At 36.9% G+C, this 144,179-nt stretch overlaps 2 protein-coding genes across 2 annotated transcripts in view; both read left to right on the forward strand.

Moving 5' to 3' along the window:
• Positions 1 to 3,135, forward strand: part of SUCNR1 (succinate receptor 1) — an 8,425-nt gene extending 5,290 nt beyond the window's left edge. Inside the window, 2 exon segments of the mRNA XM_054576718.1 lie at positions 618 to 683; positions 1,254 to 3,135. Coding sequence (XP_054432693.1) covers positions 618 to 683; positions 1,254 to 2,207 — 1,020 coding nt within the window. The 3' untranslated portion in view covers positions 2,208 to 3,135.
• A 20,302-nt stretch (positions 3,136 to 23,437) lies between these two features.
• LOC129074013 (threonine--tRNA ligase 1, cytoplasmic-like) lies at positions 23,438 to 61,716 on the forward strand. The gene is given in 6 exon segments (XM_054577712.1): positions 23,438 to 23,522; positions 30,062 to 30,187; positions 30,729 to 30,836; positions 59,255 to 59,395; positions 59,398 to 61,315; positions 61,317 to 61,716. Coding segments are annotated over 6 exon segments (2,493 nt in total). The 3' UTR covers positions 61,432 to 61,716.
• Positions 61,717 to 144,179: the final 82,463 nt, after the last annotated feature.

The following is a 144,179-nucleotide window of genomic DNA, read 5'->3' on the forward strand; positions in this document are numbered from 1 at the left end:
GTTCTAGTTGACAAAGAGACTTTGGGGAAATTTTATTTTCAATCTTGCTTTTTTCCTCACTAGATATAAGTAGGATTCAATGTTTAACAATGGCAATGCAGTACATCTTTGAAAAAATTCAAGTTAAGTATGCCACCCAACCACAAACAGTGGCCTTATTACAAGAGCAAACAAGGCAGGTGAGCAAGATGTCTGAGGTTTAAATGAATCAGAGTGCTTATTTTCATGACCCCTGTTCAGAGGATGCTATGATGGACATCTTTCACTAAATGTATTACTTGAGGAAGACATCTGATTTTCCAAGCCTCAGTGACTTCATGTGTAAAATAAAAAGATTAACAGTCCCTACCTCATTCCTAAATGAGACAGTCCTTGGAAGATGGAGAACACAGTGTTTGGTACACTATGAGCTTTCAGTAAATAGTCACGGCTATTATTATTATTACTAAGATTTTTCAGCTTTATAATATAAATTGTAAAAAAATCATGTTTCCAAATTAGGGTTGCATTTCACATATTTAATAAAATAAGCATAATACTTTAACAACATAGAAACAAAGTAAAAGCTATAAAACTATCAAGACAGGAGTTGTAACAATCCTTGTTTCTTCTTCTAGATTATGGTTCAATCCAATTTAACTCAACAGAATTTGTCAAACAACTACACTATCCCGGGGACCATGGTAGGTCCTGAAGCCTTTCCTCTTCACTTACTTCCCCACACTTTCCATTGGATTTTTTTTGCAGTTTTCCAAATCCTCTATGTGTCTTTCCTCCTCAAGGTTTTAGCACATGCCTTTCCTCGTGTCTGAAATAATCTTCATCGTTATACAGGGTGGGACAAATGTAGGTTTACAGTTGTGAGTACCCAAAACACAGAGTTTATTCTTATATTATTAGTTATTAATTATTTTCCATACGAACAACTGTAAGCCTACTTTTGCCCCAACCTGTATGGCATTCACTTATTTTTTTTTAATTTCCTGATTCTTCTTAAGACATGATAAGTTGATTGAGATTAGAAAGTTTTGTTTAACTCAGTGCTGCTACCCGCACATAGTTCAAAGGTATCAATAAATATTTTTTGAAATATTAGTGTTACATATGTATACATATGTACTCCTTACTAATGTAAACAATTCTTCATATAACTGAACTTTCAAGTGTTATTTTAAAATCATTACTGTGTTAAGTACAGTTATATCTTTAGTCATGTTCTAGCATTTTGTCCTTATATTTTCTCTCTTTTTCAGGCACAGAACGCATCTTGTGAAAACTGGCTGGCAGCAGAGGCTGCCCTGAAAAAGTACTACCTGTCCATTTTTTATGGGATTGAGTTCATTGTGGGAGTCCTTGGGAACAGCACGGTTGTTTTTGGCTACCTCTTCTGTCTGAAGAACTGGAATAGCAGTAATATCTATCTCTTTAACCTCTCTATTTCTGACCTGGCTTTCTTGTGCACACTCCCCATGCTGATGAAAAGCTATGCCCACGGAACATGGACATATGGAGATGTGCTGTGCATCAGCAACCGATACATACTTCATGCCAACCTCTACACCAGCATTCTTTTCCTCACTTTCATCAGCATTGATCGCTACCTGCTCATGAAACACCCATTCCGAGAGCACCGCCTGCAGAAGAAAGAATTTGCCATTTTAATCTCTTTGGCCATTTGGGTTTTAGTGACCTTAGAGCTCATGCCCATGCTTCTTTTTATAAATACTGATCCATCTGACAATGGCACCCAATGCAGTGATTATGCAAGTTCTGGGATCCCCGAATACAGCTTGATTTACAGCATGTGTCTAACCTTCTTGGGATTCTTATTTCCACTTTTTGTGATGTGCTTCTTTTATTACAAGATTGTGGTCTTCCTCAAGCAGAGGATCAGGCAGCAGGTCACCACTCTGCCCTTGGAAAAGCCTCTCAACTTAGTCATATTGGCAGTGGTGATCTTCTCTGTGCTTTTCACACCCTACCACATCATGCGCAACGTGAGGATCGCCTCCCGCCTGTGGGGCTTGAGGCGGCACCAATGCTCGCAGGCCATCATCAGGTCCTTGTACATCCTCACTCGGCCTTTGGCCTTTCTGAACAGTGTCGTCAACCCTGTCTTCTACTTCCTGGTGGGAGATCACTTCAGGGAGATGTTGATGAGCAAACTGAGGCACCACTTCAAGTCCCTTCCATGTTTTAGGAAATGAGCTAATGGACTGACGTTTTCATTCAGAAGAGAACGAGGTGCCTGGGCAACAGAAAGTTGTACGCAAGCAGTTATAAGCCAGTTAGAGTTTGATGAACTCATAGTTGTAAATCAGAGAGGGTCACAGATCTGTCCCTGAGTTAAAGGCATGGTGTACCCAGAGTACATAAAAAGAAGAGGATGAGAAGAATTTATTTGTTTGTTCAGCTACAAATTGAAAGAAGTTGGACTAGCACGAATGTTTGGGCATGTAAATCCAAAACCCTAGGTGTTATAATACGTCAGTCAGTGTGAGAAGAACAGAGGGTGGAGAAAGCAGCCTGCTGTCTACATTTAAGCATTGGTCAGACTGTAAAAAAGAAATTGGGCAACATTCTCTATGTTCTTCTTATTTCATACTATCTTATAACTTCATGTGATAATTGAATAGCAGATTATGTATACATTATTAAATATTGTTGTTAGGAGTTGTGCTCTTAAGAAAATTTAAACAGTAACAATAATGGGCAGGAAAGCACTGTAACAAGTTCAAGAATGTCTATATATTCCTTTATAATGATTATGAATTGGGTCAACTTTATTTTATCAGTCCTCTTTTGTTGTATAATTTATAGTGTAAGTAATCATATTAAATAGAGATATTTTAACAGAGGGAGAGAAATGTTTGAACTTGACTATAAGGGAATTCAGATGTAAATGGAGCTACCAAGAAAAGTTGCAAAAACCTCAGAGTTATAAAACACAAAGTGCCTATTGCAAAACGCAAAGCAAGACAAAACAACACAGAAGTGAGTAGACTGTGTGATGATTATGCCATCTGGCATTTAATTATCACGCTTTGATCATCACTGCATGCAACTATATTAAAGTTTATTAGCCTTGCTGCTCTTGATTTAAGTAAACTTTGAAGTATATTAATATCATAAAACCAGCAAATAAAAGGAAATGAAATGTTAATACCAGAATTTGTTAGACTAATATTCTCTTTTGTAGAGAAAATTAGCTTACCTTCCCCACCCCCACCCCCCACCCCATTATTTTGTAAGCACTGGGATAATTTACCAGGACAACTTTATCTTAGAGAGAATCACTCACATCTGGAGGGAGCCTTGTTTTCATAGGACATTGTGTAAGACCATTGGAGGAAATGTGCTAAACAAAATACACTTCATGAAATTGTAGACTACAAGGAATATCTATGTACATAGCAATAGAGATTTTATTAGGAGGGTTAGACACGATTTCATGCCACAAAACAAATTTAGGGGGGAAATGTTACATTAGCTTTCTAAAGTTAACAAATATCACATAATAATTCACTTATTATATGCAACAAAATGTATCTATGGCCACAAGTCTATGTTCCTTTCCTTGATGTCAGTAGGTATAAGGGATGAGTAACACTAAGGATAAAAGAAACATCATGCATGCAGAGGCATAAAACTCCGTTGTCCTTTCTGTTCTAAGATCCTGGGTTACTATTAAATCCTGATGTTTCAAAAACCCAAAATATTCCCAGTTACTGTTTTGACACTGCAAGCAACTGAAAAATTATGAAAACAATGCTCACAAAAGATGTATTTTCTAACCTAGTATCAGACTTTTAAGATTTTTATACCTTGCCTTAGCTATTAATACTTTAAAATTTTCAACATAATTTAATAACTGTCTGATAATAAACTGAAAACAGAATCTTCTGAATTTCCTTATCAGAAAAGGTCACAAAAGAAGAGGATTCAGGAAAGTAGTATGTACTTATTTCTGCAAACTTAACATATAATTCAATTATAATTTGTAATTCATGCATGAGTGTTAATTTATAAAGATGAAATTAAATTTGCCCCACTCCTACCCCAACCAGTGGCAGGATTAGACTCTTTCTAATAGTACAGTGAAATATTTTGTAAAACCATAAACTCTTACATATATCTTGTAACATATATCTTACTGAACAAATTACAAAATGTTAAGTAACTTCATAGCAATTTCTTCATTTTTTTCTTGCTCAAATCTATTGTGTGGTAACTTAATCCTTAACAGACTAAACAGACCTGCACTAAAATAATAAGAACTATTCCCTTTGCTTTTTGTACTAGGTAGTTGTAAGAATTACAAACAATAAATAATGGAAATCCTTTCTGGGTTTGTGGTTTTCAGAGGAAACAAAGTTGGATATTTGTATCTTGTCCTTTAATTGGCTCCTTAGTGTCTTCAGAATCATGTCTAAACTATTTGGTCTAGCATTTTGTCATCTGGATTCTCTCACTCTTCATACATTATCTCTTGCCGTTGTTGTCACAAACTATATCCTCCAGCCAAAGATCATTACTTTATTTCATTATATTCAGAACTTTCCTTAGGGTGTGTACCTGGAAGCTCACCCCCATTCCATCATGCACACTTACAAAAAAATTAAGTGTATTTTAAGGTCTATCACATCTGTCTCTCCTTCTTCAACCATTCTTTTATATCTTCTCCTCCCCAAATCTGAAAGTAAATCTGTCTACCTCCAGGGCTTCAAACTTCTTTTAAGCACTGTTTTTGTAAAACACATTATTTTTACTTATATTATAGTTGTTTAAATTCAAGTCAACTCTAAAGTCTAAGTGTCTTAAATGATTGTTTACTATGAATGAATGTCCTACAGAACAAATTTGAAGTCAATATGCCTTGTGAGTGTGCATGATCAAACTATTTTCTGTCATCATCACTTTTTAAGTGATGCTATTTTATATAAAGTGTCTATATATAAATATCTGTGCCAGCTGCCTTTGCCCTATCCCTTATGTTTTCCTCTATACCTTTGAGCAGTTTCAATGGATGTTCATTCTCTGTGTCTGCTAGCTTCAAATCTAGGTCATTTCAAAGTTTGCCTTTATTGGTTGCCTTTTCTCTTGGGTATGGGTCAAAATTTTCTGTTTCTTCATGTCTAATAATGTGGATTGTATTCTGGAGATTATAAATAGTATGTTGTGGAGACTCTGTATTTTGTTATGTTCCATTGAAGAGTACAAATATTTTGTTTCATGGCTGAGCCCAAAGTCCAAATTCTGCTATCTCAGTTCAGTTATTTTGCCTTTAACTCTGCTGTGTAGAATCTATCCAGACATCCAAAGCTCAGATGTCAGTTAAAGACTTGAACAGAGTTTATATGCAAGAAATGGGGTTTTCCTTTCTGTAACTCTCTTTTCTCCAGCAGCTGAGTTTACCTGGAAGTTGTCCTTTGCTTTCTCATTCTAAATGGATAGCGTGTTTCTTTCTGAATTTTAGCAACCCTACTAAGATGGTAACTTTGAGCCCAACATAGCTAATTTTCACTACTTTCTACCACCACACTTCTGTCAAGTGTCCTTGGAATTCACTCAGTCACTTCAGAATGAGAGCTATTGACTGTAAGTATCGAACATGCAAAGATATAAAACAAGTACAGTTACATTAAAATAAACATATCTTTTTAGACCTATCTACCACCATGTGAGATTTTTCATTATGTCCCTATAATAATGTAAAAAAGACCCTCGGTTTCCCTGTTGTCATATCTCTGACTAGATTTATACATTCAAATTAGTAAGGATAATACAAGGTGGTGTTGAGTTCAAGCTCACTTTCTAATCCAGGCTTACCAGTACTGAGTCAACTGCTTTCATCTCACTTTGTTATGGATTCCTGTGGGAACACTCCGTATGTGAGCATTTTAGAGGGAAAGAAATAAGATTGGTCAGGGTTCAGGCACCAAATCTCATCCAAAATGGTCACCATAAATGATAGAAATAGAAAACACTTAAGTGGTTTTCTTAAAACTTAAACTGTGCCAGAAACAGTTACTCCAGCACACCATATTATTTAATTCATTCAACTCTCACCAAACCCTGTGATGGTTACAGATGAAGAAATCAAGGCATAGGAAGTTTAATGGCTTCTCCACGGTCATACACCTAGTTAATGGTATAAGTTACCTAATTCAAGAAGCATCGTTTCATTAGAATCTTTATAAAACACTGGGCACGAGAAGCCTAACTTTGTGAGCAACATTCTCTTTACACACACACACATTACCTGAAACCCCCATATATTACAAGATTAAAATAAGGAAGAAAATTTCTCTCACACTTCACCTTGGAACATTAAGCAATTTCAAGTGATATAATATCCATTGGCAGTGGTGGTGGTTCCCATTAGAACACATGATGCCAAATCTAAGTGGAAGTACCCATCAGAAACAAAGTGGTTAGTGGGATCTGTGTTCAGCAATCCCAGCAAGATGCCCTGAAAAGAATCCTGTGACAGGAGAAGGAAGCATGAGGATATTTATGGGCATAAATGAGACAAAACCCAGTGGCCTCACATAGATACACACCTGGGCTGGATTTTAGATATGCTAAATAGGTGGTGAATAAGAAAAAACAAAAACAAAAAAAAAACATTGCTATTCTGTGATTCCATTTGCAATATCAGATCGGTGGACCTGGAGAAAATCTTGACATACATATAAAAACTTGATATATAGAGAGATAAATATATACATATTTAATATATTTAACAAGAATAACTCACTATATCAATCATGCCAACATTTGGTTTTTATGTCACACTTTCCCATTAAACTTTGTCTATAAGATCTTAAGCACATGGACATTTGATGTTCACTCAAATAGATTTTAAAGGACTCCTTGCTGCTGTTACACATGTCATAACAGAAGGAACTCAGCTTCAGAAAAAGAGAAACTCAGACTAACATATTGGGAAGAGGAGTAGAAAAGGATGTCCAGTGGTTCGAAGTGAATTGAGGGGCTATTCAGTTCCAAATAAGAATGAACTTTCCTATGCCTTTCTGCTTATTCAGTGGGCTGCCGTGAGAAGTAATGTGCTCCCCTTCATTAGCTATACCATGTGTTCTTGGAAGTGCTGTGAAGAGTGTGCAGGTCTTAGGCAGGCCTGGATGAACACTGGGTTCTCTCCTCCTTGGAGATTCTATTACTGTAGGCACTGCTGCAAGCATAACAGAGTCCTGTAAGAAAAAAAAAATACCAGACTTCAAGCAGCTAAGGTTAATCATATGAAGACAAAAAATAGAAAAAAATAAAATGAAAAACACCTTCTCATCTGTGCTGAAAGCACCCTTTCTTATATTCAAATTGGCACTAAAAGAATATTCAGAGTTCCCTTACACCATTTAAAATTATACAGATGGAATATCAGCTAACATTTACAGTGCTTGCTATTTGCAAGATCTAATGGTTCCAGTAGCTGCATGTGAGTTATTATCAGAATCTCCTAACAAATTCACGTGGCAGGTCTCATTATCTTTGTATTACAGATGAGGACATCTGTGCACATCAAGGCTAAATAGCCTGCCAAGGGTTACAGAGTTAGTAAACAAAGAAGAAAGGATTTGAACCTACATAGTCTGACTCTCAAATCCACACTTCTGCTATGCAATGGAGATAATAGTAACGATAGAATTAATAGTAGTTACCAAGAGCCAAATGTGTTCTGTTGGTAAAGCTAAATCCTATACTGTGCTTATGAAACTATAGGAATCTTCTTTAATCTTATCCACAACCCAAGCAGATACAACTGAGAAGACTAACTCATTTCTTGTCTCCGCAAATGGAGAATGGATGAGGATTTGAGCTCAGGCATGCATACGTGTAAGATCCCTGTCCTTGAGGCTCTTTATGTAGTTTTGTACAGGTATGGTCTACCCACCTCATTATCTCATGTCATCATTTTTCTGTGTGTGCAAGTCCAGTTGTCTCCATTTTCCCCCAACTTCTCCCTGCTCCCTGCCTATCCCCACCTCCCCCCCTCGACCTTATCCTCCTTTGACATTTGGTGTGGTCTGACTCTATTTTGCCCTTGTTCTCTCTCTCTCTCTTTCTCTCTCTCTCTTTCTCTCTATCTCTATCTCTCTCTCTCTTCTAGGAAAACCTGTCTCAGACTTTCATTCCTGTTGGTGTAACCCACTGGCAGCTCCCCAAAGCAAATCAGCACTCGTGCGCCTGAGAAGTGACTGCCTCATGGGCTCAGTTGCCACACTGCTCTGCGTCTCCTGAGGAAACTTTGGACAAGTTACTGCGTGGCATCAGCTTTCAGGGCGAGTTATTAGCATTTATTCAAGTTCCAAACTAACCTGAAGGAAAAACAAAACTGGTGTGAGATTTTAGGTATAATCCTGTTATTTTTTTCAACACCACAGAATTTATAACAGGTTAGCATTTTGACAATTTATTATATATAAACTAGCTCTAATTGGAAAATTTCTTTTTGCTCTTACCTTAATAAGACTTGATGATATGTATGAAATTTCGTTAGTCATTTTTTTTCCTTTTCATCTTCCTTTAGCACGCTGTTTTTAATAACTAAACTCAGTCAAAATAATTTAAAGGTCTACTCTCCAGATGTTGTGATTCATGAACAATAATAAAAGAAAATACAGTTCGCATTTTCCTCTTAGTACTTCCAGACTCCAAAGCATTGACAACTTCTTACGGAACAAGCAGATCGCCACGGAGACTTCGGGGTCTGGGGTGACAATTGCCACTCCCTGGGCCATGCTGAATACTAAGGAACACTGTGGATAAGGCTCTCTGCTTTACCTTTTAACATGTGTTCTTTTAAAAAAAGAAATGATGTTGAATAATAATCCATTTTTGAAAAAAATCTTTCTTTCTAATTATCTTTGCTACATTAACTCTTCCAGGTCATGACTAATGACTTTCTCATGACCCTGAATTTCCTGGTTTTGTTTACTCAGAGCAATTAAACAGGGTAGTTCTATGCACATCTTAGAATCTTAGCAAGAAAAACTGTCGCAACTGACAGTGCCAACGACTATGAATAAAACCGATAAGGGATATAAAAAATGTGAATATATAAACAGTGCGCCGTCTGTGCCACTGGGCGAGGCGATGCCACAGGCAGTGCTGTGCAGGGGTGGAATACAGATGAAACCCAAATGGGGTGCTGTTTTATCAACAGATTTTCCTTCCTGGAAGAGCTCTCACTCCAATATTCAAATTCAGTTTCATCCTTTAAGACAGACTGGCACCAGTGTATTATACTAGACAAAGATAAGAAATTGCCTCAGATTTTCTACTTTATCTTAACTAACACATACACACACTCTTTTGTAAAAATTAAGAATTGCTGTATGTATTTTTCTTAGGTTAGATATCATATATCTCAATTTCCACATCATTGCACGAGTCCAAACGAAATCAGTTTTTACGTACACTAAAAACTCTAGCTTTAGACACCACGCCAAGAGAAGAGCTAACAGTGAATCACAGACATGAGGCTCAAATTCTAGGCAGGAGCTAAGTCATAATATTGAAGGAAAACTGAGGGTCAAGACATACAGAGAGATCAGATCAAATCCCTGGGAGAAGCAGGCAGGGCCGTAGGAGGAGGTGCTAGAAGCAATGGGAAACAATCTAGGAGGGGACTGGCTGAGAAGCTGACCGCCTCCGGAGTATATGGCATTATGGGCCAGAAGATTTAAAGTAAAAGGAGTACAGGGATGGGCCCTCTGGCTCTCTTCCTTGAGGATGCTTGGGTGATCATGTTGCAGCTGCCTGAGGATGGCATCTTGGATGGGAGAAGGAACTTCCAGGATCAGGCTGAACTGGCAGAGGGTGGCAGGGCTATTCTTCTTTGGGTGTTTTAGAGGGATTGGCTCAGTTTTCTAAACCCTACTCTTGCCACCCTTGCTTTTGCTCTTTCATTAGAACTTAGCACTAATAAACTGCCTGCATGCTAATAGGTTTGCTGATCTGTAATTCTTTACTGGGTCGGCAAGAAGTACCGAGTTTCCGGGAGGTTCTCCCATAACATAATGGTGCCGTGACTGGGATAGTAACTTGGATCTCGCCCTTTGTCTCCGGCCATTTGGAATGCAGTGAGTGCATTCTCTCACCTTTGAGGTAAAGGAGATGCTGCGCTGTGGAGGTGGCGCACTCAAACGTGCTAGGCTTGTGTTTGGAGATAGAAACAACGAAATTTAGAATGAGTGCTCTGGTCCTACTGCGCTCCAAAAACAAAAGAGGCACTTCCTCCCTCTGGCCTGAGTTCTCAAGCATCCCTACATGAGTGGGGGCCTCACGGGTGTATCTGGGGTCAATCCCTAAGATGTTCAGGGGCCTCCTTGGGACCTCCCATCACCCACCACATGGGCTCCTTAGCCTTTCCTGCCTCTAAACCTGGCCAGAAGAAAAGTCAGTTTAGATCGTTGGCCTGTCGTAAGGTTGCAACATCTCCCCCTCTCAAGTGGCTTCTTGCAGCATCTCTTTCCTCTAACACTTCAATTTGCATCCACATACCCCTTGCAGGATCTACAAGGAAAGACACTGTTACATTTGCCAGGTGAATGTCTTACCTTCTCCCTTGGGAGGAACTGCAGCGCCCCACAGGCACAGGTCAAGCAGATGAAAGTCACTAGGGCACTTGCTGCAACAAAGACACCCATGAGAGGAAACGCTGGGACATGGACCAGGACAGAACGCTGGGTTTTCCGCCAGCCTCAAACAGAAGTCCATGCAAAGCGAAGGGCACTGTAAAAGCACTCACACTCCCATTCTTGCTGGGCATTCTTCACTTAGGTTTACTTCTCCAGAGGGGAAGGCAAGATTTTAGCCTTTAGGGGATATGCTGGCTTTTTCAGGTTCTTTTCTCCTAATTATGCCTTTCCTTCACTTCCCTCATAGGCTCTCCTCTTTTCATTTCATAAATACTCCTTAGGTCAAATGTTTTGGAACCTAATCAGCCTTAGGTTTTAAAGGCTTATTATGCTTATTTTGGAACGTTAGGTATGTAAGTTGCAGAAGGATTATGTATGTTGCAGAAGATTCAAGTGAGTCGTAGATGGTCTGTGCAATTTGAAGGATTGTGTAGGGAGAAGGAAGGGAAAGGAAGGAACTAAGGAAGTGAAGGAAAGGAAGGAGAAAGAAGGAATTAGGAAGTGAAGGATTGTGAAAGAGAAGAGTAAGGAGTAAAGGAAAGAGATATATTCCACATTCATGCCTGGTATGGGAAGGAAAGACATTGTAGCGGTAACTCTAGAAGGGAAATGGAAGTAGAAAAGAAACAAGAAGGGAAAGTAAGCATATACGTCTTTGCAATATTATAAATTCTAGACCAAGGAGGAGTAGGTCCTGGGAATTATAGGGTAATACAAAAGAAGCAATCTAATCAGGCTTAAGTTTTAGGGAACTTATTATGCTTATTTTAGAATGTTGTGTCTCAAAAAAGGAAAATGGGCATATAAGTCTTTGAAACTCTGTGAATTACTCAAACTCATTACCGCTTGCAGGAAGAGCAGGGTGCCTGTTTTTCAAAAATGTGCCACTTTAAAACTCAAGCTGATTTTCAGCTGCTGCTTCAGGCCTGAGCCTGATATCTCAGCTTTTTCTTCCCCCCTCCAGATTCTTGAGCAAAGCAGAGGTGGGGAGGCTACCATAAGGGCAGTCTAGCCTCGCCTCAGCTCAAATGGGTAACACCTAGCTTGGATTACAGAGCGCTCTCTCCCGCTACTACCCTGTAGAACAAGAATTTAGTAACAGTACACATCAACCAGGGGAAATTACAATCCCAGATCAGCACTCTAACTAAATCTATTGAACTAGGACAAAGGAAGGACAAGAGCAGAAGACTAAAATCCTTTCTTTTTTTTCAGGGGCAATTAATTAAGGCTTTACAAAAGTACAAACATCAACCCTAAGTCTGTTAAGGGCTGAGCACTTCTAGAAATGCATTCTGTTTTAAAAAGGAGTGGCTTGGTTTTGATTCCATCAGTGAGCCCAACAGACAGTAAAACCCAGGAAGGAAAAATAAGTTTCTCAAATGTTCTGAATTCTCCTTTTGGAGGCCCAGGAGCTGCGGTCTCAGGAATAAGCTGTGCCACGCTTGATACCTCTCTTCTAGCCTCTGTAAAAGTTGTTAAGGTTACTGGATAATAAAACAGCTCACTTTTGAGCACACTAAAGGAATGCAGTAATCACCAAGAATAATTTTTTTTCCTCTTTCTCTAGCCTCAGAGGAGGAAAAGGCAGGGGCACCTTACTTTCCCAGGTCATTCCCCCTTCCGTTGACATTTTAGAGAGATGGGCTTGCCTCTCTTCCTTAGACATCTTCTGTGTTTTAATCCAATAGACTCCCAGGACCCAAGTGACCCAGGGCCACATAGGTGGCAAACATTTCGCCACAGTAGGGACCACTCTTATGGGGTTGAACAATATTATATTGGCCCCCAGTCCTTGCAGGAAATATACCAAATTGTAACGGGGTACAGCTAGGGTCCCCCAAAGGGGGATTTGTAATGGGGTCCAGAACTTAGGGTGTCCAAGAAAAACATAGGTTATTCTTCCACCCACTCCACGAAGTGGACCGCCAGGAGGGATGGGAGAAAAGAGCAGGGCCATAGAGTCATTTTGCATGTCAGTAACAGTTAGGTAGCTTCATTCCTCATACGCAAAAATGGTCATTTTGCATATCAGCAAGGCTAACCAGGAAGGTATAATTTTAACCCAGGATGGAACTGTCAGGCAGCTCCCCCGCCCCCTTGCAGTGACTGTGCTTGAGAGCTCAGAGACCGCAGCCTGGGGGAACAACGCGAAGACTGTGCGGGAAGGAATGGGGAGAACGGACTCTTGAGAGTGGGCCATGAGAAGGTGCCACATGGTTCTGGGTTAAGAACCAAAAATTGCCACAACACAGCTGATGGTGCTAGGAACCACTGAGAGGCCTGTCTAGCCGAGCTCCGGACTTGTTTTCTTCGGAAGGACGATTTGCTGATACGAAATTCTTTACATGTGTCAGTAAAAAGTACCAGATCTCTCCGGTCAACAAAATGGCTAGTGCTATCCCCTCTCTTCAACTCCTCATGGCCGTGGCTGAGGAGCCAAACTTCAAAAAGCCTTGAGATCTGCAGAAAGGGTACAGTTTAGTCGAAGCAAAGGGGATACGAGTAGTCCGTGGAGGGTTTATCTCTTAGTCTTTTGCTGGCCAGTACATCCACGCTCAGTGTCACCAGAGACATCTGATAGCCTTGGAGTGGAAGACGGGAGATGCCTTATAACCCACTCAAAGGCTCCTTGGGCAATCAAGAGGGATGCCTCTTAGGAGCCCAGGAGTTCGGTGGGAAGCGGGGGGACACGCTACAGCCCGCTAGGCAGCTCCTGGAGAGAAGACAGGGGACACCTCCTGGAGTCCTTTCTCCCCATTCCTTCCCACACGGTCTTCACATTGTTCCCCCAGGCTTCGGTCTCTGAGCTCTCAAGCACAGTCACTGCAAGGGGGCGGGGGAGCTGCCTGACAGTTCCATCCTGGGTTAAAATTATACCTTCCTGGTTAGCCTTGCTGATATGCAAAATGACCATTTTTGCATATGAGGAATGAAGCTACCCAGCTGTTCTACTTTTCGCTTTCTTTCCATAGAAAGTGCACACGGACCAGATGGGAAATAAACTCCCTCTATGCCCCTCAGGATCCCTGTTGGGATGCATTCTTAGAAACTGGGATAACTTTGGCCCTGAAACTCTCAAGAAAAAGAGACTAATTTTCTTGTGTAATACAGCCTGACCTCAGTATAAGTTAGGAAATAAGGAAATATGGCCCAAAAATGGGAGTATCAATTATAACACTATATTACAAATACATCTATTTTGTCAGAAGATGGGCAAGTGGTCAGAGCTTCCCTATATGCAAGCCTTTGTGTGTGTGTGTGTGTGTGTGTGCACGCGCGCGTGTGTGTATTATCTCATGCTCCATCTCTGTGTTCAGGGTCAAAGGAAACATCTACTTCAAGGTCTACTGACGGCATTCTAAATGACCTCCTTCTAAGTTAAGGACAAGGATTTTCCTTCATGCTTTAGATTTTTCTCCCTACCTGACTCCTCCAGAATTTGACATTCTGAAGGAGTGAGTGAAGATATAAAGTTTCTATGCATAAAGCCAGTAAGAACAGTTGCTAATGGTGGTTTTGTCAACCAAGACTTTGACTGGAATGTCATGCCTGAAGGGAGCATGCCAGGGCTCTAGTTGTCACCAAAAAGCCTAGAGGAACTGGGATTGATATTTAAAGTTAGTGTAAACCCATGGAGGAACAGTCTGGTACCTTGGTTGGTTGTGCAGTTCATGGCAGTCTTTCTAGGGAAGGAACAAGGGTTGTTTTCCTGAAAGGTGGCTAGGAGGACTTCAGAGAAGCAGGTGCTACAAGCGAGGCCGGATGGCAGATGTGTATGGCCCAGCTTCTGTGCCCTGAAGGGTAGGCTGAAGAGTCAATCTAAAGGTTCCGTGTGTCAGTGCCAGGAAAGCGGACTTAAAGGTCAGTTGCTGCTCTTGTGTTTCTGCAAGCAAACAGGCAAAATTAAAACTGGACTTAATGCAGTCCTTTTAATGGCAATGAGGATGATCTTAGGGAGAAAAATCACAAGGCTCAGTGGCAAAGATTAGACTAGCACAGCTAATTGTCTTCAAAGTTTGTTTTCATTTGGAAGTTGAAACTGGATTTGTAACATCATCAAAGATACTCAACTTATGGGCAAGAAGGATCTATCAAATTACCACTGTTAAATGTCATTCTAGCAAAAGCCTTGCAAAAAAACCTTCCCAAAACACAGTCTCGTAGACTCAGAGACTGGTTGGTGGGTTGTTGTGTGAATTAACCATTTTGCATAAGTCTTCTCATTGCAGGTTTGCCTGTCCACCTGACAAGCCCCTGCCCCCGTTCCATCCAGGGGACCAAGTCTTACTAAAGACCTGGAAGACTCAAGGCCTTGAACAGCAGCTGGCTAAACAATGGACTGGTCCCTATGATGTCCTGTTGACGATGCATTCTTCCTGCTGATGGAAATCAAGTCCTGGACCCACCACACTCCACAGTTATTAATTATACTAGTAATATTACGATTTAGACCCATGACAATCAACTTACTAAATTAATTTATCTCTTCTAGAATAGAGGATGTAAGTCTACAGATGATCGTCAGGAACAACTGCTGGCCTCTGGAACTGGAGGCTGCAGGCATCTATCATGGGCCGATAGGGCACTTCCCTCCGCCTCCTCTGACTGACATGCACTGCTCCTGACAGTCTTAGGGATTCTTCACCTACTCCTAGATAGAATAGGCAAGAGTTTTGTGGTTCTCAGTAGGCGAGATTTACTGTCCCATCCAAGCCTGGAGCAGCTACAGAAGACAGACCATCACCTCTCAGCGACCCATAAAAGAATTTTTGAGAACCATATCTCTCAGGAGGGAATTGTTGCAGAAGATAACATAGGAAGAATTCTGAGACTGCGCTGCCATTGCTGGCCAGCAGCTTGTGTCCTTGTTGCCAGGCAACACCTTTTAGTATGTAGGCAGCAGCTAGGAAGGAGCAGCCAGAAGGGAAATAAAGGCAGGGCCCTTACCATTGCAACCTAACAACGAACTTAATACAGGAGGCTAAATGCTAAGGAAGACATGTCTTACACGTTGACCCAGTAGTCCTGAGCCTGGTATGATAAGACTGCCAGGCCTTCCAAACAACACAGGCAAACTATGTTTGCAGCACTTGGGAAGCCATTAAAAGTCTGTGTGTATCGTCTGCACTAGCTGGGAAAAAGAAAGTATTGAGGCTCTGTATTCATCCCAAGGCCTAGAAGGGAAGGGGGACTACAGTGACCCAAGGAAACCCATAAACATCTTTGGTTGACTGCCTGCCACACACACACAAAATGAACAAATAGTCTCTAGAGCAAGATAAGGATTCAAGCTAACAGACCCCCAAACATGCCTACATTTGGGCAGTCATGTTTCCCCAGGAAAGCTGGTACCACCTTTACCTGTCAGCCAACATGTAATTTCTTCACCCCCCTCTTGCCACCTATGTAAGTCCTCAGAACAAAGGACTTGCTCTCTTGGCTCTCTTGGTCCTTTTGCTGCACAGGAGGCCACTTGCCAGTCAGCCTCTGGACACTGCTTTTTTTTGTCACCCGGCCTCTGGACAGCCTGCTTTTGTCACCCTTTGCTCTGGCCATCCTTGCTTTTGCTTTGCCATTATAACTTAGCACTAACCAACTTTGCTTGCCCGCTGGTAGGCTTGCTGATCTGTAATTCCTACTGCAACAAGGAGAACCAGGGTTTCTCCAGCAATGAAAGTCAAGTTAAAGGCAGAGCTAGAATTGCAACAGTTGCTCTCAAGGCACGCTACACCATCTTTCACATGGAGAACCATGAACTACGATCCATTTTTATAAAACCACAGATCCATGACATTTTAGAAATAAAAGTTTCAGTAGTCATCACTCAGTTCCAAACACAGTATCAATAACAAAGGTGTGGATTAAGAAAAGGGGGATTGTGGAAAGTAAGCTTAGAGGATGATCTGGTCAGAAATTCTTAACTGGATTGGCTATGGTGGGTAGTCACACTGGGGGCACAGAGCTTCGGAAGGTCCTGTTTGAGCCAGTCCTGTTCATTGTTCTTATGCATCTAATTAACACACCTTTGAAATATCAGAAATAATACTTAGAGAAAGGCATTTTAAGACTCAGAAGAGCACATAACCTTGTTAACTATCCTTTAGTCCAATTCTTGTCTTGCATTCTCCAGTTTTCTTTGTGTTCCCTCCATAATTGCCCACGCATATAAGTGATAACACTGCTATTCTTCAGAGCATTTGAGATCTTGCTCCCTGGCATATGTCACTAGCTTGGCTCAAATAAACTCTTACAAAAATTCTCTACAGATTTGGACTTTATGGCAACAAAGGTAACATGTTTAATTAAACTATAAATTATTCTTCTAACATAGAAAACATGAATAACTAAGATTTAAGATTTAAAAGAACTAAAAATCGTAAATATCTTCTAATGGCAAACTAATTATTGAAACGCTCTGCCATAGCCAGAGCTATGTCTTCACATTTGCTCTTCTTGATAAACGCTTATTTTTAATTCAGATATAAGGATTTCTGGATTTAAAGGGAAGTTTGAAAGCAGTTCATGGCTTTGCTGGTGACAATTTTCAGTCACTGACCTTGTCAGAGCAAGTATGCATCCTGGCAACTACCCACTGGACCGATCCGGAGCAAAGCGTCTGCAGCTCAGCAGCAGCCCTGACTTCTCTTAGGCAGGAACATAGCCTGCCAGTCTCAGACGCAGGCCCAGCCCGGGGCCGGGCCCAGATCCAGCCACAGCTCCTTTCTCATCTCTAGGCCCAGGGCTGGTCCACAACTAGATACAGTTCCCAGCCCAGGGCTAGACATAGGCGCCACAGGCTGGCTCCTGAGTCCTAGTCTTTTTTGTTTGCCATGTTGCCTTAGCATTCATATCAGTGCTAAAGCTAACACTGTCTTTTATATAAAGAAAAATAGAATGGTATAAAGTAGTGGTAGAGCTGAATTACTTACATTTAACTTTTTTTAATCTAACAAAAATAAGGCAAATTTTTAATTTTTGGTAAATTTTAGAAGAAAATAAACTGGTGTCTTTTTGTTCTCTGTATTTTTTTTTCCTCTACTTGAAAACTTTATAATTAAACTTTCCTCACAAATGTTATAAAGCTTTTATTTACTTTGCCACCTGACTGTCTGTATTAGCTGTGGTTGTTTTTGTGAGTCTGGCCACACAGAGTATGTAGTTTGCATCATTCCAGTGGTACTGATTCTAGCCTTCCTTCATTGCACAGAGCTCTAGGATCAGTGAAGGTGGGGGCTGGAGGGGAGGCTAAATGTTCTGTTCTCAGACACGCACAAGCCTCTATCTAAGGTCTGACATCCTGCAAGGCTCCGTCTCCTACCCACAGATTCAACTTCTCTCTCTTTTGATGAAGAAAATTACCCTTAAGACATCGTGCATTTTTCCTCTTAGGGCTGTTAATCTCAAAGCTTGATGGTCTTTGCATTTTAGAAATTTACTCCTTAAATATTCTTTCTGTCTCAAAACTCTGGTTCTTGCCTTAGCAAGCCTTGATTTTCTATATTCTTTCTTTGTGCCATAGGAATTTTTTAACCACAGCGTGAACTCATTGACAATTTGTTTTCAAATCCATCTACTCCTCTTCGGTAGCAATAGCTGCTCGGATTCCAGGATCGGGGCATCAGACCTTTTGGGATGGCAGCAGGAAGTTCCAGAGACCATCCCCAAACTTACCTTAGAACATTTCCCCAGCTATGCTCTCTTCAAAGGTTATTATGTTAGTCCATTTTTAACACTTTCCTAGAATTTGGAAACTCTTGCCTTTGTTCAGAATCCATTTCTTCAAAACATCCCCATGACTTGGCAACATTTTGTGGATAATTGAAGGACATCTCACCTCCCTCCACTGGGGGTCACTGTGTATTTACATAGAAGGTTTATGAGATTTTTCTGTTTCTTTTGGGTAAATAGTCAATTCCAGATTGTTTTCATTCCCTATTTTTTTTTCCTCTAGGGGATGACATAACTTACTTTTTGGAGAGGATTCAATATACGTTGGCGTGAGTTGAAGGGCAGATGTTTCTACTTCTTTCCCTTGCTTTCAGTCCTATGCTGGGGTCTACTGCCATACAGTCCTCTGCCTCTTGCCCACTTGTACCTGGTGCCAGAATACCTATGTCCCCCTCTACAGTCCTTCTGCCTTGTCTAAGGTCACTTTTCATCCTGATTACCCCATCTGCAAACTGCTGCCTTGTGCCTTTCCAAAGGGCACAGAAAACTTGAAAACTCATCCTTGCTTCTCCAAAATCATGAGAGTTTGGGGGATAGGATGTCGGTGGCCGTCTCTGATGAAACCCCTCTAAAGCTGTGGCTCTATGGCTCGATGACGAGGACTTTGGACAGGAATGTGTGCACTGAAAGGATGTACCTTCTCGGCTTGCATGCCCTCAGACTTCAGAGAAAGCCTGCTCCTCCGTTCCGAGAGTCCTACCAAAGCTAACGGCGCTCTGCCTGTACCCCATCCAGAGTTTGGCTGGGCTGAAGCTAAGGCACAATGTGCCATCTCGGTCACCCTTGGTTGTCCCTTCCCCTCAGATAATACTCTCCCCACTGACTTATAAAACTTCATCTCCTTGTGTGTGGGAAAATACTCTTATCGCAGCATGCATATTTCCCCCAACTTTATCCTCAAGACTCCCTGTTCCTTAGTCTCCAGAGACCTAACCTTTTGTAGCTCAAAAATCCTTTGTGATTCAAAAAGTTTGGCTCTTATAAGGCTTGGCTTTCAAAATGCCTGGTTCATAGGAGTTTTAACAGATCTCTCAGGCACTGAATTGATTTCCTCTTTCTCAGCTGCGTTTGCCAGTCCCTCCCACCTCCCCCACCCTCAGGGGATGAAAGCCATTTACTTCAAGGGTGGGAACTGGGGCTGTGACCAGAAGCGTAGGAGAAAGAAAACAATGGTAAGCGTTACACACCATACAGTGATGCTGGCTCATAAGTCTTATGAGTAATATCATATTTTTTTAAATTAAATAACCTGACAAACAAAACTCTGGCCTTTGCTAGTCTATGGCTAACAGCTCAATCCCCCATTCATAAACTAGACTTTTTAGCACCTAAGTGGGCTCTGTGATTAAATGTAAGATGTGTGTATATATTTGAGGGTCTTTTCAAGAGCAGACTGGTAAGAACACTTTCACTTCTCAATCATGTCCTTGCTTTTCTAATTTGGATAGAAAAATGCCTTAAGGTTATAGCCAGCCAAAAGAGTGTAATTTAATCACCTGCTACTGTCTAGAGTTCAGCCAGAAAGGGCAGTGTGCGGGAAGGCAGTTTCACCCTCGACCACTGACACTCCCATTGGGGGTAGAAATTGGATGGGTCTCTCCACGGTGGGGCAGGAGATGAGCGATGACTTACTTCACTGCCCTCAGGGAAGAAACACGCCAGGTCCAATCAGGAGGCCTGGCTTGTCTCCCCTGTGCAGATGATGTTCACACAAAATGGGGCTCCGTCCCCCCAAAAAATATCACCCATTGAGTCAGCCTATGGGGAAAGTGATCCAGCCATCAAACCCTGTAAGCAGTACCCATTGGTTTTATGTCTTTAAGTAATGAATCACTTTAATTGCTATGCCCAGGAAATTCCATCCTGAAATTTCTCCCTGTGTTTTCTTTCAACCGAAAGCATATCTTTTTCCAGTCCATTAATCAGGAAGTTTTTTTTACTTGATGGAGGATCTAAATGTCCCCATCATTTATGCCCCCCAAATATTAATACAATTTCATTAGTTATACTAGGAACTCCCCAATGAGGCAAAAAGACAATGTATTTCCAAGTCAAGACATCCAATTTCACTGAGATGCTATACTGGCTTCCCTCTCTGTCCTTTAATGGACCAATCAGAATGTGTGATGCCCATCAATATATCTTTGTTGACTACTCTTCTTACACTGAAGAAGCTAAAAAGAAAAACCCTGGCTGTTGGCTCTAATATTTATTCATCATAGTAAAAAGATTAAAAAAGAAGAAGAAGAAGAAGAAAAGAAAATGAAGATACCCTTGCAAGTCTTGCTATGGAATATCGTTTTCAATAGTCATAAAATAGTTTATGTACAGACTAGAACCTCATGTTGGAAAACATATCAGTCGAAATTTCCACCTGTACATACGGTGGAGCCAGAGATCCAGAGATGAGGAAGAGATCTATTAAAGGGTTCATAAAAGGAACCACCAACCTGGAAGCTTCAGGAAAGAAGGTCCACAGCCCCTACTTCCACAAGCAAGCTCAGGAAACTCACGCAAAACTATGACAAAACAGTATTATCATCCATCTTCCTTTAGAAGGTTGTCTGTGCTCCCCAGTTTCTAACTCTGAGCTCCCCCACACCGTGGACCTGCCTCCTTCATTTGTATATCAGCAGAACTTACTACTGGTACCTCCATGAAGGATATGCTCAAAATATTTGTTGAATGCAATTTATCTCTCCTACTGATAAAGGTATTAACATCTTCACAGAGTTGGGACTATTTGAAATGTTTCTCAAACAAATACTGGATTTTCAAAATCTCTAACTTTAAGTAAAAGTTTGCCATTGTAAATTATGTGGCTGGGTGCTTTATTGAGACACTTTCTCTGTTTCTGCAGTTTCCTCAAGACTGGAAGCAAAACAGCAGGCAGCAAGAACTTGCAATTTCCAAAGTGAGGTCGAGTCCCCTACACAGACCCTGCATAGGGTGTGGCCAAAAACAGAAGTTTTGACCTTCAGCACCTCACCCACCTTGAGAGTATAAAAGAATTGAGGTTGAAGAAGTCAGAAAGTCAGACAGATAACTGATTTGCTGCCAATTATCTGGAGGACGAAAGGCCTCAGGGACTGCAGGGAGAGCCTAGAGGAGGCCCCTGCTGCTCAGGAACACAATAGAACTGTCTGACTCTTGCCTGGGAGAAAGCTCTCAGGAGAGGCTAGTTGCATTGGCTTGTGGCTCAGTACAGAGGTTTACAGTAGCCAGACTTCCTAGAAGTGTTTGCTTTTCTAGGGCCAAAGAACCTACGCAAGGACATTGATTGGCCTGTGGTCTCTATACATGGGATCCTGTCTCATGGTATTTCTACCAGGGATGTAAGCTGACCAGAAAGAGGCTGAGGGCAGATGGTAAGATGCCAGCTGCCGGGGATGCCCTGCCCTTGCAGTGGAGGGTCAGGGAAAGGGGCTCAATCAGGACCAGCTGGGGAACGCATGGGCCCCATTGAAAAATGAAAATGAAGGATCTCTTGTTTGAATATTAAAAATGTCAAGATGGTGAGGACGGAGCATTAATCCGAGCCTGAGGTCCCTCCAAAGGTGTGTTCCTGAGCGTCAGGGGCCTCCTGCAGACAGGGCTGCTACCCAAGAGGCTGGCCCTGGGAGACCCAGAGTGAAGTCTCACAGCTGACAAGGGTCTCCAAAATTTCCCTCAAGAGACATAGGCCAATGGAAGCTTCTGCCACAACCAGAGAAAATCAATGCCAGATTACAGAGATGTCCGTGAATGAAGATATCTGCTCTTTACCTTTCTTTCTTCTCCTTTTCAACCATCCAGGGGTCAGAGGTAGCCTAGTGAGTGGGAAGATGTGCAGGGAAATCGACCTAAATATTTGTGACCATTTCACCACTTTTTCCCACTGCAGGAGTTGAGTGGGAAACAGAAAAAAGCAGGGGAAAAGTTTAACTTTACACAAAGCTTGGAATTTTAAGTATGATACAGGATGGACATTTGAATTCCTAAAATGAGATAATTGGGGGAGGGTGGAATAAAAATAACTTGAAAACATTTTTTAACATCTGAGAGATCATGGGACTTGTCCAAAATTTTATCCAAGGTGGTGGTGATAAAGAAGCAGTGATGGGAAAGAATAAAGGTATTTTATGACTGTGCCTGAAAGAATTCTGCAAAGAATTCATGCCCCACAAACATGAATGGACATTGAGATATGTTTACATAAACCTAAAAGATTACTTGAGTTGAAGAAATTGAACTTATGAATTAACTGTGCAATGTCTCATAATTATATCAGATATAAGCCACAGCAAAAATAGAGCTCATAAAAGAAACAACCAAAAAGAACGTATGTTTAAAATACTTTTGGTTGTTCCACTGAGAGAAACTCTCTGAGAATCTGAACTATGTACATGGGGGATAATAATTCTAGACCAAGGAAGAAGTACCAAACAAGGCATTTTGACACTGTTATATTTGAAAGTTATAATGAAATCATCTGTAATGAGATATGCTTTTACAGATGAGAAATATGCTTTTGCTGCCCTCAAGTGGTTTCAACTTGCCACTGCAACATCTCTAACCATTTTAAAACTTGAGTATTCCAAGCAAATTCACATAGGTTATTTAACAAAGGAAATCTGAAATGATCACCTTTAATTCTAAATATTTTCTAATAATCAAATAACAAAATGGGCCGAGTAGCTTTATGTAGTTGTGCCCTCTCCACAGGTATGCAAAATTGTCGGGTTTTGTATTTTTTTTAATTTATCCATAACTCCTTTACAAGATCTAAGTCACCTGATCTGTGTTTGGGTAGGGACAGAGTTTGGAGATAACTTCATCTTCCAAGTGAAGCATTGAAAACAGTCTCATTTCAAACACAAACTCAGAGTGTGTTCTTCACCATCTCAGTCCTGTTTGCCGCCTTTCCCTGCCCCCTCAGAAGATGCTCACTGCTCCTTCCCTTGATGCTAGGTCTTTGCAGAACTGGCTGGTCTGCTCACCACAGTGCTGCCTTGGCTTCTTTTTGGCTCCATCTGTTGTCACTGAGCCCTGGAGTTTCAGCCATGCCCGCCCCCACCCCTGCCCCACTGCCCCTGATTCAGAAGTTGCTTTCAGCTTCTGCCCCTGGAGCATTTATGCTTGACCCTGGTAGGACTGTCCCAGCTCTGCTGGTTCTCAGCCGCCTTCTTCATGCCCCCCAAGGGAGCACAGGAAATGTCTCTGTGCTCTCTGATCACAGGAGATCAGAGCCCTCTTTGATCTGGAAACTCCTAGTCCTCAAATTTTAATTGCATCAGAATCTCCTGGAAGATTTGTATGGGAAAGGAACAAACTTTACCCTCAGGATTTTTCTGGATTGCCTAATAATCAAACAGACATGAGGCATATTGGCAGGAGAACAAATCAAATCCAATGCATACATATGTATGGAAACCTGGCACACCTAAGAGAGTCAGACACCCCACATGCAGGAGAGAATCAGAGATTGAAAGGCGGATCCGGTATATAAGACACTCTGCACTAGGATGAAGTAAGGTGGCGGGGGTAGGGGGGTGGGCAGGGGGGTGGGTTTCAAAGGGTCATTGAAGGCTGGTACGAAGAGCAGAGATTTAGTAAATAGAAGTTTGCCCTGCTATATAGATAGGTCAAAAGAGGTTATCTCTAATAACAGCTTATTATGAGTAGGCTTCCTAATTTATATTCTTCTGGGTAGCTGGGGTGGGGAAGCAGAAGTTTCTCTTGAGCCTATGACTAAAGTTGGTTGCCTCTAGCGAAAAGTAATCTGCATACCACTGAGGCACATCTTGGAGTGACTCATTCCAGACCCTCTGCTTGTTAAACGCAGATGTCTAGGCCCACCCCACCCTGAGTTTCCAATCCAGTAGTCTTGGGGTGCTTTCCAAAGAGTTGCATTTCTACCAGGTTCTCAGATGACGCTGATGCTGTTGGTCCCAGGACCACCGTTTACAAACCACTAGCCTAAACCAGTACTTTCCCCAGCTGTTCACATTAAGGTACACTTAAGAAACAAAACAAAACAAAACAAAACAAAACAAAACAAAACAAAAAAAGCACAGTACAATGTATACCTCGCATAGGGGTCAACCTAAGCGGTAGGCCTTTGTTATGGAGAATGCTCTGGGTGTGTTTTGTATTACTTATTCTTCCTCTCCCCCTGTCAGAACCATAGGGATCTTTCTCTGATCTTCATCTTGAGAACCTGGTGGGGATCCTAGAGTATCCTGGGGGGCGACATGTCATGGAGGAGCGCGCGGCGTGGACACTCCTGGATCTGAGTGTTACTGTCCTGAGCTGAGGAGCAAGCAGGGCCCTGAAGCCCGCAGAGCCCATCCCAGGGTTGTCACGGATGGGGGAGTAAACACAAGTGGTCATAAACACTTCTTTGTTTGCCAGGAAAGGGGTCACGGCTCTTGCCTTTAGGGGAGAAAAGGTTCCAAACCCGTTTCCAAAGGCTTTTATTGAGAACCATTCGCACAGGGGTTTACAGCAAAGCTCATCAATCAATGTCAAAAGGCTATGTTTACAGAAAACAGAGAGATCGTGGATAACAATTGGAGGCACGCTAGAGATCTGCCTCAGGTCAGGGTCTATGAATAATGTGAGTTTCCTTCCCAATCTGAGCTGGTTATCATAGCTTTTGAGGGAAGAACAAAGCATGCTTAGAGGAACTTACTTCTAGGCCTGATTATCCTCAGGAACTGTCCAGTTTAGGGCTGAACCTGCCTTTAGTATTGTTTTAAGCCTGAGTCAGGCGGGCAGGGCAGAGCCACCAAGAGACAAGGAGACTTTGTTCCATAGAATGAGGACCCCAGGCCATGTCCAGACCGAGCTGAGGGGTGCGGGCCTTTTTGCCCTTCCGCCATGTCCTCCATGCCCATGTCTGCTACCCATACTGATAAGGGCAAGATGACTTGGGAGGAGCAGCCTAGCCAGAGACCCCTCCCAGGTTAACTGTTAATCATTGCTTATCTGTTCCTGTAGCCCGTTTTCACATCCCTTCCCCCGCCTGGGTAGCACATCAATCTCATCAATCTCCCACCTGAATGCTAATCCCTTCCCCCACCTGGGAAGCCCATCCGTTTCCTGCCCGGAATGCTAGGGCTTATAAACCCCTATCTAACCCCGATTCGGGGCTCAGAATTTGGAGACTGCCTCCTCTGAGCCCGCGCGTGTGAATAAAGGCTTACTCCATTCCCTGAATCGTGTCTTGAGTCTGGCTTTCCGTAACAATACCAGCCAGGTCTGTCTTAGGTCCTCTCTCCTTGTAAGAGAACTTACCTGTCATCAACAAGCGACCATCGCAGGGCCAAGCACGGTGATGTGAGGGACAGGTTTTGTCTCCTCACTGGCCTATTTTCCCCAGGCCTCCTTGATTATTTCCAGACTTGGGGCCCTCTTGCCTGTTGGTGAGGCTACAGTCCCTGAAACCATGCGGGGCGTTTCCCAACACCAGAGGTAAAAACCATGGCAGTATTGGGGCCTAAGACTACTGGCCCCAGGACTTTCTCATTCTCAAGCAGCCCACAATCAGCCTTCAGGAATTTGTTAAAATTACTATTTTGGTGTTCCCAGCAGCTTATGACTCTAGTGACTTCTGCTCCAGTTCAGATGCACAGCTGTGACTCTGGATTCAACTGTGTAGGATTTTTCTATTGCTACTGTAGCAACTTGCCACAGACATGAGGTCTTACAACAACACAAATGTATTTTCTTGCAATTATGCAGGACAGATATTTGAATGGGTCTCACTGGGTTGAAATCACTGAGTCCAACAGGGCTACATTTTTTTCTGGATGCTCTCTGGGAAAGTCTTTTCCTTTGTGTTTTTCTACTTTCTAGGGCCTACCTGATTCCTTGATGGTAGAGCGATTTCTGCATCTTTCAACTATTAACATAGGGCTCAGTAATTTTTACAATGCCACGTCTATGATTCCCTTCTCTTCCCTCTTCCATTTGTAAAGCCCCCTGTGATTACATTGGGTGTAACAGATAATCTCCCTGTTTCAACGTCAGTTGATTAGCAACAATAATTCCATCTGTGACCTTAATTTCCCATGGCAGATCCCAGGGATTAGGATGTCGACTTCATTGGGCAGCCATTGTTTTGCCCACCAGCATCTGTCTCTCAATAATTCAGTGGTGGTTTGCCCTACAACCTCAGTTCTCTGATGAGTCTAAAAATAGTTTCTGATCTGTTTGATCAGTTTTCTCTCATCCCAAGGACAGAAGAGATGACTTCTAACTTCTTTACCTGCCAGAGCTAACATCAGAAATGCTGAGTACTTTTTCATAGTAAATCTAGGGTTCTTAAATAGCAGTAACTGAATCCCTTACATCCTTTGTCTGCAGGATTAGACACAGGAGATTCAAGAGGGAGAATGTGTAAAGAAGTTAATCTCTCCATTATAAACACTTTGCTTTAAATTTAAAGAATTTAGAGCAAGGAACAGAATATAAAAGATGTACATTTCACAGACAGTCTTCACGTATTCTTTTGAAAGTTAGAGGGCAATTGCAGCAGACACAGAGCAGACTATTCCTGAATTATAATTGGGAAGCTATGCCTTGTATCATTTTGGGCACATTTTGCACTTCAACCTAAATGTATATCTTTTTTCAATTAATTAGGTCTGTCTGGAAGTTTTTAAAAACCTGCAGCACATTATTCTGGGGTGATTAAACTATGTGTGCAAGTCTGCATCTCACTTAATCTACCTTCTACCCATTGTCACAAAAGTATCTTTACATGAAACTCTAAAAGCTAAGGGTTTAATATAAATCTGTTAGAATAGAAAGACTTGAAAATTACCCACAAACTGATTTCTTAGACATTGTTGGTGGGAGGTACATGATGGAAAACACAATTGCAAAATGACATACAAGTGTGCTAGGAGATTTAGTATAATCTCATTCCAATATTAAGTAAGTGCATTACCTGTCTTTCCATCATTAATCACTAGGATCCACAACTTGATGATCCTTATGTCAATTCTCACATGAATCTCTGCGACAAATGTTGAAGGGCATTTTCATTTTCTTCTAGTAAAAAGTCTCAAGATAACGTCTTCCCTCTCTTGCCTTTCACAGCATAACCACACAGTTGGCTGAGGCCTTAGGAAATGTAACAAGCTGTAAGGCATCCGGTTCCTTACCAGCCTGTATTTCCCATAGATAGCAGCAGGTGCAAACTGACAGCCACAAATAAAGTTTTGTCTGCAGACACATTTTCTTTGGGCCACATCTGTTTTAAAAATTAATCTCTGACATTTAAAAATCAGAAGATTCAAAATTTAAAATTGGGGGCTCTCCATTTTTTTTATTGGAAACATATTCATATTAGTCAACAGAAGACTGATCTGAAGATAAATTCTCTTCCTGGGGAAGAGCCAAGGAAGGCAGAGTGTGGCATGTCTCTTCAGTTGGCAGAGTCCCTACCACTCTATTGTGTTACATGCAGTCTATGCGTCGATGTCCACTGTAGGCCCTTGAGTTTGAACTCCCTGACACTTTGCTCTGCCACTTCAGTGATTGGCTCAGATCATTAACATTTAGAAATCTCTTTATAGTGAACATGAGGATAGAGTTACATAGGAGGGTCTATCCATAGAAATCCCAATATTTATAAACAGCTGAATCTGTTAATCAGAGTTTATAGTCATTGGTCTGCTCTAAAATTTGCAAACCACAGTTGAAAGGAAGTCTTGTAGACAGATCACATCTGACTCATTTTTGTACTATGATTAATTACACTGTAAAAAGTATTTTTTAAAATCCAGACTGGAGACATTTAAGGAGCCTGTAGTGAGAGCAGCAGAATTAAAAGGTAGGCAGGGTGCTGAGCACTGTGAGTTCTCTTTCTCTCACTCTCTCTCAGAGTATCTGCTTCTTAGTACCTTTCTCTTACAAAAGCTTTTTCACTCACTATTCTTTCAATTAAGTCCCCCTTGCAATTTCAACCCTCACATTTCCACATTGCCACCACCCCAGCTTGTGACCATTATCAGCACCACTGGTTGGTTCTCTGAGAAAGAGCTCTGATTGAAAGAGCTCTAACAAGACAACAGGCAGTTTCTGGATTGGTAGCTTCTGGAGAAGGGCATGTCTCGTCCAGCCAGTCACAACCAGTGATATTGTCAGCATCATCATACTCAGCATCACTCCTCTCTTATCATCACAGCCAATATCATTGCCAACATTTATTGAATGCTTACCATGTTCCAGACCATCTGACACACACTATAGACACAATTGATTTAATCATGATAACAACTTGGGAGACAGACACTGGTTTGACCGTGCTTTATGGAAGAGGCCAGTGAGCATGGTTAAGCATGCTCAACGATGACTTGAAGGAGAAGCTTCCCTTTTAATTAGTTGATGGTGAGACAGGCAGTAACAGGCATGTATAAAACAAACTATTTTCCCTATGGGCTTGCAAAATTGGAGATTCACAGAGAATTACGGGGAATCCCTTCATTGAGAAACTACTAAAACTGGTTTGCAATGTGCTTTGCTTAGAGAATTTGTGCATTTCTCTAAATATTTTAAAGGCTGGTACAGTCAGCATTTGGGCCAGAACAAACCCAGGGTGAGATTTTAAGGTCACAGAGCTCTTTCTCTCGCATGCTCCCAGCTCTGTGTCCCTCAGTCCTATGGAACCCCTTTCTCTCTACTCTCTTCTCTCATCACTCTCTGCTGCCACCAGCTTCTCACAGGTGGAGCTGTGAGTTCCCTCCTCTGAAGACTTATTCTCACCTTTGGATTTAGACAACATTGTGAAGATGGGACTTCACAAAGTTGGGCAGTAGTCACGCTGGGGACATACCTGAGAACAAAAGTAAGCTGCTTAATTTGAAACACCTGGATAGTCATAACTGTTGTGCAGACTGGGTGTCTAAAGGGCCTGTGGTAGGTTCCAGGAATAAAGATAGGACCTCGAGGACCAACTGCCACATATAAGTCAAAGGGCATCATGAAGGGTGGTGCAGACACATCTGGGTGGTCTAAGAGGGAGGAACTAAATACTAGGCTGCAAGTAAGAAGCCAGAAAGAGCTTCGGAGAAAAAGAATGTGGAGGGGCACATTTTGCCAAGGGGATGTTGTGTCAACTATCTTATAACCACACTCCTTTGAAGCTGTTGGGATTCCATTTGTACACACCACAGTCACACTTCTCGAGGACAGCTGCATGCTCATGGGACTACTGGCACTCACATGCCCCCAATTTTCTGCCACTAGGTAGTCTCAATGAGCCTCTGTTCCCTGCCTTCTCTCTTCCTTCCCTTCCTTTCCCTTCCCCTTCCTTCCTTCTTCCTTTCTTTCTTCCTTCCTTCCTTTCCTTCCATCCTTCCTCCCCTCCTTCCTTCCTCCCCTCCTTCCTTTCTTCCTTCCTTCCTTTTTTTCTTTTTCTTTCCTTCTTCCTTTCTCTTTCTCTCTCCCCTCATTCCCTCCCTCCCTCCTTTGCTCCCTCCCTCCCTCCCTCCCTCCCTCTCTCTCTCTCTTTCTTTCTTTCTTTCTTTCTTTCTTTCTTTCTTTCTTTCTTTCTTTCTTTCTTTCTTTCTTTCTTTCTATAACAAATATTTATTGAGTCATTACCATGTACCAGGCAATTATCAGCTGTTGGGGACTTAGTGGTGAATAAGACAGTAATATTCTTGACCCCCTAGGAGTTCACAGACAGGAGCTAAATATAGGCAATAAACAAAAGCCCACTGAAATTTCTGTTGCCAACATTTACCTGATGTATTCTTTGGACATCAAGTCAGGCCTGACCAAGCATTCCCCATTAAAACGTAAGTTACCATCTCTGTAAACCTACTGGGTAAGCATCAAGCTAGCTCACACCTTTTTTCTAAATACCTGCTTTCTCCATGGTCCTTTGTGGATTTATGCTTCCTGACAAACTTCTGAGCTATTTTTATACTTAGTGTCTTAATGTTCTTTACTTCCTATCCTAATCAGCCTCCAGAAAATAATGTCAGTCATGTCAGACAAATTTATATTAAGTCAGCCTTAATATAAATTTGAATCATGGTACCCTTTCTCCTGGAGACATGGTCATTTTAATTTTTAGTTTAAAATGTTGAGCAAAATTGGGTTTTCCCTCTAACAAAAAAATTGAAAAGTCAGTACCTAAATGATGTCCATACTAGGGAGAAAGCCTGCCCAAATATGCACCTCCTTCCTTACACGTAAGACTGGCTTTCGTGCAAGGTTTCCTCTGGTTTTAATTAGAAGCCAAGGGTACCTAACACCTTCTAAAAACGCTCAAGGCTAATGCAGAACTCAACTGCCTGCTCCTGATACTCCCAAGCTTCCTTTTCCTAATTCCAGCCATTTGCCAGCAGTTTTCTATTAGAACAGTGTCAGTTTCCAAAAAAGGGAAGACTCGTGTGGCAGCACGGCAGGCCTCTTACGGAGGAGACAGACAGCTGGAAGTCCGTGAGCCATTCCCCTGAGGGGAGAAGGGTCCAAAATAAACTTCAGTGCATAGCTGAAGAGAGCCCGTCTGTCATGCTTCACATTGGAGTTAGGGCAGAGCGCACCGAACCTTTTAAGACCCCATTGACTGGCTGCTGCGGAGGGCAAGCTCATTGTGTGGAAAGAGAATCTCCCGCGGTCGCATTTATTGAGTGTGTCCCTATTCTTAGCACATTTATATTTTATACTCTGTGTAGGGTGGAGACAAGACCTTGCTCTCTTAATGATTAAGGGAGTGTTTCTTAGGTGTTTCAGTCAGACTGAAAGTGCTCAGCTATGTACCAATGGCAACTCAGTCTCTAAAAATAAACTTCGTGTCTGTTACTTACAATGCTGGCTTCATCAAGAGTCTATTTTACAGGGTTTTTCCATGACCAGAAAAAAAGAGGTGTGGTTCTTACTGCAAACATTTTGGAAATCTATTTGACGATTTTGTAGGACCCAGAAAGCGCCCAAGGATTACTCATGTATTACCGACTTCGGAGTAACTGAAAAGATCGCAGTGATTGTTTTTTAACTCCCTACAGATGTTGGAAAATTACAAGTCTAGTGCTTTGTAAAAATATCACTCTACCTATGCCTGGCTCCTTTATTTTAATGAATGGAATTCTTTAAAGACTTGAGATCGTGCATGTTTGGTTTCTCTAGGCAATTATTAAGTTTAAATGATTGTGCAAAACTCCAGAAAATTGAAACCGAGCTGCTATATTTCATGAGCGTCTATCAAAAGGAAACTAGGTGGGGTTTTTTTTCCTTTCTCTACTTTTATTGCCCCTTTTGTTCTCCTTATATTTTATTGAAGGGTGGATAATGATGTTTATTTGGGGGAGGTGGATAGAAGAGAACAGGGCAAACTTTCGCTTATTTCAATATTTTCTTGGAAGATCAGATTCTGTGAAGCAAGACGTACTACAAGTGAAACAGCCTACATTCCTCGGGTTGCCTTTGTCACATTTTATGCATGGCAAAAAGACACCCAGAAAGATAAACTTATTCACAAAAGTGACAAACCAATTTGGAAAAGAGCAAGGACTAGGGTGTATGTTCTCCAGCCTTCTGCCACTGCTCCTGCTACTTAGAAAGAACAGTCACGGAAGAGAGACTTTTATAACAAAAATGTAGCCAATTTCTTTCCATCTTTACATGATACATATGATTTATTAGCAGAGCCTTTGGAAAGATTACATAAAGGAAGAAGAACCGAACCTACTATCTGAAAACAAGGGGAGGAAAAATCCACATATTACTTGTAATATTTTGCTGATTGTATGGGGAAAATTGTAGAGGGGCTAGAATAGATATGCAGGACTTATTGGCAGTTGAGGAATTAAGCTGGCACCCTGCTGGTAAACTCTGAGCCAAAGTAAGTGTCTCCATTGGATATTCCCAGACCCAAAAAGCAAAACTTACTTTCTCTATTTACGTCATATAACTATCACAGTTCCTCATTGAAAGTGATTAGAAGTAACTCTGGATGAGTTAAATCCAAAAGGAATTTTTCCAGAAGGTTATTGGATACTCACAGAATTTTCAGAAATGCTAAGATGTTAGGCTAAGAAAACAAGCAAGAAGCAAAAAAGACTGAAGACCAGGAACACAGCTAAAATTGTGCCTCAGGAAGCATTGGGATGGACATTATGGCCACAGCTGCAAAATGCCAGAAGTTGCCCTGCCAATCTTGGACATTGCCTGCCACCAGCACGTTTGCCCATGCTGACTCTGGAACCCTTGTCTCTGCTATATGAGCCAGGACAAACGTCTCCTTCATCCCTGCATCTCTGCACCACTCACTCCAGACTGGACTTAGTGGCTGCAAGTGTCTGACCAGTAACATGAACATTAAATACCTTACCGGAGCTGCTGCAAAAGCTGTTCAAAAGCAAGCACCTGCCATTTCTTACTTTTCTGGAGGTCGAGAGTAATGGGTAATTCCTTACAACACTCCTGGTTTAAGAAGGAATGGAGTGCCCTTGTCAGGCAGCCAACATCACTGATGATACCAGCTTGACAGATATCCAGAGCCAATCATGTCTGTATCATTCTTTTAGAAGGGAAAAAATGGCTGTGATTCAACAAAGTCTACAAAACAAATAGTTAAAATGATAAAGAAGAGAAGGTGCTGCATAACCCCATGAATGTAAACAGTCTTCCCCTACAAAATCTAAGCCAAGCTTACCACTACCTAATTGAATTAGTTTGGCTAGGTCCCTTTATATCTTCGATAGTGTCTCATCATCTTACATTAAGGAAGTTGGACAAAGTGATCTTAATGTCCTTTCTTGTTGTAATAGTCTCTCACTCAAACATGACAGTATCAAAAGAGAGTGGATAGCTTAGTCTTGGGGCCTGGTAAACCAGATCTCAACTGGAAGAAGCAATCATGAGGTTGATGGAAGGTTTATGGAGACAAACAATAAAATCCAAGCTTAAATGTTTTTAAAAAAATATATCCCTCATGCTCCACTTCAAAAAAGGAAATGATTTTTAAAATCCTTCTCAAGGGAAAGCCCTGGCTGATGTGGTTCAATGGGTTGATCGCTGGCCTGCTGACCAAAGGGTTACTGGTTCGATCCCCAGTCAGGGCACATGCCTGGGTTGCAGGCCAGGACCCCAGTAGGGGTCATGCGAGAGGCAACCACACACTGATTTCTCTTCCTCTCTTTCTGCCTCCTGTCCCTTTTCTCTAAAATAAATAAGTAGAATCTTTAATTTTTTTTTCTCAAGGGATAAAATATTTCTATCACTAGCTAGGAAGCAGATAATCATATTCTAGAAGTCAATTGGAGAAGCCAATCTCGATTTGTTGGGGAGGATTTGTTGGTAAGGATTTTTTTGGTAAAGTGAATGCAAGATCACTTAAACCAGGACTATATCTGTTTCTGCACCATCAATATCATCACTACTGTCATTTTTATTGACATCTTTAGCATCATCAGAAGGTTTTGATTTCTAATGCTAACTGGCTAGCAACTTCCTATAACACGAAGCTATTTTTATTATCCCAAGATGCTCTGAAGATGAGACAAAATAAAAATTTCTTGAAAAAAGGATTAAATATTCAGAAGTTACTTTCAGAGAAATTAATAATATATTACACAGTGCCTGGTTATGACAGTAATATTGAAGAGGGTCTTTTTATCTTTCTCATACCTGATTTCTAGTCATCTTCCATTGTTTACTATAGAAGTCCTATGACTTGCAGGAGAACCTAGGTCTGGTAATTGCGTGTATCTATATTTTCATAGAAAGAACATGATAGGGAAGACAAGATTTTGATTTTATCTCTCCTCCAAATCCTGAAATTCTGAGTAGAATTTGCTTCAAAACACAACTTATTGTGGGTCCTACAAAGCAAGGGAAAAAAAAAAAAAGAGGGAAGGAAGCCAGGCTTCATAGTGGGCAAAACAAAGGGAGGGAAAAAAAGATAGCCTTTAATGACAATCCTTTCTACTCAGTCCTTTTGATAAGTAGCCTACCTGGAAGTCACTGAGGAATCTTTCATTATTAGGAGAATAACTTTCACATCTCTGTAGTATCTTTGGAGTTGACTTCTGGACAATGATGTATTTTATAAACAATCTTTGGACAGTATTCTACTTTTAATTTTCTGAGAAAAACTCTGAATCGTACTATCAAAGCATATTTCACTATGACTCTATTTTCTCCAAATGTAAAATTTACAAATTGGAGCAAACAGTCAACATACACAAGATCTCATGTGCCCAAGATCATGCATTAGTATGTTCATTATCAATTTCATAAGACTGCCTATATAAATCAACTTCATAGAAGAAAATCTTGGAATATGGCAGCACAAATTAGAAAATGTTTGCAGAAAATGATTTATAGCATTAAAACATTTGAAAAGATTATACTTGAAGTATAAACATTCTATGGACCACATTATACTCCCTTTTAGACCTTCTCTTGCTAAATATTCTTAAAGGAAGACAGCAAGAAAGAAGTGTGAATGGTCTGTACATCTATGCGAATTGTGAGGCATAAAAGCTAAATAGTTTCAAATAAATTATTACACTTTCTAAATCTTCAGCCCTAGGTTAAGGGAAATAAGAACGCTAAAGGAATTGTTTAAACTTCACTTTATAGTCCAACATTTTAATTTAAAATAATGTATTAAATATTTCAAATCTAAGTAGCAAAGTATTTGGCAATCTAAACTCTAGGCAACCAAAATTTGATTCTAGTATTTCAAAATCTGTCAAATGTAAGTAAAAGCTGTAGTTTCTCTTCCTATATTTTTTTTCTATTCATCTTTGGCATTTAGAGTAGATTCATTAATTATTGGGTGTGGATGTCTGTGGCTTGAGCTTTTCTCCTGAGAAATCAATATTTATTTAATGATTTTTTTTAAAGACAAAATTGTCATCTGTTTTTTTCAGGTTGGTCCTGGTACTTTCCAGTTGTAAAATAAAATCATCTGAGATTCAGGAAGTTCACATGGGTTAAGATTACACAGAGAATTTTTACTTATTTATTTATTTATAACTGAAATTCATACTGGTCAGAGCCTCTAATCATTCTTTTCTCCTAAACATAGGGCTGTTTTATTTTGGAGAGTGACCACTACTGAATTTATGAGTTATTCCAAGGCAAGTCTTAGTATAAGTTTTATTCCTATTAAAACTTAAGGAGGTACCATTAGTTCCCCAATCCCCACTCCACACAATATTATATATTCTAAGTCAGAATTAAGAAGATGAATGAATTTTGCAGTGACAAAATGCATCCTTTGGTCTTTGCAAAATCAAGCTAGTTCATCCTGAGCCAAGATGAAGAATATATTATTTTTCTGATATATTAAGCCAGCTTTTTTCAATTATATTAAAAATACCCTTTAATTAGAAAAACATAAAATTCAACTTTAAAACATTTTGTTTTAAACAGCCAATTCATCTTTAGAAAAGCCCAAGAGAACATAAATAAGGATTATCATCCTTCATTTTTCAGAAGAAAGTGATAATAATCATTCACTGACCCATTATCCATACAAAACAAAGCCCTGGAGAAAAGGTTAGAAGTTAGATAATCTTGGCATCTGGAGTAAGTTTAAGAAAATAGGAAAACCACGTTAAAACAAAAAGAAAGAAAAATCTTTTAAAATCTAAAAACAGACCAGATGTTGACTGCTGGATGTCAAGGGCAACAAGAGAAAACAACACATGTGGATTCAATGTTCTTTCCACAGACAGAATCTCAGAAAAACATATTCTCTGAGAGATCTAAGCAATTATGTTTGACTGTTAACCACTGTCTAGCACACCCTACCACATTTCTATGCCTGGAAAAATAAGAGGGATGAAGCTGAATAAGCCTAGAGTTGGGTCCAAATTTCACAGAGAAAGGTCAGAAAATAAGCAATGATTAAAATACAATAAATAAAAACTCACATTGCATAGATATAACTCAGCACATTTTCATTTACCTGGAGAGAACCCAACTAGATATTTCATGACCAATAGATGATTTTGGGGGATAAAAATGAGAAAAATGAGTCTCATGTTTATGTATGCAATTTGCAGAGAATCATCCAGCTAGAAGGTTGAAAAAAGTTTAATATTGTCTGTGTGGTTTTTCAGTCTCCACAAACCTGTTCACACTTAGATGATCCCTACTTTAATTAGTGTAATTCCCAGCTAAACATATTATAAAACCTACCCAGGAGACATACAAGGAAAACCCAGAATGGGTTTCTGAACCTAAGATTCTTTATTAGAATTTTTATTTGTTTCTTCATATCTGTATGAAGCTGAAATTAAATTCTCTGGTCTTTTTTTTTCCTAACACTTTTCCAATAACTGATAGGTTATGGGCTGTGATATCAGCTAATAAACAAGATAGAAACGCAGAGCCCCTTCTTAGGGGGATTTCACAGTCTAGTGCAGGAAGACAGAAAGGTAATTGGCTATGATAATACAGTATAGGTAAGTGCTGAGAGATAGGAATGCATTGGAAACCCCAAGAACATAAATATGTGCATTAACACAGCCTGGTGGGCAGGGTATGGCCCGCAGAAGTCTTCTTCAAAGAGGAGACCATTTTGTGGAATCTTGAAAACTGATGCAAATAATCCAAGCAAAGAAGTGAGGAAAAAAGAATTCTGAGCAGAATGAATGTCATTCACAAGAGCATGGACACCTGAGAGCACGTGGGAACTATGAGTTCTTGCAAGAGAAGAGTAGCTGGGTTCACTGGTGAATCTCCAGTGCCCAGAAAGGTACCAGGCTCAAAGTTGGTACAAGGCCATAAATGATTGCATACAACCCAATTACTTAATCACACTATTTTTGGCTATTAAATGAAAGGCAGAAATGGAATCAGGAGACTTTTGTGTTAGCCCAGGTAAGGACAAGAGTAGTGGCAGGAAAGATGGATGAATGTGGGGAAATTTGAGGCATATTTTAGTAGAGTCAAACTTGGTATTTAGAAAAAATGAAGAGATCATGAAGGACTACTTCATGGCTGAAGACATTTGGGAGTTGTGTTCTCTTAAAATCTAACAGTAGAGAGATCCAACTATGCAGTAGTGGAGATATCCAAGTATGCAGTAGATATAGAACACTAATAGATAAGCAAAGTAGGAGCTTAACTGATACCAGTGTTTCTTCTAACCTTACTCTAGTACAAATTAATATTTTGCTTACTCATTCTATCAGTTATACATTTTCTTATTTTTAAAGGCCATAATTGTATTACTTAGTATGGGGTTTGTAGATGACTTTTACTTTCTTCTTTATGTGTTTTGATTGAACATTTCACAATGATCACATAATTACAGAGAGGTTACAATTTCAGTAATGGATGTTATCTCTGAAACCCTTGAACAACAAGTACCTGTTAAATTCAAGACTCAATCCAACAGAGCAGAGTTATTATTTCTTTTTAATACCCACAGTGGTGCCACCATCAGTACAAACACAATTAACAAATTCGATAGCATTTTTAAAATATTATTGAGGGGTACACAGATTAACATTACTTTAAAATTGATGAATAAATACAATTTTAAATTATTTTGTGGTAATGAAAATGTAAACAAATAAAAGGCACATAAATGGCAACCACATCATACTATGTCAGGAAAAAATCTATTCACTTTTTGAACCATTTATGTTTGAGGAAAAAATAAAGAATTTTTGATTTAGGACTTTTATTTGCATGACTTGTGTTCTTTTCAAAGAAGGAATCCTTATGCTGGCACCTTAGCCAGCTATTGACTAATATCAATTGTAGATGTGTACTAGAGAGAAAAATAAAGCCCAAGATCTGCTTGGCAAGTCAAAACTCAAATAAATAATAAATGTTACAGATATTCATCTAAATTTCTAGATATTGAACAGCACATGAATGATGAGTACTTTGTACAATTTTCTTTAAACAAAAATGGAATTTAAGGGTTTGAGTTTTTAGTTCTTCTAATTATTTCTGCAGTGTCCATCTCACCAGTCTCTGAAAAGCCAAAGAAAATTATTGCACCTATAACTAAAAAATTCCTGGGTCATCTCTGTGGCCTCATGCAGGCCAACAGTACTTTATGTGTCCAAGAAAAAAAAGAGACAACCTTGAGGCATCTCCTCTTTATCATCTGAGTCATGTATATTTGTGTAGAATGGAGATTGTAAGAGATGGTTTGAACATTTTGACCAAGCTGCATCAGAGATAATTGAAGAAATTTTTAAAATGCTAAATGAAACAAGAGGCAAAGACATCTAGAGGGCAGAACTCTTGGACTGACCACCACTCTTCCCTGACACACCACACATCATCTATGCTCATATTTCTTTTATTAGAACAGAGAAATATTTTTTCTCATCCTAGTTTACAATCATTGAAGTCTTCTTTGACTTGTTCCACTGGAAAGAAGCTTCTAGGATCTTCTGATAAACAAAGAGCCCTTATTTTCTTTGATCTTCCAATAGAATGTTACTGATTTGGGGAGTATTTGGACGGAATACATACTCTATTCCTTCAAGTAGCCTATGGTTGATTTCAAGACAGAAACCCTGGACTAAAATCCTTCCATGAAGAGTTATCCCCCTCCACACCCACATCCTTAATAAAATGTGGGAAGTGGGAGTCAGAAAACTTTTTTTGAGATAGTTTATGGAATGCAGCATAAGTACACATAAACCTAGACAGACATACAAATATATACTTGTTTACCAAGGTTGAAATCCTGAGCCTTCTGAAGTTCGCCATTCATGAGAAGGTACTTCATTATTCATAGGCTGGTTACAAAATATGTACTTATTTTCCAGGAACTGTAAGTAGAAAAAAAGACATGCCCCTGGTATTAAATAAAACCCTATCTGTGTAGAAGACATTTGTGCCTTCAAAAATACAACTTCTGTTCAGTGCCAAAGCCGGTTAAAGGCTGGCTTACAAGCTACATGAGTGCTTTCTTCTTATATCATGCTTATCTGTCCAGAAGTATAAGCTCTATTATTTTTTCATCATTTGGAAATTATATGTATTTTAATCTATTTCTTTTAATATGGGATTTTACTTTCCTATTTATCTTACTAAATTTATCAAGTTATAAAATTTCAATATAATGTAGGAAATGTACACAAAAAAAGGATTATGTAAGAGTTCTTTGATGCTTCACTCCTGTTTACAATCAGTGGCTTATATGAAGAATAAGTACTTATAAATACTCATATTTGGCTTTTCTTGGAAATCTTTGTCATCATCCATGCTACAATGTGATTTTTAGTTTAAGAGAATAAGGTCCATTAAAGCAGTCTAGACGATGAAAACATGGGATTTCTGTACGCAGAGATATTTTTCAGCTTCACAAATGCCATACAATTCTTTAAACCTCCAAACTCCTTAACTTTCCTGCTATAAAATGTAAAATAAAATTTAAAAATTCATGAATTGGACGCTTAATTGTATGAAAAACTGCTTCTACAAGGAAGTAAAGAAGGAATATTAGTGTGTATTTTTTTACCATTCCTTAACTTATCTACTGAAGTATTACTAACAATGGAATTTGAAGACAGTTTTTCTCAATGTATTGTTTAAACCAACTCAACATAGCACACAGTCTTATCACAAATATAAGAAATATAAGTTGTTAATAAGATACCATGTTGTAAGATAGACTCCAAATACTCATTATACATTTCAAGATATATCAATCTATAGTTTCAAGATATCAGATTTGCTTTAAATCAAAAGAAAACTTAGCTTAAGTCCAGTATTCTTACTTAGATGTAGCTATAGGAAACTAGTATGAGAGAGCTAACAGGATGTTTGCTGCAAATAAGAATAAACAGCTACAAATAAAGGAGTAATCAGTGTTCAATAGAAGGCAAGAACTTTTAGATGTTCTTCCCCTCACATCTAAACTCCAAAACTGAAGACCAAAATCCATGAGATACTATTAATTTCAGAATTATGATTACCATAGTCTACTTGTTTAAAGGAAGATGTCAAAGATATTTTCTGTTACTGCTGGGATAATAACCATGTTTGAAGTCCATTGACCTCTTGGGGATTTCTGCGAGGTGCTTAGCTAGCAGTCTACCCACAGAATTCCCCAGTGGGCCAGGAAGGGTCTCAAGTAAGATATTTAAAAGTTGGCTCAAGTCACACTGCAATACACAACATAGACAATATGATTTTAAAGAAATAGCATTTGAAAGCATTTCAGATATTGATAACTAGGCATGATTGATTCATATTTAGGATGAGCACTTAGATTTATATTTTTAATCGGAATGTTGTTTTTCAAGAAATCAATGTAAAATACCTCACAATTTCAAATGATACTTTAATGTACATTTTGTCTTGATTATATATATATACATGGTATATCAGATATGTTTTAGTGACACTAATGTATAGCTTGAATAACACAGGGTTAAATCATAAGGAAATTTTGTATGTCACTGACCAATGAGTCTAAAAATTGGTTCAGCACCCCAATGGTATGATCAAAAGTTTCTGACTGTCATAATATTTTTGCTTGACCACTTTTCTGTTACCTTTTCCCGTTCATGTTCATTATTCCACGGTCCCAAATGGGCTGCTCCACTAATCATATTTAGAAGCAATACAGAACAATGAGGGAAAGACATTGATCACCTCTGCTCTTATACATATCTCTTTTTTCTTCTGTTTTTTTCTTTTTTGCTACTTTATTTTTTAAAGACTTATTTTTAGAGCAGTTTTAAGTTAATAACAAAATGAGATTTCCCTGCTGCTCCAGTACACACCTAGCCTTCCCCATTATCAGCATTGTTCAACAGAGTGGTACATTTGTTATAATTGATTATCCTACCGACATTGACATAGGACAGTCATCCACAGTTCATAATTCATCTTAAGGTTCACTCTTGGTGCTGTCCAAGCTATGAATTTAGACAAATGTATAATGACATATATTCATTATTATAATATCATAATGGTGTTTTTACCACCCTAAAACCCCTCATGCTAGACCCATTCATCCCTTCCCCTCCCCCATCCCTAGTAACCACTGATCTTTTGTATTGTCTCCAAAGTTTTGCCTATTCCATGTTATATAGTTAGAATCACGTGGTATATACCTGTTTTAGATTGGCTTCTTTCACTTAATAATGTGCATTTAAGGATCCTCCATGTCTTTTGATAGCTTTATAGATCATTTCTTCTGGGCACTTAATAACATTCCATTGTCTGATGTACCATAGTTTAGCCATTCACCTTCTGAAGGACGTCTGAGTTGCTTCCAAGTTTTGGCAATTATGAATAAAACTGCTATAGAGATCTGTGTGCAGGTGTTTATGTAGATTTATGTTTTCAGCTTTTTTGAGTAAATACCAAGGAGTATTTCCTGTATTGTATGGTAAGAGCATGTTTAGCTCTATAAGACACCACCAAACAGTTTCAAAGTGACTATGTCATTTTGTACTCCAACCAGCAATGTATGAGTGTCCCTGTTGCTCCATGTCTTCACCAGTACTTGGTGTTGTCAGTGTTCCATAATTTGGCCATTCTAATAGATGTATAGCGGTATCTCATTGTTTTAATTTTCATTTTCCTGATGGCATATCAGGTGGAGCACCTTTTCATATGCACATTTGCCATCTGTATATCTTTTTTGATGAGATGTCTACTAAGGTCTTTGACCACTTTTTAATTAGGTATTTATTTTTGTTGTTGTTGTTAAGAGTACTTTATGTATTTTGGATACAATTCTTCATCAGAAATCCTTTTGCAAATATGTTCTCCTAATCTGTGGCTTGTCTTCTCATTCTCATGCCATTATTTTTTGCAGAGCAGAAATTTTTAATTTCATGAAGTTCAGCTTATCTATTAGTTTTTTTATGGACCGAGCTTTTGGTGTTGTATCTAAAAAGGCATCACCATAACTAAGGTCATTGTCGTTTTCTCCTATGTTATTGTCTGGGATTTATAGTTTTGTGTTTTGTATTGGGTCTGTGATCCATTTTGAGTTAACTTTTGTGTAAGGTCTGTGTCCTGATTCATGTTTTGTATGTGGATGTCAAGTTGTTCCAGTGTCATTTGTTGGTGAAATTCATTCTGCCCCATTGTATTGCCTTTGTTTTGCTCTTTTGTCAAAGACCAGTTAACTGTATTTATGGGGGGATATATTTCTGGACTCTTATTCTGTTCCATTAATCTATTTGTCTGTTCTTTCATCAATACCACATTCTTTTGGTTACTGTTTTTAAGTAAGTCTTGAACCTGGATAGTGACAGCTTTCAACTCTATTATTCTCCTTCAATATTAGCTGTTCTGAGTCTTTTGCCTCTCCATACTTAGCTCTGTAACAAACAAACAAAAAAAAAGGCAGACTTTTCCAGAAATGCTCAGAAAACTCCCTCTTAAACTTCATTGGCAGGACTATATCACATGGTCAGTGTTAATAGTAAGAAAGGTTGAGAAATACCCATCTGGCTCTTTCAGATTTTATATAGGAAAGGGAGGAAATAGCAATAGTTTTAATGGTTATAGGATAAGCCAACCAACAGGGTCTGCTAAATTAGAAAAAAAGTAAATTCCAATAGCATGATAATAGGGGTTTGCTATATTAACAGAGGAATAAAATCCACCTTTCCTATACATGTAGGAAGAGTTACGATGAGTTACTGCTAATCTTGCTCTCGCTCCTTTGATCCCAAATTGTATGCTGTATTACACTGCTACGTTTAAGCCAGTAACCCTTATACTACTCTTTTACTAAATACAACATTTTTAACACAGCATTTATACTCATAGTAAATGATGCCTTAAAAATCAGTGTTTTATACTAAGCAGCAAGGTGAATGAGCAAAATACAAATACATAAACAAAGGATACATTTCACAAATATAATATTGAGTGAGAAAAGACACAAGTGATTAAATGCCATGTGATCCTGCTTACATAAAATTCAAAGACAGGCAAAGTTATCTATGGTATTTAAAGTCAAATAGTGGCTTCCTCTGGGGACAGGATGTTGTCTGGAAGGAGGTATGAGGGAGACTTCTGGGATACAGTAATATACTGTTTCTGAATGTAAGTCCTGGTTGCACAAGTATATTTGTTTTTTGAATATTTATTAATCTATACATCAGTAATATATGTGCCTATGTATAATTTGCTAAAACACAAAAATGTAATAATGATTTCATCTAATTTGAATTTTCATGGCTTAGAATTTTCTAAAGCAAGTTTTGGAGATTTAATATTTTGGTTTTTCAGGGACATACTTTCATGTATTACCTGTGTCAAAACAAAGCTGCATTTCTTTCAGAATCAGGCTGATTTCATCTCAATCACTCATTGTCCAAGGTGAGTAATTTGGGAGAAAGATGCATAAATAAATAAACATACACTTATGCATTCACATAGGTAAGGGTGTCTGTGTATGAATTGTTAAAGTTCTATCCTAAATCGTTTCATTCCCAGAGGATATTTATATTAAACTTTATCCAATTTAAGGTGGATGTTTTAAACTCTAGCTCCAAGAAATCAGCAAGCATATTTTCTATATAAATTTTATACAGTATTTGTATCCTCCATTGACGGTATGGTGGTTTCTGCCAAATTGAATCAAATGCATAGAGCATATCTTTCCAGGGAACACTGTCGCTATTGTATTACTCAGTGAAAACACTGCTACTTACATTCTCACTGCAAAATAGTCTTAAAATATATTTATGACTTAAACAGAAAGGGAGTTGAGCTCACTAGGCCTAGTCAGTGTCAAAGTGAAAGTCCATTTTCTACCATGTTATGCAAAGTAGTGATTCATTTAAATCTTAAGATAAATGTTTCTACTTATAAGTAGATATAAACTATTAAGGAAAATGTTTTAAAAAATGTATCAAGAGAAGCAAATCAAAAGACCCTGTTGGGTCTATAATCTGCAAATAAATGTGAATTTTGCCTATTTAATCCATGGAGGAAAGCTTAAAGATACATTCCCAGTTTTAAAAGATAGAACAAAGTCTTAGAAATATGGGAAAGAAAAATTGCTGAGATGGGGAACCAGAGTGGATTAGAGTCTTCTGTAAAAGACAATGTGGTAGAAAAGTGGGTTAATAATTGGTTCCTATGAACTTTCTCCACTTGCCCACTGAAACACATGTTCTAATCAACTGGACAGGAATTTCCTTCTTCTCACCATAGCATCAAATACATCTTTGACCTATGCCAATCTGCTCAAAAAGGGCAGTAATTCTCCAGTAATCTGTATTCAAAAACTGACCATTTTATGTCTGTGTAGTACTTCTTAAAATAAAGTACTTAAAATACTAGCATCTTTCTCCCAAATTACTCACAGTGCTTAAAATACTAGCACTGTGGCAAAAGTCTCTTGACTTCTGTTACAAAGCAATAATTCACTTCTAACCTATAAACCCAGGTGGAGTGTTTGGTGACATGAAGGAGACCTTTCTAATATTATATAGGTCAATAAAATAAAGGGTCCTCAGTAGGAGCAAATACACAGCATAAAATCATCTTCTTCACCTCCAGCAGTTGAGAAGCATTACATACTATCACAATTCAATGGTGTATTTTCTAATTGCTCATGCTTAAACAAAATACCGATATAATAATTGTATTTGGAGTTTAGGAAAGTCAAGAATTCCAAAGTAGAATAGGTTAGAGTGAGTAAAATTATAACCAAATACCATATGAGGATGCAACTTTTTGAACAAGCACAGTAATTCAGTTTGGAGATCTCATAAAATTGGTTCATTTTGTTGTGCAATTTTCCATTCATTTTATTAAAATTATATTATACAGAAGAGTGTATAAGTGTATGCGTTGGCTCAAAGCATTTAATCAGTTATGCACTTACGTGTTTATTCCCAGATCTTCTGAAGTCCCCTATGTGCTCCTCACAAGTAATGTCCTCTCATCCTCCACCCAGAGGTTTTCATCATTCTGACTTTTATAATGATTATCACATTTTCTTTTAATTTCTAGTAAATTTGCCACTTCTAAATATATCTCTCTTATTTTTTAGTTTAATGAATATAAATTTCTACTCTACAACATGTCCTATGTCTTACTTATTTCACTCAATCAGTATGAGATTTGGGTAAGATTCATTGGTGTTGCTTGTAGCTGTCCCTCCACCAGTTTCCCTGCTGATAAGTATAGTATTTAAGACCATTTTACAATGTGTTTTCCATTGTACTATTTATTGCTGGACATTTTTGTTATTTCCTGTGATTTCTTATTCTTTTACATTTACTCCAGGAGTGAAATCCCTGGATCATCATCATGTGCACATTCATCTTCCCTATGGCGCACAGTTCTATTTTTAGCAGGGATGTCCTCAGCCCATGGGCTACCTGTGGCTCAGGATGGCTATGAATATGGCCCAACACAAAATGTGAATTTACTTAAAATCTTTTCTTTGCTCATCAGTTTTATTCAGTGTTTGTGTATTAAATGTGTGGCCCAAGACAGCTCTTCTTCTTCCAGTGTGGCCCAGAAACATCAAAAGGTTGGACACCCCTGTAAGTGTTTGGGTCATTTTGTACATATTATCATAAATATCAAGAAGTTCCAGTTGATCCTAACATACTTTATTTGATCACTTTTTTAATCTTCTCCCTTTTCATGATCTCCCCAGAACTTTGGTTTCCAGGGGCTACATTTTTCCAGTTGGGGTCTCTAATGAAATCATCGTGCCATGCTCTGTGACGCGCTTCCATGATGGGACCCACATTCTGGTCCTACTGGAGTGAGGACATAAAAAATGAGATAGGAAAAATACTGGCGCTTGCCACACCCCTTTGGAATTGCAGCTACAGACAGGAAAATGCGCTTCCATCAGAGTTTCGGCTCTCCCTATTTTCCATAGCTGCTGTCCTTTTCCCTACAAAAGAATTCTCCGGGGTGCCGGGGTAAAATAAAACAAAGAAAAGAGAAAAAAAATGAGGAAGGTCTGTACTGCCCCTCAACATTAAGATTCTATTTCTGGTCTTCTCCAAGCCAGAATTAAGGCGCTCATTCTCAAGCCCTCTCTGTGCCACAGAGCTCTCCCTTGCAAGTTTCCAGCTCCATGGCATTCAGGCAGGATTACTGGAGGAAAGGAAATGGTCAAATAGTAAACTCACTGCCCATCAGTACTATTTTGAAATTCTGGTGCTCTTCTCCTGTCTCCTGCAGAAAAATTTCAGAGACTTCACACAGTTGATCCATGCATTGTGTTCGAGTTTCAGTTACGTGGAGAGGGAAAAGGTGAAATGTGCCCATCCCATCCCACCCAGAATACATCCCATCTCACCCAGAACCAGAACCCTCTCATTCTTTGTAAGTGCGCATTCCCTGAAAAGATTGTTTTGAAGTTAAATTTACTTGTTAAATTATCATAAAATTTTTTATTTCATATTCTGTGTCTAGTAATTCCAATTTGTTGTCTTTCATGTTCACTGTCTATTGCTTCTTCTTTTCCCTTGTTGTAACTTGTTCTCAAACTTTTAATTACCTGGAACCCTATTTGCTGGAAATTCTTTAAGAACTTGGATAAAAGACTTTCTGAGATTTCTTTTGGTTCCTGGAAACTGTCTGAGGTCATTACCAATTTGAGGCCACATAAATTTAAACTCGAGTTTGTTCAGATCACATTAGTAATGTGAATGCTAATTCAAAATTAACATAAGATTAGGCCTGTGGTTATTATATTTGAGAGGCATGCTTACTTTTCTTTCAGTGCTTTGATTCATGATAATTCATTTATCTTGAAGTTTCGAGAAGGAATTTGTTAGATGCACTTTTCTTAGACTCCTCAACTTGATAAAGGTGCCTAAGAATTTGTTTCCAGTCCCCAATGATTTAGCGGCCATGAAAGTCTCCAGCTCTTCAAAGTCACCTGTGGTCTTATCTTTGAATAGATTTTGGCTTATGTATTTCTTAATTTCTCATAAAAGTTTAATAATTTAAAACGTTTTTACTTTAAATTATCTGCTCTTTTAGTTGTTATCATTCAAAGTGTCTAAGAAAAAAAAAATCACCATATAGTTGGAAATGGAACTTTCTATGTATTTGTTTTAATAGTGATATTTTTAACCCAAGAATTATTATTTAGTTTATTTTATTTGGGCATCTAATATTTTTCACCTAAGTGGTAAAGAACTTTTTAACTTTTCACAAAATACAAACGTACATTTATTTTGTTTTTTTGCCTGTTATACTCAAGAAAAATAATTTTGAAATTACTGAACCCTTCTTTACTTTTTTAATGCTAATATAAAAATGATATCTTGCATTTCTTAGAATTATATTATTTTAAAACTGTTACAACTTGTAAAATTAAGTATACTCTTACCATACAAGACTTCAATTGCACACCTTGGTATTTAGTCAAAAGATTGAAAGCTTATGTCCACACAACACCTTGCACACCGACAGATGTTTATAGGAGCTTATTTTATAATAACCAAAATGTGGAAACAACCAAGATATTCTTCATTAGGTGAACAGATAAATGAACCATGAGAAATCCAGACAATTAACAGTTATTCAGCACTAAAAAGAAATGATTTATCAAGTTATGAAAAAACATGGAGGAACCTTAAATACATATTACTAATTTAATATGAAGGAGAAGCCAATATGAAAGGGCTACATACTACATGATTTCAATTATATGAAATTCTGGCACAAGCAAAACTTTGGAGACAGCAAAAAATTAGTAGTTGCCAGGGGCTATGAGGAAGGAAGGATGAATAGGCTTAGATAGCACAGGTGATTTTTTTCTGTGGCAGTGAAATTACTCCATATAACACTAGAATTGTGGGTACATGTCATTATAAATTTATTCAAATCTATAGAACTTAAAACATGGGTAAGTAAACTGTAATGTAAATTATGGACTTTGGGTGGTAATGATATGTCACTGTAGGTTCATCAATCGTAAAAAGATACCACTCTCTGGGGAATATTGATAATGAGGAGGTTATGGATGTTTGGGGGCAGGATATATATATATATTAAACCTGTACACTTACCTCTCAATTTTGCTGTGAACCTAAAACTAGTCTAAAAAATAAAGTCTGGGAAAAATGAAACGCACACACATGCACACAAAATCTGTTACAATTTCACTATGTCAGATACTACCTTCAGGCAGTTGTTAAATAAGAAGGTATAAAAATCACTTAGCATATCAATATTTTTAAACCTTATATTAATATCGAAAACAAAGCTTGAAAGATAAAGGTTGTTTATCTTATTGCATCAAGAAATATATCTTATCATCCATTTAATAGCTAGATTGAGTTATTGCTTCTCAAATTAAATTTTAAGCTCTAATTATTTGTAGGATTACAAAAGAATATGGAATATCTCCATTCTATTTTTCCTGGGGTACTAAAACTTTAATAGAATTTTTTAATTTTTGTAGGTCTGTAAAACTACTATTTTACCTACAAAACTGATATGAATAAAATGATGTGTTTTTTAGAATCCATTGTCTTGCATTTATTTGCAACCTGTTAGTTTTCATTATATGCTCTCTTCATTTTTAAACTATTTGGTTATTAATGGAAAACTATTTCCTAATAATGCAGAAAAGACTGAAGAGTGAGTTTTTGACTTAAAATATCCAGAAAACTTCAATAAGTTTAAATATATTACACACATGAATAATTTGTTAGAATTTTCAACAGATTGTCACTCTTCCATTATAAAGCAACTTTTCACTTATATTTTGTTTATATTACTCACTAAAAATCTCTTAATTTTGATAACTTAAAGGCAGTTAACTGTGGTGATGCCTGAAATCTAGAACTATAAACTATCCTATAAAACCTGATTTGTACTGATTTAAGCATATATGTGTAATAAAACTAAAATGTAACGATTACCATGAATAAGCATTTTTCATTATACACATATATTATACCTCATAGACATATATGCTTTATAAATGTATATAGTAAGCAGGACAGAAATTATTCTATTAAATACTATAATTAACAAAGTGTAAATATAACAAGATATTAACATTTAACAGTCAGTAGATACAAAAGCCAAAGGACTGTTAAAACTTTGTTAATTTATAGAAAACTTAGTCTGAAAAAAGCTAATGAAGTGAAGGTTTCACTCTGTTTTTTATGATAGCAACATTTTTAGCTTATGTACCACAAAAGTTATACCATATTAATAAATGCAAATAATGAACTATGATTATTGGAATACTACTAAGGTTATACCATGTAGCTTATTTCTTAACTTCTTTAAGCTAAATATGGAAATTTGAGAATAAGCTAATCAAGTACTCACAAACACTAGAGAGCTAATATTTTAAGCATATATAATAAATAAAAAATAGCAAAATCCTCAGAGTTAGTTGCTTTTGTAATGTTAAGCATTTTTCTTAACCCTGTTATGAAAAGAGTCTTTTAACTCACAAGAGGCTTGGACAATAGCATTTGTGTCTGACCTGAAGAATGATAAAATCATTTTTTATTTAACTATAGCACTTATTTTTTTAAAATGTATGAAAGGAAAAAGAAAGGACCCGTATTTTAGTTAATGATTGTAAGTTCACAGTCTTTGCCAAAAAAATAAAAATAAAATGCTTGTGAGTGATTTAGGAGAAGTGTAGGGGAAGTACTACTAATGGTAAACTTTTCCAGAGTAGAGCTCTCATAATTTCAGGCTGCTGTGATTAGTTAATCTACAATTGCCCAGTCACTTCCTAAATTCCTTCTTTGTCTAAAAGAACTGAATTTTATCTGTTAGTGTAATCATATGTCTATGATGATATATTTAATTTTTTAGTAAAAACCAAAAAGTAGAGGTCATATACTGAAACTTAATTTAAATTCAAGTTTAATAGAACATACATTGGTAAAGGATGACATACCTGCTTTGAGAGTACAGAGTATTATACCAGATATTGGAGAGATCTTTTTAATACAGAAAGTGCTATTCACTTGTAGGATATTTCTCCATTTTCAATAATTTGACCTCTGAAAAATGTCTTGTGGAACAGTTAAAATATAGTGAACCAAGGCCTCATCTAATAGGTTTCTAACCTTTTGATTTTCTAAACAATAAAAGGAGAAAATGAGTTTGCTAAACTTTGCAGAACATCTCCCTTGTCATGGTGAAATATGTACCTTAGTTAGTAAATTAATCCAATCTTATCTTAGAACATGTATTACAAATAATATCTGAATCAGCTGCATACGTATAAACAATTATTCTTGTCTGAAAGAAAGCACCTCTCTCTACCTCACATAAGCAGAAATATTTAAGAAAGTTACATTTCTTTCATAGCGTGTATTGTATGTATGCTGTTGAGAGATTTTTTTAACTGCATGTTATAGAAAATTACTACATATTAAGTATATATTATTAATCTGTATATTCTAACTATGACTTCTAAAGTAATTAACATTTATACTTATTACTTTTTTAATTGCTTAATTTTCTATTTTTTCCATTTAGGTTATTATATATATATATTTGTAATGTGCTTCCCAAATCACTAAATGACTTTTTTTTTTTTTCCTCCTGCTCATTTTCCTTCTTGAAATCTTAGTTCCATCAAGAGATTGTAAATTCTCCCTTTATTGCCCAAGATGTTAATTCATTGCATCATTTTATAATCCAAATTCTTCTGAAGACTCAGGCATGTGGCTCTTTATCAATTTTCTTCCAACAGGAATTGTTTTGAATATGACTAAGCATTTACATCCTGAGAGTTAGTTTGCTGATCGGCCTCATTTGTGTTTATTTTACATAAAAAATACATTTTCCCTTCTATAACTATTATTACCTCATCAAATATATCCTCACAGATGCAGTAACAGAACTAAATGTCCTCTATCTGTACTTCCAGAAGGAATTAGGTCTTCAGAGGACTCTCCAGGCCAATGAAAAAAACAGCTTCAGTTTGTACCCTGCCTCTTCTGTGGCAGCATTTTTTTCCTACACAATTCCTTCTGAACCTCTTGTGAAATTGCCTTCCAAGTGTCTCCACTCAACTTTTATTTCTTCTCTGCTTTCTGGAATTTAATTACCAACATTGAATTGTAAGAGGTGTAATGGATGGGGAGAATATCAAATGAACCCAAAATGTGTTTACCCTCCTTACAGATAGTCCTAAATTGCTCAAATGTTCTTCACTCTCTGATTTGGAAGAAACAATCTAGCGTGCCCTCACAATCGGCTTGCTGCATCTTTCCCAGAGATGAACATCTGTGTCTCCTTGCCCTCTCTATGGCTCTTGACAGTGTCCTCTCCTTTGAGTGAAAACAATGGAGGCTTTTATGTTTAACTCCCTTTCCCCAAGCATCCTTTCATGTCTTTCAAGAGTTTCACTCCCAAATCATGATGGTCCTTGTCACGTCCCTGTTTACTCTCTGCTCCTGATCTGCAAGCCTGATTGGTTATAACAAGTATTATTATTTAGGCTCACTTAACTTGGTAAAGTCAAGAATTTAAATCCCAGCATTTCCAATTAGCTGTTGACCCTGAACATAGTGACCTTGACTTGTAGCGTAAAGCACATCTATAAAGAGTATGTTAGACTTGTCTTTTACCTCCAGGCTCCATCAAGCACCAAACATGATTTCCTGTTTGAGCACAGATTGTAATTGCTTTTGTTATTCACAATTCTCTTTTTCAGCCTCTCCGTGGTGAAGACTTATAGATGACAGAGGTGGAGGGTTCATTCTCTTTTTCTTTCTGTATTTTCCAGGACTAATATCTTATCTAAACCTATTACATAAGGTAACAGGGCCAGATGAAGTCCAAGCAAGGGCATTCATGGCCACATCAACTGAAAGTTCTTTGAAGACACGGTGGGAAATTAAAGGGAGGACGTTATGTGCTTCTATGTGCTCCTCGCACATAGTTTTCTGTCTCCCTTGGCAGTTGGACATTATGTGGCAGGGTAAACTCTACTTCAGGTACACTTTTTATTTTGTTGTTCCCCACTCTTACCTCTGAATGTCACCTGCCTAGTTAAACTTAGTGGTGTAACCTTTTAATGGTGGGTGATTATAAGATCATAGGAGCAAAGAAATGAGGTCTAAAAAGTGATGGTAACTGTAATGCCCCTGAGCTCGTTGTACAAAGCCCTTGACCTATGAAGATCCCTCAGACAGTGATGGGTTTATCTGAGGGAGCAGAGGGAGCCCCAGTACTAAACCGTTGGTGAGTAGGAGAGAATAAGAAAACACATCCGTGTGGGGGGAGCTCAATTGAGGAGCTTTATTTTTTACTTTCTATGAACATTGAGTTATAAAGACAGAGCTCAACATTTTAACAGAACTTTTTTTCTATGTTAACACTTACAGATTTGGTAAGTAAAGTAAGAATTAAGATCCATTAAAATTCAGATTGCTATGTACAAGTAATATTTATTTTTTGGCTGGCCACAGCACCCAAGGATTGCAGAGCAAAGTTCATCACTGGAACTTAGAAGTTAAACCAGTGAGTTTATTTTCCTCTCTCTGTATTTGGTGACTGAAATTGCTGGATAGGCAACACCATAGGCAAGATCAGAAAAGGACCTGGAAATTTATGAGTGAAGTTTTTCCTAGAAGGATGTACAATGGGTTGCCCTGAAGAAAAGAGAGTTCCATTCTAAGAGCGGTCAGTTATTCTGAGACTAGGAAAGAGAAGAGATAACAGAGCAAAAACTTGAATGGTACCCAAGAGCCCCAGAATCAGGCTTGCCCTTGTAAGCAGATCTGGATTAGAAAGAAGAGTACCGATTGCTGAGAGCCTCAATGCTTTGCCCTCAGATCAGTAAGAGGCTGGAGGAGCCTATTCCCCAAGACAATTGCTGCCAAAGTCTTGGCTTCTACACATATATCTGCCAAAGGAAGAGTTTAGCATTAACCATTGCTTCAGGTATAAAGAACCTAAATGTATAACACCAAACCTTGAATCTTTTTGAATAAAATATCTTCACAAGTTTGATCTAAGGAAGAATTTTATTAAGACTCTAATTTGAAGGAGTACCTATTAAAAAATACTGATAAATTAGATGATGCTAATATTAAGAAATGTTGTTCCTTAAAAGACCCTAAAAGTATAGTGAGAGCAAACTGGGAGAAGTTATTTAAAATGCAGGTAATCCACAAAGAATTACTATGCAGATACATAGTAAACCCTCACCAATCAGAAAAACAAAAACAAACTTCAAACCAAAGGGGAAATAGACAATGGATATGAAAAGGATATTCAGGAAATGTGAAAACCAAATGACCAATATAATGTAGAATAAAAGATGATCAAACTTACTGAATTGCAGAAAAATACAAATTAAAATCACAATTAGAAATTATATCACACTAATAAGGTTAGTAAAAACTAAATAATTTTGCAATACCAAATTAACAGAAATGGAATTCTCATTAATTATGGTGGAAATATAATCAGAGACACCTACATGATGAAATCTACTAAAGCTAAATATGTAAATGTCATGTAACTCAGTAATTTTTCATATATTCCGAGGGACTTCCTAACTGTGGACAAAGAGATTGTATCAGAAAATTTATAACAGCATTATTTATAATTACAGAAACTTGGGGGAACAAAACCCTTAATATCAACAACAATGGAGAAACCCACATAGATAAATCTTATAAATATAATGTCTAAGCAAGATGTGGCAAAAGACTTCATACTGTGTTCCCATGCATATGAAGTTTACAAATAGGAAAATAATAAATGTATCTTTCAGAGATATGGTTGAACAAATATTTTGGGAGAGAAGATTACAAGGTGCTCTGGGAGGGATTATGAGGAGCACGCTTTCAGGGCCAAGTCAATAAAAAGGTGTCAATTCTATTCATAACATATAGTATTCCCAGCTTAAAGGTAGAATACAACTGTGGCTTTATTCTTTCTAACTTTTTTATCTATAGATAACTATAATTGGATTTTAAAAAATATGTGTATAGTTTTTTATTGACGTATTATTGACATATATATACTAGTTTCAGGTTCACAACATAATGACTTAATATTAGTATATATTGCAAAATGATCACCACAGTAGTCCAGTTATCATCCATCACTATACATAGTTTCAAAATTATTTTTACTGATGAGAGCTTTTAAGATGTCCTCTCTTAACAACTTTCAAATATGCAACCCATAAGTACAGAGTCGCCATTCTATATGTTACATCCTCATGACTTACATATTTGAGAACTACAGGTTTGCACTTGTATTCATCTATTTCACCCTCCTCCATACCCCCATCTCTGGGAACCATCAATCTATTCTCTGTATATACCTGCTTAGTTTTGTTTATTTTTTGGGGGGAGTGTTGTTTTAGATTTTACATGTATGTGAGATCATTAGTCTTTGTCTTTCTCTGTCTGACTTATTTTATTTAGGATGAGGTCCAACAGTGTCGTTGAAACTGGTAACATTCTTTTTCATGGCTGAATAACATTCCATTGTGCATGCCACATATCTTTACCCATTTATCTGTTGGTAAACACTTAAGTTGTTTTTATGTCTTGGTTATTGTAAATGATGCTGCACTTGGAGAGTCCTATACCTTAAATAGTTAGTGTTTTTGTTTTCTTTAGATAAGTACCTAGAAGTGGAATTGCAGGATCATAGGGTAATTTTATTTTATTTATTTTTTTTAGAAGACTCTATATTGTTTTCCATAGTAGCTGCACCAATTTACACTCCCATCCTTAGTGCACAAGGGTTCCCTTTTCTCAACATCTCGCCAACACTTATTTGTTTGTTTGTTTGTTTGTTTGTTTGTCTTCTTAATTATAGCCAGACTAACAGGTGTGAGATGATATCGTATTGTGGTTTTTGATTTGCATTTCCCTGGTGATTAGTGAAGTTTTACATCTTTACATGTACCTGTGGTCTTTTATATTTTTTCTTTGGAAAAATGTCTATTTAGATTCTCCACCCATTTTTTAAAATAAATTTTTGTTAGTTTGCATAAGTTCTTTATATATTTTAAGTATTAACTCCTTATTAGATATGTGCTTTGAAAATATTTTCTTCCATTTAGCAGGTATCCTTTTGTTGACTTCATTTTGTCGATGGGAGTTGCAGGTTTCATTTAGTTGATACTTTGCTTTGCTGTGCAGTTCTTTAGTTTAACATAGTCCTACTTGATTATTTATGCTTTTGTTGACTTTGCCTTTAATGTCAAATCCAAAAAAATTATTACCATTCTCAAGAGGCCACCACCTATATTTTCTTCTAGGAGTTTTATGGTTTCAGGTCTTACATTCAAGTTCTTACTCCCCTTTCAGTTAAGTTGAGTGTAGGATAGTGATCCAGTTTCATTCATGTGCATGTGGCTGTCTTATTTTTGCATGAACATTTATTAAAGAATCTGTTCTTTTTCCAATGTTTGTTCCTGGCTCCTTTGTCATAAATTAAGTGCTCATATGTGCATGTGTTTAATTCTGGGCTATTTTGTTCCATTGACCCATGTGTCTATTTTTATTCCACAAACCTACTCATTTGGTTACTATACCTTTGTAAAATAGTTTGAAATCAGAGAGCACAATGCCTCCAGCTTTGTTCTTTCTCAAGATTGCTTGGCTATTTGGGATATTTTGTGGTTCTATACAAATTTGAAGATGTCATTGTAATTTTGAGAGCAATTGCATTAAATTTGTAGATTGCTTCAGGTAGTATGGAGATTTTTAACAGTATTATTTTTCTAATCTCTGAGCACAGAATACTCTTTATTTTATTTGTGCCTTCTTCAGTTGCTTTCATCAGTGTCTTATAGTTTTCAGTGCACAGGTTACTTACTTCCTTGGTTAAATTTATTCCTAGGTTTTTTAAATTATTTTTGATATTATTATAAATGGGATTATTTTCTTAATTTCTCTTCCTAATATTTCCTTATTTGAGTTTAGAAATGCAACAGATTTCTGTATATTGATTTCGTAGCCTGCCAATTTACTGAATTCATGCATTAGTTCTAATAGTTTTTAAAAATATTGGGTTGGTCAAAAAGCCACTTAGTTTTTTCCCTAATACAAAAGATACGTTTTTCATTTTCACCAATAACTTTATTGATTTGGATATTTTGAGTATGTTGGCTATCTCTTGCATGATATAATGCTGATTTTTCTTAATTAATGTCTTGATTTCATAGCTATCAACTTCAACTTGTCTACCTGGCTGTGGACCATCATCCAACGAGAAATCTCCAACACTAAACTTCGTAAACCACTTTTGACACTTTTGATCAGTGACAGCCTTCTCCATACACTGCACAAATTCTTTTTTGTGTGTCAGCTGCATTTTTACCTTTCTTGAAATAATAAAGCATAATACGCTGAAAATGTTGTATGTTTTCTTCCATCTTCAATATTAAAATGACTACACAAAAATTCTGATGAATTTTTTTGAAAGATTTTGTTTATTTATTTTTAGAGAGAGAAGGAAGGGAGGGAGAAAGAGCAGGAGAGAAACATCGATGTGTAGTTGCCTCTTGCACACCCCCCAACTGGGGACCTGGCCTACAACCCAGGCATATGTGCTACTCAGGAATTGAACCAGGACCCTTTGGTTCACAGGCTGGGACGCAGTCCACTGAGCCACATCAGCCGAAATTTTTTAAATGCACGCTGATATGACAGCTGTCACAGTGCAGTCTAACAAATTTGTTTCAAGTGAAGTTAAAGACAATTAAGCCCTACTAGAACCCTCTTACAGGAAAAAAAAAATTTTTTTGAGCCAACCCATTATTTTTCCAAGCTGATAACTTTGTCTTTTAATAAGTAAATTTCTTGTTATTCTTTTTTCTTTTTATTCTTTTTTGGGGTTTTTTGTTTGCTTTTGTATTGTCCTGATGGTAGAACCTCTTTGGAAGGACAAAATTTCTTAAAGCAGCCTTGCTTGGTGTTCTTTTGCTCATTTGGAATCAGTAGATTCCATTCCTTATTTCTTATAAAACATTGACTACATGTTTTTCTAACCAAATCTCAATGAATAAACCCCTTATTATTTAATATAAAGCAATTTAGTCATTTTGTTATTTCGTTATCTATAAACAAACACTATAAATAATTTATAACAAAAAATAGGTTTGCCGGTACAATTTATTAATGTCTTTATTCACTATTTTTTTGTGTGTGTCATGCAATATCCTTTGGGTTCGTTTTTCTTCTTGATAAATGCATCATATTCTCTTTAATACATACCCAAGAGCCATTTCCCTTTTCCTTAAGCACATATATAACCTTGGTTTTTCTAGAAAGTGAAAACGGGTGGGGATCAGGGAAAATCTAGCACCTGTCCATCTTCATATGGCAAATCAAAACTGATCTAATCCAGTGACTTTATTTCTTTTTATTGGTGATTAGTCTAAAATCTGGTGTTTGCATTGGTCATGGAAAAAAAAGTATATCAGCATAATATTTAAGGTGTCTTTCCTTTTCTGATTGAAATGGACAACCTCACAAGGAAAGCCTATTACCTAGTTCTGCCTTCCTCTTGCTTTCACTGAGGAAATGATTCTAGAAATACAGCAGCAGTTTTGAGGCCATGAGTGTGTGTGTGTGTGTGTGTGTATACCCACACATGCATAGATACTGGCCTATTGTCAAAAGCTGCGGAGTTCATTGGGATACTTAGTCAACCCCAAATCTCAGGTAGACGACTAGGGAATATTTCAAAAGGGAGAAACAGGAAGCTGGTTCAGATTTGGGGTGCCTTACTGAAACTGCACCACGAGTCCTACACAGGCCAAACCACTTGACAGGGACTTGGAAAATTTTTAGTTTGGTACATATGACAATCAGAAGCATGAACAACCAGATTTGGCCTCAAGGAACCTCAACCAGATGGGCACTGCCAACACCAGCTGGTCCCAAACATAGCAGAGAGAGACTCAAAAATATTTGACTAAGGCACTCAAAAGCATGGGTACACTGAGGCAAGCGTTCTGGTGCAGAACCCTACTGGTTCAGGTCCAATGGCAGCTTTAATCAATGGCACTGATTCAGATTCAGATAGGAATACCCCTTAGAATATTTTTGCATTATAGTTAAACGTTTAACATCTGTTAAGTATTTTAGGTGTGCCAAGCTTCTTGTTAACAACCTTTAATGTATTATTCTCTGTTCAAATTTGCTAATGATGTCATGTAGTAGTTCTTATAAACTCTATCATACATAGGAGTAAAAGAAATTTTCCCATACATAGGACTTTAAGAAATTGAGTAGCCAATTTTAAAAAATCACACAAATAGTAAATACTGCAGCCAGGAATGGAGCCTAACATTAAAGCCCATGCATCTGAGGACAACTCTAAATTTCCTATCTCAGAGTAGCAGGTAAAAGTACTGAATAAGATATAGCAACTATAGTGAGAAAGGAAATCAAACTAAATGCCCTCTATTTAATATGGCAACTGAAGTTGGATAATCTTCCAAGAATAAAGGGCAGGGAGTTTAAGACGTTTGAAAATTTACTGCTGGGAGCAAACTAGCAATGGGGTCTAGGGAAGGAAGGTATGTCAGCCAGCACTGAGGAACAAGATGAGGTTGAGAAATCAAACATCAGGGTCCAGCAAATATAATGCCCCTTTTTATTATAAAATCTTTTATTACAAAATCATAAGCATGTAATTCTATAACATAACAATATCACACTCAAGCACACCCTATGACATTTTAGGTGAGATATTAAAATTAAAGCTATAAATTATTACACCCATATTATTACCCTACCAACTACACTAAAGCCAAGCGTTACTTCTGCCCAAACCTGTATATTGGCAGGATCTATATGTTTCTGTAGCTTTCTCCCCCAAGCATTCAACGCTACAGAAGGACAATCAGAAAAAGATATTTGGGCAGTGTACTCGGGAGCCCCTGCCCACCTCCGACCTCTGCGTGCTCTCCTCTCCTCCAGACAGTCGCTTTTGAGTACTGTCTCCTCTTCGTGGTTCTCCAGTGTCCGAGAACGCCAGCTGCCCTTCAGAGAAGGTGGGAGGCGAGGAGAAGCCGGTCGGTGCTGGTGAAGAGAAGCGAAAGGAAGAAGGCAAGAAGAAGAGCAAAGACGGCTCTGGAGAGGAGGTCGAGCTGAGTTGAATCCTTGGCCTGAATATATTAACATGCGTCTTGAGATGTATAATAAACTGAAAGCAGAGCACGACGCCATTCTGGCCGAAAAAGCAGAGAAGGACAGCAAGCCGAGTACAGTCACCCTGCCCGGCGGCAAACAGGTCGATGCGGAGTCCTGGAAAACGACGCCATATCACAGTGCTTGTGGAATTAGTCAAGGCCTGGCTGACAAAGTGAACAATGTCGTCTGGGACCTCGACCGTCCTCTGGAGGAAGATTGTACTTTGGAACTTCTCAAGTTTGAAGATGAGGAGGCTCAGGCAGTATCCTGGCACTCGAGTGCTCCCATAATGGGTGAAGCCGTGGACAGAATCCATGGTGGATGTTTGTGTTATGGTCCACCATTAGAGGGTGGATTCGATTATGACATGTACCTTGAAGAAGGGGGTGTGTCCAGTAATGATTTCTCTTCTTTAGAGACTTTATGTAAGAAAATCATTAAAGAAAAACAAGCTTTTGAAAGATTGGAAGTGAAGAAGGAAACTTTATTGGAAATGTTTAAGTACAACAAGTTCAAATGCTGGACGTTGAATGAACAAGTGAATACCCCGACTTCCACAGCCTATGGGTGCGGCCCCTTGGTAGAGCTCTGCCGGGGTCCTCACGTCAGACACACCGGCAAAATTAAGGCTTTGAAAATACACCAAAATTCCTCCACCTACTGGGAAGGGAAAGCAGATATGGAGACTCTCCAGAGAACTTATGGCATTTCATTCCCAGATCCTAAAATGCTGAAAGAGTGGGAGAAGTTCCAAGAAGAAGCTAAAAACCGAGATCATAGGAAAATTGGGAAGGACCAAGAACCCTATTTCTTCCATGAACTCAGCCCTGGAAGTTGCTTTTTCCTGCCGAAGGGAGCGTACATTTATAATACACGTATTGAATTCATCAGGAGGGAATATAGGAAACGAGGGTTCCAGGAGGTGGTTACCCCAAACATCTACAACAGCCGACTGTGGGTGACCCCGGGCCACTGGCAACACTGCAGTGCGAACATGTTCTCCTTCCAGGTGGAGAAAGAGCAGTTTGCTCTGAAACCCACGAACTGCCCGGGACACTGCCTTATGTTTGACCATCGCCCGAGATCCTGGCGAGAGCTGCCGCTGCGGTTGGCCGACTTCGGGGTGCTTCACAGGAATGAGCTGTCGGGGGCACTCACAGGCCTCACCCGGGTGCGGAGGTTCCAGCAGCACGATGCTCACCTCTTCTGCGCCATGGAGCAGATTGAGGATGAAATAAAAGGTTGTTTGGATTTTCTGCGTACAGTATATAGCATATTTGGATTTTCTTTCAAATTGAACCTGTCTACTCGCCCGGAAAAATTCCTTGGAGATATTGAAGTCTGGAATCAAGCTGAGAAGCGACTTGAAAACAGTCTGAATGAATTTGGTGAAAAGTGGGAGTTAAACCCTGGAGATGGAGCTTTCTATGGTCCAAAGATTGACATACAGATTAAAGACGCCATCGGTCGGTACCACCAGTGTGCAACCATCCAGCTGGATTTTCAGCTGCCCCTCACATTCAATCCTACTTTTGTAAGCCATGATGGTGATGATAAAAAAAGGCCAGTGATTGTCCACCGAGCCATCTTGGGATCAGTAGAAAGAATGATTGCTATCCTCACTGAAAACTATGGGGGCAAATGGCCCTTCTGGCTGTCTCCTCGCCAGGTCATGGTAGCTCCCGTGGGACCAACATGTGATGAATAGGCCCCAAAGGTACGGCAACAATCCCATGATGCTACATTCATGGCGGACATTGATCTGGATCCGGGCTGTACAATAAATAAGAAGATCAGAAATGCACAGTTAGCACAGTATAACTTCATCCTAGTTGTCGGCGAGAAAGAGAAGACCCGCGGCACTGAACATCCGCACGAGAGACAATAAGGTGCACGGAGAGCGCACCGCGTCTGAAACCATCGCGCGGCGGCAGCAGCTCCAGCAGTCCCGCAGCGAACAGGCCGAAGAAGAATTTTAATGAAGAACTTGGCCGCGACTGGCTCGGTGGAAAAGGAAGAGCAGTGTTTCCATAATGTCCACTTTGTGTCCTGGAAAAAATGTTAATTTATACTGAACTTGGAATAGTCTGGCAGAGCCTGCCTAGGTGACTGCCAGGGATGCATGTGTTTTGACCTGCACACGTTTTAGATACTGTGTATCTGAAAGAGGTAATTAAAAGAGACACATTAAAATGATTTTATTCCTTAATTATCCGAGCACTGGAAATCAGCCATGAAGAATGCTTCAGTGTGATGAGGGAGAACATTTTTTGTGAATTTATTGCAGTTGAAAAATAAAATTTGGTTGGATTATGGTATAAAAATTAAAAAAATTAAAAAAAGAAAAAAAAGATATTTGTATTAATGTAAGCAAAGTTTATGTCATGGTAAACATACTAGAATCACATATAGGAACCTGCAGCCTATCTCTCCCTTCCATATCTGATACCGTGTTGCATCTAGCATGCGAGCCAGCTTACGTGAATATGGACATCCCAGCCTGCACATCCCATCTCAGTAGACCACACCCTTTCAATAAGCATCCTTAGCAAAACCCCTACACAACTAAGGTAATGCACATCTCTGTCACTGTCAGGCTTGGGGTGGGCGGGGGTGGGGGGGGCGGGTAGACCTGAGAGAAAGGACTGTGAAGGGCCTGGGAGCAGGACTGGCTGTTTGGATAAAAGAATTCCAGGGGCCTGCACCCTGAAGAGTACTTTAAAAATGAACCCTTAACGATGCATCATCCTCTGCACGTGAGTCATCATGGCTGCCTATGATTAATGGTGGCGCTCTATAAGGAAGTATGTTAACATACTACAAGTTGTAAATAACAAAAACAAACAAACAAAAAACCCTACCCATGATGAACTTACCACAAAAGAAAAAAGACAAAAAAGTTATTGACTCAAAGACATGAGTAGTTTAAGGATAGATTTGATGAAGCTTTACCTAATGTTCGAATGGGTTTTCCATTCTTCAGCTTTGCTGGCTTGGTGCTGGTTCCATTCTCAGGTGAGTCTTTCACAAGTCTCATGCTTCCTCATTTTAGGAGCTTGGGAAAGCAAAAGTCCCATGCCCTGATCTCTCCACCAAGGAATAAAACTATGTTGAGAACCCTAACTGACCTAATCAGTTATGTATCCTTCTGGAATCAACCTCTCTCTGGTATCAAAGACATACTCTGTTTGACCCAATCGAAACTCATAGAGAAGAGGTCATGCTCAGTCCCAACAAAGAGAAACTCAGTACCCTTCATGAAAATAGAAGGTGGCATAAATAACAAATACAGAAAATTCCTATTATATTTAAAGTGTTATGAAGAATCAGCCGTTAGTATTTTTCTGTTATTGTGTGAGCAGGGGATAGGAGTGTAAAAGAATATAAGAAGGCAACATACAGAAAACAATTTTTCCAATGCTTATAATCTGGAAGATTTTAAACATCTATTTTGAAAGTAAATCTGGATTTTTAGATTCAGAATATCATAACATTCGGCCTTAGGTAAACCAGCTGTCTGGAGACAAAGTGGAAGGACAAGAAAACTCAGTGGTGAGGGGAAGAAAGAAGGCGGCCTCCAGCAGTACCCCGGTAATATTTTTTCCAAGAGTCTCCATTCCTTCAAATGTGTGGCTTTTGCGGATTCAGCTTTTTCAAATGGCAGATAATGTTAATGAATCTTCTGTAATCTCCTCCTAGAAAGTTTTATCAATTTTTTTTTACTAAGTTGTTTGTCTAGGCTCTAGAAGACCTAAGGTGAGTAGGCCCATTGCCACTGTACCCTCCTCAGGGCAATATTGCTGAACTTGTCTGGTAACACTCAAACCTCAGACAGGCAGTACCAAGATGCTCCAAGCAGATCATGCAGGTGTCAAAAGCATCCCTGCCTATTGCCAGTGTGTAACAGAAGCTCTGCCTCACCTGATGTTCAGGAGCAATTACCCCAGCGAGATGTTGACTCCTCTTCTTGCCTTCTTGGCACAAGGAGCAGGGGAGTGGATCTTTGGAGCTCCTCACACTGTTCAGCTGGAAGTGAGACTCTGAACATGTGCTTTTAACCATCTTCTAAAACTTTGGCAAACCCTGAGGCTCACTTTGCTGCCACTGCAACCTTGCTGAACATTGTGATAATTGCACCCACCTGTGTTCTGACCATTTCACCTTGCCACCTGGCCTCTGCTGTTTCCAGTTGTCATCATCCCACTGCAGTTGACAAGCACATGTCTGTGACAGTTCTGTTCCTTTGCATTGCTGGGTGGAACTGGGTCCTCTGAGGGATTTTATAGCCATGCAAAGCATATCCATTCTAAAACCCTTACTTCTTTGGGCCTTTCAATCTCTTCTTTCATCATCCCTCATGTCAATGTTAGAACTTCCATCTTAATGTGATCCACAGTTTTCCATGCTTCTAAAAGCTGTTGGCATATATATCCCATCTCCCCAGGGTCTTTTCCAAGGTCTTAAATTCTGTGTTCCACAAGAGTATGTATTCTCCGCAATTTAATCCAGTGGCCTCATAATCCAGATGCATGAGCACTCTCCTGGCTTTTATCACTGTATAATGGCTAGCTCCTGAAGTTTTTTCAGAAAAACATCTTTTCCTGTGTTAGCTGACCCAGAATATCCATCACCAGGTTATACTGGAATATAAGCTTAGTTTTTGGCCTACAAGCCAGGAAGGGAGTTTAAGGAATATCCGAAAGTCAGATGGGGAAATGGGAGTTTAATGTTCTTTCAAGGTAGAGATCTTTGCATCAACTTCAAGGGTGTAAGGGGTAATGGCTGGCTCAGTGAGATCAGAGGAAGCCAGGAATTCAAGATTTTCATGTACCTCAACACAGATGTGTCCATCCATATGCAGGGCTTCATTCTTTTCCAAACGTGACTCTGAACATGGGGTAGCAGACCTACGTCAGCCGCAACTTCAATCTTCTTTTGAGTTTGGCTACTCTAAGAATTGAACCTAAGCCTGAGCCTCGGCATCCTCTACTTTCTCAATATAAAACATGTGTGTTTCTTTATAAACTCTGCCAAGAAGACACTCTAGCTTCCACACTTGGATTTTAATTTTTGATTACTCCCTCTCAACTTTTTGTTATTTTTTCCCCAGAATTTCAATTGAGCCTAGCAAAAGCCATTTAATTCCATTGTCCTCTAGTTACTAGTTTTTCTGTGTCCATCCAACATCTTATGTGTCACAGAAGGTGATGTATTCTCCTCCATTGAAAGAGCATCTCAAATTGACCACTGGTGAACAATGACACCTACCTTGTCACAGGGGCTTTCTGAGCTCTTTGAATGAACAATAATGGAGTCTCCATTGCCTACTCAGCTATAAGCAACCTAGCTTCAAAGTCCCATAATAGCATTTGCTTTCTTGTACTACCTTGTATCAGCGATATGGACCATCACCTGTCATAGGTTAGTTTTGCCAAAAGCAGACACTGAGATGAGAATTAGCATGTAGCACATTAATTAAGGACAACTTTCAGGATCAATAACTGTATAAAATAGGGGAAGAAAGTTGGATTGGGCAGAAGGAGAATTAAGCTCTAATGAAATCCCATCAAAGGTCTCAGTTGACTGCTTATTGAATCCTTGAGCCAGGATAGCCCTTCAGAATGATTCTAGCAGGAAGGAGTGGACCAAGCATTTATATCTTTGTGCTGATGAGCCATTGAATGAAGGCTTCCCTGGAAAGAATTGTTTCCTTGAATAAAGGAGTTTTCTTCACACAAGGAAATTCTCAATGAGGCTGGACCACAGTGCCATTTTCTAGTAGAGCTCTCAGGACTCGGGGGACTAAGTGCCTCATTCCCAAAGAGCAATTTTGATGACACATCATAGTGTGCACCAAGAAACCCAAATGAGCTGTAACTGAATGTTGAGTTGGGTACCTCGTCCTTCCGCTTATGTCCTGGGATGTTGACATTTGAGAATAGATTTTGTCGTACTTCCTAATCCTGGCAACAAGAAGTTGTATAAATCAGCAAGACTTTATTAAGACTCTGTGTGTCTTTTTGTCATTCCTGTAAGAGAGGAGTACATAGTCCAGTGAGTCTTTGTCTCTGTGGGGTAGTAAGAATAAGAGACATTCAGGCTATAAAACATAAAGTAATTTTTTTTTAGAAAAATATAACCATGGGAATATGCTCAAATGGTGATATCTTTTACCCCCAAAATAAGTAAAGATCAATTCATATCAGGGAAATTCGCTCTATTTAATTAATATAATAAGAACTTATTTTATTTGCCAGGTTAACAAATTCAAAAAATAATAGAAATTTTAAAATAGATTAACGATATCGTTTTGGTATATGAAAAGAATTAAAATACTGTACCAACTCCTTTGTATTTTTCATACTTGTATCAAATAACTTTATAATTATTGCTCTATGACCTCATGGTGTTTGATCCTCAGACTTTATAGTCAGGTCTATAATAATCCATGTAATTACTAAAAAAAAAATTTTAACACTAAGAAGAAACATAGAGATCATGTTCTTTAAAAAACTCTTATTTCATATTAAAAAACTAAGATCCAGTTAGGCTATCTAAATTCCTGCAGTAAACATAAGAACTTAGACTAAGCAGGAAAAGAGAGAGAGTGAGATTTTCCTACACCAATTTGGTTTCTTCTCCTAACTTGTATTCTACTTTTCAGTAGAGTGTTTTGTATGTTCTTTTCTGTCCATGCTTTAATATCAAAAAATATAAAATAAAATTTTGAGAGATCATAGGCTTCTTTTTTAAAATTCTTGGCAACTGCCTATACAAAATAAACAGCAGATATAAAATCTAAAAGGATGGCAAAGCTTCTGTAAAATCCATATTTGATCATCTTTAATGACTGATTTAATGGAGTATGCTCAAAAACAACAAATTGAAAAGGGCTCAGACTTGTCCTTAAAAAGTAGTTTAATCTTCCTTCTCTCTCTATTTCCTCACACTTTCCTTTTAAATAAAATATATGGAAAACCACTTCAGGTGACAATAGTTTCAGGAAACTCAGAAGACAGCTTTCAAGATATCCTTGCATACAACCATTTCGGGTAAAAGCAAACATAACTCTGTTACATTTGTGAATTTCTTAATGGTAAATCCTTTAAGGGGGAAAAAGTTTCTCTATCTACAGCACAGTTACTTTCTACATATAAAACAATGAGATAGAAATGTTTCGGTGATTTGTTTAATAAGTATTCAATTTATGATGTTCACAGAGGTGCCAATGTCTTTCAGAAATAAACATTGCTTAATTATTTAAAAGCTGTAAAATTCTGTTGAAGGGTATAGTATAAAGAGCAAAGTGAACATCCAGGTTAATAACCTACTCAATAATCTCTGCAAACAAATATTTTGTACCTGTATTAATATCTAATCTCCAGAGTACATAGGAACAGCAGGAAATACTATAACCAAAAATTATTATTCTCTTACAAGCTCAACTTTCTATGCATCCTCTACTATGATTTCATTTCTAACTCCATCTCTCCCTCTCTCTTTGCCTTCTCAGTTCACATTCTGGCCATTTTCTAAGGCTTATTGTCAGTTTAATTAATTCCTTGAGTCTGACTTTCCTCTGACTTTACCCACCTCCCACACACATTGTTAAATTATTATATTTAAAGTTTATGCCTTATTACCTTTCATTTGCTTTTGTTAAGTCTTCTTCACATTTTTTAGTTCTCACATATATTAATTCAGTCTTGACTACACTGTAAATTCTTTAAAGGCTATGACTGTACTTTGGACCTCTACTGTTGCCCTCATTCCCCTGCAAGATGAGAAGACATTTACATTTCCTTTCTGGTAATTACTTTGTCTGCCTCCAACAGAAAGAAATCAAGGCAAAAGGAGAATGTCCTCAGGAGTAAATAACACATAGACCACATACAAAACAAGAGTTTATGGGAAAGACATCCAGTATTTTAAAAATTTTATAAAGGGTATTGGGGATAAGAAATTAAATTTATTCTAGGAAAACCTCTATTGTCTTCCTATCATCTTGGGCACTTCATTTAACCTTATTCTATTTCCTTCAAATCATAAAACTCTGCAGTTTTCTTCCTACTGGTGTAATTTTCTCTTATTACCTACACGAGATGATTGCACATTTACTCTAGAGGAGAATGAAAATATATATTGAAAGACCTTGTCATTGAACCAGCTATAAAGCTTTAATCTATTAAGAATAGCCTTTTAGAGCTGTGAATGCTTTTTATCTTTGGGTATATTACCCCTTGACATGCCAAGAAAAGACATCAAAAGGGCCTCAAACATCCCCTACAGTTAAATGATCAAGGCTTTTGGGGGGTTTCCTGGTAATTAGTTGAGAAAAGGTCTGTCCGAAGTCAGGAGCTGTGTGTCCAAATGATAGGAAACACCTTGCATTTAGAACGTCTTCCTAGAGAACACAACCCTCCGCCCTCCCGCCCCCCGCCCCCGCCCTTGATCACAGCACATCTCAAGTTTGGGTTGGATGCTGTGCATCACAAAGATTGCTGATTTCTCAAACAGTCACCAATATTTGGGGGGCGGGGTGGGTCAGTTTGTTCTTTCTGGTAAAATCCTTCCATGGCACAATCAGTGGTGGCTGAAGGATGTATGTTCATAGGTTTAGAAAACTGTTACCTGACTTGAGTTCTCCTTTCTGAACATGTCAGGCAAGAAAGCGTTTCCCATGAGGATCTATGCCTCTTCATGAATTTCCTCCCCTTACTCATTCTTGACTGCACTTGCCTCTTGTCTGTTGCTTGAAAATTAAGCCACTAGAGTTTACTCTATTATTAAAAAGCGTATCATAGTAACAACAATGAACCAACTCCAATCCCAACTTCATGTATCATAGCTATAAACTTGAAGTAGTCCAGGATCCAACAACAGGAGAATGAATTAACAAACTGCAGTATATTTGTACAATAGAATACTATGCTGCAATTTAAAAAAAAAAAAGGATATGTTGCTGATACATATTTTTATATGGATGAGTCTCAAAACCATTATGCTGAGTGAGTGAAGCTTTACCCAAAAGAGTACACATTATGTTACTACATGTCAAATTCTAGAACAGGCAAAACTCATCTATGGACTAAAACAATCAAACAGTGTTTTCCTCAGGGAGTGGAGGTGAATGATTGACTGGGGGACAAGGGATGGGGATGGTAACATTCTAGATTTTAATAGGAATATGTTACATAAGTGCGCTCATTGTCATAACTAAACAAATGTACACCTCCGATTTGCCCGTTTTACCGTGTGCAAGTTTTAAATAACAAGAAGATACAAATATTCAATCCTGGTTAATGCTATATGCTGAAATACATGGAGAGAATTGTGTCATTTGCTTTGAAATGTATTCAAAAATAAGATTTGTTGGATGATGCATTTTAAAGGATGGCTAGATATATAGGTGATAAAGTAAAATAAAATGTGAATGGCGAAAATTAATGTAGTTATATATAGGGTTCACTGTACAATAATACAACTTTGTGTGTGTTTGAAATTTTTCAAAATATAATGATAAAGGGAAAAAAAGCACTGGCTACTTGTTCTTGGCAGTTTATTCCTAGCAGGTTTTATTAAATTCCTGAGAATCTGAGAGCGCTTTTTTTTTTTTTTTACTTGTAGTAAGTTTATAACCAAAATAAACTCTCATTATCACTCAGGAAAATAAGGACACTAGGTATAAAACTACAAAAATGGTAATTCTGTGACCTGAATTTTTATTACTGTTTAGAATGACTCTGTTAAGTGGTGAGTGAAAATTGTGAGCTTGGCTATTTAAAATAGCCAAATCAAATGGTCTATGAATTGTCTAATTTTCTTCATGGGTTCAAATATACTCTATAAAATGAGTAGGTGCTTATGCAGTTATTGAAGACTATTTTTAAAATCCTTTTTGAAAAAATAGTCTTAGAGACTAATATTGAAGGTTCTACACTCTCTGGAGTCAGGGTCAGTGGCAGGCTTTTCCTTAGAGGGCGTAATTAACACAGTGACCGTAACCTCCTTAGCCACTGTCTCCCTTAATAGGTTTACAGTCTCATTAAGACCTTCCAAAACTCTGTGATGAACCTATTTTTAACAACATTTAGTTATTTTTTGTAATCATTAACTGAAATAGAAAAATAGATTACTTTAGAATATTTGAAAAATATAGAGAAGACTATAAAGGAAGAGAATAAATAACTCATATTTTGCCCAATAAGGAAAATAAATCTTCAGGAAACATTTTATGTATTTCCTCTTTCTAAGCATCTATGTTTATATATTGAAGATTATTTTTATGCACAACTTTCTCTAATTGTTTGATTTTTCCCCTAAATGTGATCTGAATATTTTCAACAGTATTACAGTCATCATTATTATGCTTATTTTCTATTATTACACAGTATTTCTTAAAATAAATGTTCTGTTATCATTTCTCTTCAATTCACTTATTTGGTCATTCATTCAAAAAACATTTATTAAGTATGACCATGTTCTAGATATTATGCTGGGTGCTGAGAAAATATGGGCCTGCCATGTAAGGGTAATTCTTGTCCTCATGTAACTTTCAGCCTAAAAGGGATAATAAATATTTTCAAAAGGTATACAAGTCAAAAATAAGTATTGAGTTAAGCACCATGGAGGGCCTAATATTTATTTGAATTTTAGGAAACATTACAATCTATTCAGTATCCTTTTTAAAAAAAAAATTTTATTTATTTATTTTTAGAGAAGGGAAGTGAGGGAAAAAGAGAGGGAGAGAAACATCAATGTGTGGTTGCATTTCATGTACCCCCTGCTGGGGACCTGGCCTGCAACCCAGGTATGTTCTCTGACTGGGAATCAAACCAGTGACACTTTGGTCTGAAGGCCAGTGCTCAATCCACTGAGCCACACCAGCTAGGGCTGGGTTTTATGTCTACATGTTTATTTCTCTTATCTTTCCACAGAAATGTAAATTGGGAATGTGGAGATTTTTAGTTTATCATATTTATATACCCATGTAGTAGTAAATATAATATCTTGAACACAGAACACTCAACATTTATGTATTCAATAAGTTAATAAATTAATTATTTTCTACATATATTTGATTTCCTCCTGGGTTTTCTTATTTTTTGTTGGTGTTTGTTTTGTTTATTTTCATACTCTTCTCATTTATTTCATCACATAAAATTCATGAGGAATTCAAAATTAAATATGTGCAACATATAAAGATAAATATAACAAAAAAATGAGAAGCCTGACATGTATTGTTAAAGTTTGATTCCTTAAACATTTTTCAAAGATTTTATTTCTTTATTGATTTTATTTATTTATTTCAGAAAGAAGAGGAGGAAGGCAGAAATAGAGAAAAATATCAATGCATGGGAGAAACATCCATTGGTTGGCTCTCACACACACCTCAGCTGGGACTGGCCCACAATCCAGGCATATACCCTGAGTGGGAACTGAAGCGACAAGACTTTGCTTTGTGGAACAACACCCAACCAACTGAGCCACACCGGCCAGGGCTGATCCCTTAATCTTCTTGATTTACCATTTCATTTTTCTCTCTCTTTTTTTTAAGTTTCAACAAAATTGGCTCTCACTGGTGAGAGTATCGCGGTCTGTGATTTTATTTACATTCAGTGTATTTAAATGGTGTTTAGCTACATCTTTTTAGATTAAAAAAAATTCTGCAAATATTTTGAAAATAATGACAGAAGAAGAAAAGCCTGTCATAAGAAAAGAGAGTCCTGTACTTTCTGACTTGCATCAAAGTTTTGTATTTTCCTTTATTTTAAGTTGCTGTATGCATATTCTTCAGTAGCAAAAAAGTTTTCACAAACTTTCAAGGGATTTCTAAGGTAAAAAACAATTCGTACTATGCAAATGACAAATATGCTGTCTTCAAAAGGAAGTGTGCCTGTTGATCTCTTTTGGTTCTATAGGGCACTTCCAAAGCTCAGATCTTCTTTGAGGACAAAATTGGAGTCACACTTAGAATGGGCTCTACTTGAGTCCCTCCTCCTTCCAGAAGCATTGTTTCAATTTGAATGGTTTTCACAGACTTAAAGGTCATTCACAGTACAGAATGTTATGGGATAAATGAGAAATATTAAAAAACAAATTTCAGTAATATTGATTCACAATTATATTCTACACTTCATTTCTTTAGTAATGCATTGAAATATAAGACAGTTTGATGTAATTTTTAATCATATGGCAAAAGTCCTAAAGAAAAAGCAATGTCTAAATTTATTTTTCATAACAGTGTGACATTCAATAATATCTTGGAAAATGTTAGTAAAGAAATTTATTGTAGTTTAGTGGCAGATTATAATATCAATCCATTTTTATCATGGGGAAATAAATCCTAAGAGATATACATTTTTAGTTGTCTCAACACCCAAAACATTCTATACAGAAATACCTGGTAAACAATGAATGGTGGATGGATAGATGAATAAATGCAAAATGATCTTCTCTTTCATCAAACTGAATGTTTTGAGGCATTACCATCTCCTCTGGTCTCCACCAGTGCTAGTTTTGTTTTGTTTTGTTTTTTTAAGTAGTACTCACAGGGTTTGAGCAGAAAACCATGAAGTCTTAATTTAAAATGATAATGTTACCATAGACAGTTAATTATTAATAAGGAAGAAAGCAAAGGGAATTGGACATTGCTGAGCATAATCAACCTGGGAGCACAAGTCTATTTCCTTCACTGGGCAGTTCCAGCTGCACATAATCCAGGGGACTGCCTCAAGGAGACAATTTTAGGAACACAGGAAATCTCCTCAGGAGCACCGTCTGCCCTCTGGTGCCTGTTTGGTGCAACGCACAGTGGGAGGTGTTTGACCCCAGAGTTCTGTCAGTCTAACTAAGGGGTGGACCCACCAGGACTCTGTGAAAGCTTGAGAAGTTAAGTGGTTATTGTAAAAAAGTTCCTGGCCCTTCTCAAGATAATATAATCCCAGGGAACAAATAAACTCACTCTCTTTCTTCCTCTTCCTCTCTCTCTCTCTCATGAGCGTGAACTGGGGAATACATGCTCACCCCATGTACTCACACAGCTTTAGCAGCCTTGTAGTCATCTGCCATGTGAACTATAAATGCAGGCTCCAGGTGGGAGACTGGATACAGCAGCTCAGCCAAGAACAGCACTAAGCTACCTGGATAGGGACTAAGACCTGCAGGCTCCAAAGGACTACACTTTAATGTAACTTTAATGTAAACTCTGGACACTGGCCTTTGTTCTGGCCTTGCTGAAGACATGGTTGGACGTTTTCCACAGTGGGACAGATGAAGATGGGGCACAGAGGCAACCTTCCACCCAAATAAACGTTGCCACACCACAATCTCCCATGCATGGGCCTGGAATGCTTTCCTCATGATCCTGTGAAAGAGCCCCACTTCCACTGGCAACAATATCAAAAGTTGGCCTTTTTACTTCTATATTGAAGTTATCAGATACTGCAAAAGTTAGATTGAAATCACCTGCCAATCAAATAAAATGATTTTTTATTGTTTAGCTGTTATGTTTTCTCTTCATCCTTCTGCTCGGTTGTTTTCCTCAATCGACTTGGAGATCGTAGTCCCCAGAAAGATCTATTTTTACCAATTTTAAGGAATTATAGCTTTAAACTGTTTCCTGGCTGAGGAAAGTAGCTATTAAAATACTAACCCACCAAGGTTGGAAAGTGCCCAGTGGAAAGTGAGTGTACATGCTGAAAAAAGGAACATTTTCATGCATACCAACAAGACCAGAAATGTCACTGGAGTTTGACTGGAAACCAGTTGTGATTAGCATTTATGACTCATGAAAACCACAATTCAGTCTACTTTTCAGCCACTGTTGCTGTTCCAGATCACAGAAGTCCTAAACTAATTGGGGAAAGTCACAGATTTCAGCATAGCCAAAGATCAAAATTGATCTATTTTCATTGACTATCATGTCAGCAACTTGAACATTACTGAAGGCAATTCCACTTTCATGGATTTGACCTTCATCATCTAAAAAATAGAAAAGTCTGACTGAGTAATTGACAGGTTCCAATGCTGAGTGAGAGCTATAAAAATAAGGTTTCCTAAAAGTGAAAGTACTTTAGTGACATTTAAAATATCCTCATTGACTCTCAGGAGGCCTTTCTATGCCTTTTAGTTGAATTATTTCTATTTCCACAAAGATGAGGGAAGGTTAATGATACCAGAACTACATTGGGGATTCCCAAAGACTTCCTTGTTTTCTGGTTGGTAGAAGCAGAACAGAAATTCTCTCTAAGCTCTGGAAACCAAAGCTGCCTGCAAGTCAACTGGCTTCCTCTGTAACAATAGCTTTTGCAGGGAGAGTGGGTCCATCACAATGTAAAAGTTAGGTTGTATTTATTTTTCTTATGGAAATTGGGTACACAAAATCAAATTAGCCATAAACGGACTAATATAAATAGTCCATTGGTAGCCTGTGTGTGTGTGTGTGTATTTGTTTATTCATAGTTAAGAAAAATAAAATTTATGAACACTCCATCCAGGAACTACAATACTACCAATAACTTATGTATTCATCTTGGCATTCCTGTCCTAAACTAGATCCATATTTACCCATTCATCGTGCTGTCAGAGCTAATTACTTTTTTGAGAATTTCCTGTTTTCTATATTCTTGCTTTATAAAAGTGAGCTATAGCTCATGTACATGCAGCAAGAATATATTGCGCATTTGTATGTGCACTGGTTTTAGTCTTCGGCAACTGATTTTTTTTCACTCAAACTAAATGTACAAAGAGTAACATTTACTGTCACATTTAGCTGTAGTTCATTAACTTTTCACAGCTTCATAATATTTCACTCCGTTAACACAAAGCAATTTATTCATTTCCTCATCAAAACATTTAGGCTGTTTCCAAATCGACGGCAGAGAGTACTGCTATCAACATTCTTGTACAGGTACCCAAATTCCTAGGGTTAAACTATAAACTCTACCTCTTAAATAATAATTTCACACTCCCTCTTTCTACCAGCCCCAGGACACCAGCAATCTCCTTTCTGTCACCTATGAATTTGAGTACTCAAGGTAGCACGCGTAAACAGAATTATACAGTATTTGTTTTGATTTGACTGGTTTATTTCACGTAGCCTAATGTCCCCAAGTTTCATCTATATTGCAGCATGTGTCAGGATCTTGCCCCCTTTTTTTTTTAAGCTGAGTAGTACTTCACTATATCTAGATACTACTTGTTATTTATCCAGCCATCTCTCCGTGGACACTACGGTTGTCTTTTTATAAGCACAAATCCTCGACTCTGGCAACTATTAATTTTCCTCTATCTTCATTATTTTGTCATTTCAAGAATGTTTTATAAGTGAAATCATACAATATACAACATTTGCATTGGCTTTTTTTTTTTCACTCAACATAATTCCTTTGAGAGTCTTCCAAGTGGTCATTTGCATCAATACTTCAGTCCTTTTTACCAGTCAGTAGTACCCCATGGTATATATGCACCAGATGGTTTTTAACTGTTCACCCACTGGGGAACTGGAGAACACCGGAGGTACTTCAGGTTTTGGGCTATTAGCTTTAAGTCTGACATTTTATTGTTGTTTTCTGTTCTTGCCTTCCTATGGGCTAACTGAGCATTTTTTAGGATTCCACGTTAATATGTTTGTATAGTTTCTTGTAGTATATTTGTTAGTAGTTTTCATAGTAGTTACTTCCTATGGAGTTTTTAAAATTAATTTCCCTAGTTGCCTTTTAAAGTAAGTATTACTATTCCTACATCACAAATAAGGAAACTGAGGCTCAGACATTGTAGGGAACATGTATACACATCTGCTAGTAAATAGCAGAGCTGAATACGATCCCAAATCTGCCTGATTCCAGAAGCTATAGTGTTGCTACCACTATACACACTGCTTGCCACTGGCCACAGGGCAAGATGAGAAAGCCTCACCCCAATTAAGAGCCATGCTTTCAGGGGAGAAGTCCACAAAAACAGGCAGCACAAGAAAGAACCTGAAGTATCATACCTCAAAACTTTTGCTCTTATTCCTTTCAGTCTGTGACACATCTTTTTTAGCTCCTTTCCACCTATGGAAACCCAATTTACTGAAATGTGCCACTTTCATGAATCTCTGTCCCTAATTGCCTTACTTCTCTGTGGTCTACGGTAATTGTTTTCCTTTGGCTTCTCCAAAACAATTTGTTTATACCTCTCTTCCAGCCTGGATTCTAGAGAGCTGTATATATATTTCTTGCTTCTTATCTTGACTGAAAACTCTTTGAGGAAATAAACTAAGATATAATTTATTTTTTGTCATCCCTACAGCTAGAAAAATGTCTAGCATGTAGTAGTTCATCTAGCAAATATTTGGTGAGCTAAGTGGAACCAAATAAGAACTCAGAAGTTCTGAGTAAATCTGCTAAGTTGTTTGGAAGGACAGTCAGTGTGGACCTTCCTAGATAATGATCATTTAGTTACTTACTTGATAGATTATGTCTTTTTAAGTGCGTTGCACAAAAATTTTAAGAGGAGACGAATCAGTAGAAAGATCAATCGGATTTATTAACAGGCAGGCAGTTCCTCCCCCCTGCTTGAAAAATTGTTCATAGCAATAATTATGAACATTTCATTTTTAAAATTACCTGCAGCTCAGGTTGCTGGTGCACAGAGGGGAAAAAAAAGGATGTTTTACTTATATTTTAATCATTATTGATCAAACACTGTAAAATATATCTCAGAATTGTCTCTCTAAATTCAGGACAAGCATAAGTTAGCAAATGTTTGCTAAGCTCAGATATCTAAAACTTACTCTAGGGGAAAAAAGTCATTTAGCTGACTTAACGACCTCTTTATACTTTTAAGCACTGCTTATCTTTATGAAGCCATAAAAATATATGTACGGATATATAGTCATTTCTTGTTCTAAAACATCCACTATTAACCATGATTTGTAAGAGTTTTAAGCATAACCACTTTCCTAGGAGGACACATATACGATTTATATTGCTGTACTATTCCTAAGTGCTTCTTGAAGTCTATTTTCCTCATGAGTTATGGCTTCTCAAATAAACTAGAAGTGCTATCGAATGTTGGTAATGCAATTCTATTTTTAGAAGATAAATTAAGTTTGATTATTTGAATATTACCAGTCAAAAAAGGAAAAATTGCATACATCTTTATTTTTAATTTAACTAAGAATAAATATATGCCCAGCAATAATTACCTGTCTCTGAACTTAAAAACCGTAAGTCTTAGTAAGAGTTAGAAGAGACCTTGACCGCAGCTCATTGCTTCCAGCTGAAATGGGCTGAATGTAAATGGCACAGAATTGTAAAATGACCTAAGATTTATAAGTAAATTATGTGAAGTGCTTTACAGTTTGCAAAATACATTTAAATGGTCACAATCGCCAAGTGCTGATTCGGGGACCAATCTTAGAAGAGCTGTTTACTGTCTTGGCAATTCCATGCCCTTCTTTCTACTACCGGTCCTTCCTGGCTCGTTACCTATAGGGCATCCACATACTGCTTTCCAGCATGCATCCTCTTCTACCGCCCCAAGGACCTGCTTCTGTCCCTCATGTACTTCATACTTACTCCCCATTTCTCCACGCATTTTGTTTTTAAAGACAAATTCACTTTCCTTCTTTTTATCAAACGAAAGGCTACTTGTATCCTAAATGATAGCTTGAGTCTCATGTCCTGTTTGAAGTCTTCTAGACTACCCCAACACTTCGTAAGATCTTTTCTTTTTAAATAACTGTCACTTATTCATTCAACAAGCATTTGAGTTCACTGGGGACTTTGCTACCTATGATGAGCATGTTCTCTGCCCACAGTCTTTCAATGGTGGTCTTTAATCTGTGCCCTATGAAGTCCTTGAGAGTGACCTAGGGATTATTTTCATTAGCCAGGATGGTGGTGACGTAAGGCCCTTCCTTCCCAGTCCAATCAGTTTCACTCTTAATGGTTTTATGTGGAGAACTTGCATGTGCAAATACACATGGTTCTACCAATCTTTTTAAAAACTGAGAATTACTGTTTTAATGAATGAAATGGAAAAGAAACAGATAATTACAATTAGTTAAGTCATTGTAGCTATCTATATATACAATTAGGGTTCCCTAATACATCTGGGAGCAGCATAGCTTCTTATTTTTCATTGTCTTTGCATAGCTATTTCCCTCTATGTATTCTTGAAAGCTCTTTCCTAACAGAAATTCTATCATATCCTCCACCAGAATCTGGGAGCACAGGTTGCTGTCTGTTTCTCTTGCTGTTGCACCCCAGACCTCTAGAGCAGTGCTTGGTCCAATGCAGGTGATGATTTTTCCTGGTTGGATGCCGGAGTCTTTCAGTTTATTTGTCTCATTATGTCTATCATGTTATGTACCTAATAAATGTTCATGACATACTTGTAAAATAACAACTGAATTTTTAAAAATAAGACATGTCTTGGTGTTAGATAGTTTAATATTGACTATTCTCTGTTCTTTCACCTAAGAAGCAAGTCTTGGGAAGAATCTTTAAAATGTACACAGCAGAGTGATGCTAAACCCCAAAGTGATGCAAAGATTATTTCACATACTTTCTAGAATGTAGACATCAAAATAAAACATGAATGTTATTGATCAAAGCAATTGTCTTTCAGCAAGTCACAAGTTTCCAATTGTTATAATTTAGGTCTTGTTTTCCAAGCATTATTCTTAAGTGGACAAATTCAGCCTAGGTTGTTATAGCAAAATTGTGAAATTTGTTAATTTATAAAACATCATTTTACAACTATTTTGTATTTCAGTTATATGTTTCATAACCTATAAAATATAAACTCTAGGTAAGAGGTTTACACTTTTATGTGAGAATCTTTGAATGTTCTTTATAAATAAAATAAATACAAAATGCTACCTTCTGAATTTCAGTAGGTTTTAAATAAGAATGCCGATAATTTGAAAATTCTCTTCTTAATAAAATTGATAACTATGTCACATTAAAAACTGTGGTATTTTAATTTCCATTCTGCAAATAACTTACAACACAGGAGGTTCTAATCAACAACTCTTACAACCTCTTCGCCACATACTAAGTAAGCTCCTGCCAAGTAAAAGGCACAATGTGAATTTAGTATCTTTTCTAAAGACCTTTCTGTCTGTAGTCTTTGCATTCTTCACCTTTTCCTATTGTTTCTTATGTGTTAATTTTACTAACTTCTCATTTTATTCTTACATATCTAGGGCTTAGTGTTGATCACTGTTATTTGCTGGCACAATTTTGTGGCACTTTTGTAGCTTCTATAACTTAATCTCCATATTCAACGAGGTCTTCTGAGCTCCATACCTTCATCTCTCACTCTTCATAAAACAATTCACTTTAATATTCTTTAAGACCCCAAATGCAACAAATCAAAACCATCTTTATCATACTCCCCATCCCATGAAATTCAATCAAACAAGTATTTCAGGACTTCTAGTCTGCCACATTATGGAAAACAGAAGTCTTGATGTTCTTATTGCCACTTGCACAACCTTGGTCTAGATCTGTTCTATTATAATACTTTTGCTCATCTCTCCAGAGCCTACCACAATGAAATATATTTTGGTTGTCATTCAAGGCCCTTCTTAGACTACACTAAACCTACCTTTATATTCTGTTTGCTATAAATCTTTGACCCAAGGCAGGCTGACTTCCTGTTGTCCAGACCTACTATCTACATTACTGCCTTTCCACTTCCTTCACAAACGAATTAAACAAATACCATATGATCTCACTTATAAGGGGAATCTAATGAACAAAATAAACTAACAAGCAAAATAGAACCAGAGACATGAAAACATGGAACAGACTGACAGCGGCCAGAGTGTGTGTGTTGCGGGGGGAGATAATGGTGGAAAGAAGGGGACTGGACTAGTCAAAGAACCTGCATGAATGACCCACGGACACAGACAGCAACGCGGGGATTGACTGTGGGAGTGGGGGACAGCCTGGGTGGAGGAGGCAAAGGGGAGAAAATTGGGACAACTGTAAAAATATAACAATAAAAAAAGTAATTGCTGTCTTCAAGCATCCAGATTTTACTTTATCTAATTTAACCTTTGTTTGGATTCTGCCATTCAATGTTATTCTGTGTTTTTTTTTAATCTGTCTTGAAAAAAACCAGATTACGTCACTCCTGCTTATGATTTTTTAGCACTTTCTATTGCAGTTAAAATAAGCTACATAATATGTCTCATGACAATTTCTTCAAATTTTTTAAATGGGGCATACTGTATTTTTCAGTTACTAAACTGCCAATTCTAAACTTAAATCTTTCAGTCAGATAAATTGGATACCTTTTCCAAGGCCTCGTTCTTGCTATTCTTTCTGCATATGAAAGAGTTTTATAGTTGGTCATATGCTTTCTCTGCTCTTTGTTCATACTTCAGTTCAAATTTTATCTTCTCATACAGGACTTCCTTGATTACCTAGGGTAAAATACTCCCGAACTTCCACTTTAGTTCTTTTTTACCTTTTTTTTTCAGATTTTGTTTTCATGCATAATTACTGTGTTTGTATGCTTATTTATTGTTGTCTCATTCATTAATATAAAGGGGAAGTTACTTCTCTGTCTCACCCCTTATCTCCAGAGTTGTGAACAAAGTTTACACACAGTAGTAGTTAAAAAATTTGTTGAATAACTAAAAGAATAAATGCATATCAAAAATAGACCAAAGGACTCTGCTTCCATGATGCCCAATTAGCTCCTATTATACCAAACCTCGTGCAGATAACTACTATAATCTATAAATATCATGCACACACAACTATTATAGTCCATGTCATAGGATGACTTAAAACTCTAATATGAAATTTCAGTCTTACATAAAGAACAAAATGATAGACTATATGTAAGTAATAAACATAGAAAGTCAGAAATATTCAGAGAAGCAAAATCCACTGAGGGAGAATTTTAAATTCTGTGCCTAAACTTTGGTCAAATTGCTGGCTAAGTCTTAAATTATGAAAATGCAAGACAGATATAAAGCAAGCCACCCTTGGTTAAAGAAAATGAACTAAAACAGCTGTGACCCACCAGAAGGAAGACAATTTTTTCAAGTTACCGAAGCCAAGTTAACAACTTGATAAAATAAACCACCACCACAAAATACTTGTTTGGGGAGAATACAGCAGAATCCAGGGGCTCTATAATGTATTTATTACTCACAATGTCCAGAATATAATAAAAATTACTTAATATTCAAAGAAATAGGGCACATTTTCAAGAGCAGAACTATTCAATAGAGAAACCCTAAATAACTGAAATTTGCAGAATATAATTTTAAGGCCATTATTATATTTACGCTAAAGAATGTAATGGAAAATATATTTTCAATGAATGAAAAAGAAATCTCACATGATAAATAGAAACTTGCAACCAAATGAATACTCTAAAACTGAAAATTACTTTGTTTCAAGTAAAAAATTCAAAGTAAAAATTTAACAGCATAAGTTTAACAGCACAGTGAAGATGGAAGTAAATAAATTGTCTAAATTTAAGATATAACAATCAAAATTATCCAATCTGAATGTGAGAAAAAAATATTGGCAAAAATAAACTGTACATATAGGACCTTATGTATACCAAAAGGCCTAACATATATTTATGGAGTACCTGCCCACAGGAAGAAAGGAAAAGAATGAGACAGAAAAAATATTTGAATAATGTGGTTGAAATTTTTCCAAATTTCATGAAAGATATAATAGATTAAGGAAGTTTTAACATGAAAAATACAAAGAAAATGACACAGATGTACAATCCTGACAAATTTATTAACCAAAGAGTAAGGTTAAAATTCTTGAATATGGCCAGAAAAAAAATTGTATGTTACATTCAGAAGAAAAATAAATTAAAATCTACTGACTTCTCAGCAAAAACAATGAAGACAGTGGGAAAACATATTTAAGTTCTGAAAGGTAAAAACTGTAATTCACCCAAAATATGACTCAAGAATTAAGACAAAATGCAGATCTTTGGTAAAAGCTAAGTGTGTAACATGGCCTCAGAGAGTGGGGGATAACTATGCATTTGTGTTTGGGTTTTCATTGAAACTAAGCAATTAAATATTAAGTAGATAAAAATTAGAATATCTTTTAAGTTCTGGTAATTTACAAAATGATATTTATTTTATATCAATTATACTACTCATGGAAATTCTTTCTATAAAGCTATGATTTATAATAGACTAAGAGTTATTCAAGGAATCAAATTAACAAATTATGGTTGGTAATAGCTATAAATAACAACTTTTAAAGTTAGAAAGTAAAACCATTAATAAATGTTAAAATTTTTCCATTATTTTTTCAATTTTAAGCTAAAAGACATCTTATAAATTTTAATAATAATTGTCCTTAATATTTGATGTTTGTAAAATAATAAAAAATATCAATGGTTGTCTAGAGGCATGACATAAAATATATCATTGGGCAGGAAATCTATAATTTGGGTTCTCATCACTCTCATATTTGGCAAGTCACAATTATTTTCCATTAGATTCTCATATACTCAATAATGAACCAGAGCTCTGTCAATATTAGTAGAGGATACGATAGCGTCCCATCTCAATACTCCCTTCAGGACCTAAGCACTTATTCTTCCACCCACTGACAGAATTGGCTGCTCACAGCCCACAAAACTCCTTCAGCCAAAAAGAATTGTCTTACTCGGAGTTATTTTCTATTTGGGCTCAGTCCACATCAATGGCTTGTCAATGCTAAATTCTTTCTTCCCGAGTGGACATGGGCATCCCACTTTAGAGCTGCCCTATGGAACTGGCTGAGGCCTCTGTTTACAAATGAACAACAATTGAACCTCTCTCTCCCCCAGTCTTGTTTCTCACACACTCTTATGGATGTTGTTTCCAAGAGCACTTCCCAATAAATCCCTTGTATACTAAACTTTATCTGAGAGTCTGTTTCCAGGGAGTCCAATCTAAGATACTAATAAAACAAGTTAGGAGCCTGACCCCACCATTTATTATTAAAGCTACTTCTTAGTTATTTGGGCAACTTATGTAAGGTCTTTAAATTTTTCATGAAGTTTATAAAGATTTAATGAGGAAATAGATGTGTAAAATAACATTGTACGTAACTGTGTCCACAGAAATAAGCCTTATTTAAGAAAAAGTTCATAAAAGTATTACTTACTTGATATTTTTTATGTTGAGCAGCTAAAACTCTCTTAGTAAGCAAATTTTTTTTCACTAGAGATAAAAATCATACACTAAGGTGAATTACACTTAACAATCATATGTATCCAAATCAATGAATTTTTACATGTGTACCCACCTATGTTACTACAATCCAGATCAATCTATACAATATGTCTGGCACTCACGTTTTCTCCTTTCAATACCACCATCAGAAACAACAATTATTCTGAGTTTTATGTTACTTTTTTTTTGTTTTCACACCCATATAAGTGAAACCATACAATAGGTTCATTTTTGTGTCTGGCTTTCTCTACTCAATATAACTTGGTTCATCTATGTCATTGTGGAAATCAGTAGTTTATTTGTCTAATCACTATGTAGTTGTCTACCATAAGAATACATTGCAATTTACTTACATAGCTTACTCTTGCTTATCTTAAGGTGACTAGTGTTTGGCTATTAAAGTCAAGTCACTACAAACATTTTGTACATGTCTTTTGGTAGACATATGCACTCATTTAACTTAAGTAGATATGTAGGAGTAGAAATATTGAGTTATAGGGTAGTTGTACTGGGCAAATGAATCTTGATAAAATTTGCCTAATATTAGCTAATACCTAGGAAAAACCTTTTACTCAGGATTTTAATGACTGTACTCTCTGAATAAAAGCTGTATATCACTACCACTTAAAATGAACACATAACAAATTAGGAAAATTACAAATAAAGCCTATCAATACTCAATAAAGCTGATAGAAGCAGAGGAAATGGTCTCCTAAAATGTGAATGAGAAACACAAAGAGTTCATTTCTCTTCCTCAGCGTAGATGGAGAATCCAACTACAGTCTTACCTCAGACCTGCACATCTCCACATCTGATTTAAATTTACAGACAATATATAAAAATATATGTAGATTATGCCACATAAGGTTGGCATAAAGGTTGGGTGAAATAATGAGAGCAATAAGAGAAGAACTAAAATATGGTAGAATTATGAGCTTACAAATTAGGAGTCACCCAGTGGCTGTACTGTGAAAGTAAATATTCTTTGTTGCAAGATCTGGTTTTTAAGTGCTTTGGCACATAAGACATGTGATGGACGGGTATTCCAGGCAACAGACCAGCATCAAAGAGACAGCATATTCAAGTGTCATTACTGAGGAAGCTTCATAAAGTGGATATTCACTAACGCAGAGGCGGAGTTCAGGGAAACCAACTAGCAAAAGCAGGGAGCTATACTAGCCTTAAGGCTGTAGTCAGCAAGCAGAGGGATTGTGTTACCAAAAGCTGGAGACATTAGTCCAATAAAAATTCTGGCCTTAAGTGGAATAAAAAAGCCAACCGATGGCACTTCAGCAAGGAGAAAATTGGAGAAATAAATATTCTAATTGCCTTCTCTTCTTGCCTTCTGAGCTGCTGAAGCTTCCCGCTGACAAACTCTATGTGTCGATTGTAGATTATTTCCACAGGAAGTTGTCCTAAAGCTAGAAACAATAGGTCATAGAGTATGAAATTTTAAAACTCTTAACATATATTGTCAGATAATAATAAAGTATAGACACAGGAGGATATTATAAGATTTACATTTGTAGTCATTAGGCAGGTAGAATATTTTCTCTTTTACTTTAACTGGCTATTAGTTTTTCTTCTGTGAATATTTCCTCTGTATGTTCTCTACCCTCTTTTTTTAGTAAAATGCTGATGTTTTACCTCTTAACCTGTTAGGGCTTTTTTAGGGCTCTTGATCTACTAAAAATAATGTATATAGCTTAAAAATTATATATATAATTAATTTCATATGTATATAATTTCTTGTGTATGCTAAATCTGATTAATCAATGACTGTTTTCTTTAAGAATTTTTTTTGTATGTCTTTAGTGCTTAAGAAGTTGTTCCCTTCTTGAAAGCATTTAAAGTTATGTGTTTCCTAGTTTACCATACTGTTATAATTTTTTATTTTAACTCTTTAATCTGATATCTTTCAACTACTTACACGATGGTTGTGCCATTTTAAAACATGATTTGACTCTCCATTTTTCTTATATCCATTGGCAAAATACTGATATTCTTCCTTTCTTTTCTTCTCATTTCATGTAGTTAGAATTTATTTTTATAAAGTAATTCTTAGTTTTTCTTTTATTGGGATGTAGAAATTTTGATGCATTAAATTTGGTAGACAAGATATATAGGAACTAAATTTTAATATTATTTTAGAGTTACCCACTAAACAAAATCTTTTAAATTCTAAGGATTTTTGTTAATTCCATTTAGTTTAATGGTTCTACAGACCTAGTATATTCAATGATAATATTTTCCCTTACTCCTTTCTAATAATAATCACTCCTTTTTTAGGGAAAATAAATGCTTTTATTATATTGAGTCAGCCAAAATATCTAGAATACTGTTAAGTGGTAATGAAACTATAATGAATATATTTTATTAATGTTTGTTTGGTAAGGGTTACCTGTTAATAAAATTTTTTTTCATTACAAATGAATGAATATATAACTGGATATAAAATTAGGAGTGGTAGTCTCAGTTCTTCTCTTAAACTTAGTCCTAATACTTCATTTTTTCCCATTACCATTTAGTCCCCTTACCCCCCACCCCATAATTACCACACTGCTGTGCATGTCCATGAGTCTTTTTCCTTCTATCCCTCCACCCCCTATCCTCCCCTACAGCTGTCATCCTGCCCTTCATCTATGAGTCTGTTCCCATTTTGCTTGTTAGTTAATTTGTTCATTAGATTTCTCATATGAGTGAAATCATATGGTATTTATCTTTCTCTGACTGGCTTATTTCACTTAGCATAATCTTCTCCAGGTCTATCCATGCTCTCACAAAGGGTAAAATTTTCTCTCTCTCTTTCTTTCTTTCTTTCTTTCTTTCTTTCTTTCTTTCTTTCTTTCTTTCTTTCTTTCTTTCTTTCTTTCTTTCTTTCTTTCTTTCTTTCTTTCTTTCTTTCTTTCTTTCTCTCTTTCTCTCTCTCTTTCTTTCTCTCTCTCTTTCTTTCTTTCTTTCTTTCTTCCTTCCTTCCTTCCTTCCTTTCTTCCTTCCTTCCTTCCTTCCTTCCTTCCTTCCTTCCTTCCTTCCTTTCTATTTTTTTTTTTACAGCTGAGTAGTATTCCACTGTGTAAATGTCCCATAGTTGTTCTATCCACTCATCTACTGATGGACACTAGGGTTGTTTACATATTTTGGCAATTGTAAATAACACTGCAATGTACATAGAGAGGCTTATGTTTTTTCTAATTAGTGTTTTGGGTTCCTTCGGATATATTCCCACAAGTGAGATTGCTAGGTCAAAAGGCAGATCCTTTTTTAATTATTGGAGGTATCTCCATACTGCTTTTCACAGTGGCTGCACCAATCTGCATTCCCGCCAACAGTGCAAAAGGCTTTCCCTTTTTCCACATCCTCCCTAGCACTTGTTGTTTCTTGATTTATTGATAATAGCCACTTTGGCAGGTGTGAGGTGATATCTCGTTGTGGTTTTAACTTGCATTTCTCTGATGATTAGTGACATTGAGCACCTTGTCATAAGTCTGTTGGCCATCTGCATGTCCTCTTTGGAGAAGTACCTATTTAGATCCTTTGCCCATTTTTTAATTGTGTTGTTTGTTTTTTTGCTCTTGAGTCTTGTAAGGTCTTTATAAATTTTGTATATTAAATGCTTATCAGAAGTACTGGTGAACATATACTCCCATTCTGTGCATTGTCTTTTCATTTTGTTAATTATTTCATTTGTTTTGTAATAACTTTTTAGTTTGATGTAGCCCCATTTGTTTATTGTTCCTTTTCTTTCCCTTGTCTGGTAAGACATATCTGATCAAATTTTGCTAGGAACAATATCTGAGATTTTGCTGCCTACATTTCTGCTACAGTTTTTATGGTTTTGGGTCTAGCATTTAAGTCTTTGATCCACTTTGAACTCATTCTTGTGTGTGGTGTAAGAAGGTGGTCTGGTTTCATTTTTCTGTCCACATCTGTCCAATTTCCCCACCATTTATTAAATAAACTATCCTTAGCCCATTGTATGTGTTTGTTTCCTCTGTCAAATATTAGTTGACCACAAAGGTATAGGTTTATTTCTGAACTCTCTGTTCTGTTCCATTGATATGTGTGTCTGTCTTTATGCCAGTACCAGGTTGTTTTGATTACCTTATAGTATAGTTTGATATTAGGTAGTTTGATTCCTTCAACTCTGTTCATCTTTCTCAAGATCACTGTTGCTATGTGGGACCTTTTGTGGCTCCATATAAATTTTTGAAATATTTTTTCTAATTCTGTGAAATACATCATTGGAATCTTGATAGGAATCCCATTGAATCAATAGATTATTTTTGATAGTATGGACATTTTAATGATGTTAATTCTTCCAATACATGAACAGGGTATGTGCTTCTATTTATTTATATCTTCTTCAATTTTCTTCTCAGTGTCTTATAAGTTTCCAATTGCAGGTCTTTGATATCATTGATTAGGTTTATTACTAGGTATTTTATTCTTTTTGTAGCAATTGTGAATGGGATTGTTTTCTTAATTCCCTTTTCTGTTAGTTCATTATAGGTGTATGTATAAAAATGCCACTGATTTCTGGATATTAACTTTGTATCTTCCTAGTTTGCTGAATTCATTTATCAGTTCTAGTAGTTTCTTGGTGGAATCTTTGAGGTTCTATACGTACCACATCATGTCATTTGCAAATAATGATAGTTTTACTCCTTTCTTTCAAAGTTGGATATCTTTTATTTCTTCTTCTTGTCTGTGGCTACAACTTCCAGTACTTTGTTGAAAAAGATGTTTGTTAGCATTTATCTAGCTATAACTTTATTAATTAATCTGTTTTGGCAATAAGATTCCCCTTTATTTGGAAAAACAAACATTTTTCATCTGCAAAAAATTTTCTTCTGGATATATTTTCTTGTTTTAGTCTCTGTTCTTTTCTTCTCAGGTTTTTTTCTACATGTAACTGGCTTTTACGTTTTTATTATTTTGTGGTCAATTTTCTGCTGCCAACAGAAAGGATTTTAATTTTATCATAACATTTTCATTTTTTTTGAAAGAGTTCAATATGTGTTCTTTTTGTTTTGAGATGGCCTTTTTTTTATTTAAAATATTTGTTGCTTGTTCCACCCTAATAAGACTAAAATGTAGCATTCTAATATGAATTTTGATATATATATAGTAAAGAAATTTGAGTAGCATATTTTTCTTATGAATGTCACTTATGACTTTTGTTTATTTTGCCTATAGGTTTTTTTTCCTTAGTGAGAATATTTTTTATTTTTTTCTGCTTACTGATCAAAAACCTATCAAGGTATTTTGGTTCTAACTCAATATTCTCTACTTGAATGATGTGCAGAATGGTGATAAAAAACATTTTCTCAGTATTTTAGCTGGACAAAAGGCTCAATTTCCAGAGTCTGCGAAGCCTACATAGATTGCAAGTAAACTGACATAAATTTTATTTCTTAATTCTCATTTTTATGACACTTTAAGTAAAAATTAATAAGCACAAAACCACAAGCCCTAGCATGAATGTCAACCAGGACACTCTCTGTTGCCAGTGTCTGTCCTCTCTCACTCTCTTTTACCCACTGTTTTTCTGATAGTTTTCTCTCAGAATAAAGAGCTAGTTTTGCTAATGCAATGAACAAAGCCTGTATTGATCAAGAATTGTGATTTCTCAGTGTTATTAATCTTTTATTGAACATGATTGCCTCCAAGTCCTTTTTTTGAGTTGATGCTTTACTTTTTTTCAGTTTTTGTGATTATTTAAAGGAACAGTGTGAAAATCAACATCAAGAAAACTAGTCAGATAACACTTAAGCCACAATTAGTTGGCTCTTAAAGGAAGAATAGAAATTTCTTACTCAAAAAAAGAGGGAAATAAGGCATCCATATGAAGAGAAGTATGTGTTCAAAGACAGAAGTAGATATTGAGAATTTATTGGAGGAAGAAATGTCAAAGGCTATTAAGCTCCAAATTGCATAAGACTGTCCATACGATGTGTTCTGTGGTTCATGGGGAGGCATGGAAGGGTTTCATCGGAATGGAGATATGACTGTTTTATTGATCTGAGACAGTTGTTAAGTGCGTGAAAGATGGATAAAGAGAAAAAAAAAGGTGCCAGAGTGACCAATTAAGAGCCTATTACAGGAGTCAAGTGTCTTGATAAAACTCTTAACTAAATCGAGGCCAGTGAAATTTGAGAGATGCTGCAGCCGCAGAATTAGTAGGAGAAGTTGCTGGCAGGGATGCGTTTTCAGGAGTGTGAGGAGGGCTTCGAGTATGAAATAAAGGAATTGAGATATATTGTGATTAATGGAGAAATAAAAAGATATGCAAGAGTAAACTGATACAGATCTCATGGAGGTCAGTTTGATGACTGTCAATACAAAATATATGCATCTATATACCCTTTGATCTTATAAATCAACTTCTATGGGTTTGTCTTATCATACATTTGTAAATATATTAAATGACTTATATACAAGTTTGTTTGTTATATACAAGAGTGTTGTTTACACGAAAAGATTGGAAAAATTCCAATATATAGGAATAGGAGATTATTTCTAAAAATTATGATTACTCCATCTAATAGATTGCTAAGCAAAGGTATAAGGAAAAAGAGCACATTTCTATGTATTGATATAAATAATCTCCAAACTGTTAATTTTTTCAAGTAAAAACAAAACTGGATAGAAAGGCAGCCTATTTCTTTATTTACTCATTCATTCATTTCTTTATTTGACAGCTTTATTGAGGTATAATTCACATACCATACATGTAAATATTTTAAGTGTAACATTTGATGAGTTTTGGAAAATATATACACTGACAAAATCATCATAATCATCAAGATAATAACACACCTGCCACCTCTAAAGTTTCTTTGTATTCCTTTTTCAACCCCTTCCTTTCGCTTGTTAACCTTACCTTACACCATTCTGCGTTCTTTCACGGATCTCTCTTCTGCCACTATTGGTTGGTTTGCATTTTACAGAATTTTGTATATGTGAAATTTTATAGTATACTGTCTTTTTGGTCTTGCTTCTTTCACTCAACATATTTATTTTGTGATTTAAACAGCCACTACATGTATCAATAGCCGATTTCTTTTTATTTCTGAATACTGTTCCATTTTATGATAAATCACACTTTTTTATTCATTCATCTTTTGATAGACATTTGAATTGTTCCTAGGTTTGGGGTATTACAAATAATGCTGTCAAAAACATTTGAGTGCAGAGATTTTATGGATATAAGCTTTCAATTTTCATGGGTAAAAATCTAGAATAGTGTTTGAGTAGTCTAGTAAAGGCATGTATATAGTTTATGAAATTGTCAAACTATTTTCAAAGTAGTAGAAGCATTTACATTCTCACAGTCAGTGTGTATGAGTTTAATTTTGTACCACATATTCACTAAGACTTAGTATGGCCAGTCTTTAAATTTTAGCCACATTAGTGTGTGTGTGGTGAAGTCTCGTTATGAAATTAATTTGTGTTTCCTTAATGATTAACTATGCTAAATATATTTTATGTGATTTTTTGTTACCCATATATCTACTAAGAGAAGTGTCTATTGAAATATTTAGCCCATTTTTCAATAGGGCTATGTCTATTTATCATTAAAAGTTACATATTTTAGATACAAGTGTTTTTGAGATACTATTTTTGCAAATATTTTCTCTCAGTATAGTGTGCATTTTTATATTATTGAGCATGTGTTTTGAAGGGCAAAATGTTTTCATTTTTATAAAGTCCAATTTTGCTTTCCTTTTAGAGCTCTTGTATTCCATGTCATGTTTAAGAAAACTTTGTCAAACCCATGATGGCTAAGATTTTTCCTAGATTCTCCTCTAGAAGTTCAATAGCTTTGGCTTTTACAATTAGATATGCGATGTATTTCAAGTTAATTTTGTGCATATAATAAGAAATAGAGTCTATTGGTATGTATGTATGTATTATGTATATTTGCACATGGTTGTTTAACTGTTCAGCACCTTCGTTGAAAAGACTATCCCTTCCCCTCACTGAATTACATAGACGCTTTTGTCAAAAAAGTCAATTGACACGAGTGTGTGTGGATATAGATCTCAACTTTCTATTCTTTTTTCTTCATTCACATTCTGGGACTTAGTGCCCAAATAAAAAAAAAATTTTTAAGAAAAGAAAATGTTTTGCTGCCCTATGAAACTAAAAAAGTGTGCCACTCCAGATCATGGCAGGAGACAACTGGAATTCCCCAAAGTGAATTCAACAAGGGAAACTTTGACAAAGCTTACCCAGGAAGGGAAACCCAGAGAGACATGTGGGTTGTGTGAAAGAGAGTCTCTACGACCTCTTGGTAAAATAGGAATCAATGAGCCACCACTCCCATTTCAAATATGTAATGATAATATGCTGTAATGAGGAAAGGTATACAGAGCTTTAAAAAGATACAATCAAGAGTCAGGCAGTGTTAATCCCCCACAAAAAATAAAAAGTTAAATAATTGGGTAAATGGAGTTCCAAGTAAAGGGAATATCACATGTGGGTAATGAAAGGTAGAAAGGAACATTATTATTAAACCATAAAAACGACAGAATTATTGAAGCAAAATGTGAGAGAGACATCAATAAAAAAATGAACCTGGAGATGCAGACAGATGCCAGGCCACATAAGGTCTTACAGGTCAAGTTATGGGCATGGACCTTTATTTCAGGCGCAAAAGGAAGGCATTGGGGAGTTAAATAATGAGCAAACAGTGACATAATCTGATTTCTCATTTGAAAAGAACCTTTGTCTGCTGAGCCCCATCAAATTTTTCACAGGGGTAAAATACAAAAAGTCTACTCAGGAAGCTACTACAACAATTCAAGAAAAATATAAAAAGGCTCAATGGAGCATCAAGTAAAATGAATAGGATTTCATGATGGAACTGATACAGAAAGTTAGACAGAGAAAGGTATCACACTTATTGAGCTTTTAGAAGTATCCATGATATCTTTACTTTCTTTCCCGCTCTATTAAATGTTTTTGAAGAACTAGGTGCATTTGAAGAATTGATAAAACTCCTCTGGGCCAGGAACCAGCCTGGCCCTGCCAGCACTCGGATCCATTTTTTAAGCCTCCCCTTGCTCCTCCTCACAGGGGCTGACCCCCACAGACTACATTCACCCAGCTGACTTTTGATTGGGATCAGCCAAAGTAAGACCGTAGCAGGAATTGAAAGACGGGAGGGAGAAAAAAGTCAAGGCAATTTTCTCTGTCTCTGACTTGGGTGGTATTTTCTCCCTCTCCCTCCTCCTGCCCCTCTCTCTCTTTCTCTTTTCCTCTTTCTCTGCCTTGCACGGTGTCCCCAGCCATGGATGCATCTTTTTATGGCTCTAGTTCACACCAGGCAGGCCTGATGTGTTTCCAGTGCCCTCCAAGACTTTGGTTCCTAGAATTCCATAACATCCGCCCCTTGACTCTACAGCTTAGGTTGAAGAGTAGCTGCCTGTTATCGCCAACCTCTGGATTGCCTCCATACACTCTATTTGACTTCTCAGCCATCTCATTGCTTGCGTAACCAAATCCCCTCTTTCTTAACTACTTAGAGAGGTCCTGTTTGGACCCTGTGTGACACAAGCCTTAAAGCCCAAATCTGGAATTAATAACTGGAACCGTTTAAGAGCTGCACCACTGGCTTGGCTCTCTCTGCCCTCGCAGGTCAGTGCAGAGGTGCTCTCCATGGATCAAGAGGGACAGCAGTATAATAAGCCAAGCACTGAGCTCTTTTGTTTCACTAAGCTGCCCTTTGGCTCATAGTACTATTTTTTAAAACAGAAATGTTTATAAACAGTAAAAGAGTCACTTTTATTTACTCAACCTGTAAGGATTCATTCTTTGACTTGAACTTTAGAATACTGTGGCATTATGCTTGTTCCTCATAACATCCCAACTATATACAGTAAATATTCTGAACCAGATGGTCAGTTCTTCTACAAGATTTTGATCTCTTTCAAAAGACCTTTTCGAATTTACTATTGAAAGCTATAATCATATACAATAATAATTTTATCAAAATCTGTTATCAGACATTATTAAGCACCGACTAAATAAGAAGTGTAATAGCATGTTCAAACATATACTATTTTATTTCCTATCCCTTGTTTGTCACAATAAAAAAAAATTAGAAGTTAATACTCAGGATAATCAAATTACAGGTCACTGTAATAGATTGTGATCTCTCTCTTATAACCTGCCATATCCAATCTATTTTATTATTGACATTCTTTAGACTAAGTCTATCTTTCTTTTTTTTTTTTTTTGGTCTAGTTATGTCAGATACTACCTAGATATCAAAAAGAAATGATACATAAGGTCATGCAACTTTATGGAAAAGAGCACTATTATAATTAAAATATTTCACCATATGGAGACAAAATGGAAATGTGTGAGAGAATCAACATCACACTGAAAGATGGAGCCTTCTTCTATAATGAAGTCTAGCGCTTTGCACAGTCTGTAAAAGTTTATGTCAGTCAGCCTTCTACGGTTCAGGCAACAGACACCCACCCTAGATAAATTATTAAAAGAAATTTTTGAAAGATAATTGGCTTCGTATGATCTACAGAAAGTCCTGTTCAGCTGCACCGGGATGAATGTCACCAAAGGCCACCACAAATGATGGCATGAGAAAGCAGGGGCTGGAAGACAGGCTGCCTGCGCAGCACTCCACGTGCTGCTTCTGCTCCTCGACTCAAAGTCTCTCTCACCCCCTGCAAGATGGAAATGACACTAACTCAGGGGCATGTATTTAAATACTGTTCACTCTGTATATAGTTGTCTGGGTGGTAGTACTGATGCTGTATTAAAAATTATAGTATACATTTTCTTATAAGTATATAAAATATATACTATCAAAATCAATAATGCTCCTCAGGAAAAACTGTCACCTTCACCGCTCTCCCTCGCCTCTCTAATCGGGTGAAGACACAGACCTGTTTTCAACTTGATTATGTCCTTGCACCCATCTTTCACATTAGGTTCATCTCTATGATGAAGAGAAAAAAATTGTGGAATCATAGATTCCTGCCCAGTGCACAAGATTGACCATCAAACTTGGCCCCAGCCAGTGTAATGATTCGCAAGATATCTTGTTTTGTTTTCTAACAACTCTAATAACAAAGGGTACCACTTATGTAGTATTTATTATATTCTTTATATATTTTAACTGCTCAGTATAGACTTATGACTTAGTTGTTACTATTATCCATGATTTATAGATGGACAAACTGAGGCACAGAAAGGGTAATTTACCAAATGTTGCACAGCAATAGGCAGAGGAGGGTTTTGAATCTGATGGTCTATCTCAACAGTCTGTACTCTTAACCCATTCACATTATGATTCTATTAAGAAAGTTTTTACACTGGTTCAAAGCTATCTTATTTCCAAAACTTATTTCTTGTTGTTCATAATCATATGGCAGAGACTAATGGTAATCCTTAATTTTTAAAATTATAAAATGTTAGGCTTGGAGAAGTCTACAGGAATCAGCTAGACAAACATAATGCATAGGTAAAGAATTCTAGTTCAATACTCACATACTAACCCTTCATATATTTTTAAATCAGTAAATCAACTATCATATTTAACTCAGTGATCTCATCTCAAGATGAAATACTGTTGGGTCTATTTACTATTTCTCTTATAAAATGGTCCCCAATTTTTCATCACTCAATTTACTCTGCTCCTCTAACCATACAGAAGTCTCACTGTCTTTTTGTAGTGTTTTGGCATGGCCCTTTGTGTATCTGTGGTGTCTGTCATAACTTCTCTTTCACATCTGTTTTTTATTCTAGTATTTTTTCCTTAGTAAAACCAGAGGTTTGCCAATTTTATTAATCTTTTCAGAGAACCAGCTCTTTAATGTCTCATTTTTCTATTGTCTTTTCATTCTCTATTTCATTCAATTCTGCTCTAATTTTTATTATCTCTTTCCTTCTGCTCATTTGGGGCTTCATTTGTGTTGCCTTTTCCAGTTCATTAAGGTGTATTATTTCTCCTTTGACCCAGTCATTCTTTAGTAGCATGTTGTTTAATCTCACAGATTTATGGGGCTTCCTGCTTTATTTTTGCAGTTCATTTCCAATTTCAAAGCATTGTGGTCAGAGATATGCTTGGAATGATTTCAGTCTTCCTAAATTTGTTGAGGCTAATTTTGTGTCCCAACCTACGGCCTATCCTTGAGAATGTTCCACACGCACTAAAGAAAAATGTCCCAATGCGGCACAGCCTTCTAGCTGGGTTCCTGCCTAAAGAAGGGTGGGATAATTACAACTCTGGACTCCGGTTCTAGAAATCTGGGGCTCACTGACCTGACTTCTAATGGTTTCGGGTCAGGGGTGCTGATGCCAATGAGAAAGCCATGTTAATATTCAAGGGACAGGGTTGGTTCACAGAGACCTTGAGGTCACTGTCGCCCTAAATGGTCTTCTGCTCCTGTCCCTCTTGCTCCTCTCCCTCTTCCTTGCCTAGAATTGTAAATTCAGGCCTCCCTGTTGTATTTACCTTTTGGCAATTTTCTTATGTGTATATCTAAACCACGTCTTTATTTTCTTCCTTTCTTTCTCTCTTGAATTTTATCTTATATTTGAACTGTTAAGGACCTTTGGGTAGAACATAAGTTTTCTTAGGCCATTCCAGCCTGGCATTTGACAGGCTTACAATGATAATAATAGCAATTCTCACTCAATACTCCATCAGTAACTCCCTCGATTCTAAGCTTCTTTGCTCTTTTCTTTGGGATTAACATAGACAACCCATGAACCACTTTCTTAATATTATCTTAAAAGGTATATCTATCAATTTCTTACTCCTGATTATTTTATTTTATTCTCTTCTTTTCCTAATTTATTAAGTAACTTCCTAGTCATTTATTAAATTACTCCCTAGTCATTCCTGAAAATTCTGCTCTTGTGATACTCCATTTTAGCATTTCTTAATTTGTATATGTCTCTATCAGATAAATTCCAGCTGAGAATTCAGGGGCTAAAGAATATCCTATTTCTAAAATGCTACTTAGAATTTTACTATTAGACTTATACATTAAAATCATCGGAGATCAGCTTTTAGAATAACCTTTTATAAAATCAGGGTATTCTTTACAATCACCAATATTCTGAAAACTTTCCATAGTCTTTTATACTACAAAGGTTATATTATAATATTCTATTACAGTGGAGCTGTTAATACAGCTGAGAATTTTTATGGTAGCCTGAGATAAAGTCGGCCTGGTTCTGGATTTTTAAGTAATTTAAATTGGATAGTAATCATTAACATTTTAATTATATATAGTAAAATGAATAAGCATAGTTTGGGAAAGAGGGACTGCCCAGCTCAGTAAGGAACTACAAGATCACAGCTCTCTTGGTGAACTCACCATCATTCAGGAGCCAAACCTTAACCTTGGAAAATGAGAAATATGATTCATCAGTGAACCAAGAATAACTTCACTGACACCAGGTAGCAATAGAAACCAATTTTAAAGAAGCTGACCTGTGAAATCTGCACTTTTTGCTTCAGGGTGAATTAAACATAGAGGAGAAATAATTTTCAGACAATTGAATACAGTCAATATGTGGGTCAGAAGTGCAGGTTCTCTCAGAACTTGGAAATTAGGTAGAAAAGACAACTATATGCTAAAGTTTAAAACAGGTTTGAAAAATTGTATCAGAAAGACAAAATGGATTACAGGTTAGCTAGACTTGACTCTCTTGGGCCATCTTAAACATAAACAAGTCTGAGTCATGTTGCTTAATTGATAAGTTTATTTGAGCCTCTATCACTCTGTTATGGATTGAATTGAGTCCCTGAAATTCATTTGTTCTAGCTCTAACTCCCAACGTGACCGTATTTGGAGATAGTGTCCTTAGGAAGGAAATTAAGGTTAAATGACGTCATAAGAGTGGGGTCCTAATCTGCTAGCGCCGACAAACACCGTATGATTTCACTTATATGTGGAATCTAAAGAATGAAATAAATGAACAAACGAAATTGAAACAGACACACAGACACAAAGAATGGACTGGTAGATACCAGAGGGGAGGTGTTTGGGGCACTGAGTGAAAGAGGTAAATGGATTATGAAATACACATTTGTAGTTACAGGACAGTCAGGGGAATGCAAAGTACAGCATGGGGAATATAGTCAATAATATTGCGATAACTATGTATGGTGCCAGGTGGGGACTGGAAGTGTTGGGGGAAACACTTTGCAAAGTATATGATTGTCTACCACTATGCTGCACATCTGAAACCAACACAAAATCATATTGAAAGTAAATTGTATTAGAAAAATATAAAAAAAGAAATACCAGACATGTTTCTCTCTCAGCTCACACAGAGGATAGGCCATGTGAAGACGTAGTGAGCCCTGACTGGTGTGGCTCTGTGGATTGAGTGACAGCTGGCAAACCAAAGGTCGCCAGTTCAATTCCCAGTCACGGCACAGGCCTGGTTTGTAGGCCAGGTCCCCAATAGGGGGCACAAAAGAGGCAATGAGACATTGATGTTTCTCTCCCTCTCTCCTTCACCTCTCTCTAAAAATAAAAAAAGAAAATCTTTAAAAAAAAAAAGACAAAGTGAGAAGCAAGAAAAACAATTCTCACCAGAAATCAGCACCTTAATAGTGGACTTCCCCGCCTCCAATAAATTCCTGTTGCTTAAAACACCTAGTCTAGAGTACTTGTTGTTATGCCAACCTGAGCAGGCTAATACACACTCAAAGCCTTTTTCAACCGTTTCCTACTATTTAAGGGTCAGAATCAGTTTCATTATTCAATCCTACAAGCCATTGATTTCTGGAATCTCTTCCAGTTTCTCCATACACGGTTGAAAAACCGGACACTTCCTGCCAAAGTGAGTATCTTTCTTACACCTCCCGCGAGGGGCCACTGTGACTCCTTACAACTCCACTTCCTGTGGCTGCTGCCTCAGCTGACACATGGTCTGTCTCCATGATCTCGCATACAACAATTTTAACAATGTTTTACTCTCGTACAGCATCTCGTCCATTTTTATTTCTTCCTGGAGCCACAGTTTGACTATTTTCACATCCTTTCTTGCAACTGGCGTGGCATGGGACTGGGGAGTAGGCAATAAAACGGGAGTGTAAGTTACAGAGATGTCCCACTTCTAAGGCCACAGGACTCTCCCTGGCAGCCTGCCACTCCCTCGCCCTCCCATTGATGGAGCAGAGGCTGCCTTCCGAGCGAGACGGTGTGAAGGTGACGGGGCCACGTAATGGAAAGGGCCTTGTCCCAAAATGACCATTTGGAGAATTTCTGGCTAACTAAAACACACACAATGAATTATGATGTGTGCCAGAAACAACATGTTTGTATGTTAAGTCCCTGACTTTTAGGTAATTCACTGGTACAGGAGCTAGCATTGTATGATACCCAGAGTGGTGCTGGACACCGCTGCTCCCGCAGCCAGGTCTGAAAGCATTTGGCCTTGACTTAGTGGTTAAGTGTCGAGCCCACAGTGTGGTTTCTCCTCCCATCCCAACAACCTGTGATAGCAGTATAGTGTGTATATAAAGGGAGGGAGGGAGGGAAAGGGAGAGAGAGAGGAAGAAAAAATTCTGCTTTAAGCTACTGAAGTGGCATTTTCCGCCCTGCATACCTTGACCAATACAAAAACAAAACCTTAAAAATTTTATTTTGAAGAATAAAACAAAAGAGAAACTACAGAAGAATATAATAAAATATGTAGGTCCTATATTTTTTAAAAAACCATTAAGCACCATACAAAAAAATGAATAAACATTAACACATTAGTTTTCAGAAAGTATATTGAAGGTGTTCATTCTCCCTAAAGCAGCGTACTTTTTTTCATTCAATGTGAGCCCAATAAAATGACTACTAGGTTTTATTTTTTAAAGGAAAACAATATCATAAAATGACCAGGAAACTTAATTAAGAGAAAACATTGAAAAGGACATAGTCCTACCATTTATTAAAATGTAGATTTAAAATTATAAAAATTAAAACAGTTTAACATGAGTGGACATTTAGATCACCAAAAACTTTTAAGAGTTTGAGATTTTACCCTCTGTTCAAGCTAACACAGCCTGTTACTGCTTCACAGATGCCAACAGGAGACATGAATCTCCTGGGTCGAAGAAAAAGACTTGATTGCTCACATTACAAGCAGCATAAACACGAGCGTATTTCCCCAGATTCCACCAGGATTGTGCAATTGTCCCAGATGATACCTGCAGAGGGTTTTATTCAAGGAGAGGAATCCAGGGCAAAGGGTCTGGTGTTTTTCAAGTAAACAGTAAACTTTGTAGCAAGTAATGAACAAGCCAGTCTCCCCCAGCCTGGTTCCAGGAAGTAAACAGCTACAGGGTTTTGTTGACCTGCTTAGTTGCCCTTGCAAACTAGCTACAAATACTGCTCAGTGTGGGGAAATAGGTTGCACCGCTCTGCAAGATTATGGAGCCATGGTCAGGAGCTATGGTGGACTGTCTCTCCCTGCATGGAACAATGGAAACAAAATAAGAGAAATAATCCAAGTGCACATTTTTAAAAACTCCCATTGTTATTGACTAAATGCTGGAATGGCATTTTAACGTGATGAAGACAGAGATTTTTTTCATGGTCAGAGAGCCACTGTCAGGAACAAACTGGTTTCCTATCCCCATATTTGTATCATAATTTTGGATGGACCAGAATTTGAATATTATAATAAATAAACAAGGGATTTGTTTTTTTTAAATCTTGAAAACAGTATGCCCTTTCTAAGAAAGATACAAAACAGAACAGATACATTTAAATAAATAATATTTAACACAGCAAAACATAGAAGCAAGGTCAAATAAAAAAATGTTTGCAAACAGTTATATATAAGATATATACACAGAGTTCTTAATGTACACTAAACTATTTTCATAAATCAATACTAAAAACAATAGCAAATAAAAATGGGTCAAGATGCAAAAAAAGCAGTTTGTAGAAAAGCGATTGAAAACAGGCATGCAAAATGTTCAACCTCAATTTTAATTAAAGTAGCTTAAATTAAATCCACAATACAAAACAATTGTTCACAGATTGTAGATATCAGAATGCTTTGTGACAATAAGGAAAGAGGCATTCTAATAAAGCAGGGCATTTTTGGAGGATACATCAGCAATATTTAGTGAGGCCTTCCTGCAGGCGCACCCACTCCAGACCCGTGTTGTGCAATGGGCCCAGGTCTGCATATGCAGATTGAGAGAGCAGACAATCCTGTCTTGTGCCTGCGCTCAAGAGAAAGCATTCCGCTTTTGCCATTAAGTATGATGTCAGCTATAATTTTTCATAGATGCCCTCTATCAGGTTAAGAGAACCCCCTTCAAGTCCTAGTCTGTTGAGTATTTCTGTTGAGTATGAGTGAGTTGTGCAGTTTTCTGCATCTGCTGTGATGCATGTGGGTTTTTAAAATCCTATTGATAAGAGGTATCACATTGATTGACTTTCAGATGTTATTATCAAAATGGAAAATTTTACTCAAATGAAGGTCTTTGGAGAGAGCTTCAAAGCTCTCTTTTCTTCTGAATTTCTCTGCATGGGCGAAAACTCTGAGCCACTATTCTGTACTTGGACACGGGAGTAGCCCCTGGTACTACTAGCTTGTCTTTCCTAATTTAGAAGCCCCGCACAATGAGTGAGCATGGAGAAGGGTGGGTAGGTCCCGATGTTCTCAGTCAATAGCACCTGGTACTCAGTCAGCTCCCTCTTACTGGTAGGGACCGGGGAGGAAAAGGGAGCTCCTGACCTTTTGGCCACATGCACCATGACGTTAGCCTCCCCTATTTAGAGTTGCTGAGGATGAGAAACACTGGTGGTCTTCTTCCCTCAGCTCCCAATCACAACTGCCCTTGATTAGGAGCTGAGGTGAGGGCGCTCTGCTGGCCAGGATGGGAACTTCTGTCGTGCTGCGCTGAGAGCCTCAGGTTTTCTCTGTTATCTGATTTTAGCACATTTTCTTAAATATTTCAACTGTCCTGTGACTTTAGAGACATTTTTAGAGATTTTAATTTTTTTATGGTTTACCAACTCTTTGCCTGCTGTCTGGGCCATGGAGTTCCTTGTAATAGAATTTTACGTATTTTAAAATTGAGTATGATTTTATACATTTTAAAATTTGGGGAAGAGATAAAAATCTGCTAAGAGTAATTTCTGAGGAGAAGGATTGGAGTTTGAGTAGGAAGGAAACTCAATCTTCATTGTACTCTTTTGTGCACAATGAATTTGTTGAAATTCATTTATTTTAAATGAATTTTATATGTCAATTGTTTCCTTTGATCAATTTTTATACAAAAATGTTTAAAAAGAATCTTTTTGGAGTAATGGATATGTTCATTTATCTTAACTGTGGTGATGGACAGATACGGAATTCTTCTTCCTTTGATACCTGAGGTCATTTCACTACACTAAATATTCTCTAATAAACCCATATAGTCTCAGCAGTTATTGACTGACAGATTGTGGTTGGGACTGATTTCTTGACATTTAGTTACTAGAAGAGCCTTGATTACTCTCCTCACCCAAAAGGACAATTCCATACGAGTTATCATAACAAGCAAGGCCTTTCACATTCTGGTACAACGTGCGTTCCTAGCCACATTGTCTAGCCAGCATAGCGTGAGCTCTCCTGCTCCAAAGCTCCTTTGTGACCTTGCAAGTCATCTTTTTTCTGCCCAACTCCCTTTCAAAGGCTGACATTTGTCACTCTTTCCCGTGTTCCACATTGTACTCATTCTCACCTCAAAACTTGAACTGTGAGGGTTGACATGTATGTCTATTTTTCCCACTAGATTGAACTCCATAAGGGCTTTTTCACCTTCGTACCCCACCTAGAACTTAGTACATAGTAAATGAGGAAGTATGTTGATATAAATAAACAAAATACAGGACTTGAGAATAAATACGACCAACCACATGTGTCTGATTGTCCTGAAAATAATGAATTTACTTCCTGTTATAGAAATGAACTCAAAAAGATGAAATTTTTGAACAAGTACAAAACAGAACAAAATCAGATTATTATTATTTAAAACTGCAGAGGAAATGAACTAAAGAAAGGTAAATATAATGTAGGTAAATTGTGAAAACCTGCTAGTAATGAAAAAAATTGCAAATGTAAATTTTCCATTTCTTACCCTTAGAACAAAGATGTTTTCATCCATAAAATCAAATAATTGATTTGTGTTTACTTTACTTAATTTCATACACTAAGACACACTTAATTTCATAAACTAAGACGCTCTAATTATACTTAGAGCCATTGTTAATATATTTCAAATCAAGAACAATTACTCATTCAAAATTGTCCCAGAATAAAGCTATTAATGTTTATCTAAAGTCTGCAGACCTGCATGTATGAGATTTTGTAATCTTTAAAAAACAAAATAAGACATTCTTGACCCAGAAATAAAGGCCCTTTTTAAAATGTTACAAAAGAGAATATGAGAAAATTTCAGAAACGACCCTTCTTACCATGGATTCTAATTGATTAATAAACACAAAAATATTTATGAACAGAATTTGACAAAAGGGCTTGGTATTACATCTTACAGTTCATCTAATCCAAAATCATGAGGGAAATAAATGAAGGAAATAAAGTTAGAAGATACCACAATTAAGACAAATCCACAAACTGTCATTGAAATACATGGAACTAAAAGACATAGATTTCCAGTTAAGTGAGACTATTTCTACCCTGTATCCATATGATAGTATTGTGACTTTTAATTATTTATTTACTCAGTCTTTATGGAGTATCTAGTTGGGATTGGGCCCTATTATAGGTTGCAAAGATGTGAGGAACAAAACAAATTCTTACTTTCTTGGAGCTGATGTTCCAGTAGGGAAATCAAAGAACAATGAACAAATAGAGATATCCTATGTATAAATCCAACAGAGACAAATAAAACAGGAGCAAGAAATTAAGAGTTCTTGAGATGGAGAGTCACTATTTTAATCCAAGTTATTTTAACCCTTAAAGAAAAATTACTCCTTTGAAATTAATAAAACTAATATTTCAATTATGTATAAATGCCCTCCTTTTTTTCCTTCCTTCCTTCCTTTCTTCCTTACCTGGTCTTTGCTTATTATTCTTCCTCTTCAGACTTTGCCATAACACGCTGAAGAAACCACTTTGTTATTTATCATGTGTTTTTCTGACTTTTTCCTAGAAAGAGGCATTTAGATGATTTCAAAAATTAACATATTATGAGAAGATAAATATTGGGAGAAAATTTGCATAAAAGGAAGTGAAATGTGGTAAAACAAAATGAAAACATGCCATGAAGTCCTATACTGCTGTTAGAATATACAAATTTGTCTTTAAGCTTTCTAGCAAACAATGAAGAAAGAGAAATTAGCCATGATATTCAAATAAGCCATAAGGTAAAACAAATCAATTGCTAGGTGACACACAGCTAGAATATTGCCACAGCTGGTCTTCCTTAAAAGGACAATTCACAATAAAGTCAACACATCCCCCAAAGCAGCTTTCCTCATTGGGTACCTTTTAACTGGAAGAATCTAAGTGTGAAGTATAGCCTTGGAGTTCATAATCTTCTTGAAGATTTCCTGTACACATAGGAAAATGTTACTACTTTAAGAGATACTGTAGTATATTCATTAAAACTGTAGAGAAGGAAGAATTCACTTTGGGCAGATATTATGCTTTTTGTATTGGAAACACTAACAATTTAAATTTTGATTTTTCTAGAATTGGGGATATAAGGAGAAAAACACAAAGGTTATCCACAATGCAGGTGAGGATGCCAGCTGTAGAGTGTAGGCAGATTTCAACAGGACCTGCTTCGGAGACAGTAAAAAAAAATCATATTGACTTAAGCAGAAGCTTAATTTAAAAAATAATGGGAGAAGATACTGAGGCAGAAGATGCTCTAATTACAGAGGATAAGCTTGAAAGTACAGATTTTGTGCTTCAAGCTTCATGTTCTAAATTAGGGTTACAGGTATATATAGTTCAGGAGGTATATGGACCCTTTGACATTGTATGTTCACGAATGCATGTACATTTGTGGACTTTTCTGAAAAATCTTCCTGTTTTGCTCATCATTTTCTCAAAGGAACCACATAGCCTCCTCACACCAACCTTGACAAGAAACAAAAAAATACATAGAAACGGTGTCTACAGTCAGTGATTATTCATGACAGTCTTTATTAAGGAGTGATGGCCAGGCTTTAATGAAAAGCTTTGGAGCTACAAGCATAAATTTGTCTCTGCTTTGGGTAAACACAATAAGTAAAATATAACTAAAACATAAACTTATTGACAGGAACTGGAGGTGGAAATCTTGATTGAATGAACAAACGAAGAAGAGACCTCAGCGCTCTTTTCCTGTGCTCATGTGATATCAGAAGCAACAATTTCAAAACTTTGGCAGAGATAATTTTCCACACCCTGCCCCGCCCTTCCTCTGCTCAGTGTATCTTCCTAACGGGTTGACACAAGACTTTGGAAAACCAGTCCTTGTTGGGGGATTGCGTGGTCACACTGGAATGTCAGCCTCCCTCACGTTTAGAAACAAATAATGGCCAAAAACAACCATGATGTTTCAATTTAGTATGAATGATTTTTATTATTACATTTGTTATAAAATGAAGTGATTGCAACATAATTTGCAAATAACCAACACATTTTCTACCAAGTAGAATTCAATTCTTCTTTTGGAAAGTCTAATGACCATAAGAGATATGGAAACTTCACTTTTTAAATGCTTGGGGAAGTTGATGATAGCAATAAAGTCACTATTAAGCAAACATAGATGAACTAAAATTGTTTTAGGATTCAAAAAGTTCAGTTTTTTTCAAGACAAAAATCTCTAAGCATATACAATCTCATGTAAATCAAAACTAATTTACTCTACCAACTGGGTTTGTTTGCTTTGGGGTATTTTACAATGTTCTTCCTCATGTTTCAAATGACAAAAAAAGAAGCTAATTATCCTTAAATTAAGGCATATATGACAGCTGATTATGCAGTAAACTCATGAAAACAAATTTGTATTTTCCCATGGCTATACCATGAGATGTGGAAACACCAAAATATTGTGCTTAGATATTACCACATGTTCCTATGTAATGTGAAACTTTGTCCTTCTTGACTATATATTGCTGTAAAAACTTAATTGTAACCTATAAAACCTAGAGCCTGGATGAATACATTGTGTGTGCTCAGTAATGGCTACGTGCTCATTTGAAATTTCCTGGACTTTTCCTGTGTTCACAGAAGCTTGTTCAGACAAAGAAACTGGTTATGTTCCTGGGTTCTTCAGCCACCAAAGGTCCCTCTCAGGCAGGGGTACAGTGAAAGAGCTCCTGACCCAGTATGGGACCCTAACGGACCGCTAGATCCTTTGCCCCTAGGTCTTAGCGCTATCAGTCCATCAGCCAGATGATCTGTAAAAATGATTCCATTTCTCTTATTGCATTGCCCAATAAAACTCTTTTGTGTTCTGCCTAAATTATAATTTTATGTCCAAAGCCATTATGTTTTATGTTCAATGGTCAGTACTACTGGTCAAGGCCCATGATGGATAACTTCTGGGCCAAAAATATCTGGAGAAATGATAAAATACTTCCCCCTTTATGTAAAGGGCCTATGTGATGAGCTTTTCTAAAAATTTATGTTGTCTTTAGATGACTTTAGCGATAGACAGCTTACAGAAGTTGGCACAAAGGTTCAGGTTCCTTAATTAGACATCAAACTTCATTTGGTTTCAGTATCACCTGGAAATCTTAAAAAAAAAATACAACCCTGTGGACAGATGTTTGCCACTGGTTCCACAGAAAGAAATATACCAGAAAACAGTGTCCTTTGATATCTGTAAACATCCTCACTATCATCCTCTTCCTTGTCTTCAGAGTTATCGGTTACTGGGTATACTCTGTATGTCTGTCACTGTACTCTGTTTTATTTCTTAACTCATAGGGACCCTGAAAGGTATGAACTGTCATTCACATTTTGCAGATGGGAGAAAACGCATTCAGGTATCATTTTCTGAAAGACAGACTTACACGTTTGAGAAGAGGATTAATAATGACCTTGTCTAACCCATTCAACGGAATCTGTTTCACCAACATATTCTCTCTGTTAGTTAAAAATCTGGTTTAAGTCAATAGAAATCAACCTAAGTCCACTTAATCAAAAAATGAAAATTAATGAACAGGATATAAGTTTATCTCATGAACCAGTCAGAGTAACCGATCAGACTTTTAGAAGGGACTGGAATCAGCAATTATAAAGCAGCAGATATCCAGTCTCCATCGCATGCCCCTTTTACATTCTTTTGCCTCATTTTCATCCCATTCCTTACACATCTCTCCAGGAACCTCATGAGTTTAATAGCTATAGCTTCAGCCACATCCAGAAGTTATCTCTGAATCTCACTTTCTAATATCCTGGAAGGAGAATCTGACTCTGATTGGCCCAGCTTGTGACCTGTCAGGTGTTTTCCATTGATCAAAGGGGGAGGAGGGAGGGTTATACAGTACTAATATAATGGGAAGAGCACTACTTTTCTCTGCAAAAAAGCAGAGGTAGTTCCCATAGAAGAGGTACAACAGAAGGTAGCTCACCAGCATTTGCATTTCTTCTCAGAAAACAGTTGGGCTACATGTCTCAGCCTATTTTCAGTTAGGTACAGCAAAGTGACTGAGTTTCCCTTACAGAGTGTGACCTGAAAAAGATGTGTGCCAATTCCAGGCACAGGCCCTGATAAAATTCATTTATGTTTTTACCCTTCTAATGCTGACTGTAATAGGTTGACTTTGGAAGCTACGTCTTTAAGTTGGCAGTACCTCTGAAGCCCAGATTTCTAAGCAATTAGGTGGAGAAGAGCTTCTTTGTTGAACTCCCCAAACTACTGATTCCATCACTTGGAAGAACTAAACTTTCAGTATATTTAAGTAATATATTTTGGAGTCTAACTTTTGTGCCAGCCAGTAGATTGCCGTGACTTCTCTGAAGGGAAGGCTCATGGGCTGAGAAGACATCCTGGGAAATATTTTCTATAAACCTCAAAACTGTGAGGAGTGACACAGGAATCAGAGGAGAACAATAAATAAGCTGAAATAATAGTTTTCTTGGAGTCACCTATTTAATTTCAAATACTTATTTTGTCTTATCTATATAATGACTTTTTATGCACAGCGTCACTTACTTTAATCATGGTTACAGCTGAAATTCTGATATCATCCACTGCTTAGATTCATTTTGCTTGGTTCCCTCTTAATCATACATTGAGCAGATTGCTTTCCTTTTCCTTTAGGAAGGCAATTCATTGTAAAAATATATACAAGATTGTTACAAAATACTGAATATATATTTTTGTATTTGATGTCTACTTTACAACAGAAAGTTCAAGTTGATTGCCCCAGAGGAGATTGCTGTTTAATTGAGGAAAAGAGACATGGAACACTAACTCCAAGGATTACAAAGCAATATAAACCTTTTTAAATGTATTTAAACACAAATACATTTATGTATTCAGTTTTTTAAAAGGTTTCCAAAAGTATGTTCTGTATCACACTCAAAAAATAGCCTTTTAGGTAAGTATATTAGATATATACATATGTAACATCACAAATGTCTGAAAGATTAGTCTTCCAAATAGTAACTGATTATATCATTGTGATTGTGATCGGCTACAAGTACAACAGTGTGGAGATTGCAGGGCTGCGGGGGAGGTATTAGGGGGCTACATGGTAATGGCAAAAATACAATAAAAAATAAAACTAAGAAAGATTAGTCTTCGAAATAGTAATAGCGATGATATCATTGTGACTGGATTATAAGTAATATTGAATAATTTTATTTCTGTTCTTTACATTTTTTTCCTTAACAAGTTCATATTACTTGTATAATAAAGAAAGCCCTAGTGGAAAAATATGTGGGGAAAGAGGAGAATTCTGTTCATGGCCTATGAGTTAATTCTAAAATACTTTTTAAAAAGAGATCAAAGAAAATGTCAAGTGGAAAGCTGTGTTTCCTTTGCAATAAAGAGAAAGGGTAAAGGGAGATAAGAAGAAAATTAATGGAACATCCACACCTAAGAACTGGTCAAATATTTGAACAAGGACCACAATCTGGGAGAAATTATTATATTTATGAATACATATTAAGATTTTAATACTAAGTTATTTTAGAAGATACTTTATTCTTCTGGAGCTGTTCCTTTTTACAAGTCAAATGGATATTTCGTATATTATTCTGGTCCAGGAGAGGGCAGACCACCACACATAAAGAAATTTAACTTGACCTTTTAAAGAAATAATGCCTACGGCATGACGAAGTCCATACAGAAGGAAATGGAAACTCATTCTCAAAATATGTATTGTTCTTTTCTTTCAGTGTTTCCATTCCCGTTTGTAACCATCTTAAAACACAAATGCTTTTTTTCTGTAACAACTTTGGTGCCACTATTATTCTTCCTAAAAGGTTTGCATTTATTCATAGATTAGATCTTTCCTACTTAGCAATGGATTTTTTTTTCCTTTCTTTGTGACTACACAGAAACTCCATTTCCTTAACCTGACCCTTTATCCTTTCTGTCTGTCCACTCCCTTCCTTAATCATTAAGCCCTTAGGACGTCAGATTTTGGTTAGCATCAAACTATCTTAAGAACAAAGCCTCAGGTCTGTTGACCAATGAAAGAAAGCTAAAGATGAGATCTTTAAAATTTTTTTTATTTATTGATTTTAGAGAGGTGGTATAGAGAGAGGGAGACATCGCTTTGTTGTCCCACTCTTTTATGCATTCATTGGTTATGTCTTATATGTCCCCTGACTAAGGATAGAACCCACAACCTTGGCATATCAGGATGATGCTCTAACCTACTGAGCTAGCCAGCCAGGGGCTAAAAATAATGTCTTGATTTAAGTTATGTTTCGTCCCCAGGCCCATGAAAACAAATGACCCAATGGGCCACACCCTCAGAAAACCAGGCAGAACAGTGCCATAGCTGACATTAGGACTTGATATAATGATCAATTACTGCACACCCTGGTCCCAACCAATCAGTAAAGTCCATGATGCTAACTCTTTGGCCATCATGATTAATGATTTTCCCCTGATATAACCCATCACCTGGAAGACATCAGGGAGCAAGGTCTTTGGGCTGGTGCTGGGCTTGACACCAGTTCCTCAACTAATCAACACTAACTCTTGGCTGCAAATTCTTATCGCCTTTTGATCGTGTTTTGATGCACTCAGGGATACAAACCTCATTAATCTGACAGCAATAGTGAACATCTCTCTTCCATAAACTGTGCTGTGTTCCTATTTAGTTTGTGGCTGTAACAGATAAAATTTAGTAAAAAAAAATTTTAAAATAGCTGGTATTTAAAATGTATTAACTTGATTTGTTTTTGAGGTCAAAGGCTCTGTCATTACTATTGTGATGACCGTGAGGAAGGTTCCAAATTTCTCCTGGCCTTGCATTCCGTATCTACTCATCGCATAGGCTTGAAAGAGAATCAATAGAACTGTGCATAAATGAAGGTAAAAAATGTGACTAATACATAATATATACTTAATAAATAATGGTGGCCTATGCCCTCTTATGTTGCTGACTATTCTCATAGATAAAAAGGGTTTTGCTTTTTCTTATAATGCTGTACAAACAAAAATATCCCATTGGACTTTTTTCTTTTATTTTTATATAGCCTTTGAAATGAAAGGTGGATCCTTTTAAAATGAAAGTTTGCAGCTTTTTTATAATTGAAACAAACAAAAAAAACTATATAAATGAACTGCTCCTGTACTTTCAGGTAAGCAAAGAAATGAATGCCAAATGACTTTATTAAATGTACCACCAAGGAGAACATGAATTATAATAAATTGGTTAAGTAACTATATCCTATTATATTTTGGGTGCTTCACTAAGAGTCACTAAAAAGCCATCATAATCTATTGTGCCCTTTTGCCATCTGGTTTAAACTGTTTGAGGCCAAAACCCTAACATACAAAATGTCAGGTTGATATTTAAAATTAGTTCAAGGTTTTAAACTTGTCCAAGAAACATATTTGCCTTTGCTTTTCTCATTCTTTAGTTAATGAGCTGATATTAAAATGACCTGCCATTATTAAGGTAAGGGCTTACCAATTACAAACATATGTGAAAATTAGAACAAAACTAAAGCCTGAAATTAGTGGGGATCCAAACTAGATTGGCTTCCAGGACATTTATTTTTCTGAAGTTTTCTTTTACTACCTACTCTTCTGTCAGAGGATACTTAACGAGGTATTGAACTCAATGCTGCAAATATTTCAGGATGTATTATGATAAATAATTTTTAAAACAGTTAATATTCTCCTAAACTCCAAAGAAATTAAAAATGTGTTGACATTTTGGTCAATATAAAGCTTTACATCAGGAATTACTTTTACCAAAACTACTGGTTTCCAAAGACTAGATAAAAAATTATTCTCACTCATTATCCTCTGGAAGTGTTATGTATATCTCTATTATTTCATGTAATGTGAGACAATTTTTTAAAATCTCATGCCCACGTGATTTCACTCTTGAGTAACAAACTTCTAATTCTAAGATGATTTTTTTTTTTAAATAAATAAGGTTAACTCTGAACTTCAAATAGGGAAATAAGCCTCAGTTCAGCTATTTGCTATCTCCAGGCAAGGTTCAAAGTCATAAGAAAAGTACAGCTAATGTAGAACCCTTGATTTATGCACATTTGATTAGTTTTTGATGACTTATTTAAAGGCATAAAACAAATCCTTTCATTATCTTATGTCATTTGATAACTTAAGCAACAAAATGGGGACGTGGCATACTACTACACCCCTCTGAACATGCTTTCATTAGTGGAAACAAAGAAAGCTACATATTTGGTTGCCAAAGATTGATAGTTCATGAATTTAAGCTGCATAGAGTGTTTGGCTTCCTATGGTTATACATATGTTTGGAAACTAATAGATGGCTTCCCCCTGCCTTGCCTCCATTTAGTTTAAGTGGAATTAAATTAAAACATTTCACCTGTTCTAATGTTTTAATCTTCTGCACAAATACAATTATAGCATTTTAATCTGGAATCTTAAAAGTCCTCTCCTTCATTTTGCAGATAAACTAATTTCCTAGAAGAATGTACAATTTTATTCCATGGCCTGAATTAAGAATTTTCATATTAAAATCAGACATACTAACTCATAGTCATTTGTCAGTAATAAAAAGTCAAGAAAACTATGAGCACCATCACAGTGGCGAGCATTCAGGCCACAGGAGAGCAGACATGGTTGGCCCCTTCAATAGCCACCTGTAGCTGCTGGTCCCACCCATGACCAGCCACAGTCCTTGAGCCTCAGACAGGTCTCGTTTTCTGATGAAAGAGAGGCTGTGAGTTTTATCATTGAGTAAACTGTGGAGTAAGGTTGTGCTGAACTACCTGCATTAAAATTCTGCATAAGGTTGTCTAATGGAAATACAATGTGTCACAAACAGAACTTAAAATTTTCTACCAGCCTCTTTAAAAAAAAAAAAAAGAAACAGATGATGATGTTTTAAAATATGTTTTATTTAAGCCAAAATAACCAAGATATTATTTTGTCATGCAGTTGTTAAAAAATATTGTGATGAAAATATTTCGCATTCTTTTTGTCTATGTTGTCTTTAAATCTAGGGTGTATTTTATACTTACAGCTCAGACCAATTCAGACGAGTTACTACGAGCACATCGGACAGTGCCACTCAACGTCATTCTTCCTCGTGCTTGGGTTCCCCCATCTATAAAATGGCAGAAATAGAACATGAGCTACCTCATAGGGCTGTCGGAAGATCAGGTAGATATGCATAAAGCATACAGAAGAGTGTTGGGAGATGTAAGCATTACGCAAGTATTGGCAGTTATATCATTATCGTTGTTGTTATTACTCTTATTTTGTTAGAACAATGAATCTCAAGTATGTTCTTGGGACTGTCAGCATTAGTATTACCTGTGACCTTGTTACAAATGTAGAACTACCGAGAATCTTTATTTTAACAAGTTTCCCAGGTGGTTTGTATGCACATTAAAATATGGGAAGTAATGTCCTACAGATTAAGGAGAGAAATTATAGAAATAACAAATATGATATCTGGGAATTACTATTTATGCTATAACTTGCAGGGAGAAAAACTGCTGTATTAGTCAGGGTTCTCCAGAGAAACAGAACCAATAGGATTTTATATGTACTATATGTATATGTATATGTATACATATACATATACATATACATATAGTATGCATATATAAAGAGATTTATTATAAGGTATTGGCTCATGCAGTTATGGAAGCCGGTAAGTCCCACGATCTGCCCCCTGCAAGCTGGAGACTCGGGAAAGATGCTGGTGGAGTGCGAAGGCCTGGGAGCTGAAGAGCTGATGATACAGATTGCAGTCCATACCTAAAGCCCTGAGAACCAGGAGCACCAAGGGCTGTAAAAATATAAAAATACAAAAAGAAAATTTGCTATAGAAACAACATAAAAACTCAGTGAATTCTAACTATGACAGTTAGTTTCAATTTTACCCATTCAGCACCACCAGAAGCACTAATCCACCATGGCCAAAGAAACGAAACGAAGCAGAGGTCGAAAGCGATGTTGCATGTCAGGGTCTCTCTGTGTCTCACCGCCCCCCTTGGTGAGCAGCTCACTTTCAGAGCGGTTAGAGGGAACACCTGAACAGCTCAGTGAAGGCGGTAAGCAGGTGATTTGTCCTCATTCAATACAGAGAGAGACTGAAGCCTGGAGAACTGGCTTTCCTACACTACAGAGAACTAAATGGCAGAGCTAAAATTGGCATGACTAACATATTCTTAATCAGGTCCTCATATCACTAGAGTGTATGTAGGACAATAATACTAGTAATAATAATAACGATGATGGTAATAATAGTAATGATCGCTAACATTGCTAGGTGCCAATTACATATGTTAACTCACTGAATCCTCCTAACAACCTCTGAGGCAGTTGTTATTATTGTTTTTATTTTATAAATGAAGAAACTGACATGCAGATTGGATAGGTTGTTTGCCCAAGTTCCCAAAGCTAAGGAACCACCGAGCCCAGATTGAACCCAGGCAGTCTGGCTCCTGAAACCATATTCTTCACTTCTGTGCTATGCATACCGCCTACTCAACTTGTTAGTTGGGTCAGGGGTTTGGTGGACATCAGAGGACCTAAGCTGCCAGAAAGGAGTTGCAAAATAAATTTGAAGAGAGTTTCTGGTTCTATAACATACTTTATTTACAGTTTTTTTAAGCCAAAGATATTTTTAAAACATAGCTCTTTCAGAAAATATCTACTATATAAAGCAATATTTCATATATTGGTTATTAAAGTTAACACTACGTAAAACATTGAATATACAGAAAGTGAATCTAAAAAAAGCATTTCCGGTTTGAAGAATCTCAACTCTATCTCAGTTAACTAATAATACCATTTTGTTGAGCCCACATAACCAAGAGCTCGATGAAATGGGAGTGGGTAGAGAGAAAAATTAACTGCCAGCTAGCAGATTTTCAGGTTGCTCTGATATGTTTGCCCCAGTTCAGTGACTTCAAGACCAAATAGACTATTAAAATATAAATTTCATTCTGTGTCCTTAATTGTGTATATTAAAATTTAATACTCTCTGTCCCTGCACCTGTACTTGGGTAAAGTGGAGGTGAAAAGGAAGAAGTTTGTTTGCTTTATGTCCAGCACAATCCCGGTCGGGAGAAGGAATTTCTATACTTCTGTTCACTGCAGCTGACCTGGGATGCCATAGTGTGGCCAACACCCAAATGCTAGTCCTTTTATGAGCTATTCATTTTCTGATTTTGAGGGGGTTCCACTGATGCTTTTCTTGATATGTTTGATACTACAACCTTTTACTCTCCTTCCGTCCTCAATGGACAGACAGTCTCTGGGGCTGAGTTATTCTCACTGCTCCTGAGGGCAGCTTTCTTGGGGTTCCTGCAAGATGCCAGAAGCCCCAGCTGCCTTGGGCACTCTGTGTCCCCAGAATCTCAGATCCATGTGACTTCAATCCATGGACCGGCACATTGACTCCAGGAGCTTTGCTGCCTTTTCCCTACCCCTCTTCTCTGTAACCTGTAACATTTCACTGGCATCTGGTTTGGGGTTAAGCAGCTTTCAGATAAGAAAAGTCATTCATTCCAGAGCCAGTGGTGGAACACATCCTGCACTATAAGTGTATAGAAAATAATAACAATATACCCATTACTCATATTCCATGAGTAAAAGAGAAAGGAAAGGATAGCTATACCCTCTGGAGCTCAGCTCACCCCCAAACTTTTGCTCTCTTTCTTCTGTAAACTCTCTCTTTTGGTATAGTTGCCATACGAGTACTGCTATATTTTAGCAAACTTTGTATCCTGGAGTCTGAAGCCTTTTGCTATTAGTCTTGAACTGTCTTCAGAGAAAGACTACACTAGAATCATAAAGCCCAAAGGATCAGGAAAAAGTCTCAGTCCTCACTGTTTCCCATTATCAAAGCAAAGGCCCAAATCATAAAAAATTTAAAATCTAGAAATTTAAATATAAATTAAAGAAAAAGATTTTTACCTCTTCATAATACGTACTGAATTAATAGGTAGAAATACTGATAAATGAAGACTAACTCTATGCCAAGTACAAAATGCTTTATTCAGCTGATTAAGAATTCCAGTAATAAAATTAGATAAATAAAAATATTACTCTGCTCTATCTGGCTTACTCCAATGCAACAGTTGCTCTAATCTTCTGTTTCACAAGGATTTGGAAAGAGAAGATGGAAGAAGTTTTAAAGCCAATTAGCTACCATTGTCATCAGCCTTAGAAATTACTGATATTATTATCCTCATTTTATAGATGAGAAATATAAATCTTAGAAGTAACATTCTTGCTCAAATTTCTATGAAAAGCAGAATATCTTGAATTATGACAATGATGAAAAACTCCTTGATATTGGCTCATATCAAAGATATTCATGGAATTTATATAATCTCAATTTCATATAAAAATATACGAAATTTTCAGTTTCATATATTTTTATAAAGGTACCGAAATTAGGTGATTTGTTTAAAAGGAGCAATAGATCCAGCTACTCATGGTCATCCAGGGTCATATGCTATCAAAGGTCAATACCAAAGAAGATAATTTCCAAGTCAATATGAGAGAAAGCCAAGATGGATAAGTTTCACAAAAGAAAGGAAGCTGATTTCCTTGGTGCCAAGGTGCTTGGCAGCCACCTTGGACACAATGGCTTTTCCTTGATGGCTTCTCCCTGCCATTTCTCTCAGTTCACCCAACAACATGTGGCTTTGTGAATGCCCGAGGAAATGTCTGAGCATGCCACTATAAGTCAGGTTATGAGATCTGAGCAGAGATTATCCTAAAATAATAAAGTGGAATCCAGGCCTTTCAAAGTCTGCCTGTACACTATATACTAAGTCTCCCAGAATAAATGTTGGCCAGCCTCAGGAGTAGAGAAGAAAGAGAAAAGTGAAAGTGGAGAAGAATAGAAAAGAGGAGTGTAAAAAAGAAGAGGGAAGAGAAGTTGTTGGCTTTCCCTGTTCAAACATGGTCCAAGGAAGAAGATAGCTCCTGGGCCACCTGAACTCTAGTCTATCTGACAGCACATGCTCTTGTGAAGACTGATTCATCAGACAGGCAAAAAAAAAAAGGTAATCATTTGTAATGTGCTTAGAATGGAGACAATAGTAAGTAGAATAATGCTGTGTCCTTAATTATTCTATCTACCTTATATGGTCTGATTAAGTTAATTGATTGTGTTCTGGTTTATATGCCTTTGACTCTTGTGGATTAGCTGGAGTGAGCGCCATTCTTCTGGCCACACTAAAGCTGCGGGAGGGATAAGGACCTATTTCCCAATCAGCAACTGTTAGGACTAAGATCAGGACTGTTATAAGTTCTTCCTTTTTTCAAATTTATGCTGCTTCTACCCCAGTGGTTCCTAATTATTTTTCAACTCAAGGCTCATTTGAAAATCTTCTGAAAACTAGAAATGCACATATGGCACAAAATAGTTATTTCAAGGGATTTACAGAGTTTGCGGCTTATCCGCCAATCTTCCCTTAAGTAAGAACTCTCACCCTCAAAAGACTTGCTGCCTGATTCAGTAAAAGATAATCACAAAATGTTTGACAAAATAATTAAAGTGTGCTATATTGCTCATATGCGCATGTATGTGGGGGGAGAGAGAGAGAGATGGAGAGAGATTACACTCTGTGGAGGTCCCTTTTGTTTATAGAAGCAAATAGTAATAAATGTTTCTGTAAGTGATGATTTTGTGCTTGCAAATTTAGAGATAGTAGCTGGGATAGAGTTGAATTGCCCTGCAGAACAAAGAAAAGATAAATGTGAATTACTAAGGGAGATACCTGGAGAGAAAAATGTTGAGTCAAAGAGGTTATCAGTTTCTGTGAAGAAAGAACAAAGATACAGAATCTTGGTAGCATGGGGGCAGAGAGAGTTCTGGAACAGAGACAGGTCCTTGGCACAGTGAGCTATGTTAAGCTGAGGAGGCACAAAACCCTCACAGCTCAGTGCCTTAACTGTCTTGACACATTGGCTAATTTTCCACAAATCGTTCCACGGGCCCGAGAAGCTATCCAGGTCAATTGTCTTGTAAGCGGCAGCTCCACATTCCAGGCCACTTCCATCTGTTGTCTCCACTCTCAAAACCTGAGTCCTTCTCATGATTAGCTGGGGAAGAGAAAGAGAGTAACGGACCTCATATTCCAATAATATGCTTCAGCCTCAAAGTAACATATTTCACTTTTGTCGCAAGTCCTGGACTGAAACTAGTGACATGATTCTACCCATCCCAATGAGGCTGGAAAGTAAACATTTCCATACACTCAGAGTAAGAAGAAAAGCTGGTATTAGTGAGTTCCCAAAATGTCTACCACAAGATACATCTAGTCAGGGAGCCCTAATTTGTTTTCTGAGAGTGTCCATTGTTAAACTTCTCACTTATCTTCCCAATGAGATATAGATATATATGATATATATATGTATATATCATCCTTCTCAGAATATATATAATCTCCTTCTCATTCTTTACAGGTACTCAAAGAGATGCTGAGCTCTGCACATCAGTAGGGCACAGACTAGGTACATAAAGACCCACTCTGTCAGGGCAGTTGGAGTAAAGTGAGCAGAAGACTCAGGCATCTGATGGTAGATTGCTGAAGTAAGGCCATTTCCCATGATGGAAAAGAACTGTCTGGCTTCCAATCCAGGCTACACATTACAATTCTGTAACTGTAACAGTGAAGTGAAGCATCCGCCTATAAAATGAGTAAGCTGGATTTGATAATGCTAGTGTTAAATTGTACAGTGATAACTCTAGCGTTAAATTGTACAATAGATGCAGAAGCAATTAAAGAAGAGAGGAATCAATTTAAGAAGTAACATAATTTTTATCACATAACCTCATTTTTTAGCCTATCTGATTAATCTCTTATTACCTCTGGAGATCATGTCTATTAATGAGATTTTATTAGGTAAGATATATCAAAATTTTAATTTTGTTGTTCCTTAAAACACTCAGAATAAAAATATACTTCTGTCAAATTAAATGAAATAAGGTGTTGACTTACAGTGCTTTTTATTTTCATTTTCCCAAAACATATATACTAAGATGGGTAAAATTCAGCACAATTTATTTCTCTCAACATTTGGTAGATGCATTTAGAATAATTGCATATATATCAGGGTTTGTCTGGGACAGTCACATAAAAATCGTGAATGGCTCCCCCATTCCATTCTCAAAAGTGTCCCACTTTGAACAGTAAGTTATGTGTCACCCATATATGTGCCATATGATTTTTTGTGTACATACAATACAGGACCCTTATTTGCTGCTATTATAATTAGACCCCTAAATCAACTTAAATCAAACACTGGGAGATACTTAGAATTCATATAAAGAATCAGTTTACTTTTTGTCTCTGTATGTTCAGTCTAGATAGGTTTTCCACGTTCACATCACCAACTAAAGCAATCAAAATGAGTGATTGTTTTCTCTTGGTTCATTTACAAGAGAAAATCCTCCATTTAAGGTGAACAATCACTTCTGATTCCTCCAGGGTAAGCAGAGGCCCAGTAATAAGAAGCATTATCCTGTTACATTTCAAGATTAGTCTGCATAAAATACCTGTTGCCTAGAGCACTGAGAAACCTGAACACAGTCTGTGGATTTTTGATATGCTGTCCTGGGACCTCATACCTCCTCAGAGAATAATTCTTCTAACTCAAAGTATTTAAAAAAAAAATTGTTACACTGTTCCTTAAGGATCAACAATTAGGTAAAGACCATGGAATGTTGGTAATGTCATCTCAAGGATGACACCAGGCTTGCATTGACAAAAGTGAACTTGGCATCACCCCTATATTTTGGTCTGTTAGCTCCAACAGATATTCTTTGCAGAACTCTATGCAGAAAGAGATCTGTTACTTCTCCTTTGCAAATAGGTTCTTGGTTGCTCTATTTAACGAACATATTTTATCTGTAAATGTTTCAGTCTGTATATCTTAAAAAAAATAAAGATCCTTTTAAACCTAACCACAATTCCATAATTATGCAAAAATGACAATAACTTGTTAATTTTAGTTCTAAATTAACCCACTAAGATTTTTAATATTTAGTTTAATATTTTGAGGTCTAAACAAGGATCATACAATGCAATTAATGTCTTATAAATCTTTTTGAATCTCTCTTTTACTCTTTTCTCTCTCTCCTATATTCTTTCATTTTTATCTCCTTGCAAATTATTTCTTGATAAACTTGTTATTAAAATTCTGCAGAGCATCCTACACCTCAGAATTTGTTGCTTGCACCCCATGGTGGCATTTAATGTGTCATCAACCCTTAATCTTTAATATTTGTCAACTCTTTGGCTAAATTTAGGGAAAATTTACATAAGAAAAGTGGCTAAGTGTTCATTTTTTTTCTTTTTTTTCTTTTTTTGTTTTTTTTTAATTTAATTTTAACTTATTTTTTCAAATACATTTGTCTCTGCCTACCCCCCACCACTTGTTCTTTTATTCATCTATCATCATGCTTTGGGAACAGGGAATTAATCCCCAATTTTTTTCTCAGTCCAGAGTTTTCTTTTGCTTGTTTTTTTTAATACATCTGTGGTCATCTACTAACTTGCACTTGTTTTCTTATTTATTGTTTGCATTTTATACATAGAATGACTCTGGAAAGTCCCTGGAAGAATAGAATTTAAGGAAGAGGCTAGAATTGTAGGCTGAACCATTATAGAACAGTTCCTTACATTGAGAGATAATGAGTTAACAGTGAAGAACTCTTAGTGACCACGTCAATGATATTTCATCATCATACAATAAAATATTGAGGCTACACCCAATAGCAGTCTGGATAACAACCCTGAAAAGAGTGTATTCACAGTAATATAAGCTGTCTAACTCTGGTGCATTTTTTCCAGACATTATTTCATAAAACATGACCACCTCAATCAATGAGTTTGTGTTTTGTTCTGACAATTTCTTCCTAAAATATGGCTTCAGAAAAAAATCGAGCTGAGACTCTCAGTCCCCAAGACTTGGAAATATCATGGTTTAGATATGAAATGTGAAAATCTCATAATAAAGTCTGTAAGTTCTAATAGATACTGGTTTGTGAATTATTTAAAGTGAAATCTTGTTCATGTTGTAGATATACAGTTACCACTTAAAGTTTGTGTGCTCAATTCTTTGAAAGGCCAAAACTAAAAATGTCAGAGTTTGGAATAAGATAAGGTTTATTGATCCAGAAGTCTCTAATGGAGAAGATGGGAGACCTAGTGGTTCCTCAAACTCATCTTTAGGAAGTACAGAGTTCGGTCTCCTTTTATGTCAAGGGAAGGGGGAAAAGAAAGGGGCAAAAGATGATTGATGACCACAGACATAGGGGTGCCAGCAGGGGTCTGCCAAAGATTGTGCTGGTTGTTATGAATCCATTCAGAAGGTTCCTGCAGACCTTTGATAACTAATACATACTTCCCTTATCTCCTCAAGCTGCAAGCAAAATTCCTCTAAGGATTTACAAGTCTATACGCAAGACTAAGCAAGAGCTATTAGCCTGAAGCTCATGGATAGAAAACAGGCTTGAACAAGATGGACTCAGAGAGACTAAGCATTTCATTGTTACAATATGAGTGACAGTAAGGCGATGTTTGTCTCTGCTGTTAAGTGCTTGGCATTTTCTATGTTTATTTGTTTTAAATTTTGTCAATATATCAATTATATAGAAGTTTGAAAAGAGGTTGGAATTTATACAATTACTATTATAGTACTCATTGCAGAATGTGGATAACCACAATAATATTAGAACTTTTAAAATATATTCTGGAAAGCCCTCACTTGCCCTTAACTATGCTAATCAATGACACTGAACTAATACTGTACTGTTCCTTTCCTGTTGCTGTTTCACTTGAAGAAATTATTGGATATCTGCCAAATGACCCAAGTCTGGCCTTCGTATTTACTAACTCTGGGAACATGAGAAGGTCACTTTAACTTGTGATACTGTCAGTAGACAATTCTCATGGGTCAACTGAGTTTTTTGCAGGTCTTGTGAATAGAGACACTGATGACCTTTGTTAAGCCTTGAAAAGATCATCTTTCCAAGGACATTTGTAGAAGTTAGAAGTAGGTTCTTCCCCCAGAACAGAGTGCAAGGTTTTTCACTCTGCAGTATAATAAAGACAATGTTATCTTCTGGACAAAAGTAGGGCCAATTGCTCTGCAGCCCATTATAAAATAGTAGGGTTCCCTAAACTTGGGGCTTCTCAGATGGGACTCAACACACTGCTGCTATGGAACAACACATTTCCCCTCTGTGCTGAGGACATCCCACTCCTGGGCACCAGGAAGGCTCCATCAGGTACCTCTTGGTATTGTCTTGAGTAATGTCTAGAGCATTGTCTAGGCTAACTACATGAGGTAAATACGAAGCTTATGCTTCTCACTGAGTTGAGAGTAATGATTTTTTTTTTCTGACCCAGGAATCTTGTGACCTCTTCCTGTTTCCATAACACTGTAGCAAGTTAAATTGCTAGCTTGCAAGCAGAGAAAACTCTTCACAGCTCTTAACACTTCATATAATGTGCTTATCTTTATGTTTAATGGAGTGGTCTATGAATTGGTTTACATTTATTTTTTATTTCTGACTCAATGCAGAGAAGAAAGAGTCTTGTGCCATATCTTCAAGGGTCTACAATCTTCTGAGGCTGGAAATGTGTAACGAAGTGTTAGAGACACTGCACGTTCTCTGCTATTGGGATTCACTCATTCTGACCATGTCTATGATTATGACCTGCTTGGAGAGTTGAATGGGTTGGAAGGTGACAATGAAGAACAATGGTATAGGGTATATGTTTGTCTTGGTGCTTAGCAAAAATGAAGAGCCTAGAGATTGTTTTGTGCTGTGACTGGGAAGACCAGAAGATAAGATAATCCTCATGGAATGGAAACTAATCCCAGGGGGTGGCAGGGCTACAGGAGTTGTTTTTATGAAAGGTCATTGAGATATAGAAACAGAAGCAGAACTGTTTACATGTCTACTAACAAAGTGAAAAGCAGGATGAGAGAGATGAGAATTTTTTTCCATTACTGCACAGCATACAGAATTTCCCTCTCTCAGCAGCATGAAGGCTTAGTCTGATGCATCTCAGTATTATCTGGAGTAACTGCATCAGAGCAGTAGCAGAGACCATGGTGCTCAACAGGGGACTGACATTCTCAGTGGATATAGCAATACCCCGTGTCAACCTGGTGGGAGACTATGGAAGTCACATGTAGAACCAGGTTGTAAATTCATGTGAAGCAATCCTGGGTACTACTGGGAATGTACACCAGGCAATTCCCAGGGTATTGAGTTAGAACTTGAGTAGGCTGGGACAAAACCTAAAGTAATTTTTGTCATTATCATTCATGTAGCTCCTTTTGTACCCATGGCTAGAAAGGCATGAGGAAACTTGGGTTATCTAGTTAAAATAGTGAAATATGATGAGTATTATCACAGTGCTTAGAGTTATGGAAACACAAAACAGAAAATATTTGAGCTAGATCTTAAGGAATGAATGAGCAGGCTTTTGCTAAGTAGCCAATAAAGAGAAATCTCTATCAGAAAAAATAAAAACTATTTATTGCAAAGGCATAAACTCTGGATTGCATGTTTCAGGCTGACTTTTTAAATTTTGACTTGAAAGAAACAAATTATCAGCATTTTCAAGATTGAAATGCAAATAACCTCACTGACGGTCTAAGAAAATATGCTCAAAAGATATATTTTATGTATAGAAACCTGAATTTCTGACTTCAATGTCATCTACAGCTGTAGTGTTCCATGCTCTACAAACTCAAATTCTGTTAATAAAATAGTTCCTCAATTATGTCCTTCAATAGTGCCTACTTCTATAACGTGTATATATGTGTACATTCATTCTGTGCAAGGTTGCCAATAAATACGGCCTTTCATTTTTCCCCCAAATATTATATAGTACCTTAATACATTATTTATTAATTAGTGTTTAACCAATGACAGAGTTAAATAAAATATAACATATACATAACTCTTGAAGCCTATAATTTCTCCACTATAAATTATTCACCTCCATTTTCAATTTCTAACCATCAACCAACTTCAGTTAGGACAATTCGAAGGGATGAATATTTGAGGTTCCTCATGTTTGGGCAGATGTTTGAAAGCAATGGGAGAAATATCTCTAAGCATTATGGGCATTGTATTTCATAAGAAATGTACTAAATAAAAAAATGCTTTGGCTGGTTTATGTGTCTTGGTTTTTAAAACTTTTTATCTTGTAGAGATTAAAAATCAAAATACAATAGAGCCTAGAGAAGTGAGGCATTGTCAAGTTGAAAAGTTCTGAAAGAGCTTTCTTTTGATTTTCCATCTTTGTTGATCTTTTATAAGGGAATTATAATCTTTTATTTATTCATTGTAGGTGTAACAGCATTATATGTTATGTAATATAAAAATTATTGTCTTAAGTTATATTATTGAAAATTGAATGATTTATTAAAGTTACATTATTGAAAATTTATTGATTTATTAAATTATCTTATTTCATTGAAATGAAGTTTTTTCTTTCTTAAGAAGTGATGTGACTTCAAAACAAGCTGATATAAAATATTTGTCTCTTGGGTGAGGCCAGTGATCCATTATACCTAGATTTCCATCCTTAACATTGACATCTATAGTTTCATAGCTAACTCCTCCTTTTCTCTTTGTGACACTATAATGCAAGGTAAGGTATGTGTGAAAGATGATGGCAACAATATCTGCCATGCCACATGCTCTGCTTACCAAGTGGCTTTGGCACTCCTCTTATTAATAGGTAAGGACTATGTTAATTTCCCTTGAGCTGGGGCAGGCTTGTGAAAACAGTAGAATCAGTGTGACTTCTGACCTAGATTTAAAAGGCCATACACTTTTTGCCCATTTCTTTCAGGATGCTCACTCTTACAATGAAGTTACCATAATTCGAGGAAGATCAAACAGCCACATGGTAAAGTCCAGCTCAGGTTTCAGCTGACATCTCGCATCCACACACCCATCATGTGAGTAAATGAGCCTTCAGACAATTCTAATCTACCACACTCAAGTCATTCCCAGCCTCTGAGCCTCCCTAGCTGAGAACTCAGACATGGAGCAAAGTCAAGTCATTCCCACTGAATCTTTTTAAAATGAGCTGTAGAAACCATGAGCATAATTTTTGTTTCATACCACTAAATTTGGGATTGTTTATTATGAAGCTGTAGTAACTGGAACAGTATATTGTCCTTATAATTCTCATTTCCCTTTCATAACTCTTAACCAAACAATTGGCATTATCATGAATTAACATTTTTTTCACTGACTATTTGGCTTGGATGACATAGACTAAAAAAAATTTTTCTAATTTGACCTAAATACTTTATCATAGTCATGATCAAATTTCGCAGTAGTATTACATATAAGTCTATTCTGAGCAAAGAGAAGTGCAAGTGCAAAAGTCCTGAAGTAGAAGCAAGTGTGGAGGGTTTGAGGAATGGAAAACAGACCAATGTGGGTGGAGTGGAGTAAGGAAAGAGGAGTGGTAAGCGTGTGTCAGAGCCCTCCTTCAGAGCAACATGTGGACTTCGGCGGAAGCAGCGCACGGTAGAGCTAACGCAGGAATCTGGACAAGAGAGGAGGGAGCTTGAGTATGGGTGGTAGCAGCAGAGCTGGAGAAAATGAGGTATAGTTGGGGTATATTTGGAGATAGGAATTACAGTAATGTGACATATTTCTTTATTTTCTTCTTTAAAAGATTTTTTTTTATTTTCTTTTTTAGAGAGAGAGGGGAAGTGAGAAAGAGAGGGAGAGAAACATCAATATGGGAGAGACCCATGGTTGCTTCTCAAATGCCCCCCACTGGGGATCTGGCCTGCAACCCAGACACGTGCCCTGACTGGGAATCAAACTGGTGAGCTTCCAGTTTGCAGGCCAGCCCTCAATCCACTGAGCCACACCAACTAGGGAGACATATTTTGTAACTGGCTTTGAGAGAAAAAACAAATCAAGGATTGCACCTCAATGTGTGGTTGGAATAATCAAATGGATTGGCAGGAAAGTCATCAAACTGAGGAAAGGCTATGAAAAAGGAAGAGATTTGAGGTAGGTATAACCAGGAGTTAAATTTGAGATATTTTTGGTAATTCTGTTTTTAAATCTGAATGAAAACAACCAGGAAAACAGACTCATAAGCATATGGTACAAGCCAGTGGGTTGATCTGATCCAAGTCCAGTCCATGCAAAAAGAAGAAAATATACTTTTTATGTAATAATCATTTTACACCAGCTGTAATTTTCCAATATGCTATATTTCTTGTTATAATTTCTCCATCTGAAGAAATATAAGGGCTTGATGAGTAGGCCAAATTAATTCAAAGTGATATTGTTATTTCAGTATTTTCATCTGTTGTATGCCTTAGTTCTTTCTTTACCACACAGTGACAGAATAAAGAATAAGTATATAATGCACAATAATCTCACAAAAAAATGTAAATAAGAATGTGTCAATGCTAATTCACTATCAGCAGCCTTTGGCAGATTTGAAGCATTCTTGGGAAGGAGTATTTGAAGTTACTAAGGTCAGAAACCCTGGTCAGATTATAAAATTGAAGACAGTAAGGAGCTATTTTTCAGTATCTGTGAATAGACTATGGGTAACTCATAAACAGGAGCCTCCCCTCTAAAGAATTTTATTCTTGGCATCCTTTTGTTGGAAAAACTGGATACTTAGGGGTGTGTCCTTAAAAATGCTAACATCTCCCATTTGTGGAAAGTTTTTTAGTACTATTTGAAAATAAGTACCCTTAAATGGAGAAAAATACATTTATAAATATTTCTCTATATATTTTGTTTTGTCAAACAAAAACTAATAACACTGGAGTGATTTGACTGTGTGTTGCTTTCTCTTTCGACAAACATCACCACCATACTTTGTTTAAGAGGAAGATATTTAAGGTTACTCTTTACCTACATGGTTCAATTGCTATGCAAGAGAAAGAATTAACTCTCGACAATAGATATATGAACAGTGCTCTCATACAGGTTGTTGTATAGTGGATTAGAACAACTCCAGTGTTGATTGCTCTAAAACAAACTAGTTGACTCAACTGAGACTCTATCTGTTTTACATGTGTATGTCGGTGCTTGTAACACATGTGCATGCAGGGAAATGCACAGGCAGAAAAATTAATGTGTATTTTGGATATCAGCTACAGCAAGACCACACAACTGTTAAAAGTGTTTTTCTCTAGCCCATATCTCTTACCCCTTACTTTAGATTGCGTTTCCTCCACTAAATTGTAGCAGGTAGAAATCATATCTATCTGAGCATTTAGCTTAGTTTTATACGTAGCACGTACTAGGAATTAAACTTTGGTCAAATTGAGTGCAATTGCTTCTCCTGACTACTGCCTCTTTCTTTTCCACTCCGTCACACATGGTGCAAGAGCAGTCTTCCTTCACTCATTTTTATCCCTGTTTTTAGGCAACATCCTTTCACTCTAACAAAACTGTTCACATCTAACAAAAGTGAACAATAATCATTTGTTTGCCTAATTCAGTTGTTTCTTATTAGCCCTCATCCTTTTTGACCTCTTAGTAATATTTAGCAGAGTTACTCAAACCTCATATTTAAGATTCCTTTTTTCTTTGGCTTTTGTCAACCTACTTTACTGTTTTCCTCTTCCTATCTAAAAAATAATCTCTCTCTTTGTGTTCAACCCCTAAATTTGGAGCTATAAAGGCCTTGCTCTTATGCCTACTATCTTTTCATTTTACTTGCTCTCTCTAGATATTTCAATCTTCTCCTAGGGCTGCAGCTCCCAAATTTAAGTTGATGATATCTAAATCTATACCCAAGTCTTAGCATTATTTTCAGAATATTTTCCTTTGTGTATTGGACAACTCCCATCAGATGTAGTATGAGACAACATTAGTTTAAAAACAACTATAGCAGCAAACAACAGCAACAGAAATGGACTCTGCGTAGCTTAGGCAAAATCAAAGGAAGAATGGGAGGCTTTATTGGAGGGATTATGGAGAATTCCGGGGACCCTAAGGGATGCAGTGTATGGTGACCACAAGTGGCCAGATCCTGAGAGGATCTGTGGAAGTATTCTTTTTTTCTGTCTCTCACCTGTACCCCTCTCTGAACGGCAACTAGCTTTCCATTTTCTCAAGCCTGTGCATGTTGGAATGTGACAACCAATAGTTGCCAAGTTCACATATCTGCAGTTTCATACATCCAAAGAGAGATTCACTTGCTTTCTCTGTTACAGTTGAACAATCTGAGACAAGGACTCTTAGTGGCTCATTCCAGAAAAATAATATGCTGGACTAGTCCATCCTGGCCACAGGAAGCATCTATTGTACAAATGATGGCTGTCTCAAAACCATGTGAAGTAAGAAGAGACATGTCTCAAGAACAGGAGATGAGTGAAGAAATAAGATTTGCTTGACTAGAATAAATTGTACACTTCTAATACATTGCCCCATAGGCACATGTAACTTCTGGGCCAAATTCATTATTGCCCACTAATACAACCTCACCTCCTGAAAGGGGGAAGAGGAAAAGATCCCCAGCTCCCTTCAGTAATGGATTATCTATCCTGCCCAGGTATTCAAGGAGGGAACTGCTGAACTGTCTTTGACTCCATTCTAACCTCATATAGTCAAACATATTCTAGTCTGTCCGCGCTGCCCTGAGCTCTCTCATGCCTCCATATTTTCCAGCCCCATGCCACTACCGTCTAATAACCTCTCATCTCTGCCTCCTCTCTGCTCTCTGTGACCTTATCGTTTGCTTTTCCAACTTTGTCCATTCTAGACTAGTGAGCTATGCCTCATCATTTATTTTATTTAAAAAAAAACATTACAACTTATAGGATAAACTACATACTTCCCAATTTTACATCTGGCCCTTCCTCATTCAGAAAATCCCACCATGAACTTAGATATCTCTTATTCAATCTCATAAACTGTATTATGTATTCAATCTCTTGGGATTCTGTACATGTCAATTTCTAACTATAAAATTGCCTTATTCTCTTGTTTATTTGTAAAATCTTTTTCATCCTTCTGATTTACCTCAGGATCCAATTTAAATATTTTCCCCTCTGTGAAACCTGCCTTGACATTTTGTATCACCAAGTTTCCTAAGAAAATTAATCTTTCCTAACTGGCCTTAACTCAGTACAATATTTTTAGCATTGTTTAGTTTTTCTACATTTTGTTATTTGTTTGATGTATTAGCATTTGAACAATCTGATCCATTTTATATTTTCCCCTCTCCTATAGAACCACCTACAGGGTCTGGTGCAGAGAAATAATATATAAATATTCATGATTAAAAAAATAGGAATATTTTATTATTGACCATGGATTTTCAATGGGCTCCTGTTTGGTATGTAAATTGTTTAATTATGGGGAATCTACTTTCAAAGGGCTGTCTTATACAAAATTATTCATCTTAAAATTTACTACTGAGTTTTATGTGATCTGTGGCACTGACGGAATTTGGCTTCCACCAAGCATTTTAGGGCTGAGAATGGCATACAAACAAATTACAACATTACAACTCAGATTATAAATTTAGGGATATAAGAAAGTGCTTTACAGGAAAAAAAGAGAAAGGAAAGATTAATTTTGGTTGGAAACTAGCATTACAAACAAAACCATATAAAGCAAAGGGGGACATAATCTCAAATGCCACCCAAAATGGTCAACTAAATGAACACTGTTTTTTTTAAAGCCAGGATGAATGTCGTACATAGTGTACAGATTCCATCCTCTAACTACTAAATTATTTTTTTCTAATTTACAACTGTAGTCATGATTTATAATCCCTATAAAAACTAACCTAAGACAAGCATTCTCAAACACAAAAACATTCACACATACAGGATTGGCCAAGGTGGCGATTTCAGTGGCTGAGCTTTCAACTCTACATTTAAGTAAAAGGCGAAGATTAACGTGGTAAAGTGCAGGCCTGCTAAGACTTAACTGTGGGTATCAGATTGCCTATACAAAGCAGTAAGTCAAATATCAAGCCAAGAAAAAACGTTGGTACTTCACTTAGGCTCCCAACCCCAGGCATCGTGTGTTTAAGAGCAAGTTTAAAGGCCAGCCTTGGGAAAATAGAGCACTTTTTTGTCAAGCAAGTCACTCACTCCCAGTTAAGCAAACAAAGTCTTGAGAGCAAAACTACAGTAAATGGTCAGAAAATTAAGAGAACAAAGCCCAATGTATGATGACATTTTATTTCTTCCTTTCCTATCGCTGTAATTAAGAATTGGCATTACATGCTCTGTGAAATATGATGGGAAGCGCACAGAGGGTCCAGGCCTGCCATAATGAGCAATTGCCTTGCAGCCTTCTTTGGCTTGGTGGCTGCTGTGTGAAGGAGCAGTCCCTGTGACTATAAGGAGAATCTGGTAGTCTCATTAACCTACCATAAGCCTTAATGCACATATCAATTCATGTAGTAAACATTACATCAAGGAAAAGATAGAATGACATCTTCACATCTGTCTCACCAAAGGTAGGTTAGTTGGCTGGGCTTGGAAAAATTTTAAATTTTACTTTAAAAGAAGAAAACAATACATCTTTTCAGGCTTTTGTTTTAATTTCTCACAATTGTCTACCAAAATAAAGAATTCCATTAGATTGATTTTGCTATCACGCATTTGATAAATGACATTTCAGTTTCTTATTCAAATTTCCCATTGCTGGGCTCTACGATTTTAATTTTTGTTATTTTGATAATGCATTTTTAGTTCATACATAATGAATGAGTGACTAATAATATACAGTTATGTTCCTAAGTGCTTTCATTCTTGATTATTCATGACATCTATTTCTTATTCATCTGGCAGGGGAAAGAGCTCTGGGGAACAAGATGACCTTTTCATCCATGACCAGTGGAAGATGGAAATGCATTTTATATGAGTAATCTATCTATTGATCAGAAGACGACCAAGGATCTCCCCAGATGCATGGTTGTTTTTGGTCAGTGCATACCACTATGGTACAGTGGCAGCGCCTGTTTTGATTAATCAGTTCCCTGATAAATAGTTAAAAGGATCTAAATAGATAAACATATAGGACAGTTACCTATCTAACATTATATCATGTCTCTTCATCCTTTTAAATAAACTCATTTTCAACGTTAACTGGAAGAAAACTTGGAAGTAATATTCATATTATTATGGGCACTAATAGCTTTTACTTTTGTGCCTGCTCATGACCCCTGCTCTCCATAACGCCACCTATATAATGTGTCTTTCCCCTATCAGTTCTTGGAAGCAGACTTCAGTTTTTTTATTTATTTTACTTAATTTGTTAGAAATCTCAGTATATCTATCATATTTTACAACACTTAAGTATTTGCAACCTTCAAAGAAAATACAAGTTCTGGTAGGCTATAGGGAGAGTAGTGTGGTTATTTATTCAATCAATATATGTTGAATCTCTGTTTTTATCCAAAAACTAGAAGTGTGAAAGCAGATTGGAAGAAACAGGTTGCGTTATGGTAGAATCTTTGGTTCTACCAAATTTATTACCCTAATAGGATCTCTAATTGGCCCATTTGAGGAAACCAAGAGATGTCTATAATCCTGCTATTGTAACTTTCAAATTTAACACATTTTCCCTCTTCTCCTTTATACCTCTTTATAGGATGGTTAGTAATCTTACAGTAGCTTGTTGTGTCATTTCTCAATGCAATAATTTCTTTGATGTTGACTTTTACTTAGTTATATACCATTCTCCAATTCATTCATTAAAAAACACCTAAAATATGAATTCTTACAGCAAAAACATCATCACCTGTATCTAACATTTTAAGTAACTCACAACCCAGAGACTTAATAACCTTCTCAGCAGCAGGCCTAATGCTTTATTCCTAGTTTGATTAGAAACCTGGAGACAATGACTCAAAATTAATATTCAAAGCTTCATTTTTGGTCTATTTAGTTCATATTGATTAAGATGGATTAAAATAATTTTGCTATCCTTTTCATCATTAACAGAAATTTAATTAATTTGTTTTAATTTCTCACATTCCTAGGATTATGTGGCTGCCATGCTAAATTTCAAAGGCATGATATTTAGTTCCCATGTAAACTCCATACTCATAATACTTCTTATCTGTAGGTATGAGCAAATACATGCATTTCTATATCATGGAGCTTAGAGAAGACAAGATGGAATGAAAACTTGCTAACTATAAATTTTGTATTATATTCCAAAAATTGATCTTACACATCTGTATTTTAGACAGTAAGAAACAAAATGATGATGCCAAATATTTCATTTTCCTCCAGGACTCAGATTTTAAAACTAAGAGGCTATTTCAGAAGGAATGCTAGTTCCAGTCACTTACCAGGCTACTTGAAGGTATCCTTATACTACCAGTTTTTGTTTTATTAATGACTTACCGTCCTTTTGCCAGAAGATGTAGTGTTTTGTGTTAGAATAACAAACAGAAGAACTAGTTTCAACAACCGTTTATTATTGCTCAAAACATTATAATTAACCATACTTTATTTGTCTTCACATATAAACAGAAGGGACAGCTATGACACCTCAAAAGAACAAATAATTCAAAACAGCACCAAATAATTTATTGCTATATGTGGCCTGTCTAAAGGGAAATTTCATCTAGTGCTTTCTTGAAAACATTTAGCCCCTGGATTGTAGAGAAGGATCATAAGCATATAATTTTGTAAGAGTCTGTTTATTTTTAATGGACTTTATTTTCTAGAGCAGTTTACATGTTCATAATAATGTTGAGAAGAAAGTACAGAGATTTCCCATATGCACCTTGACTCCACATATGCATAGCCTCCCTCATTATCAACATCTTCCACAGAGCGGTACATTTGTTACAACTGAGGAACCTACATTGACACATCATAATCACCTCACCCAAAGTTGATAATTTGCATTATAGTTCATTCTTGGTGTACATTCTCCGGGTTCGGGCAAACATATAATTACCATGTCTCTACCATAACAGTATTATAAAGATTATTTACTGCCTGAAAAATCTCTGTGCTCCACCTACTCATCCCTTTCTACCCCCAACCCTTGACAACCACTGATTTTTTTTTAGTCTCCCTATTTTCATCTTCTCCAGAATGTGGTATAGTTGGAATCATACATTATATAGACTTTTAAGATGGGGTCTTTCACTTATCATTGTGCATTAAAGTTTCCTTCTTGCTTTTTCATAGTTTGATAATGCATCTCAGATTAACATTGAATAATATTCCACTGTATGGATGAACCACAGTTTATCTATACATTCACCTACTGAAGGATATCTTGGTTCCTTCCAAGTTATGAATAAAGCTGCTATAAACATTTGTGTGCAGGTTTTCACGTGCACGTAAGTTTTTGATTCCTCTGGGTAAATACCAAGAAGCATGATTGCTGAATAAGACTCTGATTTTTAACCAATGGGATTTAGGTGGCCAAATGGAGAAAGAATAATATTTTGGGAAGATCTCATTCCTCACTGTTTCTATAAAATTTCTAAAAAATACATTCAGGCCATCTGCCTGAAAGTAAAAGTATTATGTGCACTGGATCCCATCTGCCAGGGATTTGTCACTTACCATTTCTCTGTAGAGCCCTGCACACACAGTGCTTTCCTCACTCCCACAAGGCAGTGCTTCTGATACAGCGACTCCGCAATGACCTATGTATCGATGACTACATTCTGCATTTCTTCCCTTTCTCACATCACCTACAGGTATGTACAGTGAGACCAAAATAGTCTTAGGAAAAACATGTCTGCTTTTACAATCACTACAGCAATAAAATTTATTTCCCAAGATTATTGTCATTTTTAAAAACACTAAAAAATTACTAAAATCTGTGTTTTGAATATAAAGCAACAAAATTGTTCTAAAATGAATTTCTGTGCCCTTTCAATTTTTAATAAATAATAATTAATCAAATGTTTACAACTACATAACATATATTTATACAATGCAGCGTTTAGTTTGTGTAAGATTCAGCATATTTGATCCAATTATTTATGGGTAATAAAACAGGAAAGTTTAATGATCACTTCTCTAGAATATTAAATAACTATGTTCATTTTTTTCTTTTAATTCAAGATATAATTTAGATCTGATTTGAAGATTATAAAGTAATGAGAGATGGAAAAGTAGAAAAGTTGTTATGTAGTGAAAACTTTTCACAAAGAACACTTTTATGAACCCATACTCTTTAAAATTTATGGCAATTAATTTCTATGGTAATCTATAAAAATTTTATAGGCTGACATGCTGATTACTCGAGCTTCTAAACTATATTAAAGATATGTGGTTATGAGATTTGGGGATTCATAGCGAATTTATAAAAATGTCTCAACAGAATTTCAGGCCAGCAAAATTTATTCCTTTATTAATTCATTGATCCATTATTCTAATGTATTTTATTGTGTTAGGCCCAGAGACTGCAAAGCCCTTCCCCCCACGAATATATATCAGTTTGGACTCTCACTGGGACTATAGTAACAAACCCTTCATTGGACTTCTAGCTTCTACCCTTCACTCTAATCTATTTTTCACATTAAAGCCAAACTGACTTTATTAAAGTATGGTTCTTAGTACTCTACTCAAACACTTAACCACTCTTTGGCATCCTGTTGAACTCAGAATACAATGTAAAACCCTTAACCTGGCTCTGAGGGCTCTTTATCATCTGACCTGACCCCTGCTTCCTCAGGCAGCTTCCCGCTCTGCACCCTGTACCACAGCTCCTGAGTCTCTTAGATCCTCATGGGCACCAAGCTATTTCTCTCTCTGAGACTTTGTTTTTGCTTGACATGCTCACCTCCACAGTCTTAACTTATCCAAATCCTGCGCACCCTCAGCTCTCCAAGGAAGACATTTTGTGAAAGCAACATTTCTTGAATTAGATTCTCCTTATAGAATTTTCCATCAGAAAGTCTCCATTCTGTGGAAAGAAATTTTGAGAGCATGAGCAACATGTTGAGAATATCTGTCAAACAGGAGCTCTCTTGCTTGCCTTACCCCTTCTCTCATACTAAATTCTCCCAATCCCAACCCCCAACTTTAACTCTGATGATATTCAATCAAGTGGAACAAGAGGTGAATGAAAAAGAGAGAAAGAGAATTAAGCATTCTATCTTCCTTCTCCTGCAAGTAGTAAGCTCAAAGAAAATTGCAGCTGGAAGAGAAAGATTTTATTTATTTATTTATTTATTTATGTATGTATGTTTGGAGAGAGAGGAGGGGAGGAAGAAAGAGAGGGAGAATCCTCAATGTGCAAGAGAAACATCCATCAGTTGTCTTTCACACGACCTGGCCCACAACCCAGGAATATGCCCTGGTTGGGTATCAAACCTGCAACCTTTTGGTTCACAGGCTGGCACTCATTCCACTGAGCCACACCAGCCAGGCAGGACTGAATGGTTTAAAAGTTGACAACTTAAAAGAATGATCAGAAAGTAATGATGCCTATTCCATTTTTTTGTTTTTTATCAAATGACAGAAAAAAAGACAATGATCACTAATCAGGCTTAAGAGGATGGTGAAAGTCAAAAACATATTTGATTTCATAATTACCAGTTCTTTTTGTTCAATGTACAATCCCATACATTGTCTTTGTGAGATTTTTGTATCCCATGAAATGTCAGCTTTAATTAGGGATTTGGAAAATTTCTTCTTTCTTGGAGCTTTAGAAAGTTTTCATAGTCACTTAAATAACCTTTGGGTGGTGATAAAGGATAATTGCTTATTTAATTTTCATCTTTCCTTAAAGGCCTGTTTTGGTACAAATCATTTTTTTAAACAAGGACTGGTATTTTATGAGATCTATATTTCTTTTGGGTTCCTCATTCTTCTTGGCTCTTACTTTAATATTTTAAATTCATTATAACTCACCTTCCAAAGACCACCAGAAAAGTGTGGTGTTAAGCAATGTCAAGTTTATTATACCTACTGCAGCAATGGAGAATTTTACCTTGACAGAGTCTTAGGAGTGTCTCAGAGAGCAACATCAGAAAAACTACAGATTTAGGACCTCAGCTGGATAATTATAATCCGTATCTTGAAAGGTAAGAACACAGCTGTAATCTGGCAAAGTTTAGGTTAGAATATAATGATTTTGGATTGGTGGGCACAGTGAAGTCACTGTGAGAGAACATTCTTTAAGCAACCTTGATGTGTAAACTCTGAGTTTGATTAATAAACTATTTTCGTTAGTTCACATTCTTATCTATTAGGAGTAAGTTTTTCCTGAAACAGTAGCTAAGTATTGTTTTTGCTTTTTCTTAGCATTGTTTAAATATGACTAAGCAAGTTTGCTCAATCACAGAATTTTTAAGATGATCCAGAAAAAGATTTAGTCCTAGAACTGTTCGACACAGAGGAAAGAACTTGTGTAAATTCCAGTCTTCAAATTCAGTGTCACAGACTCTATGCACAGAAAAGAAGTGGCAAAGAGTTATTAAAAAAGGAGCTAAACCCCCTCAATGATTAAGCCCCATTGAAAAACACGCAAACATGACGGAGCATGGGATTTGTCTCACGGACTGCAAGACTGATCGAAGTCTCAGGATTCTGGAGATTCATACAAGCTTTTAGAAATAGCTTATCATGATGAAAGACAATAGCTTAAGTCTAGGAAACAGATCTGTTGCTTTAGAGTTTTTCCTTCCTAAAAGAGATTTTGATTAGGTTGCATCCATTGCTTCCATGAGGGGTGTGTACTGGGCAGAGTCCTTGCCCAGCTTTTCAGACTACTTGGCCACCCCTCCTGCTCAGACCGTGCATAAGAGTGGGAATAAAATGATGAAAAACTATTAAGAGTAAGTAGTAAAGTAGTCCATCAAAAAGACATGAAATTAGCTCATTCAACGATGAAATCTAAATTACAATTCCATGTTTTCTGAGATAAAATAAAATTCACAAACTTTTTATCAAGGTGACAAAAGAAAGTTACCATCACTAAGTCTTTCATGTGAACTGTCACCTTTGATATTTTGGTCATACAATGCCTATGACACATGCTCCCATTTCTGATCCAGGGGACTGTGGTCAGGGGAGCTATGATATTTTCTTCACCTGCAATGCCAAACCTAGAACCATAACATCTAACAAAGAACTAGTTGAGACCACATTCTACAGAGAGTATCTGGAAAACTAAGACTTTAGGGCCATGACTATTTCATAGACAAAGTTTTCCAATGAATTTTATATATCTCTTCTGGATAGCAAAAAGCTGCCCTTCTGGAAATTTTCCATGAGGTGTCCCAGTGGGATATTGTCCTCAGGGTCTGAATGAAGAGATTAATAATTTGTGTGAGATTCAGATGCTAACTTCTACTCAAAACCTTGCAAATTAATAATGCTGCATTGTTACCCCACATTCATAAAAATATATTTATTACTTAAACTATACAAATCAACATTAATCTACTATATAATACAAATGTTATTTGCTGCAATTCAAAGGCATACTTTTAAGACATTCTATTATATTTTTAATTACAGTTTACATTGAATATTATTTTGTATTAGTTTCAGGCATACAGCATAGTGGTTAGACAATCATGTATTTCATGAAGTGTTCCCCCTGCTATTTCTAGTACCCACCTGGTACCATGCATAGTTATTACAATGTTATTTACTCTATTTCCTATGTTGTTCTTTACAACTCTGTGACTATTTTGTAACTACCAATCTGTACTTCTCAATCCTTTTACCCAGTCCCCCAACCCCTCTTCCCCGTGTCAACCATCAGCCAGTTCCCTGTGTCTACTGAGTCTATTTCTGTTTCATTTGTTTATATTGTTCTTTAGATTCCACATATAAGTGAAATCATATGGTATTTGCCTTTCTCTGACCCAGGCGTACTTTTCAAATACAATTTAATATTCATCTCAAGTCATTCTTATCTTTTTCTTAATTATCTCCCTTCCAATCCATTCATCTAGAACAGGGTTTCACAAGAACAGAACTGCTGGCATGTCGGGCAGGATAATTTTACGTTGCTGTGGGGCTGTCCTATGCATTGCAGGATGTTTAGCAATCCAGTCAATGCTGGTAGCAACCATTCCCCACCCCTACCCCACACCATCTGTGACAACCAAAATTTCTCTAGAGATTGCCAAATACCCTGGGGTGGGGTTGGGGGAGGAACTGCTCCCTGTTGAGAACGACTGCCGTGGTAGAACATTAAGCTTTCTCAGTTTGCAAAACTTGCAGCAGCTGCTATCTTAACCTAGGAATCCCATCCATTATTATGGATTATGTCTGAGCTAATTGACCCTTAGTTACCTTTCCAACCTCTTCCATACTAAACACACACAAATGCACACACGTGGCAGGAACGAAAGGGAGGGTTGAGATGCCTCTAGCAGCATCCTTATATTTGTTTTGTTCAATTAGAAGGTGTTATTTTCCTGCTAGAGGATGCAGCTTGATATTTTCTTCCTTCCATTAAAATCACTTAAGGGCTCTACACTACAGTTCCATATCAGTTTCCAATAGCGAAATCCTACTAACCAAGCCCTGTCTGCACAAAATGTTGTTCTCAGTGACAAATTTCATCAGTTGAAAAAACTATGTCTTATGCAAAATGAACCATTTTGAATACAATAAAAGCATTATCTTTGCCTGAAATGTATCTCATTTTCATGAGAGGCTGCCATAGGAAAAATACAACTGTGCTTCACTGTAGACTGAACTGTTAGGCAGGAAGAGTCACGAATTTCCCATTTCCCGTTCTTGAGTGCTTCCCTCCCTCCCATGGGGGTGATTTATACATTGACAGAGTCAGTCTGATTTTCCTCTTGCTTCACTTTCAATTGCAGCATGAATAATATTATCAGATCTTTATTGGTGGTTTATGAAAATTGTACTTAGTTTCTTATTTCAGGAAAAGCTCTCATTGAAATGCTGAGCTTTTTAAACAGATCTTTGCACGACTTGACATTTTCAGCTTGTTCACTGGTACTTGTATATACTCGCAGGGAGAAGAGAATTGGAAAGGAAAAGAGAAATGTGGCAACCAAATATGTAGCTCTTCAGTGGGCTACACGCCCCTCTATCCTCTACCAAAAAGTGAAATCTACTGTGTAATTCTTCTGAGATATATTTCATATAAACAAGTGCAATGTGATGGAAAGAAGAGTAATTATGGCAGGTGGAAAAACCTAGCTTTGCCCTCTTTTTTTTTGACATTTAGTGTCTCCTTGTTTTCTTTATACATAAATAAAGATAAATAATTTTTATTAATCTATTTAGTAAGAATTTCTTGAGCGCCTACTATGCACCAAGCATTAGATTTTGTGCGTATACCATAAAGATAAACATGAAGCATTTCACCTACATAAATATGAAGACAAGGTCTGTCCAGAAAAAAGTCCAGCCATTGTTAATATAGTGAGAACAGTTTGCACAACATTGAGGTAACCTAGCAGCCAAGGAGAGTGGACTGGAATGTGCATGCGTGAACAATGACAACTTCACTATACTAGTCAGTGGCATGGCTGTGGCGTTCAAAATGACTGAGCTAGTAGAGCAATGAAACTACATCAAATTTTGCATTAAGCTTGAACATTTCTCCACGGACACTATTCGGGTGATTCCAAAGCCTGCAGTTATGGGCAACTGGTGATTGGCAGCTTCATCACGACAGTACACCCACTGACGCATCATGTCTTGTGCAGAGTTTTTTTGGCAAAACATCAAATCACCCAGGTGATTCAACCCCCCTTAGAGCCCAGATTTGGTGCCCTGCCACTTCTGGCTTTTCCCAAAACTAAAATCACCTTTGGAAAGGAAGATTTCAGATTGCCGATGAGACTCAGGAAAATATAACGGGGCAGCTGATGGTGATTGGGAGAACTGTAGGGGGTCCTGAGGTGCCTACTTTGAAGGAGACTGAGGCATCATTGTCCTGTGTACATTTCTTGTATCCTGTATCTTTTTCAATAAATGTCTCTATTTTTCACAGTATATGGCTGGATACTTTATGGACACATGTTGTATATTAGTACACAAAAAAAGAACAAATCTAATAAGCAAAACATGCAAAGTTTGGAACAAAGTGTTTAGCAATTAATGACAATAAATGTATAGAATTGCGCAGATTTACGTGCAAGAGTTCTATGCATTAAAAAAAAAGCTAAAGGAATATGAAAAACAACCGGAATAAATGGTGAGAAATATCACATCCTTGAATGTGAAGCCTTAATATTATACAGCCCCATAACATCAACATATGCAAATAAAGTAAACAAAATTGAAATTCCCAAGGAACGGGGATGGGAGGTTTCAACTGCTTTGGTTACATTTAATGCAAATATTAATTTAAAAATATTTTGGAAATGTTGATTAAATCTAAAATGATCATATCTTTGACCAGGCATTTTCACTTTTAGATATTTATCCCCCAGAAATAAATGTCAAAGTATGGCAAAAAGAATTTTCATTTCTGCTTAGTTTAGATAGCTAAGAACTCAAATTTTCATCAGTAAGGAAAAAAACTATTAAAGACCTATTTAATGGAGTAGCATAAAGCCATTAAACATAATAAAATACACTAAATTTAGCATCATGAAAAAATGTTCAAGAGATAGACTAGAGGAAAAAAGTCAAATTTCAAAGCAGCATGTATTGCATGACATCTTTCTGTAAAAATAGGTCAGTAACAACATCAGTATATATACAGAAAAAAAAATGAAAGACTTTTACTTCTTAAATTATTTACTTCCTTAAGTTTGAATTCTAACTTTTTTATTACTTTTTATAATTAGAAAAAGTTAAGGCAATATGTAAATTTATGTTCTAACATTTTTTTCATCAGGATTTGACATTACGAAAATTATGGTTCAATTTTCCTTTTTCTGTTTTTACGCCAGTTAGAATTTCTAAGCTGAGTAGCTCTAAGGATGTTAAACATTACAATCCCAAGTGGTTCCTTAAATAGCTTTTAATTAATCTTTTCTTTAAAGGAAACATGAACTGCTATAGAGTGAATTTGTGTAAACAAATAGGATTTAAGAATTTACATCATAAGACTTACACTCACAGAGTATTTGATATGTCTCTGCAAATTTACCAGGTTTCACATTTTAGTGTCATTTTTTTAACGACTGTTCTTGTGTGTAATTGCATTGTAAATGATTCCATTGAATTACTGGGAAAATTTCTTTGGCCGCTTCTCTGTATTTTTCCATTGAATTTTGATCTCTTTGAATTAATTAGGTTGAAAAAAAACAATGCAATTTAGTAACTATGCTTAATCCATGTTACCCTAGTTTAGTTGAGTAGTTGCTACATCAATTACAGAATTAAAAATGTGAGTTATAACCCCTTTGCCTCAGAATGTGCCAAAAATTCTACTTACAAATACATATGACCTATACATATGACCTACCCATATGTATAGGTCAAAACTGGTTCAGGAATCTTTTTAACATATTTATACATTTCCAAAATGTCAGTCAAGGTATATTTCCATATAGAACACATGGTAATATCAACATTTCCTTGGCAATGCAAGTAAACAAGGAAAGTGTTTTGATTACTTCATATTAATAATATACAACATATTAATATGGCATGTCACATCAATAAAGATTTTAGGAACCTTTTGGTTAAAGTTAAGGCCAACAAGCTTTTATTTCAAAAGTTACATGTGAGAGTTATAATAAATATAATAATCCTAGTGTATTGTACTCTAGGCTATAAGCTGCTGAGGAAAAAAAAATGCACGAAACGTTCTTTTGACCAATTGTACCTTCATGGTGGTTTAGGGCCAAATCCTAACACATGCATGAATATCATGTCTGTTGCTATTTTTTTAAAATAAAATAAAGGCAGAATTGAATTTTAGTAAAATTCAATCATAGTTAAATTCTTAAATACGTTATTCTTAAATACATTAGCCTATTCAATGGCTTCGTTTCAGTTCATGCATTCCCACAGAGTGAGGATCCCATTGGAACTCACTGGCTGCGTAAACTTAGCTTTAGCAAACCTACTGTTTGTCCACACAGGGCAGGATCTTAGTCCATTAAAAAATGTTTTTCAGAGTATGTGTTAGCTAGGCAAAAGAAGAATAAAAATACAGTCCATCAGAAAGTACAAATATATGGAATAATGTAGTTCAGAATGTATTAAATGTAGACTTTTCTTTAATTACCCTATTCTTATCATTGAGCAAAAATAAGATTATAAATTAATATTTTTGCTTTTTATTTCCTGGAAATATAAGGCTTTTAGTATTAAATATTGTTTTCTTATGGGTTGAGCTATTATTCCATCTCTTTTGGGGAAACCAGTAGCAAAATAGCATGCTGATAACTATAAGAGAGGCCGCAGTGTGGTGATGGCCAGAGGGAAGGTAGGTCGGAGGCTGGGTGAAGGTGGGCAAATGGGGAGAAAATGGGAACATCTGTAATAGTGTCAATAATAAAATAGAGTTAAAAAACAAATGTAGAATTTAAAAAAAAAGAAAAGTGGTACAGACGCTTAAAACTGTTCAGAAAATTTCAGTAAAATGTTATGACTAGAAATTCAGGTGAGAGAATAGAAATGGAGAAGCTAAGCAAGACATGGGTCAGACCATCAAGGTTTGAAATGCAGCAGGGAGGACAGTGCATTCCCTAGGGAGCCATCAAATCCTGTTTGCAAAGGAGAATGTGGCCCATGTTTACTTCTGCAGGGCCGGGTATTAGGAATAGGGATTGGAACACACTAACTTAATATTTTTATTTTTTTTTAAATCAAAACTTTCTGTTACCCTTTTTGTCACATTTTTAAGTTCTATAATGTATTTCCAATGAAATTAATGTGTAAATATAAACTTCTGAATCATCCTGCTTCCAAATCCTACATTCCTTTTGTACAAGGAGGATTTAAAAGATCAGTGCTGCTTCCACAGGTTTCTGTTCCTTAAACATTAAGGTCAGTAATGCAGAGGGAAAAATGATATGAAAATACTAAACCTTTTTGATAAAACTTTTGGTATTGTCTCTCAATATTATTAGACATACAGAAAAATCAATATACTTATGACTTAAAACCATAGTTACAGTATGTAAACAAATTTAAATCATAACACAAGTGTAATATATTATTAGAATTGTTTTATACTAGCATTATAGCATTACACTTACCTTTAGAATTATTAGAGCTTTTAAAATGTATGTTTTATAATCTTGAGGCAAAGGCACTAAAAACACAAGCAACCAATGAAACAACACAAAAAAACAAGAAATATTTATAGAACATACTGTTCCTCCAAATTAATTTCAGTGAGTAGACATGTGATGACTGATCTAAGTGCCTAAAGTGTCTGTTGAGGGACAGTGCGTGCTCCCAACTTGCTAGAAACTGGTTGGTATGAAAGACAAGAAAACACGATCAAATTTGATTCAGTTGGTATCTTGAAGGGAAATTGAGTTTCCTGAACTTTGATGTCTTTCTTTCTTAAGCTGCCCAAGTCAATCTACTTCACTGGAAACAGGAGCGGCTGCTCTCCAGTCAGGGTCTGGTTTACAAGTACTAACAATGAAAGCAAAGAAACGGAGTTGGTGTGCAAAGGCCTAATCTGCCTGTGAGCTTGGCTTGCACAATAAGAAAAGAGCCATTTCCATATCATCACAGCCAGGCTTTGACAAGGCATCGAAAATGTGGGGCCTCTTGCTGGTACCCATTCTACTCTTGTGACAGGCGTCGAAGCAAGCGGGCTTGGACGGACACAGACCTGGGCTTCACATGGTGCTCTTCCATTACACACATGTCAATATGTGGAGACTTCCGCCTGAGAGGGAACCATGAAAAATGGAAATTCAACATATGGTCAATGAGGGCTGCAAAAATCAGGGAGAGGAACAGTTGCACTCCTGAGGCTTTCACTGGCACTCCCAGGTAATTGCTTAATTGAAATTTTATTCCTTTCACTGAACCACACAGCAGGAGCAAATCTGCAATTACAAAGCGAGTTTTCATATTTCATTCCTGCCCTTGATACCCACCGGTAAAGAAGGGGCATTAATTAAAGAATAGCCACAAAACAAATTGCTCTGCAGCAGAAAAAAAAGGGAGTGGTGTGAGAGTGTGTATAAATGTAAATAAAAGGAGGGATCAGAAGCAACATAGAAGCATTTTCTTTTTTCCTTTGTATTGGTAACAGCAACATAGAAAAACAATTTCCTGAAAAATAGCTTGAGCTCATCTTTTACAGTTAGATAAGAAGGGCAATATTTAGAGGAGGAGATAGTTTTAAAAATCAGTCATAGTCCAAATTTAATGATTTAAAGGCCAAGTAACTTGAGCAATTTGCTTCACCTCATCAGAGCCTCAGTCAGATGTCTATAAAACAGGGATAACAACTGCAAATTGTCTACTTTATAGAGCGGTTTTGGAATACATTGAGAAGATATTACATGGAAAAGCATGCCGCGAATTGTAAAACTCCTTCTGTACCCAGGAAATTGAATAATTGGTTCCGAGAAGGGGTTAAGCATTAATTTATTTTCTAATAATGTCGGGGAGGAAAGTTGGAGCTGGCAAGCAATCGATACACTCCTTACGAACTTTCTAACAGAGTTTAACTTGTCAAAACTAGTATGTGAAAGAGAAATTTAGTCCTTCCGCTACCAGTAATTAGCCACAGGATAGAACTATAATGAGATCAATGCCTTAAGGTACTTCTGGGATTTACTTAGATATGTCCTTAATTTGAGTACCTGGAAATAAGGTTGAGTTGGCAGTGTCTCAGGCTGACATTCTGGACCTTAGACTATTAAGAATATAAATTTATTATTTCTATTTGGGAATAATCTCCTGGGATTATCATGCAGCTCTCATTAGTCTCTGAAGTGGTCAACAGTGGCAACACCTGCAGGATGTTCTACAAATGAGTCAAATTTACAGTTTAAGTAAGCTTCCCAGTTCTATTTTTTTAAAGTATGGACATAGGGAATGTAACAAAATAAAAGTAAATTTAGAGGAATCATCACACATAGGGCCAGCTAGGAGAAAATAGCCATCCTGAATCTCTCACCATTATCAGTATACCCAAGGCCCAAAGACGATAAGAAACAAATAATTATAAATAATAAGCAAAGACCACACTGGGCTAATTATAGTTGTAGTAGCATATTATATTGAGTAGTATTTTATTAAAATAACTATGTTTACATATTTCTATCTATGACAGAGCCGACTGGATTCCTACAAAATATCCATTCTCTCTTTTTACTTTGGGGGGGGAAACCAACCCAATATTATTTGGAGCAGTGACATACCTTACAAAAATATATTATTTCCCGATCTTCCTTTCAGCTACAGGTTTCCATGTGACTAAGTCTTGGCCATTGAGTTGTAAACGGAACTTTAGGGAAGAAACTCCCCGAAAAGTTCCTTAAAGGCTAATATTCCCCTTTCACTATGGTCTTTTCCACATTGTGCTGTCTGGCAATACATGTGAAGGAGTATATATAGCCTTTTTGCCTGCTTTCTTCTCATTTTCTCAGTCTCTTATACTCTGACAGTGTGTCAATGACATGAATGTTGACTTCACTTTTCTACAAACCCATTTTCTCTAGATGTTGGACATTTGGATCTGGCCTACCTTGGTAGCTATTACATTTTTATCTTCTCATCCCAAGAGTTTGACAAAATTTCTGGGCAGACTTTTTCTGCTTAAATGCTGTGTCCCAAAGTATGCAATGACAAGTAAAAGCAAATACTTAAATGGGAAAGACTGCTAAACAAGCATACTTTCCTCAGTATGTTTTCCTTCATTTTTGGATCGCTACCTTGACTCCTAGCTGCCTTAACTGCTGTCTCATGTCTAAATAAGCTAAAAAAAAAAAAATTAACTGAGGTTTTCTAGTAGCTTTTGATTGGAAAATTTGTATGATACAAGATGTTTTATCAGA

Source organism: Pteronotus mesoamericanus, unplaced genomic scaffold (assembly GCF_021234165.1).
Source record: "Pteronotus mesoamericanus isolate MK-2021 breed Mesoamerican mustached bat unplaced genomic scaffold, CSHL_Meso_final contig_116, whole genome shotgun sequence".
NCBI classification, from domain to species: Eukaryota; Metazoa; Chordata; class Mammalia; order Chiroptera; family Mormoopidae; genus Pteronotus; species Pteronotus mesoamericanus.